This window comes from Mirounga angustirostris, unplaced genomic scaffold, assembly GCF_029215605.1.
Source record: "Mirounga angustirostris isolate CCGP_5_RB_7025 unplaced genomic scaffold, mMirAng1.0.hap1 SCAF_17, whole genome shotgun sequence".
Taxonomy (NCBI): Eukaryota; Metazoa; Chordata; class Mammalia; order Carnivora; family Phocidae; genus Mirounga; species Mirounga angustirostris.
In genome coordinates this window covers 33,125,536-33,248,393 of record NW_026991725.1, presented here as the reverse complement: position 1 = coordinate 33,248,393, position 122,858 = coordinate 33,125,536, and the positions used below count along the sequence as shown (strand labels likewise).

The 122,858-nt window shown below is 48.4% G+C and overlaps 1 protein-coding gene and 1 long non-coding RNA gene across 5 annotated transcripts; both read left to right on the top strand.

Moving 5' to 3' along the window:
* The first annotated feature begins 1,250 nt into the window (after positions 1-1,250).
* Positions 1,251-11,074, top strand: LOC123853842 (uncharacterized). Its single transcript, XR_006793220.3, has 5 exons — positions 1,251-1,628; positions 1,793-1,851; positions 1,945-2,080; positions 2,448-2,495; positions 3,144-11,074. It is a non-coding gene; the product is annotated as an uncharacterized LOC123853842 (long non-coding RNA).
* A 5,318-nt stretch (positions 11,075-16,392) lies between these two features.
* RGS9 (regulator of G protein signaling 9) lies at positions 16,393-91,694 on the top strand. Of its 4 annotated transcripts, XM_064583642.1 has the most exons (21): positions 16,393-16,979; positions 17,642-17,893; positions 20,437-20,510; positions 37,713-37,809; positions 39,395-39,445; positions 41,069-41,175; positions 41,345-41,396; positions 41,660-41,718; positions 42,895-42,971; positions 48,682-48,763; positions 55,049-55,120; positions 62,853-62,882; positions 63,608-63,669; positions 65,564-65,677; positions 69,190-69,305; positions 73,022-73,109; positions 74,960-75,098; positions 77,451-77,536; positions 79,747-79,864; positions 89,269-89,747; positions 91,273-91,694. In XM_064583642.1, exons 4-21 carry the CDS (start codon positions 37,734-37,736, stop codon positions 91,421-91,423), a joined length of 1,959 nt encoding a protein of 652 aa, XP_064439712.1. In that variant the 5' UTR covers positions 16,393-16,979; positions 17,642-17,893; positions 20,437-20,510; positions 37,713-37,733; the 3' UTR covers positions 91,424-91,694. The 4 variants fall into 4 exon arrangements, with proteins under 4 accessions (XP_064439712.1, XP_064439711.1, XP_054366708.1 ...); XM_064583641.1 differs by lacking the exons at positions 16,393-16,979; positions 17,642-17,893 and having other exon boundaries at positions 19,293-20,510; XM_054510733.2 differs by lacking the exons at positions 16,393-16,979; positions 17,642-17,893; positions 20,437-20,510 and adding an exon at positions 27,072-27,321 and having other exon boundaries at positions 55,049-55,111.
* The last annotated feature ends 31,164 nt before the right edge of the window (positions 91,695-122,858 follow it).

Sequence of the window (122,858 nt, the reverse complement as noted above, 5' to 3'; positions counted from 1 at the left end):
AGCACTTTAAATCAGAGCTAAGATATCTGGGTAGCTTGGGAGGAACTTGGTTCTCCCACCAGGATGGGAACCAGATTATCTGCAGAGTTGGTCTCTGAGCGCACCTCTTCTGGCAAATGCCCACCTGTCGTCTTGTGACAGCAGTTTCATGGGCCACGCCCTAGCTGGCCGGCTCTAGAAATGAAACACAGGCTTGTGTTTGACCTTGAGAATCACGAGTCTCAGATCTTGGAGGTCTCATTCTGTCAGAGATTGGTTAGTTCTAGCCCCTCCCTTTACAGATGAAGAAATTGAGAACAGGGGAAGGAAGTAACTGCCAAGTTGGGCCTAATTTCATTTCAAGTTTTGTGTTTACTACTACACTCTCTTTAATGATACTAATATTAATAATAGTAACAAGTGATAGCTATTCATTTGTTTACTCCTTCATCTCCCCTTAATACCCGTATGAGGCAGACAGTCATTACATCATCCCCATTTTACAGAAACTGAAGCACAGAGGGGTTAAATACCTTGCCCAAAGACACACAGCTAGTTAGTAAATACCAGAGTTGAGACTTGACCCCAAGTAATCTGATTCCGGGGTCTACATACACCCTTACCTCCATTTTCTACTACAAGAGTTCTCGTATTATTCTGAGAATACATATATCTCTGATTATGTATATAAGGGAGCCACCAGGCATGGTAATTTTAAAGAAAGTGTCCCAAGAGATGAGAGAAACTATGGTTTACCTGATATTCTCCACGTGTCAGTCACTATTCTAAGTGCTTTTGCATGCATTAGCTCAGTAATCTTAAAACCAAATCGTCCCCCCCGCCAAAAAAAAACACAAAGAGGAGGATTCTTTAACCTCACTGATCAGATGGAGAAAATGAAGTCCAGAAAGTTTCCATAACTTGCTTGAGATGCTAAGCCTAGGGGAAATCCAGGCTTCACAGCCAGCCCACCTGGCAGGTGAGCATCACACTTCACTGCCAGTTAACTGGGCTCTTCATTCTGACCTCAAAGCTCTGGACAGACAGGTGTCATTTCTCACTACTCAGTCGCTTTTCTCCAATTAGATAAGGAACTGACGCTCAGAAAGTTGAAGCAACTTGCTGAGGGCCACACCGTGACTCGGTGGCAGCCTAGCCAGGGATCCAAACCCCACGGTATGCTGTCTTCACTTCCCCAGGTTTTAGGGATGCGGTCCAAGGCTCGCTCTCTGCGACAGATGCTCCCACTCGCAGGGCGCCAGACACAAGCCGGTCTCACCTGAGGCTCCGCGGCGTCCCACCGGGGCCAGACACCGCCCCCTGGCGGCAGGTGGGCGCAAGCGCAGCGCATGCTAATGAGCCCGCGGCGCGGCGCGCTGATTGGCTGGCGCGGATTCCAGCGGCTTTCCCGGGGCGGGGGCCGAGGCCGAGGGAAGGGGCGCCGCCGGCAGCAGCCGCCCCGCCCCGCGCTCCGGGCCGCCCTCCTCCCGCCGGGCCGCCGGGGCGTGTGCGGGGCGCGCGGGCGCCTTCGCCGGGGGTTCCCCTCCTGCGGTCCGCTCGGGTTCTGGTTCGGCGTTCATCGCGGGTCCAGGATGACGATCCGACACCAAGGCCAACAGTACAGGCCGAGGATGGCATTTCTGCAGAAGGTGAGCGCGGTCCGGGGCCCTGGGCCCTGGGAGGTGCGCGGGGTCCCAACTCTGGGAAGTGTCCGCGGAGATGCTGGGGAGGCGCGGGGCGTGTGGCCGGGAGGGGAGGGCATCCCTGTGGTCTTCAGTGGCTGATGTGTATTGTAATAACATTATCTGTTCAGGTTTCCAAGCTGCCCGGGGGTCCTGAACAATCAGCAGTGCTTGGGCGGAATGTTGGAAGGTGAAGAGCTTCCTATGCGCTCAGGTGGGACTGTTCTGAGGGTGTTCTACACCCTTTCTGCCAGCGGTTCCCACTAACTCCCGTGATCCACAGGGTAACCTGCACGTGAATGCCCCCTGTGTGGCCCTCCTGCCTTCCCTGGGCTCACTTCCCCAGCTACCTACTGCTGCTTCCCAGGATCAGTCCTCTCACCAACACTCAGAGGTCCCATAATTACCCCATTTTACAGGTAAGGAAACAGGTGGTTAAGGACCAAGACTGGAAGAACTGGTGTGGTGCAGTGAAGCTGGTCTCATTACAACAGTAAAAACATAAAGTGTGCAGCCTGCAGTGGGTGGGAGTATCCAATTCTGTGTGAGGAGTAGGGGAGGGCACCCCCAGTCCAGAGAGCCTTGAGGCTGAGACTGAAGGGACTTCTGCTGGAGAAGGGCAGAAAGAAGACCCAGGTGGTGGGGGTGGCGTGTGCCAGAGCAGAGGGGTGTGCATGTCTGGTGTTGGAGGCAGGTTGTTGCTATTGCTGAGCTTATTATATCGGGGGAGTGTGAGGCTGGACAGGCAAGCAAGGACGGATCATACAGATCTCCTATGCCTTTCAGAGGTGGCCTGATTTCCCCCAGAGGAAGCCACAGAGGAATTTGGAGCAGGTGAGTGATGTGGTCAGATTCAAGTTCAAAATCAAGGTCAAAAGGCCAGTCTGATATGAGCCAGAGGAAAGATGGGATGTCTTCTTTTCCCTGAGCTAAGAGAATTCACCCAAGTCCTTCCGTGCTCACTACAACTCTAGCTGCCTAGGAAGTGACACGCTTATCAAGGATTGGGAGAAAGGTTACTGGTCAGAAGGTTGCTTCTTTCTCCTCCAGCTGCCATACCTCCATCTTAGGCTCCATCTTACTCTTGGGTAGCCAGGCCCACCAGCCCCGCCGCCGCCGCCGCCTCTGATTTCTGTTGCAGGGCCTGATGACTGGCACCCCACCAGAGAGGGCTCCTGGGCTTGCTTAAGATGTGGCAGAAAGAGGGGCACCTGGGTGGCTCAGTTGGTTAAGCTACTGACTCTTGATTTCGGCTCAGGTCATGATCTCAGGGTCATGAGATTGAGCCCCACATCAGGCTCTGTGCTATCCACACAGTGGACAGAAGAGCATGGCTAGGCAGCCGGGTATGGCCCCCAGCACCCACAGGGCTCTGTTCTGATTCCAGCCTATCTCCTGTGTCCCGGCAGCTCTGGCCAGCTAGGGGTGAGGGGGACACAAACGTTCCTCCAGGCCTCTAAAATGTTTTTCTCTTCAACTTAGGGAGACAGCTGGACCTGGGCAAGGACTACAAGGAGTAGGGATCTTAAGGAAGCTTGGATGGATTTAGAATTGCTCGTCTCATCTATATATATCCCTCCATGTAGCACACATGGAGCATCTGCTGTGTTGCAGACATTGTTAGATGCTGGGATAGCAATGACATTCGAGACACGGTCCCTGCCTGCAAGTGGCTTCTAGTCTAGTAGGGGGAGACAGCCACACACACCAATCCAGTGGCTCATCATAGGTGCCACGAGACACCTGGAGGGTAGAGGAAGTGCCAAAATGTGCACACTCACTGTATCCTGGGTGCAGTATCATGAAAGGATTCTGGAAGATTCTGTGGTGGTTTAGCTGGCTCTTGAAGGGCGCGAGGGTGTTCTTGAGGCAGATGGGGTGTCGGAAGAGGGCGAGACACGAGAGCAGGAGGACGTGCATCTAGTTGTGGATTTACTGCGTGTCAGTCATTGACCAGAGTCGGATGGTGATGGCCAACAGGCAGTTCTATTTCCAGAAGGAGGTTCTGGAATACTTGAGAAAGGTTCTCGGTGGTTGTTGAGAATGAAACAGAAATGAGGACTTTTTGAGGCCGGACCCAAGCTAGCGCGGCTTGTGGGACTTGGGCGTATAGACTGTGATTCGCAGCAGTGGAGTTGGGGCGTGAGTCCCTACTGCTGAAGAGAGTGCTGTGGTTTGGGATCCTATTACATCTTTGCACAACAAAGGATATAATTGGTATGGTCCCCAGGAATCCCTCTCTGGTTTATGGGAACACTCTGCTCCCTGACATCTTATGGAGAGTGACAACCACTTAATGGGAGGAGAAACCGAGAGCGTGGGTGGACGGGCTATGGACGCTATTGCTTTTGAAATGCTCGTAGTGACGGTCTGGATTCTCTGAAGTGCTCGATGTCATACCTCAGTCAGCGGGACTCTGAGAAGGGAAACGCTAGGCTCCTTGTGGGGTCAGAGAGGCCAAGGATGACCTCTTTCTTGCAGCATTTGTTTGTAGCCTCAGGAATTAGTCGTGGAGAAGTCAGGATTCTAGAGAGCCAGGAGGCTGTGGTCTGGACAACACTGTGTGTGTGTGTGTGTGTGTCTAATGAAAGAAGGTACTTCAGGAGGGATGCACACAGAACACAAAGATGAGGGGGGCCCAGAGAAATGCCCCAGCAACACCCTTTCTGGAGAGCTTTAAAATCAAGGTGTGCTTTCTCTTGTTGGTGGGCAGTGTTCACCGAAGACGACGAGATGGCCAAGATCACCTCTCTGAGACTTTAGGAGTCAGTCCTATGTTTTGTGCGTTAGATTTATTATGATTCTTTTTTTAGGGAACCACTTAAATGAATTTACATTGGAAAAGGTCAGAGGAAAATGATTCTGGACCCTAATGGAAAGACTCTTGTCTTAGTCTGTTCAGGCTGCTGTAACAAAATGCCACAGCCTGGGTAGCTTATAAACAACAGAAATTTATTTCTCCCAGTTCTGGAGGCTGAAGTCTGAGATGCCAGTGTGGTCGGGTCTGGTGAGAGCCCCCTTCCCACTCCCATACTTTGTGTGGCGTCCTCACATGGTGGATGGGGTGAGGGAGCTTTCTGGGGTCTCTTGTATAATCAGGGCACTAATCTCATTGACGAAGACTTTATGGAAGTAAAACTAGTGAATCACTAAAGTGGTAATTAGTAAAAGTCGATTGTGCCTACGCCAAAGAGATAGTTTGCAAACCAGGAGCTCTCAGACCAAAGCATGGAATGAGGCTTGGGGACATATTGTTCTAAAACAGCTTAGAACGCATGAAGGCAGTGATTTTTTCTTTACAGTGATTGGTTATAATATTAGAATTTTCTTAAATGATAAGGAAGTCGACAGTGCTTACCTCACATCAACCTGGGGAAACAGTTCACATGTTGCTTGTAATTTCCAGAGGCACAAGCAAGAAATGACCCAGGTCAAGTTAGCCTTGCAAAATAAGCTAAATCAACCTTTGTTTTTATGACTAAACTGTTGTTGGTTTTTTTTTCCTGCTTCAGGAATTTTCAAGGCTGGTCTTCAGTTGTTTTGGATTTTGACGGTTGGGGGGACACAAATATTCCAAGCATAGCAACTCCTGAAAGATATACATGGCGCGCGCACACACACACACACACAAACACACAAACACACACACAGACACACATGCTCCGCTCTTCAGCAAGACCTCCCTTTGTACAAAGTGTGACCTTCCTGCTGGCAAGAAATCGGCCTCTTTTTTCCCTGGGGTTTTTAAAAATAGTTCTTATTGATCCGCTTTGAAGGTTAGTTTCAAATTCTTCATAGGCTGGTTATTTTTTTTTTTAAACTCAAAGGGAAAGAAAGGAACCTGCTGATATTTTTATCAGAGAAGTTTAAATTTCTAATTGACCCAGTGGGTAAAACCCCTCCATCTGCTGCTTAGGAACCTACCCGCCCCCCCCCCCCCGCCCGCCCTCTTCCCGGACTCTCTACCAAGAAGGTGGCCGTTTCATCCAGTGAAATACAGTATTTTCGGGAATAGTTATTTATAACCTGAGAAGTTATGAGTGAAAGGAGGAAGTATTCAGCCGTGTCATTAGAAACCAACTCTAGCTTGACGGTGTGTGTGTGTGTGTGTGTGTGTGTGTTGGGGAAGAATGCACCTCTGGCTGCCCCCACGAGGAGGGACCCCCACAGCCTGTGGCTCCCCAGCCCCCCATGTCCAGGACAAGAGCCCCTCCCACTCCCTTGTTCTGTGGGCGCCTGGTTGACCCAGCGGCCAAGATGCTGCCACCGTTCCGGAGCCATCTGTGAGCCAAGAAAGCGTCCCTGCAGATGAAGCGTGCAGTGAGTTTTGCACAAGGAGCCCGGGGTGCCCCCTGGGCCCCCAACCCTTCTCACAGGCTGGCTATGTGCCTGGCACTGCGTCTGGAACGGTTTCAACTGACAGTGCACCTGATTCCAGCCCATTTGTCAGGATGGTGGTTCAGCTGCAAATACTGGGTTAGCAACAGAAGGAAATAGGCATCCTCCCCACCCCCACCGCCCCTCGCATTGATTTAGGACATTGTTCCACACTCCTTGCATCTTTGGGAAGGTGGGGCCTTCCAGCCTCAGGAGCAGGCTGGCTGAGTAGGGGGTGGCAGGTAGAATTTCTCCAATTCAGGGCTCCCCTGCCCGATTCTTCTCCAACGCAGCCAGGTCGGGGTACCTGCCTTTCTCTCTCCCCGGCTGCATCACGGGCTGCCTTCAAAGTCCACTTTGTCCGGGAAGCATTCCCTGAACATCCTGATCATCCCTGCTCCCGCTGAGGTCCTGCGCAGTTTGAATCTGTGTGGCCCACGTGGGGCACACTTTATCCTGTGCTTGGCCTTGATCTCTGGCTGCATCCTGCTACCCCAGCTCCTGGAAGACAAAGATTATGTTGTTTCTTTTTAGCAATCATAGAAGTGGATCCATAAGAAGGATTCAGTTACATTTCTCTCTCTGGATTAGGTTGTCTAGCTACATTTTTCTTACGTAGCTTTACTGGCTGGTCCCTGAAGGGCAGATTGTGACGATGATTCTTTCGCTGGCACCCCCACCCCAGCTGTCGCCGCTCCTCTGTTGCCTCAGAGAGGATCTGTTTCATAGTCAATGTTTTCATTTGCTCTTCACAACTATCCTTTTAAATAGATGGGACGGGAATTATATTTTTTCCATCAGTGGATAAAAATACCGAGATTCAGAGCAGTTAAATGGCGGTCCCAGGGTCACAGAGCTGACCCTGAACGCTTCTCTGTTGCAGGGAAGACCCGTGGTCCCGTTGGAACCGCAGGTACATTCACGCACGATAGGGCCTTGTGAGCTCAGGGCTCATACAATGTTGCGTAGGGTTAGGATGAATTGCAGGAAAATAGCTGCTGCAGGGGCGCCTGGATGGCTCAGTCCTTAAGCGTCTGCCTTTGGCTCAGGTCATGATCCTGGGGTCCTGGGGTCGAGCCCCGCATTGGGCTCCCTGCTCTGTGGGGAGTCTGCTCCTCCCTCTGCCTGTCGCTTCCCCCTGCTTGTGCTCGCCGTCTCTCAAATAAATAAATAAAAATATTTAAAAAAAAAATAGCTACTGCAGGATTGAAACAGTTAAATCAAGAGGGAGCCCTGGCTGACAGGGGTCCTCCAGGTGGAGATGTGGCAGGCCAGACCCAGCGGCTATGGGGAGGGTGAGGAGGACTGCTTTCAGGGGCGAGGCAAGCCCTCCGTCTTACTGTAGTTATCTGCACCAACCCTGATACTTCCTGCCTCCCTCCCTCCCTCCCTCTGCTTTGGCTGTGAGCGCCTCCTGGGATGCCCCCTCCCCCCTCTCTCACTGGAGCTCCAGGCTGAGGCTGGTTGTCCAGGCGTCTCGTGGATGCTTCTGGGCGTCTGTTCCAGCAGCGCAGCACAGACCGAAGTCTTGCTCTTCCCAAACAGGCGTTTGGGTTTCCTATTTTGGACCCTGATGCCTCCATCTGCTTGGCAGGGAGGCTGGAAACCCTGGAATCCTGTTCTCTTTCCCTCACCAAGTTGTCCCTGGCGTCTGAGGACAAGGGTCCACACCTGCAAGTGCTCCCAGCCTCCACTCCATCTTGTCCTCGCTGCTCCTGCCAGGACAGCCACTGGGACCAGCTCACTGGGCCCCCACCTCGGCATGCCCCCGTTCTCGTTACCGTCTATAAAACAAGGCAAACCATGATGCTCCTTCCTGAGAGCTCCCAGGGGCCTGGTGCTGTGGGCTGAATCGAGTCCCCCCTCCTCCCCCCCCCCCAGGGTCCCATGTTCAAGTCCTCACCACCAGGACCTCGGAATGGGACTGTATTCAGACGTTATCTTAGTCTGCTCGGGCTGCCAAAATAAAATCCCACAGACTGGGGGAGTTTCAACAGCAGAAATGTCCTGTCTCCCCGTTCTAGAGGCTGGAGATCAAGATGCTGGCAAGGTGGGTTTCATCCTGACAGCCCTCTCCTTAGCTTGTAGGCAGAGGCCACCTGGCTGGGTTCACAGGAGACCCCTCTGTGCGTGCCCCGGGGGGTGGGTGGGGGCTCTCGGGTCTCTTCTTGTAACTAATCCGATCTGAGCAAGGCCCCATCCTTCTGATCTCATTTAACCTTAATTACTTCCTTCCAGAAAGGCCCCATCTCTAAATACTGTCATACTGGGGATTAGAGCTTCAACATCTGAGTGGGGAGCAGGGAGGTCACAAACATTGAGTTCCTAACAGAGACAGAACCTTCAAAGAGGTGATTAAGTTACAATGAGGCCATTAGGGTGGGGCCTCATCCAATGTGACTGGTGTCCCTGTAAGAAGAAGAGATTAAGACAGAACCAGGGACACTAGGCAGAGGGATGGCCACCTGCCAGCCAAGGAGAGAGGCCTGGAAGAAACCCACTCTGTGGGCACCCTGATCTCAGACTTCCCAGCCTCCAGAACCCGGACAAAATGAATTTCTGTTAAGTCACCCTATCGATGGTATTTTGCTCTGGCAGCCAGAGCAGACCGATATCGTATGAAATGACATTTGCGGTCTTCTGGGTCCTGGATCCCTCTGCTTCTTCCCCATGCACGCCATGCCCTTGTATACTCCCAGGCCTTTGCACACGTTTGCTCCCTGGTCTGGAACGCCCCTTTTCTCGGTGGCGAGGCAATACATTCTCACCGAGTCGCCCCCGTGCTCTCCTGTTAGAACCAGGGGCCGAAAGCAGACGTGATGTGTGTGGCTCCCAGGCTGAAAGCAGTGAAAGATACGTGTGTACACCCCACATTGTTGTGTCTTCCCCTGCGTCGAGGTCAGGAAAGCAGGTGCTAGAAGGCAGGACCAGGGATGGTAGCAGCCTGGATCTCGGAGTCAGGACACTGAGGGAATGCCCTGGACGTGGGCCCCCTGGAATTCACATTTGCATAAGAGAAATCGATCTTTGTTGTGTTAAGCTTTCAATCCCACAGCGCAGTCTTGACTAATACAGCCTCATTTTCTGCCCAAATCTTCATCTCCTAAGTCCCCGTTTAAATACTACCTTTTTTTTTTTTTTTTTTTTTAGATTTTATTTATTTGAGAGAGAGAGCAAGCACGAGTGGGGGGAGAGGTGGGAGGAGGGGCAGAGGGAGATGCAGACTCCCCGCTGAGCTAAGCAGGGAGCCCGACGGGGGTGATTAGATCCCAGGACCCCCCGGATCATGACCTGAGCGGAAGGCAGACGCTTGACCCGCTGAGCCACCCAGGTACCCTGCTACCTCTTTCTTTAAAAGCTTTCCAGAATTAACCCACGCCCAGTCAGAACTAATCACTTTCCTTTGTACTTTGACATCACGTGTACCTTATGTCTATCTGACAGTGCTTAGTGTCCTGGCTGGTTTATGTACCTGTAGGGTTAGGGACATGGAATGATTAAGAGGATGAATTCTGGAACTGGACTGACTGGGTTCACATCTCACATCTCAGCCCTGCCATTTATCAGCAGTGGGACCTTTGGTGAGGACCTCTGTTCCTATCTGTCCATCTGGTACCTACCAGAGTACCTTCTACAATGATTAATCATTCAGTAGTACCTGCTTGTCAGCTTCCTTCTGTTTTGTCTTGCAGATTGAAGAATTAGTAAAAGACCCACAGAGCCAGAGATGGGGACCAAAGTGTAAAGCCAGAGGGTCCCGTGATTATAGAATCAAGGGCCCTGTAACCTAACAGGTGGTATAATCTATGGGGCAGGCCAGAGCCAGCATAGACTACAGTTCCCTACAAATTAATTCAAACTGGAGGGGCAGAACTCAGGGAGAGGGAGGAAGGAAAGATGAATTCAGTGTCACTTTTGAAATCACTTTCCCTGAAGTCATCATTTTATGCGTCCATCAAGAGACAGGCATACCTTGGAGATATTATGGGGTTGACTCCTGACCACTGTAATAAAGCAAACATTGCAATAAAGTGAATCAAATGAGTTTTTTGGTTTCCCGGTGTATGTAAAAGTTATGTTTACACTATACTGTGGTCTAGTGAATGTGCAAGAGCATTATGTCTGAATACATAATGTACGTATCTTAATTAAAAATACTTTATTTAAAAAGACTTCAATGCTAAAACATGCTAACTCTCATCTGAGTTTTCAGTGAGTGGTAATCACTGATCACAGATCACTGTAACAAATATAATAATAATGCAAAAGTTTGAGGGGCACCTGGGTGGCTCAGTCAGTTAAGCGTCTGCCTTTGGCTCGGGTCATGATCTCAGGGTCCTGGCATCCAGCCCCTCATCAGGCTCCCTGTTCAGCGGGCTCCCTGCTCAGCAGGCTCTCTCCTCAGCGGGGAGTCTGCTTCTCCCTCTCACGCTCCTTCTGTGCACTCTCTCTCTCAAATAAATAAATAAATAAAATCTTAAAAAAAAGAAAAAGTTTGAAACATTGTGAGAATTACGGAATGTGATCCAGAGACATGAAGTGAGCAGGGATGCCACCAACCTTCAATTTGTGAAAAACACAGTATCTGTGAAGTGGATAAAGTGCGGCACAACAAAACAAGGTATGTTGGAAGTTTTATGAATTTTTTTTCTACTGTGATGAATTACCTTGATTGATTTTTAGAATACTGAATCATCCTTGCATTCCTGGAATAAACCCTAGTTGGATGCTTGATTTTTTAAAAGATCTTATTTATTTATTTTTAAAGATTTAATTTACTGATTTGAGAGAGAGAGAGCGCACACACGGTGGGGGGGCGGGGGAAGGGGCAGAGGGAAAAGCAGGCTCCCCACTGAGCAGGAAACCTAACATGGGGCTCGATCCCAGGACCCTGAGATCATGACCTGAGTTGAAGTCAGACGCTCAACCAACGGAGCCACCCAGGTGCCCCTGGATGCTTGGTTTTATTTGCTAATATTTCATTAAAGATTTTGCATCTAATTCATGAATGGGGGCTTTTTGTTTTTTGTTTGCTTTCCTGACACCGATCAGTTTCCCAGTTTTCTGACACCAGCTGGGTGTCTAACAGTTCAATTCAGTTCTGAAACCACCTGCAGTTAGTGTCAGACTCCCCAGGTTTACGATCTCAGCCCTACAAGACTGTCCCCACTTTGGATGCCAGTCCAAGTCCCAGGTCACCAGTACTTCCGATGACTGGCTATCAATCCACAGCACCCCCAAGCACATGGTTGGATAACTCACTAGACCAACTCACAGAACTCACAGATCATTTTACTTACCATTACCGGTTGATTATAATGGATACAGTTTAGGAACAGCCAAATGGCAAAGATGCATGGGGCAAAGTACAGGAGGGTGGGTGGGGTGTTTGGAACTTCCAAGCTCTCTCAGGGTGAGCCACCTTCCCAGAACCTAGATGTGTTCACCAACCCTGATGCTTTCTGAGCCCATCACTTAGAGGTTTTTATGGAGGTTTCATTATGTAGGCATGATTGATTAAATCACTGGACATTAGTGATCGACTCCAGCCCCTCTCCCCACCGTAGAAGTCAGGGGATGGGGCTGAAACTTCAGCCTTCTAGTCAAGACTTGGTCTTTCTGGGGACCAGCCCTAAGGGCCTCCAGCCACCAGCCATCTCTTTAGCATCCAAAAGACACTCTTAACACTGCTGAGACTCCAAGGGATTAGGAGCTGTGTGCCAGATTTGGGACAAAGCCAAATCTTCACTCATTTCCAAGGACAGTAAGCCATAGGGCAAGCTCTGAGGGAGTCAGATGGGAGAGACCAATATTTTCAGTCCAGGCTGGCAGAGACCCTCTTAGCATCTCTTCTCCCACTGTTGGGACTATGCACCTTGCCCTAGCTTGGTGGTCCCAGTCCTCTGCATCCCCCTTCCCCAACTCTCCACATGCTCAAACCTCCTGCATCTTACCCACTACCCTGAATCTCCCCAAGAGCTTCTAAAACAATCACAGCTCCCTCTGCACTTGGTGGGTGCTGTTCCCACAGGAGTCTGGCATCCTCTTGCAGAATAATCAGGAACTACTGTGGTGTGAGCAGCTCCGGTACCTGCTCTTCCACGTAAATGTCTGGACTCAGCCTTTCACAACACAGCTCTTGGAGCTGCTCAAAATATCCTGGGTTGTTGGCATCACCTGGTATGAGAATTTTCTAAAGCACTGACATAAGATCTCTTGCCTGGTGTTATTTTCCTGGCTGCATTTCTGCCCCCAATAGTGTTCTCTTTCCACCCTCCTCTTGCTCAAGTGGAGCATGGGGACCCTAGGTTCTTCGGTCCTTTAATTATTCATTTGTCACAGATGGGTGCTGTTGAGCTCAAACCCCAAGAGCTAGCTCTTCAAATTCCTGGAAATTCCTCTTTTGGGCCACTCTTCAAGTATACTAAATTATGACCAATGTAGATAAATAACAGCTGTTGTTCGGAGCATATATAAAATGCACACAAAGCCAGTCACTACTCAAATTTATAATTAGAAATGGAGAAAATACCTAACAGCTATCTAGATAATTATAGCTATAATCTCTCAACAAGGGACAAATTTTGACTATGTAGCCAATGGAATTGAAGGGTCCTATTTGATTAGAAAATTGTGTGCAGTTAGTCTTAACATCAAGTACAGTGTCATAGAGGAAAGGAGATTATCAAATACATGAATACAGATTTTGGTTCTTGGATGGGTTAAATGGGTGTTGGAGGAAGTCATCAAGAGGACATTGATCACCAGTTGACCCTCAGACTGCACCTGGGCAATAGGAGGTTCCTCACCCCCTCCCATCCTTGGAGTGCACATTCGGCCTGCTGTTCCCATGGTGAGAGCCATTTTCAAGGACGTAGGCTTGAGAGAGCAATGTGTGTTGAGATCATCTGGACAGTACACATGACTGATCCCCATTAAGGCTTCTATATAAACTTTTAAGATTCTGGTGGGTGAAGGTTCTAGAGGGGAGAGGGTGGGAGGATGGGTTAACCTGGTGATGGGTATTAAAGAGGGCACGTTCTGCATGGAGCACTGGGTGTTGTACACAAACAATGAATCATTGAACACTACATCAAAAACTAATGATGTAATGTATGGTGATTAACATAACAATAAAAAATTTAAAAAAAGATTCTGGTGGGTGGATGAGATTTACTCATCTTACGGCCACCCACGGCAAGCCTTGCTTATTAGACCTACTACCTACTAATCTGGGGTTTGCCTTTTCCTTTGGTCTCTCCTTGCCTTCTGTGTACGGGGAACAGTTTCAGATTTCACCCAGGAAGCTCCCAAGGTTTTGAACCAACAACAGGGCCAATAGGAACTTAAATTTCAGAAAGAGATCAAATATATAGAATGAAATCAATCATCAATAGAAAGGACAAAGAGACTATAAAGATCCCACATCCAAACTTGGTGACCTGGGTGCAACTTCAGGGAGGCACAGCTGGATAGAGGCTGTAAACAGAAAAGCTTAAACCAAGTTAATTGCATTAAACTGTAGCTTGAGAAAGAATACGGGGAGAGCATTTCTGAAAGGGATATTAAAGTAGGGAATTTTTATCTTGTCTCTAGCACCACAGGAGAGAGTGCCTTTTACTCATGAAAATAAATATCTAGCCAATCTGACAGGTGTTATCTGTAGAGTGAAGATACCAGACGCCATTAAACTTGGGTATCGTTCTCCTTGTTGATTTCATGCTATTTGTCTTCAATACAATATACCATAGTAAAACAATCTGGTCTCCCACGTAGATCTTCCTTCAAGAAGGAACACACTGTTGGCAAATAAAATTATCCAGATGACTGAAAACTATATTTTTCACTAGAAAGGAATTAACTCACACTCTAGGTTTATACATCAGTCCCTTTTGAGTTTGGTTAGCATTAGTGCGTCTTCTGGAGCCTTCTGCTTACCTCTGCGCAAAGTAATGAAACTAGGTTTCTGGCCCTACACAATGGAACAAGGGCAGTCTAACCTATTCTCACCCTCATCTTTTAGGCAGGTTTTGCTAGAAACCGCAAATTCAGTAACATACTAGGAAGTTACTTCAAAGCTCTCCCTGACAGAGGTTTGTGCCAAACATGTGAAACTACCTCATTAAGAGCTTCTGTTGTTACTTTAGTAACTAAGCAATCCTGAGCAAAGTTCAAGACAATCCTTGTATTACATTTTATTCCGTTAGGGCAAGTTTCCAGTGAATGTCACTTAATGTCATATGTACAAACTCACATGGTTTTTAGCTACATTCTATTTAAAGTAGTTCCTTTTTTTTTTTAATTTTTATTTTATTTATTTATTTGACAGAGAGAGACACAGCGAGAGAGGGAACACAAGCAGGGGGAGTGGGAGAGGGAGAAGCAGGCTTCTCGCTGAGCAGGGAGCCCGATGCGGGACTCATCCCAGGACCCTGGGATCATGACCGGAGCCGAAGGCAGACGCCTAACGACTGAGCCACCCAAAAAATAAATAAATAAATAAAATAAAGTAGGTCCTTCTAGGAGTCCATGAACAGATTTCCTCCATTTGTCATTAAGAAGTCTTAGCTGTAGAATTTCTGCTGGGAACAATTCATGTCCCCCCCCCGAAATAATTTTTCCATTGGTTTATAATTATATATTGATAGTATTTGCTCAATAATATTGAGATATTATCTACTGTCCATGACATGTAAGAGGAAAGGCAAGGAGAGTTTACTTCCTATTCCAAATGTTACATGGTTTGTAGTACTTTGTTAATTATGGACCATTTTCTCAAACGCAACTATCCTTACTGAAATCCAGTCAGATGATTTTCAAAAAAGTACTTTCTGAAATGTCTTTTGAGAAGTGAGAGTGCCTTCTGAGTAGGTCTGCGCCCAGGTGAATGATTTCTTTGTATTTCCCAAAATTTGTTCTGGGAAAAACCGCCCTGGAGAGATATTAATAGGGTGTTACTCAAAAGTTACTGTTGTCAGGGGCGCCTGGGTGGCTCAGATGGTTAAGCGTCTGCCTTCGGCTCAGGTCATGATCCCAGGGTCCTGGGATCGAGCCCCGCATCGAGCTCCCTGCTTGGCGGGGAGCCTGCTTCTCCCTCTCCCTCTACTGTTCCCCCTGCTTGTGCTCTCTCACTCTCTGTATCAAATAAATAAATAAAATCTTAAAAAAAAAAAAAAGTTACTGTTATCAAAATGCTTGAGAAACACCAGGCTAAACAAAGTTAGACAAGTTCCATTACTGCAGGGCTTCTCAGAACAATTTAGTGTTCGGGATGCATGGGTGGCTCAGTGGGTTAAGCCTCTGCCTTAGCTCAGATCATGATCCCAGGGTCCTGAGATCAAATCCCGCATCGGGCTCTTGCTCGGTGGGGAGCCTGCTTCTCCCCTGCCTGCCTCTCCTCGCTTGTTCTCTCTCTCTCTGACAAATAAATAAAATCTAAAAAAAAAAAGTAAAATAACTAGTAAAATAGTTTCACCAAAGAACCCATACCACTAACCACACACAGGAGATGGCAGGCATCATCCTCACTTTATTTTCTAGAATTATTACTTTTTATCCTCACTTAAAATCGAGGACAATCGAGTTCAAATGTTTAGGCAGTCGGCCTGTTGCAAGAAGAGAAAGAACCAGGCCTGTATCCCGCAAGTAATCTGCAATGGCGAGCGTCCCATTTCCCCTTGGCAAGTGGCAGTAACACGTGGTAAGAGGTCTTTCTTTATTCCAAGCCTTCACCCTCCTCTCCCACAGGGAGGGTATTCCGACCTCCTTCCAAATTGCCCTCTGCCTACTCCCCCTTCACCCCGTTCCTCCTGGGCCACGGTTCCTCACGGTTCGACCCGGACCACGATCCCGTCTCCCGTATCTGGCCACAATGAAATACTAAGGCACTTACTTTTGTTTTAGTTACTCAACTGTTCTAAATGCACAAGGAGGTCGTTCTCTCTGGTACATGGGAACGATCCCTAAACTATGTATTTTTCAATTAGGGTGTCGCCACTCTTTTCTACAAGCCAGATGGCCTCGGGAAGTCATCAGAAGGAAACAAGCCCACAGCTCTGGGTATTCGCGGGGCCGATCCCGAGGCATCACCTCGGGGAGAGAGGCCCCGGCGCCACGGCTTCAGGGTGGCCCCTCCGGGAAGCCTTCCTCCCCGCCCTCCAGCCCCGCAGCGCCCCGCGGCGCCCCGCAGCCCCGGGCCCGCCTTCCGGGGCTTGCGCCCACCTCGCTGGCAACCCAGCGCCCGGAACACAAGACACAACGCCCAGCCCACGCCCTCCAACCCGCCCCACGGCGGCCGGTGGCGCAGAGCCGGAAGTGGCCCTCAGCGGAAGTCCGTCTTCCGAGAGTCGCGTTTCCTCTCTAGGAGCTTGGAGGTATCCTCACCTCTATGATCTGGCCCCAGGCGGCGGTACGGCGGGAAGGAAACGGGGGCGCCGGGCGCGCGGGGTAGAGCACCCATCTGTGTCTTTGGCACACCTACTGCCCTTTTTTACGTGTGCATCTGGCAGCACTAGTGGCAGAGAGTTGGGAATTGCCATAAATGGAGATACGGACTCACAGTGGGGCACCCCGGAGGTCTCAACAGTTTTCTAGCTGTTTTTTTTTTTTTTAAGACTGCACTTAATTAATTAATTAATTAATTTACAACCCAGAGATCAAGAGTGGCATGTTTTTATTAGCGGATGCGCACATCCCTTTTTTATTGGCATGAAGTCTAACTTTAAAACAGTAACACAGGTGAAGGGACCCTAAATAATTTTTGAAAAGAGGTTTTACATAGGAAGTACCTTTTGGACTTGAACCCCAGGGAGGGGCTGGACCTGCTGCTCCTCTCTTCTCGGAGACCCAGCCCTTTTGTCCCCTAACACTGCAGGGATGACTGGGCACACCTGTCCTTCCCCTCACCCCTAGGGCCCCACTGGCTCGTCTGTTGATTCAGAGGTTCGTGTTAACCCTCTTATTTGGATTTTCTGCTCTAAAAGGAGAAAGGGAAGACTATGCAAATATAAATACAGAATCTAGTAAAATTAGAATTGTCTGGGTTTATTTTTTAAAAAGATTTTATTTATTTATTTGAGAGAGAGAGAGAGAGTGCCGGGTCAGGGGGAGAGAAAGAAGCCGACTCCCTGCTGAGCAGGGAGCCCAAGGGCTTGATCCCAGGAGCCCAGATCAGGACTCCAGGGGAAGGCAGACGCCTGGCTGAGTCACCCAGGTGCCCCAGAATTGTCTAGGTTTAAATCTAATAGCATCTAACACAAATAAGGGCATGGTGAAATAAGTTCATTCTGGGCAAACAGGATGTAAAGAGGCAATCCTGTTGAAAAACTACTTGGCATTCTATATCAAGGGGGTTGGGGGGATGGGTTAGCCTGGTGATGGGTATTAGAGAGGGCATGTTCTGCATGGAGCACTGGGTGTTATACCCAAACAATGAATCATGGAACACTACATCAAAAACTAATGATGTAGTGTATGGTGATTAACATAACATAATAAAAGAAAAAAAGCTATAATAAAATAAAATTTAATTTAAAAAATTTTAAAAAAGAGAGAAAACCAGTGAGTTATATATATTTTTTAAAAAGAGCCATTTAATGTTTTAGGTTCTGATCAGTGTGATACCATCTGCGGAAAATTCAGCCCAAGCCGAAAACCAAGAGAAAGGAAGAGCTGCACTCCTGAAGTCATTCTGCAGTGGACAACTGCTGATTTTGCTTGCCCAACAACCAGTCTTCTTTTTTTTCTGATTTTGACACTATGATTTTTCTGTGGGAAAACACCTAAGCCTCAGTCTACTTCTGGGGTGGGCTCGTGACCCAGGTCTGGCCAATCAGGATATCCCAGCAGGGCCCGAGGTAAGGCTTGAAGTCAGAACCGGGCTGCCAGGTTCCCAGTTCTGGTTCTGCGGCTTAGTAGGTTCATGGACTTCAGCTTGTTATTTATCTTCTCTGAGTCTCATTTTATCATTTGTTGAATGGGGATATTGATGATAGACGTCCGCTTCATAGGGTTGTGGTGGGGACTAATGAGTGAAGCAGGTGTACTAATGCTTGTTGGGTACGACTGTTACCATTGTTTGCTTCCAAGCAAGCTCTTACCACCCTTCCTTTTTTAGTTTTCCTTTGCCTTCCGCATACTGCAATATCATCTACTGCACGATCCCAGAATTATATTTTATATCTTTCTTTCCCACTGGAAATACCCTGAAGGCAGGACTGTATCTTATTCACCTTTATACCATAGGTGCTTAACTGGTAGCCACCCCAGAAATGGTGCTCAATAAAGGCTTAGTTGGACAAAACTGAATACTCTCCAACACAGAGCGGAGAAATCAGGAACAGTTAATGAAAATGCAATAAATGCTAGATGATGAAAGGGAAGTAGAGAAAACCACATGAAGTCAGAAAAATTTCCTTACAAAAAACGGTCTGATTCCTGGGGATTACAGATTCCATTTTTTCTTGGTCAGGGACTTGTTCTCATATAATGGGCAGATGAGTTCCAGCAATAATAGATTGCTACCTAGGGCGGACTTTGTGAATTATTGTTTCCTTTTCCTGATTTAGAACGCATCTCTTCCCTTGCAGATTGTCGGGAGAAATGACCATTGCCTTTGGAGCATCAGATCCATCCTCAGGATATAAGATACCACCCTGTAAACCCTATACTCCTATGCAAAATTCACACAGATAATGCAAAGTGTACAGGCAGCTTAAGGGGTGAAGGCTTCATTAGGGGCACAGAGGGGGTAGATCAGGCCAGCCAGGAAACCTTTCTCATGGGTGAATGCCTAATCTCTGATGGTGACACTGGGTGAATAATAGCAGCATCCATTTTTCTGCCATATGGCCTTGGAGTCATACCCATCTGAGACTCAAAAATTCTTAGAGTTGGAAGAGATGGACAGGTTTATATAGTTTACCACTAAATGTACTGTAGATCTCATCTTCAACATCTTAGACCATGAACACTCCAACGGCACCCAGTTTCCTGGCCCAAGAGATAACCTATTTAGTTTATGGGACAGTTCTGGTTGCTAGAAAGTTTTCCCACTGAGTCCTAATGTCGAAAACTGACCTCTGTGCTCTGGAGCTGAAATGTAATAGGAAGACAGAGTTTGGGGCTAAAGAGGAACGATAGTTTTATGACTTTGCCAGGCAAAGGAGAATGCAGCAGGCTAATGCCTTCAAAATTGTAGACCCACCCAGGTTAAAAGATTGAGGGGTTTTATAGGAAAATACAGGATCTGGGTGGTTTCGATAAGAATCTGGTCCACGCTACTAGCTGGGTTGGTCACATCTCCAGGGGGTCTCATCACCAGCAGGGGCACCAGCCATTGGAGTCTCGTTACTAAGTATACATTGAGATCAGCAGGATGTCAATATCGACACCGAGTTCCTGGAATAAAGGATTCCACAGAAAAACAAGTGAAGGGAGGAGGCTTTGAGAATGAGGAAGAGAAAAAATTGTTCAGTGTAAAGTCAAGCCTTGCTGAAGCATTATGTGCCCATCTTAATTTCCATCCATTTTTATGTTTCTATCGTTCTTTCCCTAATTGCTCTTTATGTAACTATGTCCCAATTCAGGTTTTGCTAATCCTTAGCAGTCTTTGGTGCTACACCATGAATCTAACAGAGAAGGACTTCCAACTCCCATCCAGTATCTCTGTGGTCACCAATGTCACATTAGTAGGGAGTATTTACACCACAGCAATGGGCAATGCCACAAATCAGATCGATCTCCTGCCAAAACCCAAACCAAAACCCAAATCCAGAAACCACTACTTACAAGCCATCGGCGGCCCTTATCCCTGGTGAAACTCATTGATTAGGAGGGGATATAGGCTATGCATTAAGTATCTGCAGCCCAAAGTTGTGAGTGGAAAACGCGAGGCACAGACTCCATGCCGAAGGAGTGGGGAGGAGGAAAGCATCCCCTCAGAGAGTGCAACTTGATCTAGATTCTGATGGAGGCCAGCAGAGAGCATCTCATTTGTCAAATACAGCATGAGGGGATTATCCGCAGAACCACTGGCAAGAGAAAAGACATAATGGTGAAACAGATCCACCACGTGCTAGAGAAAAAGCACATTTCAGGACTGGCTAGAAAAGGACCCTCGTGTTGATGAGCAGGGAAACCGTGGCTGAAAAATCACATTTGGCCTGACCCTGAAAGAATGAACTTTGCTAGGGAGGTGAATGGGAGCCGCTACAACTTTTTGAGAAAGGGGACATCCTAACAATAGCAATAGCTTGGGAAAATTAAATCTCTGGGTTTGCACTTTTAAAAATTGAGGTGTAATTCACAGACCATAAATGTCCCCCTTCTAGAGTGTATAGCTCAGCGGGTTTAGTATATTCACGAGGTCGTTCAACCATCACCCATTATCTAATTTCAGAATATTTTCATCACCCAAGAAGAAACCCCATACTCACTAGCAGCCACTCCCTGGGATTCCTTCCTGTCCTAAAGGTTTGTACTTTTTTTTTTTAAATAAAGATTTTATTTATTCATTTGACACAGAGAGCATGAACAGAGGGAGAGGTAGAGGGAGAGGGAGAAGCAGACTCTCCACTGAGCTAGGAGACCAATGAGGGACTCGATTCCAGGACTCTGGGATCATGACCTGAGCTGAAGGCAGATGCTTAACCATCTGAGCCACCCAGGTGCCCCAGGAGGGTTTGTACTTTTTACAAAACACCGAATCTAGTGTCTGTAACGTGGCCTGAGGTTTGGACCCAGAGGGACTGGCTACCAAAGATAAACAGAGAACGGGAAAGCAGAATTGGCTTTTCTAAGGTTCAGGTGATGTATCCAGACATCTCTCTTTCTCTCTCTAACTAGAGAAAAGGAGAAGAAAGAAAGAAGAGAGAGAAAGCATTATTAGATCCACACATGGGAGCAAAGAGAAATGAGCAGGGGTGAAGTAGGTCTTCAAATGCAACATCTGAAAAAAGTGAGTTACAGATGTTAAAAGATATTCTTGCAGGGGCTAATGTTTTTATTTTCTTTGATTTTCCTTTATGGGTCATCTTCCTATACCCTTTCAGACGTTGCCTTTCCTAGGGAAACCAAGGGAAAAGCAGAAGGGGCAGGGACTTTGAAAAATCACTTGTTTTGGAAAGCCTTAAGCAAGACATTTGCTCTCTGCTGCTCTATGGTCTCTTCACGAAAGGCAGTGATGGTGGCCGGCAGCAGGAGGAGGGGCTGAGGACCTGGGCTGTGGTGCCTGAGCCACCCACACAGGCAGGGGGAGAGTCTGGGTGTCAGTAGAGGACCCCAGGCTGCGTGCATTTGGTTTCAGAATCCTCGAAGGATGGGCACAGCGTGTCTGACAATAGAAGGGGACTTCAGTGAGACTAAGACTACTGGGGTGCACCAAATGATACATTTTCCTGGGGTCTCTTCTCCTAAAGTGGGTCTTTCTTGCCTCTCACCCCCACCCCTCTTGATCACTTGCAGGAATGGTTGGGGTATGTAGATGGTAGCACTCAGCACTTTTAAAAATTTACTTTTTTTAAAATTTAAGTTCAATTTAGTGCATATATAGTGTATTATTCATTTCAGGGGTAGAATTTAGTGATTCATCAGTTGCATAGAACACCCAGTACCAGTGCTCATTCCATCACGTGCCCTCCTTAATGCTCACGACCCAGTTACCCCATCCTCCCACCCACTTCCCCTCCAGCAACCCTCAGCTTGTTTCCTAGAGTTAAGAGTCTCTTATGGTTGGCCTCCCTCTCTGTTTTTATCTTATTTTATTTTTCTTTTCCTTCCCCTATGTTCATCTATTTTGTTTCTTAAATTCCACACATGAGTGAAATCATATGGGCACTCAGCACCTTTGAATGTCTGTTACATGGAATCCCGTTTTGGGGGAAGCTGGTTCAAGTTCAGAGGGGCATTGCTTTGCAGGGAGCATTAAATCCCACTCCGTCTACCTTGGGGCTAATGGAGATTTATTCTACCTAGAACACTAAAATCATATGATTTTAAAATAGGAGAGGACTTCTGAATTCATCAAATTTGATACTTTCTTATTACTAATAAGAAACTAATGACTCGGAGAGATTAGGTGACTTGGTTAGAGATTAGGTGACTTGATCCAACTAATTCATAGTGACAGAAAAGGGACAGGTAGTTGCCTAGGGACAGTAGGGGGAGGGATCACAAAGGACACTTCTGGGGGTTATGGATATGTTCCCTATCTTGATCATGGGTGTGTTTGCATGGATGTATACATATATTAAAACTTATAAAATTGTACACTTTAAATATAGTGCTTTTTGGTGTATGTCAATTACACCTCAATAAAGCTGTCTCAAAAAAATCACACATCCTCTGAGAACTAGAGCAGGGCCTAGAACACACATCTTGTGCCTTGAGACCTTCACACCTCCCCTTAGCCCCAACACTGTCTTAAAATCAAAGCCTACTTCAAGTTGTGAAAAATGCCTTTTCTCTTAATGTCATTTTTAAAAACTCCACAGTTCCAAATTTTCTATGATGTAAAATAATAACACCCTTCACCAGAAAGTAGCAGACGTCATTTGAGAAAGTTCCAGTGTGACCTGGTCCGTAGATAGATAGCAGGGTACCCCACAGAGTTGGGAGGAGGGGGTGGGACAGAGCAATGTGTGGTTCTGTTCTGTTTACCTGTTTATCTCTGGTGATCCTTGTGAAAAGTATGATCTCTGGATGCATCCAGACAATGTAATTTAGGATAAAAAAGGATAAAGGATGGGGCTTTTATAGGACTGTACTTTGTGATGTACTGTACTTTTGATGGCCCCTAGTGGGCCAAGATAATTTCTGAGAAATCCCTGGATGAGGAAGAGGAATGGAACCTCCTAGAAAGGTTCCAAGTCCTCTTTTTCTTCCACTCTCCCAGATTGAACAGCCAGGATCACCAAGTGTGGCCAGCTTGCTGAGGTCTAACATAGCTTCTTTGCGGAGAAGGTGAAAGTACGGTGGGAAGGGGGTGTGTGCTTCACCTGCACTTCACTTTATTACTGAACCAGAGCTGACCAGTGGGTGCACCAAGAGATTCTGTCCCTCTGGCCTGGTATGCTCACTGTGGGAAAATAAGGCCCTCTAGTTTTCCTACAGAATACATTTTCATGAGCGATTGCCTCTCTAGCAGGTGCTAGGAAGAAACATTCATGCATGGAAGGGTTTTTTTTCTCTAAATGAGAATAGGATTGCACATGTAATACACACTTGTAACAAATTCAAACAAGACAAAATTATATGAAATGCAAACAAGTGGTAGAAAAGGGCAGTGGCCCGGGAAGTCAGATGAGTTCGACGTGATTTCTGTCTGAGTCAGGGAGACATCTGTGTAGGTAGGGAGGTGCTGTTAATGAGTTGTTCAAAGTGCTCGGGGACACAGGATCAACTCTGAGAATGATCCTCTGGGCTTCTGCATTATCAAAGACATTTAACATATCATGCTGCTTCTTTATGGTTTACCTGCCCTGTGTCCCTCCCACCTCTTGAATCCTTTGCCTTCGTCTGCGTGGCTCTGTGCTCCAGGAGGCTGACCCTAACAGGTGCATTACCCAGACTCCACTACCCCCTGGCTTCTGGTCAGAACTGAGCAATGGGAGGCACCAGGAGGAGAGCAGGTCAGAGTATTTATTCCCCTGGCATCCTATCTAGCCATGGCTGTGTCCCTCCAACATGACAGCCCTGCAAGGCAGCCCCCTCCACCAAGGCTCTAGCTCCCCAGCCCTTTGTTTCTGGATAACAGCAGTGGTTTCCAAGGTTGTGGATCTCTGGTTGCCTAGACCTCTTTTAGGGGTTCCCATAACCCTGCCCCACCTCTAAGAAGACCCTTTGTGAAGTCTCTGCCTGGAAGTGGTCTGATACATCCATCATGTGGGAATGAACTGTTGAAGATTCTGTCTCCCCTCCCAGTCTGGAAGCTGGGAGCCTGGCTTTCTAAAGTCTTATCTCCTCAGCACTGAGCGCAGTGAACTGAACTAAACTGTTGAGCTGGCCAGGGACATTTTACTGGGAGATGACCTTAGACCTGGGTTTTAAAGGACACTGCGGTATGGAGGACCATGTCATTGTGCCTGGACAAGGTTTATCCTACAAGGGACAAGGTTCAGGCCCATATCGATTACACTGAATAGTATCCAGGGCAACATGACCTGTCTGGGGTCTGAATGACACCCTCTTGTTAATGAGGAGGAGGTCACAATAGTGACAATGATGATGATGGAATGCTCACTTACCTGAGTCCTGGGAGGATTTCAGTTTTGTATCACGTCCCTCTACCATGCTGCAAGATAATATTTGCTTTTGGGAGTCAATCCTTTTGTTGAGGTATGGTTTACAGACTGGGTCATGCTCCAATTTTAAGAGTACAGTTGGGTGAGTTTTGACAAACTTATTTACTTGTGTTACCACCATTCCCATTGAGATATAGAACATTTCTATCACTCCAGAAAGTTCCTTTACACCTCTTTCCATTTAATCCCTGACCCAAAGCCAACCATTGTCTGATTCCTGCCCACCTCCCTCTATCCAATCTCCTGAGACCTTGTGTCCAATGCATTCCTCACCACCCCCCTCAAATGATGCTAATCCTTGCCTCTGTGCATATTCTTTTGCTGTTGTCTGATGTACCTGCAGCAATCCCTTTTTCCTTTAGGACTCCTCTTCCAGGAAGTCTCCCTGATTTTCTCTTCCACTTGGGCTGGATAAGGTGCCCTTCTACAAAGTTCTGTGTTGCATTGACTGGATCTCCATGATATATAGATTCGAATTATAACATATTTTTGTTCAAGTATTCTTCTCCCCCATGAACCTGTGAGCTCCTCGAGACAGGGACTGGGTCATATTCTGCTCTAGCTCAATGCCTGGCATGCAGTAGTTTGTTGTTTAAATGAATAGGCGAATTAAATCAATTCTATTTTTCAGGACACTGTCACTAAAGTCTTGACACCACATTATGTTTTAAGCCCCTTTGGTTGCAAGAAACCAAGGACTCAAGTTACTTGAGAGGATTTGTGGAGATGCATGTGCCCTTGGAAAGGCAGGGAGCCAGGTTAGCTCTAGGGACTTCTCGGTTGGCCTCACGGCCCCTCCTCTGCTCTCAGCCTGTTTAGTTTCTTTGCTTCTTTTTTTTCCAATGGGCTTCCTCTGCTCAATTTTCATTTCTGTTGCCTTGTAACTTCACCTCGCACTTGGCCTCAGCTTCCTCTGGCCCTGACTTTACCTCTGTCTGGCTCAAGTTGACTTTTGTGAAGGTAATAATCTAGCAAGTTCATCTAAGCTTTTCAGATCCATATCATGGAGTGGCTGCTGGTCACATCTTCAGCATCCCTGGTCCAATGAGCTAAGGGAGGGTGGGTCCCACAAAGCAAGGTTGCTCGGTAGGGCAGGGCCTGATAGAAGGGAAGGAGAAGACATTGGCAGGCATTATGGGGTCTCTCCTATCTGATTATTAAGCAAGATCTCATGTATTTTTCCTGTTTTTGCTCCTGAACAATTTAAGTTATCTCATCCTTGATTTTATGTAGGAAAGCCACTTTTCCCCTTTATGCTTAGGGTTTATAGAATCAGGGAATGTTGAAGCTGGAAGGAAACTCATAGTTCATCTGCTCCAGCATATCTCAGTGTGTGTTCTATATAAGTCCAGGCCCAAAAGACACTCTATTAAAAAAAAGTCATATTTGGATATGGGTATTCCAGCACTTTTCTTGGGTTATAGTTCACACTAGGAACATAGTTCCCAGTGGTCTGGTTTGCTTAGTAGGATCTCTGGTCTTCTGCATGGATGGACACCTATTGGGTCCTGGATTCTTTAAAGCAAAAGGGAGTGGTGGACCATTCCTAGAGGGGACCGGCCATGAAGCCCTTGAAATTGTTTGCAAACTTGAGTCAGTGTTGTGTGAATGTGTGCATTGTGTGTATATGTGCATGCATGTGCCCATGAGCATGTTTCCTGAGAGAGTGTCTATAGCTTTCATTTTACAGGTATGACCAAAAATGTGGATAAGAACCATGGGCTTTAAAGGGACATTGATTGGTGTGCCTTTCCGAGCCAAACCCCTCATTGTTCTCCTTCCAACTCAAACATTTTATCTGCCACAATCGATCGCCATCCAGCTAATATGAAAAAATAAGATGCTTCACAGACAAAGAGTCTCGCTGATTACTTAGGAAGGTCATTTTTCATTTTCTAGATATGAAAGCACTAAGGACCAGAGAAGGAAAATATAACTTGCTTAGATCAGGCAGCTGGCCCAGTAGTGACTGCATCTTTCCTGTCTCTCTCTCTCTCTCCCTCCCTCCCTTCCTTCTTTCCCTCCTTCCTTCCCTTACTTCATTAACCGACACCTCACCAATCCACTTATGATTTGTTTCTCTAGACACTGCTAAACATTTGCTGAGGACCGAGCACTGTGTTACACATTTCCCCATTAAATGATATGGCAACCCATCTGTTGGATATGACCATTCCATTTTTCATTTTTACCTTTCAGGTAAGGAAATTGAGGCTTAGAATTTTTTTTTTTTAAAGATTTTATTTATTTATTTGAGAGAGAGAGCACATGAGAGGGGGGAGGGTCAGAGGGAGAAGCAGACTCCCTGCCGAGCAGGGAGCCCGATGCGGGACTCGATCCCGGGACTCCAGGATCAAGACCTGAGCCGAAGGCAGTTGCTTAACCAACTGAGCCACCCAGGCGCCCGAGGCTTAGAATTTAAGGAACTTGCCCAAGGTTGCCCAGCTAGCCAGTGGCAAAGCTGGGATGGGAAAGACCATTTTTCCCCCCGCGCTCATTAGTGAGGCTGCTTTGTCTCACTTCTGCACATAACAGACTTCTGCCCCAGGTGAAAAGGCCACTATCTGCGACAGATGCTCCCACTCGCAGGGCGCCAGACACAAGCCGGTCTCACCTGAGGCTCCGCGGCGTCCCACCGGGGCCAGACACCGCCCCCTGGCGGCAGGTGGGCGCAAGCGCAGCGCATGCTAATGAGCCCGCGGCGCGGCGCGCTGATTGGCTGGCGCGGATTCCAGCGGCTTTCCCGGGGCGGGGGCCGAGGCCGAGGGAAGGGGCGCCGCCGGCAGCAGCCGCCCCGCCCCGCGCTCCGGGCCGCCCTCCTCCCGCCGGGCCGCCGGGGCGTGTGCGGGGCGCGCGGGCGCCTTCGCCGGGGGTTCCCCTCCTGCGGTCCGCTCGGGTTCTGGTTCGGCGTTCATCGCGGGTCCAGGATGACGATCCGACACCAAGGCCAACAGTACAGGCCGAGGATGGCATTTCTGCAGAAGGTGAGCGCGGTCCGGGGCCCTGGGCCCTGGGAGGTGCGCGGGGTCCCAACTCTGGGAAGTGTCCGCGGAGATGCTGGGGAGGCGCGGGGCGTGTGGCCGGGAGGGGAGGGCATCCCTGTGGTCCGTTAGTGCTACTTGGTGTTATTAAATGACTTATTTGCTGTGTGTGTGTGTGTGTGTGTGTCCGTGTGTTAAAGACTACAATAATTAGGTTTCCACGTAACCTGTTTGTAGCGGAGAATCTGAAGCCAAGGGCGATGGTCCGCTGGAAACTGGAAAACAACCTGTTACTCTGCAGCGGAAGGTGCCCGAAATCATTTAAGCCGAGGCTGTGTCAGATTTCGGGCAGAATCCTGATATTATCATAAGGTTCCCAGATGTTGAATTAACATTTTTTTTTTTTTTTGCTATTTTTCGAATCCCACATTGCAGTATTTTTAAGTTGGAGTGTGTGTGGTGTGTACACATAGACCACAAAAACGGTGTGATTTGTAGGATAAAGGGACACCCTGCTCCCAGAGTCTCTAGATTCCTCATTCAAGTGTGTGTACTTGTGTATCTTAGATCTGTCTGTGTTGGCAGCAGAAGTCAGAGCCTTTCCCTTCCATTGCAAAGGCTTTCTCAGACCATGTGGCCAGGCACCCGGTATCCATCCCGTGGACACTTGGGATGTGGCATGCACCTTGTGGGGTGATGTGTTGGGTTCCGACTGGCTCCTTTTTGTTCTGGACTTTTGAGATAATCAGTGTCAGAGGACATGGACAAAGGATTAGGTCCCAGGTCACTTGCCCAGCCTTCATCCCTCTACAGCCGTATTTCACAGTGCAGTGTCAACCTTTTTAGGCTTATCTTGTTGAGCAGAATTAGCTGAATGCTTTGTGACAATTAAGAGCCCTGCTTTGAGCCCTTGGAGCTCAGCAGATTGGTGTAGTTGGTGACCAACTGTCCTGATTTGACCAGGACTTTCAGTGCTAAATTAACCTGGACAGTCCCAGGCATGATGGAGATAGTCGGTCAACATGTAGACCACCTACTTCAAGAAGCTGGTGCATATTCCAGGTAGTAGAGGTGTGAGGCTCATCCATAAAAAGAATCCATAGAGCCTGTATAGCAGATACCAGTTCCTAAAAGCAGAAGAAACCACTGAAGTCTGATATCTGAAAGCCATAAATCATCTTCCAGGATTCTCCCGGGCAGCTCTGGCTTGGGGGCTCAGAGAACAGGGTCTGGAGACATTCTGTTTTCTGAATCTCGACACTCTATTCCACCGTGACTGTTATCTGGTAAATTTTCCTCTCTTCACCTGGCCTTCTGGCTGGTGTCTTGGTTTCCAGACTCCCTCCGCAACCCCCAGCCTGCTTACCTCCACAGTATGCTTCATAAACGCATTGATTTTCTTTCTTAAGCTAACGCTGATCTCCTCAGCCTAAAACCCTCCGCTGGCTTCCCATGTTCCCGGGATCAAGTACAACCTGCTCAGCCCAGGCACTTGGGATCCTGCTTTGACCCATCTCTCTTTCCCTCCCACCGACCTGCCCTCCAGGGAAACAAAACAAAGCAGCCTCAGTCCTGTTCCCTCTCATACCTCAGGCTCCTCTCCTGGGAAAGCCCTTTCTGCCCTTCTCACCTGCCAACTTCCCACTCCTCCACTGTGAAGGCCGGTTTTCCCCAGCCCCTGGAGCTGAGCCACTTCCTTCGCTGCCCCACAGACTGCCCACACCCCCAGGACTTCTCTTTCCCTTTGCCTTGTGGGGAGGGACCTGCCTGTCTGTGTGTTCTGAGGTCCCCAGTCAGGTCCCATCCAGAGCTCCTTAGAGCCGGTCTCAAGAGCCCTGCCAGGGGGTCCTTCACGATGAGCCAGCTGAACTAGATGTCCAGCCTTCTGGAGAAGGACCCAGACCAAAGGAAGGTGGACATGGGTGCAGTGTCATTCGCTACTCAAGGAATATTCAATTAAATGTTCAGTGACTATTTATAAAGTGTGCTCTGTCCCCATAGTGGGGGCTTACTTGCATTATCGCAACCGGTCCACAAGTCAGACATTATCATCACCATTTACAGAGAAGGAAACTGAAGGTCAGAGAGGTGACTTGCCCAAGTCATATAGCCACTAAGGGGTGGAACCAGGAAAAATACAAGACTGACCGTCATCTGTTGCCAAAATGCATTACTATGCTATGAGCTTGGGGCAGAGAGGAGGCTGTGGGAAGGCCTGACTTAAGTGCATGGGGGATGTGGAGCCAAGAGCCAAAGGATAAGTGGGGGTTCTAGGCAGAGAGAAAGAGAAGGATGTTCCAGGCAGAGGGAACGGCATGTGCTCAGTGTGTGACACATGGTGGACTGCTCCCTATGGCTGCCACACGTGTGGGCTCCTGTCCCAGGGCTGGCCGGTCCCCTCTGTGATGTCCAGATCACCATCCCTGCCAGTACCAGTCACCGCTGCCCTTGGGAAACACCAGGGCATTGACTTTCATGGAGAAGCCTTCTGTTAGATGCGGTGCTTCCTGGTGTGGCTTCTGGCATCTGCTTTTGCTTGGGAAGGGAGCGCAGAAACAGAAATATTAGGAGGTGTGGGCGGAGCAGGATATCTTTTGCTTGTATCCTTCTTTCATTCAACACTCATACATAATCTTGCACTTACGTGCTAGGCGCTGTGCCAGGGGCTGGGGACCCTGTGGGGATTAAGACACGGCCCCTTCCCCCCAGAGCTTAGAGTCTAACAGAGAAAGACAGAATTATAAGTAAGGAGAGAAGTGTTCTCAAGATCGTGGCAGACCTTGTAAGGGGAGATACACACACACAAAGATACGCATCTACAGATCACACAAAGTGGGGGATGGTCAGTTCTGCCTGGGGTGAGGGGGTCAAGTCACAAGGGGGGTTGTAACGGAATTGAGGTACAAGAAATTAGTTTTCTTTGCCAGGAGGATGGGAAGATGAGCAGATGCAAAGAGGCAGATACAAAACAGATGTGTCAAACAGCACGCTGGTGTGGGAGAGCCATCAGGGGCTGGGTTAGCAGGAGGTGGTTGGGTGCTAAGGCTGCTAGTTAAGAAGGGCCCAGACCTGGGGGCTTTGGACGTCGTGCTGAGGAGTTGGATGCTTTCCGCGTTCAGTGAGAAGCCGTCTGAGGTTTTAAAATGAGTCGATTTACGTGCTGGGAGGATGATTCTGGTTCGAGGGTCCGAGTGCTTCTCCACACTGGCTGCACTTACAATAGATGGATATCAAGTCCCCCGTCCTTAGAGTTTCTGATTTATTTACCAGGTAGTTAAGTCATTAAGTGCTGCCGAACCCAGGCATTGGTGTTTTTTTTTTTTTTTTTTTAAGATTTTATTTGACAGAGAGAGAGACAACGAGAGAGGGAACACAGCAGGGGGAGTGTGAGAGGGAGAAGCAGGCTTCTTGCCGAGCAGGGAGCCCGATGTGGGGCTCGATCCCAGGACGCCGGGATCATGACCCGAGCCGAAGGCAGATGCTTAACAACTGAGCCACCCAGGTGCCCTCAGGCATTGGTGTTTTTAAAAAAGCTTCTGGGGGATTTGACTGTACAGCTGAGCGGAAAGATCCTGGGGACGTTTGGCAAGATCTGGAGATATTTGGGGTTGTCACATCTGGGGACGAAGGTGCTGCTGGCATCCAGAGGGTAAAGAAAGGCAGGGGTCCTGCTAGCCATCCCTCAATGCACAGGAGAGCTGGCCCCACAGTGAGGAATGGTCTGGGCCCTAATGTCGGTAGTGTTGTGGTTGGGGACGCTGGGCTGGAGGACGACACACTGGGGGCTGGAGACGTGCCAGTCGAAAGGCAGATGCCAGGAAGGCAGAGCCTGATGGTCCAGAGGGGAGGTTTGAGGGGCCCATGAGGCAGGATTTAGTGGGGCAGGTAAGATGCACCTCAGAAACAAAAGCAGAGTCAACAGAAGTTGGCTGCTATTGTCTGGGGCCATCTAGAATGCATCCTGGGCCTTTGACCAAGGTGGGAAGAGCAGCAGGACTTGGGGAAAGACCCCTGAGTCCCGATGAGGGTATCGGCTCACGAGGGTGTGCAAGACGGCGGGGTGAGGTGGCGGGGCGTCAACTGGCCTCTGGGTAGCCCTGCTGGTTAGCTGGAGCACCTTCCTGTCTGTTCGCAAAATGACCCGGTGGTTCTGGGTCACTCTGCCCCTCTTCGTGTAGAGAAGGGCTGATTATTATCATCCCCCTGGGAGCCTTCTCCGGCTTGCAGGAAAATTCCAGGCCTGGAGATCTTGCACAGCGAGTGACAGCTCCTTAATGTGAGGAGCGGTGTGGGCGCGGAGGGTGGGATGTCGGGGCGTCAAAGCCGTCGTGGCTTCTCCTCTGGGATGTCGGGGTTCCCTCACATGCCTGCAGTCACACCACAGCACGTTGGCTTCTGAGAGTGGGAATGTGGGGCCAGCACCCCTCCACCCCTGCCCCTGTCCCCCAACACAGGGTCCCAGGTGGCCCAGCACCGCCTGGCCGTGCGCCATGTCTTTGTGCCTGGGAAGGAGATTTGGCTGAGTCTGGTTGGGAGTGGGCCTTGACATTTGATGGTGGGGAACTGGCCTCTGCCTCATCTTCCGGGGACGCCCACGGGACACCAGGGGGAGGTGTGAGAGTTGGCAGCCTTTTGGAGTAGAAAGGCCAGGGCTTCTCGCTGGCTCTTTGGAGAACTTGGAAACGGTTGGGATTCTCTTGGAATGGATGAGAGAATGCAGAGTCTACTCTTTTTTTTTCGGGCTGCCATGACAAAGTACCATGAGCTCTGTGGCTTAAACGACAGGTATTGATTTCCTCACAGCTCTGGAGGCTAGAAATCCAAGAGCAGGTATCGGCAGGGCTGGTTTCCTCGGAGGCCTCGCTCCTTGGCTTGCCGATGGCCGCCTTCTCCCTGTGTCCTCACATGGCCTTCTCTCTGTACGTACCCGTGTCCTAATCTCTCTTCTTATGAGGATGCAGTCGTATTGCATCAGGGCCCTCCTAATGACCTCATTTTACCTTAATGGCCACTTTAAGACCCTCTCCCCAAATACACTCACATTCTGAGGTACTGGGGATTAAGGCTTCAACATACAAATTTTGGGGGGGGACACAGTTCAGCCCATAACAGAGTCTTTCATTGTCTCCTTGGGTGACTGGGGAGACCCCTCAGAGGAATTTATCTGAGGAAAGTTCTAAGGAAAATTGATTGGAACTGCACCGGGCTGAATGCCCTCAAAATGTTCTCGAGGTTCATGTGATGCTCCCTCCTCCCACCGGCCCTTCTTTTCTGTGAACGGTGACACACCTGCTGGAGAGAAATGTGACTCCCCTCATTGTGTTTTTAAAATAACTCTCATTATTCCTCCCCTGAAGATTATTTTCAAACTCTTTATAACTGGATTTTTTTTTTTTTTCCTTAACGTGAAGAGAAGGAATCTAATCCACTGGCTTTCTCTTGGAGGAATTCAGATTTCTCACTCATAAGGCAATTTCTCTTTCTTCTCCAATATCTGGGCCCCCTGTTTCTATGAAGCATGGCTGTTTCATCCAAAAATTTTTTGAACAAATATGGGATTTCATCTGGCAGCTAATGTGGGAAAGGGGAGGCCGAAGCCCGCACCTCAGAAAATCAGGCACTTCTTGGAGTAGCCTGTAAATTTGCAGAAGGAATGACTCCCGCCATCTGTTGCTTCTTGGTCCCCCGTGTTGAGGAGAAGTGCTGGGCTCGCCCCTTTGCTCCCTCACTGCTGGAAGCTCTAGGCTGACCCAGTGGCCAAGACGCTACCAAGCCCTGACCCTGCAGAAGGCCAAGGATGGCAGCTCTGAATGGAGCCGAAATGGATAGTTTCTGTTTCCAAACAATCTGTGAGCCTAGAAAGTGTCTGGGCAGGTGCAGCCTGCCCTCAGGCTTGCTCCCCTGCGTGACCCTTCACCTCCAGTGCAGCTGGGTCAGTCTCTGTCGATCCCTCTTTTTAAAATTGTATTTTGTTATGCTAAGAACACTTATTGTATCTACCTCCTTACATTTTGAAGTGTACAGACCATGTGGCAGAACAGATCACTAGAGCTTCTTCACCTTGCTTAGCTGAAACCTGATGCTTGTTGGTTGGCAACGCCCCCCGTTTCCCTTCCCCCAGCCCCTGGCACCACCATCCTACTCTTTGATTCTATGAATTTAGGTATGCCACATAAGTGGGATCAGGCAGTCCTTCTGTGACTGGCTTATTGCCCTTAGCAAAATGTTCTCCATAGCAGAATGTTCTCCGGGTTCATCCTTATTGTTGCAGAGTTTCCTTCTTTTTAAAGGCTGACCAGTGTTCCATTGTATGTCTCTGTCACATTTTCCTTATTCATTTGTTGACAGACATTTAGGCTGTTTGCACATCTTGGCTGCCATGAACACGACAGGGCTAATATCTCTTTGAGATCCCGATTTCAAGTCTTTTCAGTATACACCTAGGAGTGGGATTGCTGGTCATTCTGTTTTTAATTTTTGGAGGAACCTTCATACTGTTTTCCATAGCAGCTGCACCATCTTGCATTCCCGCCAGCGATGCACAAGGGTTCCAAGTCCGATCTCTTCACATTCCTGCGTAGAGAAGCCCAGGGCCTCCTCAGACCATCTGTGCTCCCTCTGTACTCCCTTGGAGTACACAGCCCCATCCTCACCATCTAGGAAGATCCTGTTCACTCTCCATGCACATTTTCTGGAGATCTTCTCAGCCATTCTTCTCGTCTCTTGGTTCCTATTGCAGTTAGCACCTTCCCCTTTATTTGGTGCCTAATTCAGCCTGCACTTGCTATCCACTAAATAGCCTGTGCATAGCACCATATTAAGTGCTCTTCACACTGAATCTCAGATAATCTTCTGTCTGATGATATAGGTACTATTGTAATCTCTATTTTACAGAGAAATGAGTCTTAGTGAAATTTAGCAATTTACTTAGCTTCTACATTGAGCAGGGATTTGAACTGGGCTTTTTCTGCACCCAGATCTCTAGCATGTATCTTAGTTAACTTTTTATTTTCATACAAATGTCTTCCCAGTCCTCTGTGGACTAGGAGAATGTCTTTTACCTTGTTGTATCACCTGCCCCCCCACAGTGCAGCACACTTAATCATGCTCAATAAATACCTGTATTTGAACAGCAAGGAGAGCAGGGTTTTTATTCGCAGGCATCTAAACAGCCTGCATGCAAAGTTTCAAAGATGCATTAATTATACAAAAGCTACTAATATTAATGATTCCAACCATAACCACTAACATGAATCTCTCCTGATAAAGTATATATCTTTTTTAAAAAAGATTTTATTTATTTATTTGAGAGAGAGAGAGAGAGGGATGGGAGGGAGAGGCAGAGGGAGAGGGAGAAGCAGACTCCCCGCTGAGCAGGGAGCCCAACACCGGGCTCCATCCCTGGACCTCAGGATCACAACCTGAGTTGAAGGCAGACACTTAACCGACTGAGCCACCCAGGCGCCCTGATAAAGTATATATCTTTATGAGTATATAACATATCTGTCCTTGTAAAACATTTTTACACAATTACTTAATGAGATTCTAAGAGATTGCGAAAGCATGTTAATTACCTGGGCATAGACTATCGCTGTCCCCATTTTACGGTAGAGAAAGGACATTCAGAGAGGTTCAGTGAAATCCCACAGTTAGTAGAGAACGGAAGCCCCATGGAGCTGTGAGAACCGTGGGTTTCTTTTCTTTGTACCACAGCCACCATGCAACGTCTAAAGGACTGGTAATTGTAAAGGGCTGTACGGAGCGCGGGAGTGTTATTTTATTTAAAAGCAGGAGAATAATGATGAGATAACCCAGTTAGTTAAATTGGGGGGAAGCAGGTGAATCAGTGACCTGTTTTGGTTTGGGTAGCAGCTGGAATGTGGCCAGGTTGGGTTTGAGATGCAGCCCTCCAGGAGGATACATCCAGCTATTTGCAGAAGAGGGTTTCCGGACGGAGAAGGACGGGGAAGGTTTTCATTCCTACTTGCCCATTCGTATTCTGTGCTTCTGCTCCTGCTATCCCCGGAGCCATTTCCCCCACTTTCTGGTGCCTGATTCCTATTCATCTTTTTAAGATTCGCTCCAGGAGTCCCCACTCCTGACCCTCTCCTGGTGCTGTTGTGTTCTTATCATACCCTGAGCTCACCTTCGTCACTGTACCTCCCACGTTGTCCCATAATATCCTTGCACCAGTGAGCTCCTTGGGCTCAGGGACCACATCGTCTTATCTTTGGTTTTCCAGAGTGACTGCCTGGTTGTTGAATGACTGATTGACCACAGTAAGCACACGGCAGGCTGGGAGATGTGTGGTTTCTTCAGGAGTGAGGGGTTTTCTGGGGGAACAGGAAGCTTGAAACCTCGGATACGTGAGGCTTTGTCAGTGCCCGTGATAAACATTGACAGGAGACACACGTGGGTTGTCTTTTTTTAATTGTGCCAAGCCATCCAGTTTGTTTTAAAATATCCTTCGGTTGATTTTACTTCCATTTAAATTTTTCAAGTGGAAAACTATTTTTTATTAATAAAATTAAAAAAACATAAAGAGCACCAGGGCCATCCTTGTGGATGGATGTCTTCCTGCATAAAGTTCACTCTCCCTTGGACAGCTCACTGGTTCACTTTGCTTCACCTCTCTCTCCAATGCTCGTGACTAATTCGTATCTCTGACCCTTATCTCTTTCACACTTGGGGCATTCATTGCCTGTCACCTCCCAGACACCGTGGTGAGCTCAGTCAGCATTCCAAAGCAGGAGCGTTGGCTCTCAGAAGGTGCACCTTCTTTTTGGCACTTCCTACATTTTCTATTTTGGGAACCGGCAACTCTGAGCATAGGAGTTACAAACTTTGCCACCCTCACTGAACAAGTCAATCACTTGCAAGTACAGTTCACTCGAGTTAACTAGGGCTCTAAGAGCGGTGCCTTCCTTTCGCCCCTGCCATTGCCTTCATTTACATATTAACTCGTGCACCAGCTGCTTATTGAGTCCCAGCTACGTGTCTGGCACTATGCCAGCATGCACGATACATCGGGCCGTAATGGACAGAAGACCCGCCCTTGAAGAGCTTACCTTCTAGGAACAAAGGAGACACACAGTAAACACTGGGATCGATAGGCAGATAATTTCCCATGTTAGAGGGTGAGTGCTCTCGAAAAAGCGAGTAGGGGATCAGGAATGCCAGGAGTTCAAGGTTGTAGTGTTAAGTAGGATGGTCAGGGTGGGCCTCCTGGGCATGTTAGCTGAAGAAGATGGTGAGTGAGTTAGTTACATAGGGAAGAGCAGTCCAGGCACAGGGAAAAGCCAGAGCAAAGGCCCTGGGGCAGAAGGCTGGGTATGTGTTTGGCATGGGCAGGGAGCAGCAAGGTGGCCAGCATGGCTGGATCGGAGGGAGCCAGGTGGGCGGTGGTGGGGGGAGAGTCAAGGGAGGAAGGGGTCCCAACCACATAGACCAGTAGGGGAACCCTGCCATTGCCTTGAGCGGAATGGCTGATGCAGGGTTTCGAGCAGAGGAGTGACACCTTCTAAAATAATTGAACGACTCTCTCTGGCTGCCCACCTGAGAAGCTACCATGGGGCAGAAGTGGCAAGCGGGGAGCCCCACCATTTCTTTGCAGTAGCTTCAAATGGATCTCCGTCCCTTTCTCCTCCTTGGCAAACTTCCTCATACTTCAGCGTTCTTCTCTGTCGTGGGCCACATTTCCCGAGCTTGGGCAGAACCATGCCACTGCCCAGCAGTCGCTGTGGGAGCCCAGTGCACACTCCGGGAGTGGCCTTCGAGGCCCGTTGTGATCCGGCCCCTGGCTGTCGTTCCTGCATCATCTGCCCCCGTTGTCTGTCCCTCTCTCGCCCTGGGCACTGGTGTCTATGGCTTCTCACTTTCTGTCCAGCAAAATCCTCGTTTTCTTTTCTTTCTTTTTTTTTTTTTTTTTAAAGATTTTATTTATTTATTTGACAGAGAGCGAGAGAGCGAGAGCAGGAACACAAGCAGGGGGAATGGGAGAGGGAGAAGCAGGCTTCTTGCTGAGCAGGGAGCCCGATGCAGGACTCGATCCCAGGACCCTGGGATCATGACCTGAGCCGAAGGCAGACGCTTAACGACTGAGCCACCCAGGCACCCAAATCCTTGTTTTCTGAGCCTCCCCTTCTCCTCTGGGCCTGTGCAGAATCTCCAAGTCCGGGCACACTTCTCCGAGCTCCTGCACCCAACGAGGGTGTTTGTGTCTGTGAATCACACGTTGAATCTAGTTGTGTTGGAATTACTCAGTGTCCAGCCGGGTCGCAAACTCCCCATGGACTCCCCTTCCCATCGTTTGCTCTCTCCGTGCTGCAGAAAGGGGCCTTGCTTGGCTTTTGAAACAGTTCTGGTCAGCTAGTGCTTTTGGTTCTGTTTTGCAGATCGAAGTCCTAGTGAAGGACATGCAGAACCCGGAGACAGGGGTCAGAATGCAGAGCCAGAAGGTTCTGGTCACCAGTGTCCCTCACGCCATGACAGGTAATGTATCTTGTGACTTAGTCTTGGCCTGGGACCATCCACACACAGGGGTTGGCAATCTGTGGCTCAAGGTCCAAGTTCGGCCCGCGGCCTGTCAGCAAGCACGGATGCTTGATGTGTGGTGATAACTAGCAACTTCCCACACTGTGTCACTTAATAACCACGGTCAAGTTCGGGGTCGATGGGACCATCTGCTTTTTGCAGGTGGGGCCATGGACAAGCGGAGAGGTTCAGCCACTGGTCCCCTGGTTACTAAACTTGCACATGGCTGAGCTTGGATCTGACCCCAGCAATGTGACTCCAGTGTCCGTCCCCTTATCCGCTGTCAGTGTGCATAAGCTACTTTCTTTCCTTGCACACAGGGCACACTTGGTTCCCGGGTTTGGGCGAGGCTGCCCACCTGCCATGTTTTTTCCTGTTCCTCCCGTGAGTGAATTTCAGCTGCCGTTGGAACAGGACTCAGGGGGAAGCCCTGGGTCTTGCATCAGCTCTGATACAAGCAAATTGGGTAATCAGCACCCAACTCCTTGGGGGGCAGGTGACCCAGGACTTCTGGGGATGAAGGTGGCTGACCTGGGAGCTTGCCACGCTATTACACAGACCACGTGGTGCAGACGCTGGTGGCCCTGTAATCTTATTTGGTCTATTTTAGGAAGCAGTCAAATGGATGAGAAAACCCTCAGCTCCTTGGTGGAGAGCGCTAATCAGTCTGCTATCTGCCTGGGTCTCTCTCTCTCTTGGTCTGCATACCTCTGAGTAGCATTCAAGGAGACCCCAGGTGGAAAGTCTAAAACACCCAGTCCTAGCTAGGAGTTTATGTAGGATTTGAGATGAAGAATTTTGCTTTAGGACAGCCAACCAGGGGTGAATGAAACTAAGAGCAACAGACGAGAACCCACTGAGAGCAATAATGGTGGGCATGTGGGCATGGACAGAGGTAATTTCTGGACACTTGTGCCCCCAGGCATGGAGAGGAAGATAAGAATTGTAGGTTGTCCATCCTTAGCCATGCCATGGGCATTTGACCAAAGTACCTTCACAATGACCTGATAGGCCAGGTCTGAATTTAGAATTTTCTGACTCCTCGGAGTTCCACCTGGGAACTTGGGAGTCTAGGAGAACCATCCCTTCACCCTTAGCTCATCCCCACGTTTCCTCCCATCTCTTGCTCTGATTTACCTTCATGTGACCAGGCTCCATCTGGAGCCCCACAGACAGCATGCCTTGGGTCTGGTTTTATTCCAGTGTTAAGACTTAGGCTGTTTACTTCCTATCTGATGACTGATAGTCCATGCACAAATTGTTGTAAGGTAAGAAAATAAGTACTATCGAGGGTGTGTGGGGGAAGTTCAATGAGAAATCTGGCTGGAGTCAGATCCTGGATGACCCTGAATCATGGGCTGCAGGGTTTAGTGAACATAGTAGAGGGCAGTGGAGGGGAGTCCCTGAAAGTTTGGAGCAGAAGAGGGACGAGATCCCAGCTGAGCCCAGCAGAGACCAGTCAGGCAACAGCGTGGAGGAGGGTGTAGAGGTCAGGGGATATGCTTAGAAGCTCTGATAATGGCCAAATACTTCTGGTTTGCAGGAAGTGACGTTCTACAGTGGATCGCCCAGCGGCTTTGGATCTCTAATCTGGGTGAGAGCTCATCGGCACCCCTGCAACAAGGACAGCTGTGTGTGCAGCGCCCCCAAAGAATCTCTGGAGGGTAGAGACTAAGCAGAGGCTTAACCTTTGTCTCTGAGAAATTGACATCGAGAGACAAGGCATTCACGTGTAAAACAACCCGAATCAAAAATGAAGGCATGATAATCAGGGGGAAAAAAATAATTTTTCATACAAAATATTGAGAGCACGTGAATAATAGGTAGCTGGGGAAGAATCAGCCAAGAGAGAATTCTTGGAGGGGTGATGCACACATATAGCTGGTTTCGAAAGAAGGGATGCTTGTGAATTGTGGAGGGGAGCCCTGAGGGTCTGTCTTCCCGGGGGAACTAGCAGGCGCTGTGGTGTAGAAATGGAATGAATGAGACAGGGAGCGGGAACAAGTGGAAATTGGGAGAAATGACTTCAGCTGGGTGTGGAGGGTAGTGAAGGGGTAGGGATAGGAGTATCGTTGGCATGTTTGCAAATTGCAAACTTTTTTTAAAAAAAGATTTATTTATTTATTTGAGAGAGAGTGAGTGAGCAGGCGGAGGGCCAGAGGGAGAGGGAGAACTCCAAGCAGACTTGGCACTGAGCTTGACTCGGGGCTCGATTCCAGGACCCCGAGATCACAACCTGAGCCGAAATCAAGAGACGGATGCTTAACCGACTGAGCCACCCAGGCGCCCCTGCAAATTCCAAGTTTTATCTGGGAGACAAGTAATAGGAAGCCATGGGGGATTTTTGAGCATGGCAGTATGCATGATAATCATACGTTAAGCTGGGATGTTTACAGCAATTTGAGGGATGGATTGGAACAGAAAGAATCTGAGGAACAGACCTCCCACTAGAAAAAAAGGCTGTTGCTACAACAAGGCATAAAACATGAGGCTTGATGATGGAGGGAGTGAGACACGAAGAAGGAGGTATAGGGAGAAGGTCTTCTCAGGCTTTGGAGGCTGAGATGGGGATGGGATGTGGGTTGGGGCCTTGGGCCTGAGGACTGGAGGGATGGAATTCTCTCTCAGTAATGGATGGAAAGACACCTGCTTCATTGGTGCCTCTGAGAAAGAGCCAGGAAGGTTTTCCTTTAACTGATGCAAATCCAGAAACAAGACTGTGTTTCCAAGCTCAGTGAAGGTGGGTGGGAATTAAAGTGAGGTGGGGGGGAATGGAATCTGGACCTGGGATGCAAGCAGAATTCAGCTTGGGATAGAAGTTGACAATAAACTTGGCCTCCTCTTTGCTTTCCTCTTTGAGTGAGGAACTTTCTGTAGGTCAGAGACATTCCCTGCTCCTGGGGACTTCTCCAGACCCAAAGGGCCCAAAGAAGCTTCTCCAAACACCTGTGATACCCATTAACATTTGGGTTCACTGGCTCCCCTGGACTTAGGAGTTGTCATTCTCGGGGGTCAGGCTGTGGGAATCTTCCTCTTACCATGCTCCCCAGCTGATATTTGCCCATAGCCAAGTTCAGGAACCACTGTCCTCACTCCTTGGATTAAGTGCTGTTAGGATGGGGGCACCTCTCCTGGAGTTTGGGGTGCTGTGTGGGGGTCGGGCAATGAGCCTTCTGTGTCTGCTCTTGACTTCCATGTCTTAACTGTTTTTTCTCAGAGGCACAGAACTTGGGCAACTTTATTGTCAAGTATGGCTACATTTACCCCCTGCAAGATCCCAGGAATCTCATTCTCAAGCCTGACAACAGCCTCTACCGATTTCAGGTAGGTCATGGCCTTGACCTTGGTGTTAATATGGGATTAATCTTATCTGAGAAGGTAATTGTGTGGTTTCGTATCCTCACAGTAGTTTCATCTCAAGCCACAGGGCTGGGGGTCCAGGGGGACAGTCACAGCCCAGTGTTTAAATATGGTTTCCTGGTTTCTTTTGTAGACGCCGTATTTCTGGCCCACCCAGCAGTGGCCAGCTGAAGATACAGACTATGGTAAAACTCCAGCCCCCTATGCTTTTGCTAGCGCTTAGCATGCTGCTTATTTACTTGCCACATTTTGGTGACATTTGTCTTGCTGTCATCATGACTTTTATGTCAGTTCACATCTGTACTGGGAGTGTTCTCAGGGAAGGGAGCAGGGGTCTGCTGAGACTTCTTCCCACCAAGCCAAGCACAGCAGCCTCATGCACATAAAGGCTGCAGATGCAGTTTTAAAATATGATGATGATGGAAAATGTCATTGTTTTCTTTTCCAGCCATCTATTTAGCCAAGCGAAATATGAAGAAGAAAGGGATTTTAGAAGAATATGAAAAGGTACAGAGATGCTTTCAAGTACAAGTTGTTATAGTTGGAATAGTCTTGAGCTGTTTTTTTTTTTTCTCTTTCCCCTTTGCTACATCATATGTACCGTCATCATCCATCCATCCATCATCTATCCATCTATCCATCCATTCACCATCCATCCACCATCTATCCACCATCAATCCATCCTTCATCCATCATCCATCCATCCATCCATCCACCCATTATCTATCCATCCATCCATCCACTATCTATCCATCCATCCATCCACCCACCCATCCACCCTTCATCCACCTACCATCCATCCATCCACTATCTATCCAAACATCCATCCATCCACCCACCCATCCACTCTTCATTCATCATCCATTCATCCACCCACTGTCTATCCATCCATCATCTACCATCCATCCACCCACTGTCTATCCATCATCCACCATCCATCCACCATCAATCCATCCACACATCCACCATTCATCCATCCACCATCCATCCATCTATCCATCCACCATCCATTCATTCATCCATGATCCATCCCTCCATCTATCCATCCATCCATCCACCATTCATCCATCTATCTGTTTAGAAGCAGCTCCTGAAATGAATTCCTCCCCATGTCAAGCTTCAGTTTCTCCTGCTGTAATTTAAGCTCTTGCCTCAGTGACTACTGGACACACAATAGTTGGTGATGGGAAAACAATAGTGTAGCTTTTGTTTTAGGTCAGATGAGTCAGATTTCTCAAAGAACACACCCAAGCCCTCAAAAGGCTAGATTTCTGGGCAGACAGCATTAATCTTGCTGTGTTTTTATTATTTACAGACATATTTTTGGAAGAGCCAGCATCATGCCAATGTTAGGACTTGTCTTTGTGCATTTGTGATGCTCTGTCGTTGAATACTGAGTTTCTGTGTTTTCTCCCACTCTATTCTCCTCTTCCTAATCAGATTTGGGATATATTTATTTAAAAAAAAATCCAAGCCAGGGTGTGGCTTTTGTTGTAAAGGCTTTTTGAGAATTTGGTGCTACCCTTTGAATGCATGTCTTTGCAAAGCTGGGATGGGAGATCATTTGGCTGGGGCTAGGTTGCTGCAGGGCCAGAGGCATGCCCTCAGTGACTTAGAGCTCTCTGCCCTCTGCACACAGCATATGTCATGGGGCTTAGTGTTCTTTTCATTTTCCATTTCTAGGAAAATTACAATTTCTTGAATAAAAAAATTAACTACAAATGGGACTTTGTCATTATGCAGGCCAAAGAGCAATACAGGTAAGCAAAAGATGATGTTTGTCCACTGGTTGTCCTTTCTTCCTCCCTTCCTTCTTTGTTTCCTTTTATTCAAATAAACCTTTATGGGGCATTATGTGTCAAACCCTGGGCTAGGCCTGAGGAGTATAAAGGCACAGTCTGGGATCAGGCAGATGAGGAAACAGGCCATGATGCTACACCGAAGTGAATGCCTCACACAGGGGTTTCCAGAAGGAGCTGGAGAAACAACATTGAACCTGGAGGCTGCATAGGAGTTTCCAGGTGAATGATGGTGGTGGTGGATGGAGAGGAAGGGCAAGGTATAAGGAAGGATCTCCTAAGCAGACAGAACCAGAGTCTAGAGTCCAGGGAACACCTACTTGATGCAGTTCTGTGTGGCTGGAGCAGAGAGCATAGACCCTGGGACTGACAGAAGTGAGACCCGAGATGTTAGCAGGAGTAGATCATGAGACTGTTTTGTGCAAAGGGCCATGGGGAGCCATAAAAAGATCTTAAGCGGATTCGAGCGGTAGAACCACTCACTGCAGCTCTCATTTGCCTGCTGTCCACTTCAGAACTAGAGCCGGAAGTCCCTGGAAGGCTCTGCCTTGTCTCTGAGAGCCAGATGTAAATGTTAGAGAGAGTGAATCAGTCAGGACAAGGTCAGGTTGTCGTAACAAACAGCTCCCAGGTCCCAAAAGCATGAAACCATAGGTTCATTTCTTGCTTGTGTTACATGTCCACTGTGGGTTAGTGGGCCCCTGATGTGCTTTGTGCCCACTCCAGAAGCCATGCTGAAGGAGCAGCACCATCCAGGCTTTGCCTGTTGCTGGAGCAGAGGGAGACAGAGCCTGTGCAGGTCACAAGTGATGGATGTCACTTCTGTTCACAAATCATTAGCCAAAGCAGCTCCTCATATGGTTGTGCCCAACTTCAAAGGCATTTGGGTAGGGATGTACAATCCTACCGTGGGCCTGCAACATAGGGGAGTCAGGAATATCTGGAGACTGATACCATATATTACCAAAATGGGTAAGTCTGGCTGGCCCAGGCTCACTCACTCTGGCAGGTCCAGTTTCTGGAAGATTACCTTTGCTGGTGCATAGTTGGGCTGGACAGTGGACTCTCTCATCAAGCAGCCTTAGGATTGGAGTAGTGGGGATTAGTTAGGGCTCTCTAGAGAAAAAGAAACAGTAGGATATATATGTATGTATATATATTGAGAGATTTATGATAAGGCATTGGCTCACACAATTACAGAGGCTGAGAAGTTACAAGACCTGCAGTTGGTAGGCTGGGGACCCAGGAGAGCTGGTGGTTTAGGTTCGTCTGAAGGCTGGCAGGCTTGGGGACCCCAGAGCTGATGTTTTAGTTGAGAAGGCAGGAAGACTGATGTCCCAGCTCAAGGCCATCAGGCAGGAGGAATTCCTTGTCATTTAGGGGAGTATCATCCCTTTTGTTCCATTCAGGTCTTCAACTTAAAATACCCCCCTCTGAAAACACCATCAGAGGCACACCCAGAATAATATTTGACCAAATATCTGGCCATCCTGCAACCCAGTCAAGTTGACACATAAAATAAGCCATCAAAGAGGTGAGCACTGTTATGCAGGAGTGCTGGGTCCGGAAACACAAAAATTCTAATGGCAGATGGCTTTATTGCCTTGAAGGGGGGATATCTGCTCTGAGGCTTGAGATTCAGGTAGAGGAGCATTACTCAGAGACCTGGCATGGGCCTTTCACCATTGACATGTTTCTGCTTAAGTATGTTTGAGACAGAGCAGTTGGGGGGAATGCTCTAACTTCCCATCACTTGTATTTGTTCATAAGGCTTCATGGGGTGAGTCCTGTGTACTGTCTCCTTTCGTGTTGGTGAGAGGGAAGTGCTCACAGCAGTAATTCTTGTCACCTCTACATCCACAAATGGGGAAAGTGAGGCTTAGAGAGTTTAAACAGTCCGTGGCAAGGTCACTCTGTGAGGTAATGTTGAGCCTGGGCTAGTATTACTTAGTTCCAGTCAGTGCACCAGTTTTGATTTTCTACTGGGTTCCATACTGGGCCAGAACCCTTTCATCCTCCTCCAGCTCTCTGCTCTGAGCAAGATAGCCCAGTGATCTTGAGGACTGCAGACCCTGACAAATGCCTTTCAGGACACGCTAGCTGCCTGTGCAGCTCAGGGCTATTCTCAGTGGCTCCCACAGGCCCCACTACTCGGGCCTTTGCCTCAGCCTAGATAAAGCTCTGTGCTGCCCATGTCATAGGACATCTTCTCCTCCATAACTTCTAGATGCCTTGGGATGAGAAATTCATAAAAGGCTCTCTCCTTCTGAGATCCTGGCTTTCCCCCACTAATTCCATTGCTTGACTCAAAGCCTGCGTCCAATTTCAGATATCGTGTCTGCAGTGGCTAATTTTGTGTGTCAACTTGTCTAGACCATGGTGCCTAGATAGCTGGGCCACCACCAGTCTAAGATGACATGGTGAAGTTATTATTTTTTTTTAAAATTTTTGATTTTTAAGTAATCTCTGTACCCAGTGTGGGGCTCAAACTCACAACCCCGGGATCAAGAGTCTCATGCTTCACCGACTGAGCCAGCCAGGTGCCCCTGTAAAGGTATTTTTTAGATGAGATTAACATTTACATCAGTAGACTTTGAGTAAAGCAGATTGCCTCCATAGTGTGGGTGGGCCTTACTAATCAGTTGAAAACCTTACGAAAAAAGACAGGATTTTTGAGGAAGAAGGAGTTCTGTTTCCAGATTGCCTTTGGACTCAAATTGCAACATCAGCCCTTCCCTGGGTCTCCAGCCTGCTGGTGTGTCCTGCAGAATTTAGACTTGCCAGACTACTCAATGTGTGTTATTCCTTAAAATAAATAAATTATGACTCTATCTATCTATCTATCTATCTATCTATCTATCTATCTATCTATCTACCTACCTACCTACCTACCTAACAGTCTACTGTTTCTGTTTCTCTGCAGAACCCTGATTGATACAAACACAGGGTCTTACCACAAAATTAGGTTGGCCGTATAGGTTGGCTCATGAGGTAGCCATTTTGTTATACTGAGCCTCTCCACACAGACCTCTTTTCTGAACCCCAGACTCAGTATCCAGCTACTTAACATCTCAGGATGATGTCACACCTCAAACTTAACTTGTTCATATTGGACTGTTTCTCTCCCTCATACACCAAACCTCTTCCTCTAGTGTTACCCACATCAGTGCAGGGAACCCCATTTACCTCCCGCCCCCAAACCCCCATGCCCAGTGTCTAGTAATCCGGTCCTGTTGCCACCCCTGGCAAAATTCCTTCTGCCCCACCTGCCCCCTTCTGTCAGCCCCCACCTCCCTGCCCTGGTTGAACCAACCTCACTGTCACCCAGGCTGTGGCCATATCCTCCCAACTGGTCTCTCTGCTCCCATTTGCCCCCATTTTTGAAACCCAGATAGGGTCCTATCACCCTTCAGAGAGAGATCTCTCAGTTCGAATGTCACATGCTCAGAGAGGTTTTGCTGATTAGTTGTTAGTGAACAGAGATCATCCTAAGACTTAGTAGCTCAAAATAGCAACAGTCGCTCTATTATTTTTCAAGGTTTCTATTGGTCTGGAATTTGGGAAGGGCTTGGCTGGGCAGTCCTGGATCTGAGTCTCTCAAGTGGTTGCAGTCCAAGGGCTGGAGCTGGGGGCCTGTAGCCCTGACTGGGCATTTCTTGTCCTTGTCACGGGGCCTCTGGGCCTCTCCGGGTGCCTTGTGCATGGTGGTACTGGGGCAGTCACATTGCTTACAGGTGGTTGGAAGCCTCGAGGGCAAATATTCCAGTGAGGAGGTAGCTATCTCACCTGTTATGGCCCAGCCTCAAAAATCACAGAGGGCCATTTCTGACATACTGTGTTGGTTGAACAAGTCCCAAGAAACCCACCTGGTTTCCAGGAGTGGAGGACATAGACCCGCCTCTCAATGGAAGGAGTGTCAAATAATTGTAGACATATTTATTTATTATGTTTTTTCAAGATTTTATTTATTTATTTGACAGAGAGAGACACAGTGAGAGAGGGAACACAAGCAGGGGGAGTGGGAGAGGGAGAAGCAGGCTTCCCGCAGAGCAGGAAGCCAGACGCGGGGCCCGATCCCAGGACCCTGGGATCATGACCTGAGCTGAAGGCAGACACTTAACTACTGAGCCACCCAGGCGCCCCCTGAATTGTAGACATATTTAAAAAGCACCACAGTGGCCCTCCCTGATTCTGCACTAGAGCACCTGAACTTTTCCTGAGAGCTCATCCTGCAATTTGTGATTTTCTATCTATTTCCTCTTTGTTCAGTGTTTAGACCAAAAGCTGCTCAAGGGCATGGCATATGTGTTTGTGTTCGCTCAGGCCGCCAGGACCCAACACCACACACCGAGTGCCTTAAACAACAGACATTTATTTTCTCGCAGTTTTGGAAGCTGGGAAGTCCAAGCTCAAGGTTATGGCAGGGCTTACTTTCTGGTGAGGACTCTCTTTCTGGCTTTCAGATGGCTGCCAGTGTCTTCTACTGCATCTGTCACAGAAGAGCTGCAGAGCAAAGCCAGAAAGGACCATTATTGTCAATTAGCAACCAACTATATTTACCAGGCTCTCCAGCATGATGGAGACTCCACAGTGCCCTGGGCCGTCTGTGGCCCATCCTCCTGAGGCCATAGGGTCGTTAACCTGGTGGAAAATGCAGTTAGGCTGGCAAACGGAAGTTGAAATGACAGTGTTTATATTTAATTTCCAGGGGAGGTTGGCAAAACAGCCCGCCGGAATGGCACTCTCCACCCATCTGGCTCTCTAGATGTGATGATGTTATTCACAATACGCTAGTGGGCCCATAAATCTGCCGTCTCTGTCTTGTGCAGGGCATGTGCGTTATCCCGCGTTGCCTGGGCATACAAGCGTCAGCCTGTGAGCGCAGGTCGCCGTGGAAATGGTGCTGAATGGGACCCGTGGCTCAATCATTAATGTGGCCTGGCTTCCCTGGGAGGAGAGCGCAGCATCGTTTCCTCTCCATCGTGGGGAAAGGGGAGATAGAGAAAAGAGGGATCTCTCTTGATGATCCCCATGATCATCAGTGGGGTCTAGAAAAACCCTAACTTGGCACAAGGTCTTTGAAGTGACGGAGCGGCCTGGATAGGGGGGAGACACATGGACCACCCCCCAGCCCCCCGAGGCCCCGCATTTTCCCCAGCACTGAGCGTGGGCACGGCCTGCTGCCCACTTGTCCAGATGTTGACGATGTTGTTTATCAACGCAGGGAAACATGAAGCCAGGGGGTGAAATGTCAGTCCAGAATGTCCTCCACCCACTGCAGTGGTTGGTGCAAGTGGTGGAGGTCCGATGCTGGGGCCGGTCATGCTGGGGTGGCAGCATGGGCTCTGCTCTGAGGCAGAGCGGGACCCTGGGGCCCGATGTGGGTTCGAGTCCCACTCTGCTCCTTGCTGACAGTGTGACCCTCCGAGGGGCATATTCAGTCTCTCTCTGCTGTAGTCCCTGGAGCTGCTAAGTCAGGGGGAATAGGTCACTGGGGGGATTAAATGAGTCAGTACTTGTATGATGTTAGTGTTTGCTGTGATTATTATTACTGCAAACACAGATTATTTGGAGAGGTGGGGAGAGTGGTCTGGGTCATCAGGAATGGGGTACTTCACTGAGCAAAAGATGTGAAGTCTTACTGGCCTTTATGTGGCTTTTGGCTTTTCAGGACTGGAAAGGAAAGGACTAAAGCAGACAGGTATGCACTGGATTGCCAGGAGAAGGCGTATTGGCTGGTCCACCGATGCCCCGTGAGTATTAGCCTTCCTGGCTTCACCCATCTTATTCCTTCCCCACTCCCACCCTGTACTCACCATCCCTTTTGCTGGCTCATTTCCTGCTGGGGCTGCAACTGAATCAGCAGGAGGGGGTTGCTCAGTGTTGGGTTAGCCTCCGAGCGCCTCTTGGTGGAAGAGGAAAGGGGCTGCCTGGATGGACCGAGCTTGTGGCTCATTTGATGGTGTTGGGTCTAAGCGAAGTGACTTACGGGAGGAACCCAAATGAGCTTGCCTTTTATGAGGGCTGAATTTTTTTTTTTTTTTGCCATGACAACTTGGAAAACGATTACAAGAAGAAAAAACTAGAACGCAGGATTTCCATAAAATGCGGTTAGAAACTGGAAGTCTGCACAGCCCAAGCCAGGCCTTGTGTCTCTTGCCCCGCTCCTTTTCCTTTTCCAGCTCCATTCCCAGCAGCTGAGGTGGGAGGAGGTGAGAAGGAGTGAGTGTGTGCTCTGCCTCAAGGCTTGGGGCACATTGTGTCTCTGGCTCAGGGACTTTTTGGGGCCCAGAGGGACAAGCTGTGCATAAGTAATGTGACTTGTTATGGCTCATTATCAGGAATAGTCACCCACTGGGGTTACCTCTGCTGCCTCAGTTTCCTCCTGGGGCAAACCCGGGTGCTGCCTGTGGGTCACTGAAGGTGGGAGATGTCAAAGGGGTTCTGAAAAGTGAAGAGGTCAAAGGGAATGTTGTTCATCTTCCTCCTTTAGTTTCCCTGCTGCTCAGCTGCCCAAGTTCTCAGAACCAGAAAGTGAACTGGGTCAGTCGTGGCGCCAAAGCTTCTGGATTTTGGAACTTTGAGCTCATCAGATTTTGGCTGTTTTGCTTATTTTCTTTCTAAATTCAAAACAATACTCGTATGGTGTTCCATCTGTGGGGGTGTTGGTTTCCATGCCTCGTTGCTGAGGTTAAGGTCCTGGGGTTGATCCCCAAGAAGCTCGTCTGGTTTTGCTTTGTTCCAGGATTCCTCCTCTGGTTTTGCTTTGTTCCAGGATTCCTCCTCCCGACAAATCAGTTAGCTGATGCCTGACACAGGTCGCTGGGTGAAGGAGTGCATGGCTGGGATGACAGGGTCCTAGAGAAGCAGCCAAGCACACGCCCCCCCCCCCCCCCTTTGTAGCTCAGGAGTGAGATCTTTGTATGAGAAGGGCACTGGCATGGTTCAGCTTTGCCTTCTATCATCTGTTCCTGAAGGGGGAGCCTGGGTGGGGATAAGGCACATGGTGGGGAAGCCCCTCACTGGGCAAGATGCCCTGCTGCCCATGGTGCTTGTGATGGAGGGGATCCCGCTCCTTGCAGGGAACGGCTTCCACATTACCTGCAGAGACTCCGTGGTGGGGAAATACCCACCTGGCAAAGTGGCATAGACTGTGCCCAAGACCCCCCCCCCCCCACTGGTCTCTCTCCTCCCCTCTGTCCTTGCCACCAGCAGGCCCGTAGGGAACCAAGTGCAAAGCAGATGATTGGAGTTCTCCCGACTTCTCTGGGGGCAAGCTCTCAGCCCCCATGCCAGGCAAATCAAGGGCTGAGTGACTCCTCACAGTGTGATGCAGAAGTCCCTGCATTTGACAACGCAACTGCTTCCGCCATCACCTGCCCCGCCTCCACCCCTCCCCCACTGCTGCCACTTCCTCTCCCTCCACCTCCACCATCATCATCGCAGCTGACCTGAACTGAGCACATAAATGTGTGCTGGGCACTGTGCTAGGCTTCACTCTGCGTTCATTCTCTTGTTTCATCTCTGCAGCCCCGTGGGGAAGGTCCTATTATTAGTCCCATTCTGCAGATGGGGAAGCTGAGGCTCAGGGGTGTTGCCAGAGTTGCACAGCTAGCGAGGGTCAGACTGCAGAGCACTCTCTCCCGGTCCCTGCGCTCTTCTGCCTCTCACCACAAATGGCACATGATGTCTTAGTGCATTGAAGGCCTTTCTGTCACCTCCTCAGTCATTAGAGCAACGCGTGAATCCCTCTGCTCTAACAAACATGATGCTAGGGTTCAAAGGTAGCCAGTCTCTTGGAGAGCGCTGGGAGGCCGAGTTCTCAATGAGGTTCTGATGTCCCTGGAACTGTCGTAAAACCCCACGGACACAAAACCGTTTTCACACCCAGTCTCTGCAAGTCCTGCTCCCCTGAGTCCAAACTGGACCAGCAGTCCACGCTGAGGCTGGGGTGCATCTGGGTCCTGCTCTCCCGGACTCTCTGAAAACACCGGCAGCCTCTCGGTGGAGCGTTCTGTTTGAAGAGCATCCTGTTTGAAGTCTGTCTCAGCCTAGAAATTGAGCAGTCTCCCTGACAAACCTGTGAAGCCCAGGAGCTTAGGGGCTGTCAGACTGTCTCCAGGAGACCCAAACAAACAGTTAGTTCGGTGGGAAAAAAGCCAGCCAGGCAAACAAAGCTTTTGGCTCCGTGGAGCATTGAGCAGCCGGTATGTGGACTGTCTAACCAACTGTCACAGTGTGGGACATGGCTTGCCGTCATGCAGCGGGTCCCCTGTTCCCTTGTCTCTTCACTGATCTGTGAAACCTTCACGGGCCCTGACCCCGTGCTGGCTGAGTTTGGTGCTGGGCATAAAATAACAGCTAAAAATCATTGAGCCCCAGCAACGTGCCCGTGGTAAGCTCTTGGTGTGGACGATCCCAAGTACCTGATGATGCTGGCTGACTAGGGAGTCTCCCCATCCCCAACATTCAGATGGGGCGATCAAGGCTCAGAGAGGGCCAGTAGGTGGCACAGCACTGGGGTGTGAATCCACGTCTGTCTCATGCACTGCTGCTGTAAGGCGGGGCCCCCACGTGCGGCCCCTCTCCCAGCTCCAGGGGCACAAAATCCAGATTGCTGTAACAGGTGAGCAGCATCTCCCAGAGATAAGGTGAGGGGTGATTGGTTAAGGGGGTGGGGAGGACTGTGGTGCTGGATGCTGTATCAGGGATACGATCATGGGCAGAGGCCAAGCCCTGAGATGGGTGGTGTTGGCTGAGGGACGTGACCCAACCCCCACCCTGAGCCCAGATGCTGCCGGGGACTCAGCATCCGGGTGCTGGGGACAGGGTCGACAAGGGGAGAATAGTGAGGGAAAGTGATGTTCCTCTCCTGTTTTTTTACCCAAATGAAACAGAGTGCAGATCTGGGCAGGATGCAAACCACAGTTCATTGTGTAAATCAATGGTTCCCTTAGAGAAGTCATTCGGGGGCCTCCTATGCATCTTTGCTGTGCCGTCTGCTACTTCTGTGTCTCCTGAGGATAGGGTCTGCTGACGTAGGGACCACGGGTGTATGGAGGACATGGTCCAGGGACGGCGGCACGGTGTGCTCTGAATCACAGGGTGGCTCGTCTGAATATCATCCAACTGGCCTTCGTGTCAGCACCAACACTGACCCTCGCCAGGGCAGAAGGTAGTCTGCCTTCCATTTCTGGTCGAGGTCGGGCTAAATGTCCAACAACAGAGAAACTGCAAAATAAATTTAAATAAATAAATAGATACATTTAAATCTTTAAATACAAGATGATATCCACATGAAGGAACATCAGGAAGCTATTAAAATTGTATTTTCCAGGGCCCTTTATTGACCTAGGGAAGATGGTCCGACATATAATGTGATGTCATAAAAACAGGTGGAAAACCCACGTACTCTGAGTCAAATGAAGAAAGAAATCGACATCTATTTGGTGGGTGACCGCCCTGTGCCAGGTGCTGGCTAGGCAGGGGGGATGTTTGAATGATGAGCCAGGGCAGACGGTGGCCTGCGCCCCCAAGGAGCTGACAGTCTGGCGGAGAGACGGACACGGAAGCGATTGCACACCCAAGTGTACAGGGAGGCAGGACAGTTGGAAAGAGGCAGGGGTCCTGCGTCAGCTCCGGGTCTGGGACTGATGTTCCAGCCAAGACCCGCCTCCCACTGTAGCCCCACCTCTGTCTCTTTCCCCTGCTTGATTCTGTTTATGCAGCTATTTGGGATTTTATTATTTGTTTTCCGTCCCATGCACTGGAAGCGTCTGAGCTGATACGTTAGGGAAAAGAGTGATGATGAAGGAGAACAGAAGAGGAGAAGGGACAGGAGGGACGTGGTGGAGGGCCCCCAAGCAGTGTCCATCAGCTCCCGGCCTGGCGCTGCTCCAGAACGCTGATTCTGGGAGTCTTCCAAGCCAGGAGAGGTAGAAAGGCAGCCCCCTGGGCAGCTTTGAGGTCAGGGCGCTGGAATGAGACCATGGCTCAGTTGGGAGCAACTGAGACCTTGGGGATGTGCGGAGGAGGCAGGAGACAGGGCAGCCAGGAGGGCATGGGTGGCCGCCTGCAGAGTGGAGGAAAGCCAGGAGGGGCTGGTACTCTACGGACTGGCAGGGTCGTGAAGCCCACTGGGTGGCTACAGCTCTCAGAGTCAAGGCCGCCTGGTCTGGGCAGCTGGGGGCGGCCCTGTGCTGATTGCTGTTAGTGCAGGTGCACCTGTGAGCACAGGGGCAGCCAAAGTGATATCAGAGCGTGGGTCAAGTTCAAAGGAAAGATTTGGAGAGCTAATTCAAGACTTGAGCACACAACTGCACCGAAGCTGCTGAGGTTGTAGGGGCCAGGAGTGTGGGCTGTGTGTGTGTGTGTGTGTGTGTGTGTAAGTCTGTCTTCAGTTATCCTGGGGGGATTTCTTTGTACCAGATGGAGAGGACAGTTCCTAGAACTCACTTGAGGGAAAGGCACAGATTCTGATGACCCCCACCCCCTGCCCCTGCCCTCATGCTAGGTTCCATCCCGTTGAAGTCTGGCTTGGACTTCCATATTGTCCCTCATAGCACTTGTCACAACTCTAATTTATCATTTGTGTGATAAATTGCCGAGTGCCTTGCCCACAAGACCAGAGGTGCCTTGAGATGCCAGCTGGGGATGCCTGGAAGTGCCACATTCCCCCCAGGCTCTCAGGCTGAGCACAATGTCAGCCTTAGGAAGTGCGTCATAAGTATTTGTTGGTGGAGGTCCTTGGGTGTGACAACTGGGGCGAGGACAGCCACTCCCTTCCTCTGTCTTTCTCCCCACTTATTTTTTCTTTTCCTTGCCTCCGCTGTGTGCCCAATATTTGCCCCCATGGTAGCCTGCTGAGCTAAGTTGGCAGATGTAGCAAGTAAAACAGAGGATGCCCAGCTAAGTTTGAATTTCAGATAAACAGCAAACGATTCATGTCACACTATTTTTATGCTGATTGTATATTTATATTAAAAGCATATGGAATATATTTTTATGTAAATCATGTATCAAAATTATTTGTCATTTGTCTGAACTTCAAGCTTAACTGGGCATCCTGTATTTTACCTGGCAACCATACCTCTGAGCTGAACATGTGGCTGATCCTAATGAGGTTGAATCTGATTGGGAGAAAGCTCAGTGGCCTCCTGCCTCAGTGTAGTGCGCCTGGGTGGTCACATGTGTTGGGAACTTGATGGTGGCCTGCACCAAACTAACAGAGAAGGAAGTGAAAGACCCAACTTGCTGGCCAAGGAATTGGGAGAGACCAAGCAAGATTGGCTGGAGAGTTCATTGCCTGATGGAGAAGGGGACTGTAAAGACTGAGGGCCCCACTTTGGGCCAAGCCTTTACATATGCCATCTTAAAATGACTACAGGCCCTTGCTCAGTAATTGCTACCCTCTGTTGAGTGCTTTGCACATCAACTTGTTAAATCCTCAACAAGAACTTGACAGGTAGGAGGGATCCTCTCCATTTCTCAGGAGGGATAGCAAGTGTAGAGAGAAGTAGTTTCCAAAATCTTCCTCACTGCTAAGAAGTGGCAGATCCAGGATTGGAACCCAAAGGTGCTGACTGAAGCCTGGACTCTCCAAAGCACTGCACTGTAGGTGGGGGGGGGAGGGGGGAGGAGCACTGCCAGAGGAGTGAGAGTCCTATGTACTAATCCCAGTGAACTCTTGAGTTTGATTTTATCCATCCACTCTTCCATCCATCCATCCATCCATCCACCCATCCATACATCTGTCCATCCATCCATCTATCTACCCATCCATTCACCCACCACTATACACACCTGTCCACCCACCCATCCATCCTACTGGGTTCTGGGGATGCTGTGGTGGTGGAACAGCCCCATGAAGCTTCCCAGCTCACCCAGAGGGTCTTACAATAGCTGTGGTTCCCCATGGGCTAAGCCACAAGCCCTTCTCAGCTCAGTCTCATAATTGGCAGTTTGGCCAAGATCCAAAGTTAATCAGAAACTGGAGATTCTTCCAGTGGTGGTTCTTACATTGTTTTTATTCCATTCAGCCGGGAATGAACAATGTGCTGGACTATGGCCTGGACCGAGTGACCAATCCGAATGAAGTCCAGGTAAACCAGGTAGGTCTCGGCTGCATACTTTGGGCAGAGCCTAGGTCAGGTTCTTAGGCTGGGGAGTTGTCCACACGACTATTGTCTGTTTGTGTCTGTTGGGGCAATGATGTCTTCCCTTTGGGACTGCCAAAAAGATATCATGTGATTCCAGTGTCAGGGGCAGGGCCATGACAAGGGTCTTGTGTGATGATAGACGAGGGAATGTAGAGTGCAGGTCAGAGCAAATGGGATCTATGTGGATGGGCTTTAGACTTTTCCAAGGCAGTTCCCCCTTTGAAAATCTGGTGAAAGTTATGAACCCATTCCGCCCAGATGCCCAGACAGACATTTTGCACACAATTTCAGCCAGTTCCCTGATGTCCTGGAGACTATAGGCCCCAGGCTCAAAACCCTTGAATCAACTTCCGATTTAAACCTTAATCCACATGACCTAGAATGTCCCACTTTCTTTTGCATCTCAGTAGGGTGGGGCCTTTGCAAAGATTCTCTTACGCTTTTAGTTTTAGAAGGACCCTTTTCCCAAATAGGCCACCATTTAAGATGGGTGGCCATTTTCCTAAAACCATTTTTTATTTAAAGAAATGCAGTGCATAAGCTGCTGAAACAGTAGGCATCCAGGGTAGGGTTTCTCAACCATGGCACTATTATTTGGGGCCAGATAATTCCTTGGGGGGATTTCTTGCATGTTGTGGGACATTTGGCAGCACCTCTGGACTCTACCCACTGGATCCCAGTAACTCCATGCTTTTCCCTGCCAGCCTCCCAGTCCTGACAATCACAAATGTCCCCAGGCATTGTCCAGTGTGCCCTGGGAAACAAGATTGGCCCGACCGAGAATCATGGAGCCTAAAACACACTTGACCTAGTCTTAGATGGTTCCAATGCTTTCTGTCTAATGTCCATGGGCAGCAAGGGGTCAGGGACATTTTAGCCTCATGTGTCATCTCTAAGCCCTGGCAGTACCTAAAGGCGTGAGTGGGAGGTGAGAAGAATATGCTGGAAAGGAGGAAGAAGGAAGTCCACTGGGACCTGGAACTCAAGATAGCTGTGGGGACCCCCACCAGTGCAGAGACAGAGGCATGGGTTTAGGGATGGAGTCCATGTGAAGAGGGGATATTGAGTCCCCAGAGGGCGTCCCCTGGGGCATTGCTAGGTCCCCTGCCCACAACTCAAAGTGATCCTGCCTTTAATACATCCATGGCACTGTCAGCCTTCACGGCCTTTTCCACGTTCCCCTCGTCAGATGACAGGTAATTGCTGAGGCTTGTAGGCTTGGTTGCTATGGAAACAGAATCATCAAGGAAAATACTGAACCGGGGTGGAAGATTTGCTTTTTTTTTTTTAATGGATAACTGGCAGTTCTGGAAACCTCTGTGGTGTGGAGGAGGGGAGGGTACAGGTGGAAAGCACATCACTCTACTCTGACCCTAGCCAGCTGGGATTTGGCTTACCTGTGTGAGTGTGTGTGTGCGTGTGTGTGTGCGCGTGCATGAGTGTGTGTGTGTGTGGTGCAGGGGGCCTTACACTCCAGCTCTGGGAGGACAGCTGAGGAGCTGAGGTGCTCCATCCTCCATGCTGTTTGGGGGTAACTTCCAAGGAGCCTCGCCAGACCCCTTCTCACTGAGAGAGAATCTTCAGGCTCATGGGCGGTCAGGCTGGAAGAAGAGCATACCTTCTGGCACTTACTACGCACTTCTTGCCAGATGCTCAGAGTCAGAACACCAGACAGTGCGTGAGGCTGGGGGCTGTCCCTCCCATGGCCATGTTTGACACGGGGGTGCTTTCACTTTGTTTATCCTTCATCTCTCTCTGTCTCTCTCTCTCCCACCAGCTCTCTTTCTCCTGTCTGCACTCTGGCTACTCTGGAGTATTCTGAAGAATAAAGAACCGTAATTCTCATGCGAGCGCGGCCTCTCCCTCTCTGCCAGCCCCACTGTGTGTCAGGCTCAGCCACTGGGGGGACGGAGGCTGGTGCCATGTTTGATGTGTTGGCAGCATTTCCCGCCGACTGACCAAGTGGCCCCCGATTTTCCCAGTTTATCTGCCCTGAGGGGAGAGGGTCGAGAGGACGTGAAGTGTCCCTGTGAGGCCTTGGCCGTGCAGAGGTTCTAGATTTTTGTCTCGTTCCGGAGAAGATCTCTCATTGCTGGTTTGAAGAGAGAGGCCATTTCTGAGAATTAGTAAATTCTTGAAAAGATGCCTGATTTCCTTAAATGGAGGCAAATAACCCCAAAGAACACCAGCAAGCGTAAGAAAGAGGCTGTTCGGTTGGCGGTGTCCTAGGGCTCCAGGTGACCCACCTCCTTAGGCTGGTGGGTCACCCGGTTGGTGTGGCCGCCCAGCCCTGGGAGGACCTGCCCGTGGTCCCAAGCCCGCACCCAGAGAGCGTGTCCTCTCTCAGTTCCCCTACCTTGGGGCACACGCAGCCCCCCATCTTCCTTTTATTTCACTGAGGAGATAAAATGGTGGTCGGGCACTAGCCATGGGTGGTGGCATGCCTAGGGCTGGCCTTTCCTCTCCTGACCCCGACAGGGTGACCGTAGTCATTTTGTGATGAGGGCCAGTGTGGTGTGTTGAAGAAAGCTTTGATCTCACCGTGAGTCCCAGCTCAGCCGTTCCCTGGACATGTGATCTTGGACAAGCTCTTGAGTTACTCATAGCCTTAAGTTTCCTTACCCATAAAATGGGAATAACAGTAGCTCCTTCCTCCGAGGATTAAATGAGGTCATTTATGTGAAGTGTCTGGAATGGCATCCAACATGCAGAGGCGCTCCAGGGACAGTAGCTGTCATTATCCTAATGGTCACCATGCTGTGAGAGAGGTCATTTCTGGGATGGTGCAGGAGAGGGTCCTGGACTTTTCTAAAAGACAGAGAGGGAATGTGATTGGAGAGGGGAGGGACGGCTTAGGAAAGAGAATGGACTTTCAGATTGGGCCCAGGTCAAATTCCTGGTTCTGTCATTTATTGGCTCTGTGACTTCCCAGGTCTGTGACTCTTGCTCTTTTCTGATCCCCATTATTACCCCCCCACCGGCCCCTGCCCCCAACCACACCCTTCCAGTCTGCACCCAGGGTCAGTATCATGGGAGGTGACCTGCCTACTGGGCCATAGCTCTGCACTCAGTAGGGCCCTGCGCTTGGGCTAGTGTTCGCCTGGCATCGCCTTAAAATTCTTAATGCTTTCTTTGGATGAGGGGTCCTGCATGTGCATTTTGCACCTGGCCCTGCAAATAGCGCCATCTGTCCTGCCTCCAACTGATCAGGAAGCTCGCTACAGGACAGACTACTTCAGGGGATTGCGACCTCAAATTCTTGTCTCTTTGGGCAGGTCGCTTCTTCCCATCTCTTGTCTGCTTTGCATTAACTCCGTCAGTCCCCAGACTTCCTGGATTCTGACTTTTGACCCTCTCTCTGCTCTCAGTGCCTATATTCCCTGATTCCTCATGGTTGTCCCCATCTTGTATTTCACTCTGTGGCTTGCCCGACCCCTCACCTCTGTTTCAGTGCATATTCCTGCCTGGCTGCCTGGTCCCAGGTCCTTGCTTGTCCCTCCTCCTTGCTTCCCACACCCCTGTCTGCAATGGCCCCAGGCCCTCCCAGGGCATGGCCTGACTGACCCCTCCTGCCCTGTGACAATTTTCTGCAGCCCGCATCCGGGTTGGGAGGCCAACAAGCCAGCCACAGAGCTGTGTAAACAGGCTCTAGAAGCGTCCCTATTTGGGTAACTCCTGTAAAGGAAAAAGAATAAGTTAGAATTCCAAGAATGTGTAGTATTTGAAGATTCTTTAGGCAGAGTATCTTACAGTAGCACAGTGTGTCACTCGGATGAGGAATAAAGAAGCGACTTCCCTCCAGCAGGGCCAACTGTTGGGAAGGCAACGGGTTTGTGCATGAATTACAGGGAGAAAAAAATGTTTATTTCTTATGTTGTCATGAAGTGGTTGTCTTGAATTGGTTAGAAATGTGTGTGCGTGCGCGCGTGCGTGCGTGTGTGTTTTCTGATGACTTCACTTTAATGTCTTTTTTATGGCCTTTGGTTGAGTAATAACAACATGGACAGGCTTATGAGATTTAGCAAATAAAAATACTGGATGCTCAGTTGAATTTGATTATCAGATAAACCACGAGGAACTTCTTTAGTATCAGTATGTCCCAAATATTGCAGGGGCATCTTGTGTTTTATCTTGTAATTAGGGTCTACACCACACTGTGCCTCCTCTCAGCAATAGTGTATGAACCCTACTCAGTAGCCCTAGTATGTTGAGCCTCTGCTCTGTGCCAGTCACCTCTCTGTATTATCTCATTTAATGCCCTCCCCCTTTCGTGATCCCCCTTTACAAAGGAGGAAAGAGGCTTTGAAATGCTAAATAACTCATCCAAAGTCATAGAGCCAATAAGTGGCAGAACCAAGAATTTGACCTGGGCCCAATCTGAAAGTCTGTTCTCTTTCCTAAGCCGCCCCTCCCTTCCCCGATCATGTTCCCTTTCTGTCTTTTAGAAAAGTCCAGGACCCTCTCCTGCACCATCCCTATGTCCACACACACTTAACAGGACAGAGATGGCCTGTATGTCCATCTAGAGGAAGCTGATCCCATGGAAAGCTATTTTTAAAGCTAGAAACCAGTAAAATCCATGTGGGAAATCCAAGGTAGAGGTGGGGAAGCCTCCGATTCAACCAAATCCACTGCTGTCCAACTCCCAGAGGGTGGCCGGTAATCCTGGAAATCCGAGAATAGTCAGCAAACCGCACCACCGATGCAGAAGCCCTAGTGGGGTAATACAATCAAATAAAGTGAATTAAAATATGAAATATTTTAACACACCGAAGACTGAGATAATGGCCCCAGAAATATATTAGGCTAAAAGCCAGGCCATGCCAGGTGGAGGAGAGATGAGTGTGGTTGACTTGCAGGGACGGCTCCCCACGGAGCCCAGAGAAGGACAGGCAGACTGAGGATCTGGCTCATTTAGTCTCTGTTGGTCCGCTCAGGAGTCCCATGCTTGCAGGAGGTTTGATCTTGGCTCCTGGGCACTTGGCAGGAGGGTGTTCAGGCACTCTGGCTGCTGAGCACAGGCCTAGTATGATTGCAATCTTTACCACTGTTAGTGTTTTTTCTTCCTTAGCTTTATTGAGAGGTCACTGACATAAGTATATAAATTTAAGGTGTACAGTGTGATCATTAGAGCTATGCATACATTGCAAAATGATTACTACAATAAGGTTAGTTAACACCTCCACCCCTTTGCATAATTAGGATTTTTTTTTGAGTGTGTGGTGATGACATTTAAGATCTACTCTCTTTAACAACTTTCAAGTATATAAAACAGTATTGTTAGTTAAAGTCACCTTGCTGTGCGTCAGATCGCCAGATCTCATTTCTCTTACAGCCGGGAGTTTGTTTTTCTGTCATTAGTGTTGATTAAAGAGTGTTTCCTGTCTTTCTGTTGCATCTTGTGATTGGGGCTTTATCTCTCTTTTTGTTTTAATTTAATTTAATTTAATTTAATTAGTTTTTTTTTTTAAGATATTTATTTATTTGACAGAGAGGGACACAGCAAGAGAGGGAACACAAGCAGAGGGAGTGGGAGAAGGAGAAGGAGGCTTCCCTTGGAACAGGGAGCCCGATGTGGGGCTCGATCCCAGGACCCTGGGATCATGACCTGAGCCGAAGGCAGACGCTTAACGACTGAGCCACCCAGACGCCGCATTGTTTTAATTTTAAATTAAATGGCCGGACAGAATCAGTCCACGGTGTAGCACCCGTGGCTTTAAGGCAAAGAAGGAACTGGTGAAGAGTGTAGGCTTTTTTTCTGAGCCTCATGGATCACTCCTCAGCTTTGCAAATGGAAAATCTAGGCTTGAATCCTGGCTCAACCAGTTGCTGAGCAGGAGGTTTTGAGAGAGTTGCTGTAATATCTCAGTGGCTAGGTATCCCCAGCTGAAAATCAGAATAAGAAAACTTCCCTCCCTTAAACTTTGTAAGGGATCAGAGAGGTGTAAATTGCTTTGCACTAATTGCTAAGTGGTTACTATTATAGGCAAAGGTCCGGAGTCCACTTTGAACAGAAGGTGTAGACCAGTAGATATGATTTTTAATCCACTTGAGCACACTCTAACAAGAGAGTCTGATTGTATTAGATTTGAATGCAAAGCCACTCTGGTCCCAGGGTCCTTTTCTTCCTGAAATGTTAGTCTTCTAAAACAGTGCCTTATGTTAAGAGACAATAGAAAGAGATAATCAGTGTCGTTGCCAAAATATGGATCATTTGGGGAGTGTCTTCAACTGGTTAGGTGGAAAAATATTCTATTAAGCTTAGAATACATCTCCATTTTTCTAGGCCTCCAAGCACATGGCAGTTATCATTTATCTGAGGTTTTTTGAGCATCTACCGTGCACCAGAAATTAGGCTAGAGGCAGGCATGGTCGCCCTGCTCCTAATGGTGCCTGGTGGGTGATACATATATGAAATAGAATGGCACAAACAAATATTTAATTACAGTTGTGGTAAGTGCTATGAAGGAAGAAGTTAGGGTGTGTGTGAGTCCAAAACAGAGAGACCTACATTTAATATTTGAGATAACTCTCCCTACTCTCCCACCCTGGAAAAAAGGTTTCCTCTGAAAAGCAGTGACATAAAAGCAATCCACTGAAGCAAAATGAAACCCCGCATGGGTTAGAAAGGAGAGTTACGTATGTGACATTCCAGATCAGACCCTCCTCCATTCCTTGTCAATGGGCTCATGGCCCAGTACTTATTTTACTAACTGGCTAAGGGAAATAGTGTCCTCCTTGGGCTTCTGATTCTCTTCTCAGTGAAGATCTGGTTGTATTCAGCTGCTTGGATACCGGCAGCCAGGAACGGAGATGATCAATTTAAAGTATGAGAGTCAGTACCAAGCGGCCCCTGGACACAACCAAAGCTAGGAAAACCAGGACTGGAATCACCAACTATGCCCAATTTTTGAGAGTTGCATGGAGCCGAAAAGTGTTGCTAAGGAAGCATGTCAGATTATAGAGGATTTTAGTAGGAGGCAGGTCTGAATGGTTTCCAGGAGCTTCTAAGAGCCTATACATGGAGTCTTTTTTGAGAGCCAGCCTTTCCCTGCTCAATCGCAAAAAATCCAGAGAGAGGATGCAGCTCACCCCAGGCAAGAACCTGCTTCAGCTGCTTCAACAAGAGGATAGGACCCACCTGATATGATCTGCATTGGTACAGCTCCACTCTAGGACAGCTCTCGGTGGACGCCAGTCTCAAGTTTTTTAATTGTGTGCTTTATGTTTGGCAATGTGGCTCCCCCCCACCGCCAGTTTGTATTGGTCAAGTTGTTATGAATACCTGAGGAATGGATCTCACCATTCAGAGCTCTCTCCTGGGAGGAAAGAAACAAACTTTCCAGCTGCATATTTGTTTCCCGACTTTGTGTCTCATCCCATTTAGGATGGTTCTGTAGGCACTATGGTAGATTGGGACCAATCCCAAGCATAGTCTTGAATCATCTTGGCTTTTGGGAGAACAGTGTACAGTTATAGTAGTAAATCATATGCATTCCCTCATCAGAGCCTTAGTTGAATTAATTCTCCAGTGGCGGTGGTCATGGGAGATGCCTGTCTTTTAAGTAAGAAAAGGTGAAACTGTTTTTTTCATGGGCAGGGATTTTTATTTCTCAAATGGGTATTTGAATTATAATGACTTAATGGCATCTGTTTAATGGTTTTTGCTTCTTTGTTTTTACAGAAACAAACAATCACTGCTGTCAGAAAAGAGGTAATTAGTTTCCCAGTCCCAGGGAAGTTTGATTTTCAGTCCTCTAACAAATTATATGTACTTTGACTTTATGCTCTGCCCTCAGTAATGAAATGAAAAACGATGTGTAATGTTCAAACAATTATTTCTAAATTAATGGACCGCACAGAATGACAAAGCATCTTTTGTAAGATCGAAATGGATTGGTGCTGAGGCTCAGGATATGAAACAACATCAGAAGGCCCAGATCTGAAGGACGTGGGATGGATGCCATAGTGTCTGCCTCCCTACCCCGATCCCTGCTCCTACAATGACAGGGCCGTTCAGAACCTCTCTGAATAGACACACTACCTATTTTGGCAAATCTTGTGTCCAGGGCCCAAGACAGAGCCCTGGAAGGCATTGGCTCTTGAGGTTAGCCCTGCTCTGTGAGTCAGGGGCACCTGAGGGGAAAGCCCAGCATCTGTCCCCATGTCTCGATTTAATGCTCCTTAGAACTTTTTGTATTTCCAATTGGTGCCTTTTCCCAGACTGATACATGATGGGTTATGGAGGCCTCTAATTTGGAGTTTGGGATCACCTGTCTGCCGTGGCCCTGTGTCCTGTTAGTACTGTGGTGGGTGGCTTGAGGGGGTGGGATGGCAGGGAAGTGGCTTCTGGTTCTGGAGGGCACGTGTAAGGGCTGGTGTTAGTGGCACTCAAGGGTGGGGAAGTTGGGCATCCTTTAACCACTGTGTCTCTTCCAGATCATGTATTACCAACAGGCCTTAATGAGGTCCACTGTGAAGTCTTCAGTGTCCCTCGGAGGGTATGTCTCTAATTTGTTGGTCTTGCTGAGATTTGAACAAGAGGTAGACAAGAGGAGAACCTTCTGCTTTAAGGCAAACTTGAGCAGTCTTGGGCTGACATAAGATCCTAAGGAGCTCTGAAGGATGAAACCAGTCTTTTAAGGATTAAATTCCTAGGTCCTCAGTCTGCGTGTGTCCAGGTCTCATCTTGGGTTAGGCAAAATCAGGGATGGGTGAGGTTTTATACAAGCCTCACCTTTCTTGGAATCCACTAATGTGTGGATGGACAAGGTGGGAAGAATAGAAATTCATAGACTGGACCCTGTGGGGGATCCACAGTAGCCCGTGTTCCTATGAGTACCCACTCAAATTTATTAGAGATATGTGAGTTACATTTACTGGTTCAGTGTATTATTAAATGTCCAGTTAATCTTCGATTTAAAATCCAGTTACAATTAATTGGAAATTTACATTTGACGTATTGAACACTCAGGGTACCTTGATCCAGTCCCCCATACGACATTACTGGGGAGACACAAAAGGATTTAGTGCCCCCCAAATGTAAGCAGTTATCCTTCTAAAATGTGGACTTCATTTTAGGACCACCTTGCTAACTAAGATTTTCCTGCACACATGGCTTATTTCTGGAGAGGCACAACGTGACTACTCATTTATTTTGACTATATGAAACTTGAGTAATGGTACCGATCAAGATGGAAGATGTTGTATTTTGCCCAGTGCCTTTCTTCCAATATGGTTAGGAGTTAGGCTCCCATAAAAATCTTCAAATATCTTTTTACATCTTCCCAAATCCCTAGTTTGCAAAACCGCCCACCTGAGAAAATGTGCCCTGACCTCCCCCACATTTTTCAACCACTTCTGTCTGCAGCTGCTGAGCTCCACTGGTCACAGAAGGGCATGTACCCATATACTCAGTGGACACTCACCTTTAGGTTAAAATGATCATCATTGTTTTATGATAAAGTGAAACCCATCTACAGTGATGTTCCAGAAACCCAGTTTAATGAAACCATACAGAAAGCACATTGAAGGAGACTCCAAGGCTACTGGATACTTCTTACACCCACTTTCCAATTTTCATTTGTTTTAGTGGTTCAGTACCAGAATTTGACATCATTTGTGGTTGGACCTGAGGCCAGTTTTCTTTTTTCTTCCCTTCAGCTGCTCCACTGTAAAGGTCTTGCTGAGAAATATAAGAGGGTCTTGGGAGAAATGAAGCCAAGGAGCTTGAGTTTGTCACAGAACTATAAACTTAATGCTCTGGTATATCTCTAGGGCATGGGTTCTGTTCTATTGAAATTGCCTAGCTATGGGCAGATGTTAGAGTAGGTGTCTCATGTGTATGCCGTACTAGGAAATGTGTTGCCTGGGAAGGTCTAATTCACAGAGAAGGAATTAGCTCTTGCTCACATTTGTGAATGTGGGGTTCACACCTCATTGAGACCCCAGGCTTTGAAGTTCCCAAATGTAGGGGTTCTCCTGACAAAGGGTGGAACGTGATGTGAGGATCTCAGAGAGACCATGGCAACCTCATGCTTCCAAGATGACGCCAAGACACTGGTTTGAGCACACGCAAACCGAGTCGGCTTTGAATTTGGAAAACTCCTGATATAATATAAAGAGGCCTTATTTTAATGGAATAGGTGCGGTAGAGAAATTGCAAAGGAATTGGATGGGAAGACGATGTTTCATCTCACGAGTAGAACAGGGACAGATCCTGTCAAATACCTGCCCATCCCGAGGGCTATTAGAGCATTTTTCTAAGAAGGCAATAATAAGTATGTAACTAAATCGATAAAGAGAAAGGAGGACAGGCTGGTCAATCAACCTGAGTATTGATTTCGTCTCTTGGGTGTTGAGCTTCTAGGAAATCATTTTCCATTTGCTTTTCAGGATCGTCAAATACAGTGAGCAGTTTTTGTCCAATGACGCCATCATGTCAGGCTGCCTCCCTAGCAATCCTTGGATAACAGATGACACCCAGTTCTGGGACTTAAATGCCAAATTGTATGTATTTGAAAAAATAGCTTTTTGTGTTATAATTCATGTGCCATACAATTCATCCAGTTAAAGTGTGCAATACACTGGTTTCTACTATATTCCTAGAGTCATGCAACCATTACCACAGTTAATTTGAAAACATCTTCATCACCCAAGTAAGAACCCCTCCACCACCCAAAACCCCTCCAGCCCTAGGCAACCCCAAAACTACTTTCTCTGTGCCTTTGCCAACTTGGACATTTCATATAAATGGAATCGTATAATATGTGATCTTTTGTGATTAGCTTTTTTCCACTGAGCATAATGCTTTCAGGGTTCATCTGGGTGGTGCAGTGGATTAGTACTCCATCCTTATTTATGGCTGAGTGATATTCACTGTAAGGAGATAGACTTTTTAAAAATCCATTCATCAGTTGATGGACATTCGGGTTGTTTCCGTCTTTTAGCTGTTATGAATAATGCTGCTGTGAACATTCGTGTCCAGGTTTCTGTGTGGACGTATGTGTTCACTTCTCTTGGTTGTGTACCTAGGAGTGGAAATGCTGGGTCAGACGGTAACTCTGTATTCACAATATATTGCTTCTGAAAAGAAAACGATCTTTTTTATGGCTTTGCATTTTTGACATCTAATGAGAGGAAAAATAAGGTCCTGGAGGGCAGGGCCCTCTACCTGCCTTGGCAATTATACCACTCACTGCTTTGCTCTGTTTGTGAATTATAAACAGTTATGGCTCTTGACAAAGGCGGAAATGCAGAAAGACAGCGTAAGCCAATGAAGGAAGAAGAGAAGGTGTAATAGTCACACCAGAGGGAAAGATGGAAGAGGAGGGGAGGAAGGAAGGGGCTGGTAGGAGTGGATAAGGCAGGTGGGGTGATGGGAAAGATCGAGAGCATCAGGTGCATACCACAGTTCAGGTCGCCACCAAAGTCATTACCACGTAAGGCCTGAGGACATGCAGGTAGGACAGATCCAGCTCAGTGGAGAGACATAGCTTTCCCATAGCTTGGGGAACCCTTGCACCCATTCCTTCTGGCCTGCTATGGGCAGCTGATGGGTTAAAGAGGGCTCTCATCTGGAGTTTGGGGTCACCTGTCTACAAGTGTCACTTGCAGAGCTGAAGACTCTAGAACCACCCACTGGAGAAGCTTCCCTCTCACTCTGGGGGCTCCAGTTATTGTGGTGGTTTTCTGGAGCCTACGCCTGCCTCCCAGGGTGTCAGGGCAGAGAAGTGACCTGAATCTCCTTGTGTGCAAGGATGTGCAGAATTCCGCCGTCCGTGAGGAGACGGTGGAGCCACCTGGCCAGGAGAAGGGTTGTCCCGGGAGGGCTTGGGACAGAGGTGTGGAGAGCCGCCGGATTTTATTTTATTTTTTATTTTATTTTTTTTAAAGATTTTATTTATTTATTTGACAGAGAGAGAGATAGCGAGAGCAGTAACACAAGCAGGGGGAATGGGAGAGGGAGAAGCAGGCTTCTTGCCGAGCAGGGAGCCCGATGTGGGACTCGATCCCAGGACCCTGGGATCACGACCTGAGCCGAAGGCAGACGCTTAACGACTGAGCCACCCAGGCGCCCCAGAGCCGCCGGATTTTAAATGAAATGGAGAATATGGTATTGAAGCATGAGGCAGAGATTTGCTGGGGAAAAGAACACGGGAGGTACCAAATGTCCCGCTGAAAACAGGAAGCCTTGTTCGGAATGGGTGAGATCTTAAAGCTGTATTAAAATCACCTGGGAGGGTTCAAAATGAAAAAGAAACAAAAACCAATGTCCAGGGGCGCCTGGGGGGCTCGGTTGGTTAAGCGACTGCCTTCGGCTCAGGTCATGACGCTGGAGTCCCGGGATGGAGTCCCTCAACGGGCTCCCTGCTCAGCGGGGTGTCTGCTTGTCCCTCTGACCCTCCCCACTCTCATGCCCTCTCTGTCTTTCTCTCTCTCTCAATAAAGAAATAAAAATCTTTTAAAAAAATCCCAATGTCCAGCCTTCACCCCCAAAGCCTCTTAATTGGCCCAGGCTACCTTCTTATCCTCACCAGTGGTTTTTAGAAGCTGCCATTGACTTTAATGAACAGCCGGGATTCCTAACACCAGTTTGGAGCTTTGGTTCCCAGTGTGGTCCCTGGACCAGTAGCTGCAGCATCCCTGGGGAGCTTGTTAGAAATGCAAATTCTCGGGCGCCTGGGTGGCTCAGTCGGTTAAGCGACTGCCTTCGGCTCAGGTCATGATCCCGGAGTCCCGGGATCGAGTCCCACGTCGGGCTCCCTGCTCAGCAGGGAGTCTGCTTCTCCCTCTGACCCTCCTCCCTCTCGTGGTCTCTGTCTCTCATTCTCTCTTTCAAATAAATAAATAAAATCTTAAAAAAAAAAAAAAAGAACTGCAAATTCTCGGCCCCACCGACCCCTGTGAATCCGGAACTTAAGGGATAGTGCCCCGCAGTGTGTGTTTGTCTGAGTCTTCCAGGTGATTCGGACGCATGCTGAAGTTCGCACACCACTGTTTTTGTTCGTTTGTTTTTTGGAATTGCTTCTTGTGTGAGCCTTGGTCTTCTCAGCAATAACACGGGGTTGACAAGGGTCAGCTCACAGCGTTCTCTTAAGGACCCAGTGACGTGCGTGTAAAGCACAGTGCCTCCCAGGCGGTGACATTCTGTAAATGGTGGCTCTTAATGTTAGTACAGGGTTGTTACTGTTTTCACGCTCTTGTCAGAGAAAGCATGAACCTGCTTGGCTGATTTAGAGCCCATGAATCGTAGCCGGCCACGGTTCTAGCTGCTACGTTACTGGGAGGTGTGGTGTCGTGGACTTGGAAACCTTTGTTTCCGAGGGGCTGTGTTGGGTTCTGGAGAAGTTTATAAGGAATAGGAGAAATGCCCACTCTTTTCCTCATTTTCTGGAATGTTAGACCTCAGCCAGCTGTGCTCCAGTGTCCTACCCGGGAGCATCGAGACCTTTTCTAACAGGGAAGTGGTTTGGGACTTGCGTCTTGGATCGGGCTCTGAGGGAGGGTGCCTCGGTGACAGTAGGGTCTGCCTGGGGCTCGGGGCCTGCGGGCAGGCACAGGAAGAATCATCGACTCCTCCTAGATGCGCCTGTGCTCCCGTGGTGAAGGGGCGTGGGGCGGGATGGCAGTGACCCCAGCACCCATCACCGGTGCTGCTCTGGAATTTTCTTCTGGTCTGGTGGGGTAGCCTGACCGACCCTCTGCTGGCCAGTCTCCACAGGCCTTGGAGGGGGGCATCTGTGTTCCTTTGCCCTGAAGAAGAAGGGAGCCGGCCGGAGTATGAGGCTGTTCGCTGTGAGCATCCTTCTTACCTCTGGGGTACCAGCTTTCCAGATGAGTCCCAGGGGACTTATCTGAGGCTGCATGTTCCTAGCAAGTGATTATGTGGTTTGTCTGTCTGTGCAGGGATTGAGGGAGGAGGACTGGGTTGAGCCCTGGGCCATGGGACTCGTGAGCTTAGTGGGGGCCCGTGCCTTGAATTGAGTGTCTGGTGCATTTACAAATCATCATCCTTGCAGGGTAGAAATCCCAACCAAGATGCGAGTGGAACGATGGGCCTTCAACTTCAGTGAATTGATCCGAGACCCCAAGGGCCGACAGAGCTTCCAGTACTTTCTCAAGAAAGAATTCAGTGGTGGGTCTTTTGATTTTTTAATACAGTTTTTTGCTTTTAGAAAAAAAAAAAGAAACACTCCTGTCCTGTCTGGTATAGGGTTTCGATGATTTCTCAGTAGATGTTTTCCCAGCTCTGCTGCTGGGTGCTCTTCTTGGACATGTCCTTTCCATCTGTTCCAAGAGGCCCCACAGTTGGGGTGGGGCGGGGGCGGGGGTGGGGTGGGGCTAGGGGCTTGGATCCGCAGACGAAATCCATGCAGCTAATGCAGCATGACTCGCATATGCAAGGGCTCTGTCCCCTCTGGCTGTTCTCACTTCCTCACGCTGATTCTGGGGTCACCGATCCAAGAGTCCTGCGTCCCCTGCTGCGAAGTGCAAACTTTCCCTTTTTGTCTAGCAGCCCGGTTTCCTTCAGCTCAGCGCTTCTCTGCCCAGGTTGTGCATTCGGTTCACCTGGGGGTATTTTAAAAACATCTGCCAAGATCCCATCTCCAGATGCTCCTTTTTAAAATTGGTTTGGGGCGTGATCTCCGCAGGTGCGAGAACACCCCAGGTGATTCTCATATGTGGCTGTGATTGAGAACCACTGTCTCAGCTCCCGCTCTGCTGCCTACACACAGGGCCTTAGGAGCATGCTGGTCTTAGTGGGATGGGGGGGGCATTTTATACTCCGTCTCCGGGTGGCTCAGCATGGTAGGGAGGCACTTGTAACTTGAAAATTAAAGGCACGATTAAGACCAATTTCATCAGGCTGAGCACTCAGGTGGCTTCTCTTTTGCTTTGCAGATGTGCTTTTATATGGGATTCGTTCATTTGCTTACTGAATCCCCAGCCCTGCAGAGCATCATCATATTTGAACCTCCATTCTCAGCTGCTTCCTCCCAAGACCCATTTGTCTATGGGGTTTCGCCTGAAACTAATCCCAGGGGACACGCCATTAGCCTGTTTGACTGCCTGATGCAGCACATTACATTATAATATGGATTCCTGACAATCCTTCTCTCTAATCAAGCCTAATTGCCATGATATGATAAAACCCAGAATAGATGATGGGAAAGGCAAGTGCTTTTAGCAAGGGCCGGGAAGCAACTCTAGAAGAAGAGGCTAGGGTGCCATCTAGTGGCGAAATGACACACTGCACCCTGGGCTTACCCCACCCAGGGCTTGGTTAACAGTGAGAATCCCTTGAAAAGATTTCCCTGTGTTATTAAAATAGTATTTCTGGCGATCTCTTTAAGAGATTCCCGAATTGTGAGTTTTCTCATTTAAATAACATTAAAAAAATTGAGATCTACTTCACATACCATAAATACACGTACCATGTAATTCACATGCTGTAACCCTTTTAAAGTGTACAGTTCCGTGGTTTTTAGTGTATTCGCAAAGCTGCACAACCATCATCACTATATAATTGTAGACCATTTCTTACCACCTCATAAAGAAGCCCCTTACCCATTAAAAGCCATTCCCTCTTCCTCTCTCTTCCTCTTCCTCTCCCCCCCCCCCCGCTTTCCCCCTCCCCCACCAGTCCTAGGTGACCAGTAATTTATTGTCTATCTTAATGGATATGCCCGTTCTGGACATTTCATATAAATGGAATCATGCGATGTGTGGCTTTTTGTCTTCTTTCACACAACATAGTGTTTCCAGGATTCATCCCTATCAGAGTATTTAAGGGAATATCCCATCGTATGGATAGACCACGTTTCTCGTTTATCCATTCATACTTTGGTGGCCCTTTGGGTTGTTTAGACTTTTCGGTTCTGGTGAATAATGCTGCTTTGCACATTCATGCACACATTTTTGTGTGCTCGTTTATTTTTTTTTAAAGATTTTATTTATTTATTTGACAAAGAGAGACATAGCGAGGGAGGGAACACAAGCAGGGGGAGTGGGAGAGGGAGAAGCAGGCTTCCCGCCGAGTAGGGAGCCCGATGCGGGGCTCGATCCCAGGACCCTGGACCATGACCTGAGCCGAAGGCAGATGCTTAACGACTGAGCCACCCAGGCACCCCTAATACTTTATGGTAATAAAATATTCATCACATAAAATTTATCATTTTAACCATTTTTAAATGTATGGTTCGGTGGTGGTCAGTACGTTCACCTTGCTGTGTTCCCTCACCACCATCCATCTCCAGAGCTTTTTATCTTCCCCGAATGAAACTCTGTCCCCATGAAGCACCAACTCCCCATTCTCTCCACCCCCCAGCTCCCAGCGACCACCATTCACCCCTCTGTCTCTATGAATTTCTCTATGTTAGGTACCTCATAGAAGTGGAATCATATAACATATCTTTTTTGTCCCTTTGGATTGGCTTATTTCACTTAGCATAATGCCTTCAAGGTTCATCCATATAGTAGCCTGTGTTAGAATTTTATTCCTTTTTAAGGCTGAATCATATTCCATTGTATGTATATGCCACGTTTTGGTTATCTGTTCATCTGCTGATGGACATTTTTGCTCCCACCTTTGGCTATTGTGAATAATTGCTCATTTAATTTTAACCTTAAGCAACGGCTTGTCTTTTGCATGGGTAAGGCGGTCTACATCGCACTTGACGTGAGACTGATTGGCTGTCACTTAAAAGCATCGCTGGTCTGTCTACTCCTGCCCGTGATCTCAGTCCTAAGAACACCCTGAAGTTCATGTTGAAGAGGAAGGACCTCTCTAGAGTGATGGGACAGACGTCCACTAGTTGAGAATTGTGCTTTTTCCATTCTGACGCACCTGAGAGCTTTCCAGCAAATGCTGTGAAGAGAGAGGAGGAGGAGCTCTTGTCTGTGTCCCCATCCACAGCATGCCGTGATTTACACGCATGCACACACATATGCACGTACAACACACACGTGCGCACACTCACACGCAGCCCTCGCTGTCCCGCTGGTGTGATCATCTTTATTTTCTCAGGCAAAAGTGACCACCTGGGATGATTGTACCCAAGCGCTCACACCCCCTGTGGGTGCCGTGGAGAACTGAGTTGAAAGGAAGGGAGGGCTCAAGAGGAGACCAGCTTTCCTCCTGGGCCCAGAGGAGCTGAGTCTCTGTGGCTCCGGGGACCCTTTGTGAAGTCCCCCAGCGGCCGGGCCTTCCCCGAGAGTCAGTCAGTCAGCGTTGCTCTTGGAGAAGCCTCTCTGTAAGGACCCCTGGCTGGAATATGCCCCGCGGGGGGCTGTCGAGCAGGGGTCTGCACGCACAAGGGAGGCAGAAGTCATGTGCGCTCACCGAACATGAGCAAAGTCAACAGGGGCCTTTGTGAAGAAAGCCTATCGGGTAGCAAGCAGGACTTGCTCACAAGCCTATCCTGTGCTAACTCGTTCGAGCAGGCTCCGCTCCAACCAAACTCCAGGACAGGGGAGGCTGGGACAGTCTGAGGGGGTTGCTATGAGCTCCGACCTGCGCGTCACCCGGGAAGGGCCTGCAAGCCCAGTAGACGCATACGGCTGCAGACATGGTGGGCTCCAGTCTGGCTCATTTCAGAGACCACGCGTGGGGCAATCCCGGGGTTAACAGTGTTCTCCCGGGCTCTGGAAGTAAGACGTGCCTCCTTCTCTTGAGGGGTGTTCTGTCCAGCCTCACAGGGCGCCCTGGCTTGTTCTGCAGAGGGGAGATGCTCCCTGGGCTGCGGGGACTGAATCGGCCTCAGCTGACCCATCTCTCTTCTTTCCTCTTTTCTTCTCCCGCCATGTTTCCTGCCTGGCTTTCATCTGCATGGACCCCTCCTTCCCGTGCAGGGGAGAATCTGGGATTCTGGGAAGCCTGTGAAGATCTGAAGTACGGAGATCAGTCCAAGGTCAAGGAGAAAGCAGAGGAGATTTACAAGTGAGGACTAGCCAGATGGTTGGGAGAGCCTCCCCGTGGGCCACCCCATTGCACTGGAGTTTGAGATGGAATGGGAGGGACCACATTCCTGGTGTCAGCCTCAGTCACTGCACCTGCCATGCTATCGATAGATACCTCCCCGCTAAGGCTTGCAGCTTCCTCCCCCAGAAAGTCTGGGGAAGCACGTGATGTCACTGCCCTACTCCGACGGGAATATGCTCAGGAGTTCAAGCAAGCTGCCCTGAGTTACAGTGCGGTGCTTTGTTTTTGACTAAGCCCCCTTCGATGTCCCGAGAGGGGTGTGCATGTGTGCATGTTTGAGAGTGAGGAGAGGGACAACAGGCGGGGTAGGAACACCTCCCATCCCCAGCCATCTTAGGGAAGCGAAGACCGTAAGGGGAGGGAGCTTCCCCAAGTCTCTGGGACCGTGCACCCAGCTTGAGGTACAAATGTAGGCTCATTTCTTATTTTGCATGTAATGACTCTAGACCCCACTAACTCAGTGTAGCAGTGAGTCTGTTCCACTCCAGGCCTGCTTCTCCCCGAAATTGCCCTCTGTGTTACCCACGAACCCGAGGTTCCAGTTCAAAGGGCCAGACCTGCCTCTTCTGGCCGGGTGGGGAGGAAGGGGAGGGGTGAGGAGACCCCCAGTGCTGCTGAGCTACAGAGCTGTTGAGATGTGGGCCTGAGCATTCACCCCTTTGCACCTCTGGTGTCCTTCTGACCGACTCAGAATGGGCCACTGCAACTTTCGGGAAGGCGCCAAAAACCCCGAAGGGAAGAGCTGAGGGCTCACTCCTCATGCTTGGAGGTTCTTGCACTTTCTCAGGAATGTGCCCACCTCCTCCCACAGGGAGTGGCTGCACGCACAGAGAGAAGGCGGGGTGCAGGTGGGCTTGTCCTTCCAGGAAGGTCCTGTGACACCCATGCTCAGAACAGTCGTGCCTGACTGCCTCGCACACCACAACAAACACACACACGACTCCTAACTCCAAAGATCCCCTAGAAAAAACCCTGCTGCCTCCAACTTTCTATCAGCTTCCTTTCTCCCCAGGCTCCCCCGATATGTCATCTTCATCTGAATTCCAAAATTTTAATGAACAGTTTTGCAGTGTGGCAAAATGTTCACGGATTTCTAATCCTGAAACAAGTCAGAACGGGAAACGTTGGGGAGCCGTGCGGCTCAGTTTGCGTTTTCACTGGGGCCATCTGCAAGGATGACGCGGTCCTCCACCCCCAGGGTGCTGGGACTTTGTGCTGCCTCCTGACTCAGCGTGTGGGATTCATTTCTGACTACCTCTAGAGCACCTGGCTGGCTCTGTTGGCAGCTCTTGATCTGGGGTCAGCGAGTTTGAGCCCCACGTTGGGTGTAAAGATTACTTGAAAAAAACCCCCCAAAACCTAGACATTTCTAAATACATCTAGACTGGGCCAAGGGAGAGCAGAAGGCCTGGAACACCTGTTTGGAGGTGTCTCGGCCTGGTCCCAGGTGGGCCCCAAATCCTCCTCAATGAGGCAGAAGGCATTAAGTTGGAAATTGGATTCTTTATTCTAATGGCTGGTGTTGCCCCACCAACATTCTGCTCCCTCTCCTACGGGTTAGGAACACCAGAGTTCGGTATTCACCTTCTGAAAACTGGCACGACTGTTGTCTTGCTTCTACGAAATGTCGCTTGACAACCTGTTCAGACTCTTCAGTGTCTCCTAAAAAAAAGGCCAGCTTTCATTCCCGGGGACCCGCCTCATTCCGGGTGACCTGAGTCACGGCGATCCCTCCCTCCCAGGCAGCCGTGAACTTTCATTAGCCAGCTCGGTCGAGCAGCTGGCTGACATTTTGCTCCCCGCTCCAGGCTCTTCTTGGCCCCAGGGGCGAGACGGTGGATAAACATAGATGGCAAAACCATGGACATCACTGTCAAGGGGCTGCGGCATCCCCACCGTTACGTGCTGGATGCAGCGCAAACGCACATCTACATGCTCATGAAGAAGGTAGGTGGGCTCTGCGTGGACGCTGGTCTGGGGCCAGGAGGCCCTTCCCTTCTCAGGGACCTGGAAAAGTCTTTAGATATGGGAACACAGGGAGATGCTGTGTGGCTTCTGCTTTGCTAGTGTTGGGGTGCAGGATTGTCAGTGGGCTCTTCCCCACAACCACTGGTCTGGAACCTCCCTGGGCCTCCGGCCTCGGCGGCTGGGGTGGGGGCGGGGACCACTGACAGTTGCTCTGTGTGTCCTTAGGGGCTGTCACCCGGCCATAGTGGTCCATGTACCCCTGTCATTGGTAATGAGATGTTGCTGGAATAGCTCTTATTTCCCGAGGGCTTGGGAGTGGTAGTCATGGTGCAAAGCATGGGACTTTGTATCAAGGACCACCCATGGGACAGGACTTGCTTCTCCAGAGTCTAGTTTGTCCAGAGTCTCCTCGGGGGTGGAGTCGAGGGTCAAACTGTGTCTTCCTGCCTCCGAAGGCTGACCTCTTAGTCTCTACCCTTGAATTGTGAATGGTGGCAGTTCCGGTGGCCCCAGCCCGAAGGAAATATCACAGGTTGGGGGTGGGGGTGGGGCGTTTAGTATGTGAAAGAGACAAATATGGTGTGATTATGGTAAAACCGAGCAGGGATTCAGGGAGCCTTTCTGGGTTATTAATAAAAAGTGAACATGGTGGGAAGTTTTAGGAAATTGTTAAAAAAAACCCCAAAACCTGAGACAAAAATCAGTCTCTTTCTTAAGAAACAGAATTTGGGGCTCAGCCTTGGCCTAAGGAGGTTGCCTAGTTTGGTTCTTATTTGGTGTCATAATAAGACTTTGTTCAGGGGGTGCCTGGGTGGCTCAGTCGATTGGGCAACTGACTCTTGATTTTGGCTCATGTCAGGACCTCAGGGTCATGGGATCGGGCCCCCACAGGGAGTTCTGCGCTCAGCGGGGAATCGGTTTGGGATTCTCTCTTTCCCTCTTCCTCTGCCCCTCCTCCTGCTCACACTCTCTTTTTCTCTCTCAAATAAATAAATCTTAAAGAAAGAAATAAGACTTTCTTCAGTTGCTTTAACTTCGCATTACTACTTATTCCTCTTATGGTAAACTATCTCTAGAAACTTTCATTATGTGATGACGGTTTGTTTGAGTGGCAAATTTTTATTAGCATCCCTTAATTATATATTTTTTATTTAGTTTTGATATATACTGTGTTATAAAGAAATATTTTTACTTTGCTTCTAAGATATGTAATAGTTTAGAATTTTCACCCAGTCAGATTAGCCACTTTTCTCCACTTGCTTTCCATCAGTGGGGTTTCTCTGTTTGCCTTGCAAGAAGATTCACAGGAAGGTTCCCATAATAATGGTCTTCCTTCGGGTATTTTAACATACGTTTTGATTCTTAAAAATGTGGTTTTATACAAGCGTCCACAGAGACACCCAGGGAAGCCAGATACTTGGCAGAATGAAATGGAGTCGTGGGTAACTTAAGAACAGTGTATATGCTTAGCAGACTCTGTGTGGCTATAGGCTGTAAACTGGCAATAAACTCAATGTGACCCAGTGATCCATAATCCCCACTCCCAGACTCTGTCCTGGTTCTCATAACTTTTAGCCACCACTTAGTCTTTAGAATGGGACTGTTTCAATAAACTTAAAAAACTCTCAGTCCCTGGGTTGTTACTGTGGACATTGTCCCATATTTGTTAGAACGAGAGTTTTGAGTTGACTTGGAAGTGACAAGCATTCATGAAGTGACTTCTCTGAACCTGCCCAACGTCCCAGGAAAGATCCACACAAGAGAAACCTGACTCTGGGTCTTTTTTTTTTTTTTTTTTTAATTCTCTTGCTTTGATACCTAAATTCAGGGCAAAAAAGGGGATGTTTGTGGGCTTCGAAGTGGGTTCCATGCTCATGGCAGCTCATTTTTTTTTTGGAAGGAGGTACTGGGATGGGGGGCGAGGTGAGATACAGGTGTCCTGTCATCTCCTGCTTACCCACGGAAGACCTCCAAGGTGGATTTTAGTGTGGGGGATTATGGATCACAGTGTAGCCAAAGTACCGCAGAATCCACAGGAGGCTTGTGAAGACTCCGATGGTCCCAACCTGGGATTTTCTGATTTCGGAGGCCTGGGTGAGCCTGAAGACGTGCACTTCTAACAATTTGCCAGTGAATTTGACGCTCCCGATCCGGGGACCACACTGGAGAACTGTTGCTTTAGACACACATCTGAATGCCTTTCACACAAGGATACGGATTCCCTGAACTTTGCCATCTCGGTGCCCAGGGAGGACTCGAACACTAGAAGCATAGTAGTTTGACTTGACTCTTCCCCTCTCTTAATTACCATTTCTCTCTTGTTCCCCCTAGGATTCTTATGCTCGCTACTTAAAATCTCCAATCTATAAGGAAATGCTGGCCAAAGCTATTGAACCTCAGGGAACTACCAAGAGAAGGCAAGTGGAGAGACCTATAATTTGCTGGTTGCCTGCCGCTTTGTTTACAGGGAAGGGAGGGTCTTTTTCAGCCAAATAGCCATGATGGAGATGTGTGCTTGACAGAAATCCTGGGGACCAGGAAGGATTTCTTAGGGGTAGGATTGCCTTGTTGGCTTCATAATACCCTAGCAAGATTTCCTTAGTAATTACTGCGAGTAAAGTAAAGTGACCCTGACATGGATTTGAAAAAGTGCTGATTATCCCACCGATCGTGACCCCAGCGCAAACAGAAGCATCTCACTGGTTTGTTAATTGCTGCACTTCCTCACCTTGGAACTGCTCTGTGAGAATTAAGTTAGCCACATCCTTGTATCCTTGGAAAGTCCTAAGACCTTAGCGAGCATAGCAGACTCCACTCCCAAGAAAAACAGCCGACTCATGGGGGAGATGAACACTGACATCCTAAGTGTGACCCCAGGGACCACCTTTTAGTGAGTCCCCCGTTAACTGGCTCATGCTCACCTTCCTCATTGGAGATGTGGATCGTCCCAGCTGGCCGAACCCATGGGCAAAGGATGAAATGTTCTGAGGGGCAGTCAGAACTCTTTTCTGGGGAGGAAAGAGAAAACTCTATAGGGACTGAGGATTCCAAAGAGGAACCAAATGACAGCTTGAACAAAGACATGGGACTTTGGTGGAGGTTTTCCCAGCGCCAGCGTGTGGCCTGTCCCCCCATGGTTAGTAAATGCTGCCCTGTTTGCCAGCTCAGCTCATGCTGGGCCCTTTTCCAGCATCGCCGGTCAATTCAAAAGAGGGGTGATTGGACCGGAGCTTTTATCAAAGGAGCTTAAAAAAAACAAACCCAACTTGGTTTCATTCTTGAGGATAAAGGCACTGTTATAAAAAGGAGAGAAAGGAGGTCTCTGTGGTGCTATTTTTCTTCTAGGTTTACCAGGGAAGGAAGGGAGTTCAGCATCCCTGGGAGCTTGAAAGCTTCTCCTTTAAGCCCCAAGAAAGGGGCATAATCGCTCCAGAAGTTCTGCCAGAAAGTATTAGGGAAGGAAGGAGAGTCTCGTATTTCTCTCTCCAGATATTTTCTCAGTTGGGGCAGACCTGAGAAATCAGCTGGGATCTTTTCTGGAGCACCCCGGGTGCCTGGCGAGAGGCCCCAGCTGCACCACTTGGCTTTGGTTGGGGAACTGTGGTCTGAGAATATCCCTGTGAGTAAGAAGACACGTGGGAATGCTCTCCTACTGAGGGAAGCTCAGCCTGTAAATATGTGGGGATGGCAGTGGGTGTGAGTTTGTCCCAAGGCTCAAGGGTGGCAGGCAACATGTGAACCTTAATTTCTCTGGAACAAGTTAAATTGAGCTCCAAGCTCCCCCTTGGCAGGGCTGGTGGGAGACCCAAGTTCAGGCCTGATTTACTGGTGGGGAGCCCTCTTCTTCTTCTTCTTCCCTAGGGTAGATCCAAGAATTCTCTGGGCTTTTATAGTCCAGGGCTTTGGGGAGGTCCTAGGTTTTAAGTCCCCCATTGCTGCTGAAATGCTTGTTTTCCAGGCATGTGGGTGGCTCAGCTGCTGCCCATTGCCTGCATCAGTCAGACACCCGGAGCTTTGTCCTGGTGCACAAGGCCGTGGTGGACAGAGGTGGGTCCCAAGAGCCCATGTTTGACTTCTTTTGAGGTTCTGACTCATCTGGTGCATGCACCCAGCACCACCAGCCCCCCAGCCCTCTCCAGGCCTCTTCCCCCTTTCTCTGTGGGCCCCGCCTCGCCCTCTTGGACCGCCCAGCTCTCTCCCTCCTTCCTAGATCCTTGGCTTTTGAAAACAAATGCTCCAGCTCCCCCTGAGGCCAGAACCCTTGGGCTTCCAGTATCAAACTCCCCTTGCCCCCTTCTTTCAGGAAGAGCCCATGGGAGGTTAAGCTGACACATTGATTTCTAAACATTCTAGAAGGTATGTTATTGCCACCACAGGCAGTCCTCCTTGGGCCTAGCCAGAAATGTGATGGCAGCTGGTACTCATCTGGCCCATCCTCCAACGGAGGAGAAAGAGCTAAGGTTGAACATGCCCCTGAGGTCCCCCCCACCCTTGGGGCTCACTGGGAAAATGAGGGAACAAGCCCAGATTCTGGTCCTGCAGCTCCGTGTCCCACTAGGGGCTACCGTGTCCCTGCTGGGCGAGCTGGGCAGCTTTCCACCAACCGCGGCCCTGTCCTTCCTTCCAGCTCCAGCCTCCCGTTTATGCGGCGCCACCTACGCTCCAGCCCGAGCCCCGTCATCCTGAGGCAGCTGGAAGAAGAAGCCAAGGCTCGAGAAGCTGCCAGCACAGTGGACATCACCCAGGTCATGAGCAAGCTGGACCGTAGGAGCCAACTCAAAAGAGAACTACCTCCTAAATAAATCTGCAGTTCCTGGGGGTGGGGGTGTGCATTTGGGAGAGACGAGCAGAGAAAGGCAGGGTCGGTCGGAGTCTAGAGGATGCGATTTCCCGTTAGTGGGGCAACCAGGTTCATCCCATATTCCCCTGACCTCCTTCATGGTGGATTTCCCAATGCCTCGGCAACTAGAGCTCATTCTCCCGCTCCGGCTCACCAAGGGACAGGGTCGGCAGTGGTGGGGGGAGGTCACCTGACTCAGTGGCTGTGTGACCGCCTCTCTCACTGTGGGGGTTCTTGTAGCGGGAGCATAGAGAAAACAGGCTGCTTTGTGTGCCACCATTTGCTTTAGAGAATGAATGAGAAGGTCCCCCTCCTCCCTCAAGTCATCGTTCTTTCAGGTACATCAGTTTCAAATAGTTTAATGAAGCTCCAAACACCACCTCTCCAACTGAGACTCTGCTTCTAAAGCAGTCTGGGATCCCTCCGAGGGACTAGCTGCAGGGTCCCCTAGAGATGCACGTCCCCTGGACTCCCCTGTTATACCTTCATGGAGAGGCCCTGCTAAGACGTTGCTGGTAAGCTTGTTCTTGGTCACAGTTATGGAGAGTCCTTCCCTTTTGTCTCCCCATCCCCCGATACCTGCTAGGGGAATATGTAGCTGGTAGGGATGAAGAACTCAGGCCGGAAGCCTCCAGGGCAGTCAAGGGGAAGTGACCTTCTGAGGAGCATCAGTTTGGATAAAGGAAAGGCACTGATGTCTTCATTCATGGGAAGAGAGAGGGTAGATACCGGACCTTTTCAAGATGAGTTACAGTCAAAGATAATACTCTTTCAGATATTTTCTAGATGTTGGTGCATCCTTCCTGTGTAGCTGTAGCCTAGGTCAGCCCTGTGGTCAGTGTGGAGGGAGAGGACAGTTCCAACTCTGACCATGAGAGGACTACAAGATAATTCTTGAAGTTAGCCTCACCTCATAACACCTGTGTAAGAACACAAAGGAGCTAGAACAAGTCAGCGAGCAAGGGACCAACACAGCACAGCAAAAAGACACATATACTGAGTATCCACTATGCACCAGGCATTGGTAAATACAGTGGACATGGTCTCCATCTCACGGAGCTTATAGACCAGGACTGACAAACAATAATGAAGCCGACCATATCAGTACCTTTGCTGACAACCACAAAGCTAGAGCGGCATACAATAATCAGTATTTATTGCTCATGGCTTTAGGGTCATCTGTTTGGCTCTGTTGATCTTGGAGGTCACTCCCCTGCCTGGGGGCTCGATCTGTGGGAACCCGAGCTGGGATGAGTGGAATGATTCTTCTCTGCTTCTCATGTCTCCCGTCCTCCAACAGCTTGGCCTCGGCATGATCTATGGTGGTGGTGGAATTGCAAAGGAGTGAGTGGAAATGCGTAAGAGTCTTGAGGTGTAGGCTTCAAACCAGTGCGTGGTCTTCTACCTCATGTTCTTGGCCAAATCAGGTTACAAAGCCAGCCTAGAATCAAGGGGTGAGGAAATAGACTCTGTCTCTTTAGTGAGAGAAATTTTAAAGTCTTGTTGCAAAAGATGTGGCGAGAGGAAGGGATAAAGAATCAGGGCCATGGTTGTAATCGACAACCCAAAGATGTGGTAAAACCTGTACCAGGTGTTAGAAAGAAATGGATATGGTGCCATGATAGGGAAGAGGGGGGTTGCGTCCGCTAGGGAGGCCTCTCTTAGTGACAGATAAGAGGATGAGAAAAAGTGGGCCATACAAAGCATGTGGGCAGGCAGGGAAAACTTTCCAGGCAGAGGGAACTGCAGGAGTAAAGGCCCACTGGGGGAAGCGGCTTCGAGTGAACTGTAGGGCCAGGCGAATGGAGCCTCGTGGGCGCAGGAGAAATGGTTCAGCATGAGCTTAGAGAGGTGGGCAAGGCCAGGTCATTGGGGACTTTTTAGGTCATTGTAAGGAGTTTGTGGCTCTTGGTTTTGTGTTAGCAAAATGATCCCATTACTCTCTCCATTTTCCCTAGTTGTAGACTAGCTTATACTCTGGAAGGGCAACCAGAGGTATGCTTTGGTCATCTTTCTTTTAAAGAATGTCGGAGTCTTCCAACTTAGGGAGTAGAAATTTTTGTTAATGGCCATTATATATTGAGTGACATGAGGTGGGGCCATGTCTCATCGCTTGGAGCCTAATGCCTGAGGCCTGCCGGGTTCTGCAGAAACATGTCTCACGTGAATGAATGGAAGAAGGAAGGGAGGGAGGAAGGAAGGGAAAGAGCCGTGGGTTTGGAGACAGCCTCTCAGTCTCCAGTTCTACCACTAGCTGTGTGGTCTTGAACAAGTCACTTATTGTCTCTGCTTCCTGATTCGTGAAGTGAGGGGTTGGGACCAGATTCTTGCTTCTTGAAACAGACTTTGTGAGTTCCAGGAGGGTACCCAGCCTGGGGCCTCCATTTTACTTGAAGATTTGGAATGGGATGAAACAGGTAATTTTCAATTTTTGCATTAAAATAATCATGACTATATTATGAATTAGAATGCAACATGGACATGAATTTTTTAAGATAAAAATTGAGACATCAATGACATTTCATGCTTGTCTGTGGCAGGTTTAGGCTTTGTCCTCAGACTCCTGGGGAGGATGTTTACCTGGCTCTCCTCCTGTGTGTCCTACTTTCCTGGGGAAGCTGGAGAAGCATGAAATCAGAGAGATATATTCACTACCCCTTCTAGTTACCCCCCATGAGCTGAGATCACATGCCCGGCACAACGGTGGTGGGGATGGTGGGGTGTCAAAGGCATCGTGAATTCTTCACGTTACAAACTATGTCGTGTTCATCTTTGACTCAACCATTCGCCATCCCACTCCCCACATGTAAGATGTGTTTGCCTGACAGGTCTCCCATCCTTCAGCTGACTACCAAAGGCTCTGTATCAGGCACATGGTAGGGACACCACACATATCCATGGAAACCTTCTCAGTGTCAGACACACAATGATCCCACCGTCTAATGAGAGGCACAGGCATGTAACTAAAGTTGGTTATCATGCTTATGGGATAAATGTATAAATAGTATTGTGACACTGCCCATCTGAAGGAAGGCAGGAGATAAAGGGCTTCACTCCTGGATGGCAACAGTTCCGTCCCATGAGTGTTTCCTAAACACCTATTCTATGTAAGAACCAGCGAAGGGTCCTATGGCAGATACAAAAATGGATGAGAGGTTCTCCGCCCTTGAGGGGCTCACAGGGGTGTGTGGATACAGATGGCTGCAGCTGAAGCAGAATGGGATCGAGGCTGGGGTGGCATACCACACCCCAGGAGAGCACAGAGATGGGAGAGGATCGTCTGTCTGGCCTGGAGGACTGGGGGAGACTCCACCAGGACGTTCTCATGTTGGGTCGTAAAGGAGCCACAGGGCCCTACCCAGTTTTGAGGCTTCCTAAGAGTGTCTCCTGCGGCTCTCAACAGAAACTTTGTTTCTGTTGGCAGACATAACAGCAGCCCCGGGAGGTCTGTTTGAATCTCACATAGCCTCAGAAGTAGTATTTGTTTGGACACTATTATTGATATATTTAAATGATTATGATATTCTGTGTTATCTGTGTACTTAGGCACCATCTTAATTCCTTAATGCCATATTTTAAAGATTTTATTTATTTATTTGACAGAGACAGAGATAGCGAGAGCGGGAACACAAGCAGGGGGAGTGGGAGAGGGAGAAGCAGGCTTCCCCCCAAGGAGGGAGCCCGATGTGGGACTCGATCCCAGGACCCTGGGATCATGACCTGAGCCGAAGGCAGACGCTTAACGACTGAGCCACCCAGGTGCCCCTAATGCCATATTTTAAATAGCTTGAGTTTCTCTACCCATCGTGGTGTATATCTTATGCTAGAATATAAACTATGGGGTAAAGTACCAGGATTTTCTTTGTAGAATTGCATTTTCAAGCTTGATTTTTAGAGCGAGGACTGTTCTTCTTGTGAGGGTTGTGGTAATACAATGGGTAGGGACAGTAGGTAGAATACATCAGATAATGCCTGGCATATAATAAGTGCTCAATAAATGCTAGCTGCTGTTATCAGTGTCACAACCATTATCACTGTCACCATCATCATCCTCCTCACCATCCTTCTCCTCACATCACTGTCATCATCACCACCATCATCACCATCACCACTGCCATCATGACCATCACAGTTATCACCACCATAAGCATCACCACCATCACTACCATCATCATCACCACCATCACCATCATTAACACCATCACCACCGTCATCACCACCATCACCACCATCATCACCACCATCACCATCATCATCACCACCATCACCACTATCACCATCACCACCATCACCACCATCACTACCATCATCATCACTACCATCACCATCATCATCATCACCACCATCACCACTATCACCATCACCACCATCACCACCATCACTACCATCATCATCACCACCATCACCATCAACACCATCACCACCGTCATCACCACCATCACCACCATCATCACCACTATCACCATCATCATCACCACCACCATCACCACCATAACCATCATCATCACCACCATCACCACCATCACCATCACCACCATCACCACCATCACTACCATCATCATCACCACCATCACCATCATCAACACCATCACCACCGTCATCACCACCATCACCACCATCATCACCACTATCACCATCACCACCACCTCTACCCCCATCATCACCACCATAACCATCATCATCATCACTACCATCGTCACCACCATCATCACCACCATCACCATCATCATCATCACCACCATCACCATCATCAACACCATCACCACTGTCATCACCACCATCACCACCATCATCACCACTATCACCATCATCACTATCACCATCATCATCACCACCACCATCACCACCATCACCACCATCACTACCATCACCATCACCACCATCACCACCATCACTACCATCATCATCACCATCACCACCATCATCAACACCATCACCACTGTCATCACCACCATCACCATCATCATCACCACTATCACCATCATCATTACCACCATAACCATCATCATCACCACCATCACCATCACCACCACCACCATCTCCACCACCACCATCACCATCATCATCACCACTACCGTCACCACCACCCTTAGTAGCATATGGTCTCAGAGTAAGCTTGGGCTTTCTTGCATCTGTCAGTGCGGTCCCTTACAGTGATTCATTATTCTTTGTTATTTAGGGCATTTCCTGAGGTGTGTTTACAACTTTGTTTCCCTAAACCATTTTACTTCTCTCCTCTCTCAGAGTCTTGCAGTTTGGCTCTCCCTGCTCTCCAGCGGCCATTAGGAGATATTTGAAGGGAGGAGAGTGGGCATTGATGTCATGTCCTCTGTCTATGAAAGGCTGACCAGCAACAGTGCGGTTACTGGTCCGTCCTTTGGTTCCAAGCTTCATGGCTACAGTAAGGGAAGGTCTTGTGCTGGGCTGAGATGGTAGGTAGGAAGAATGATGTGTTCACACCTGTGGATTTTTCTCCAGGGAGCCCACTTTGCTTATTGGCTTTTGGAGGCAGTGGGGAAAGGGAGAGCGAGGAGGGACCAGAGGGGGCGCCGCGAACACTGCATGCTGAACCTGAGTGTGGCTCACAGGACGCGGGAGCCCAGGTGGCCACGAGGTCTCCCTCAAATTCTCAGCCAGTTTCTAGGCAGAAAATGAATCGCATCTCTTTGCACCGCCTGCTTTGCCTTCCATCGAAAAGCCTGTGATCGTGTTCTCGTGTCAGCGTACCCACTCCATTTCACGCTCCTCTCCCCCTTCTGCTGGCTCCTTGCATAATAAAACAGCAGCACAAGACAAAACAAACCGAGCTCTCAGAGCTTCACTGTGTCTCTGCGTGTCACGTTTCTTTGCCACGTGCCTTGCATGCCGCTGCTTTGCTGCCTCCCACCCGTGGTGGGTGTGGCATGGGCTGGAGGGGCGGGGCTAGGTCTCTGGGGGAAGGGCCGGAGTCATGGTGGGATGGGCGCAAAAAGGAGTCCTGCTTCAAGTGACAGGGGCCAATGGGGCTAATAACTACTTGCCCAGGAGAAAGGACCTTCTCGGGCCAGGTAAGTCAAGCAGGACAGTGGCTACGTCCTCACCTGTCCTGTCATTCATCCAGGAAAAGAAAGTGCTGAGGGAGGTGTGGGATGAGGAGGAGGGCACAGACTTGGGGTGGAGGGAGGTAAATGGAATGGCCCATCCTGTCATAAACTGTACGATCTTGGTCAAGTTGTCATCTCCATGAGCCTCAGTTTTCTTATCTGTAAAGTGGGGGTGATAACGAGTTCATCACAGATTCTGAGAAAGTGGGATTTAAGGTAATGAACCGGAGGTGGGGTGTCCTCAATTTATTGCCACTCTATCTCTCTTAACAAGTCTGTCTCCTAGTTTTGGTGTTTCAGCCCACTCTGCAGGACCCCAGGTCCTATCTGAGTCCCACAGGCAATGGGATGGCCATATGGATCAGTAGATAGAGCAGGGGCTCTGGGGTTACACACTCCTGGGATCGAATTCTCATTTAGTTGCTGTGTTAGTTATCTATTGCTGTGTAACAAAGTAGCACGGACCCAGCTGTTAATCAGCTCACAGTTGGCCAAGTGAGGCTGGGCTGGGTCCTCTGCTCATGGTCTCACACTCAAGGTCATGCCTGGCTGTCATGTTCCTATCTGGGGGCTCTTGGGAAGAGTCTGTTCCAAGCTCATTGAGATTGTTGGTGAGATTCAGTGTCTCATTGTAGGATTGAAGGCCCCTGGTTTTTTTTGCTGTTAGCTGACGGCTGTACTCAGCTCCTAGAAACTTCCACAGTCCCTCTCCAGGTGTCCCCCTTCCACCTTCAAAGCCAATAACAGAGAATTTCTCCTTCATTGAATTCCTGTCGTGCTTCCAACCTCTCTGACGTCTGTCTCTGGCCTCTAGACTCAGATCTGAAGGGTTCATGTGGTGAGGTCAGGCTCGCTCAGATGATCCTTTCTTAATGTCACCAATGCCATAGCACGTAGCCTGGCCACGGAACGGCTGTCATGTGACATTTACAGTTCACACCAACCCTGGCAGACAGGGGCAGAATGTAGGGGCCACGTAGCAGTCTACATACCACAGTCCCTGGTGGTTGTGGGAGCCTCGGGAGGGCGATGAACCCCTCTGGGCCTCAAATTTCTGTTCTCTAAAATGGGGGAGTTACAGATACAGATTACCTAGCACATAGTAGATGCTTAATAAGTGATAGGGTCATACTCTTTTCACCTCACCGTTGTCTCCTGAACCCTTAATTAGAGCAAGCTTTCCCCTTTGTTGTTGTTCTTTTTAAAAAAAAAAAAAATTATTTTAGAGAGCGAGTGAGAGAGTATGTGAGCAGGGGGAGGGACAGAAGCAGAGGGAGAAGCAGCCTCCCCACCGAGCAGGGAGCTCCATGTAGGGCTTGATCCCAGGACCCTGAGATCACAACCTGAGGGGAAGCCAGGAATTGGACACTCAAACCGAATGTGCCACCCGGGCACCCCTCCACTTTATTGTCATTCTTGTCTGCAAACTGTGTCCTAAGTGGAGACCCTTGTCCCCATAGAAGGGCAGTGTTAGAAGCACAGTGCAGGGCTCCTCAAACTCACTGGGCATGATAACAAAACCGTGACCTTGGGTGTCTGGTAGAAGATGCTTTCCCTTAGTTGTACCCCCTGAGAGTCTCCTTCAGTGGGTCTGGCTGGGGCCGGGATCTGCACTTGCAGCAGACCCCCGGGGTGATTCTGAGGTGGGCTGATACGCAGGCCCCCCTTGGGACGTGCGACTCGCTGTTACACGTGCGAACTCTGCAGCCCATGAGCCTGGTTTCCAAGCCTGTCCCCAATGGCCTGTCCTTGGAGCTCGCTTTCGAAGCATTAGTTTTCTCATCTGTAAAATGGGCATAATGAGAGTTGGTCACCTCACCGACTGGCTGCAGGAAGGAAGTGCAATGATCCATGAAAAGTGCTCAGCCCAGAACCTCGTATTTGCTAATTCTCACTGCATATGAACAATGCCAGTTACATGAGTTTGTTCGCCCTGGGGCCCCAGGTCTGGGCCTTGGCTCTGGTTGGTTGGCCTGTGGGTGTCGGATCAGAGGAACAGAATCAGCGACTCCCAGCTGCTGTTCCAGGATGGAATGGAGCTGGAGCTTCAGGGAGCTGGTGGGGGAGAATGGAGATCGACCCCCTGCCCCGCCCCGTAGCAAAGACTTCTGTGGCCTCCTGGCTTTTCTTTTCCTCCAAAGACTGTCCTTGGCTATGCCTGCCCTTTCCTCTTCGGGTTGGGATCGGCTCACTCAGGTGACCTGGAAATCAGGCCACACCCCAAGGAAGCCAGCAGCCTCCAGTTCAGCGCCTGGAGCTGCCCTTTTGGGGCCCTGGGGCAGTGCTCCGGCCCCCGGGGCAGGCAGGCTTCTCTAAGCGGGGCGTCTGTGTGGCCGTGCCAGGTTCCAAGAGGGTTTGTTGTTCACTGAAGTCAGAGGCAGTGTCGGCCCAACTGTCCCAGAGGGTGCCCCTTCCCCGCCAGGACCAGCACACCCTCTAGCGTGGCCTTCAGGAGGGGGCCCGACAAACTGCGCTGATGGGCCCTTGGAGGCCCATCTGTGGAGGAAAGAGAAGGGACAGCAGAGAGCCTCCCTGAAAATTCCAGTTTTAACTTTGTCAGCTCAGACAAAGCTCTTTTGGGCGTCTTTGCAGGAAAACTGCCTGGCCCAGGATTCCCGCCTCCCTGCTCCTTGACTTCGGGGCTGCAGGAGGCCAGGGAGGTTGAGAGTCTTTCCTTTTTCTGCTGACATGTCCAGGCTCCACATTCAGGCTTTCTTTGCGGCCACGCTGCTCTGCTGCAGGAGGCATGCACCAGTGCCAGGGCTGGACCATTCCCAAGGGATGGCCAGTGGGACATGAGCCGGGCCTCAGGACCAGGCAGGTGGTCTCAAGCCTGGCAGAGTCAGCGGGGCACACGAGGGTCTTCTGGTATCACCTCCACTGCTCTGTTACACATGTCTAGATGCCTCCAGTCCTCAGGCTGGGAGCCAGGGATAGAGGAGGGATGACATGGCATGTGGTGGGTCCTAAGCATCGTTCGCTGGGGGACGGGAGTTGAGGGGCAATTGGAAATCCAGCCTGGCCACGCCCCAGCACTCCAGGCCCAGAGGAAGGTCAGTCTGGGATGCAACTGCCCAGCTCTGGGCACCGTGGCCAGGGCTCGGGGACCGGCAGGCCCCTTGGCAGGAGGCCTGTGTGTGGCTGTGCCATTTGGGCTAAGTTAGCAGAGGGCCCCGTCCATCAGCCCACACCACTCACTCTGAGCTCTCTCTTTCCTTTCCTGCAGCCGGGCCAGCACACTGCTCCCAGCCCTCACCTGGCCGTGTACACCGGGACCTGCGTGCCCCCCTCTCCTTCCAGCCCCTTCTCCCCGTCCTGCCGCTCCCCCAGGAGGCCCTTCCCCTCACCGGGCCGCTTCATCCGGAGGCCCAGCAGCGCCATCTGCCCCTCGCCCATTAGGGTGGCCTCGGAGAGCTCTGAGCAGAAGGGGGAGGCCAGCGGATCCAGTGCCTGCCCGGGGCCCTCCGACACTGACAGGAGCGAGGTCTCGGCCGCCGAGCACCCCTGGCCCCGGCCCCAGCCCAAGGCCCTGCCCAAGGCCCGCATGGCTCTGTCCTTCAGCAGGTTTCTGAGACGGGGCTGTTTAGCTTCCCCCGTCTTTGCCAGGCTCTCGCCCAAGTGCCCCCCTGTGTCCCACGGGAAGGTGCAGCCCCTGGGGGATGTGGGCCAGCAGCTGCCACGACTGAAATCCAGGAGAGTAGCGAAGTAAGAAGCAGAAGGGATTGTGCTGTGTGTGTGCACATATGTCCTGTGTATGCATGTGTGCACATGTCTGTGGGTGTGCACGCACGTTTCTGTGTGAGCATGCACGTGTGCACATTTGCCTGTGTGTGTATGTGTGTGTGCACATATATCGGTGGGCACGTGAGCGTGCATGTGTGTGCATGTATGTCTGTGGTGGGTACCGGGGCTGTGTGGCTTGAACATGGGGGCTGGGGGCTGGTGGGTTGGGTAATGAGGATTCTAGGCTAGCAGACACGAAAGCAGGCTACTTAGCCTCTGGATAGTTTCCTCCCCCTGGAGGCGTTGTCCTCCCCTGCTTCCTGAGAAAGAAAAGGAACCTGTGTCTTTCTTTTCCATCTTGTTCCCCCTTCTGTGCCGCCCCCACCCTGCCTCATCCCCGGAACGTTAGTCTAATGAACCCATTGCACCTTTAAAGGGCAGGAAGTCAGTGGCGGCCGTGGGAACCATAGGGGGTGGGGGCTCCAGTCCCCTCCCTGTCTGAGGTGCCCTCGCCTCGCCACCCCCACCCCTGCATCCACCGATGGCCAATTCCTACCCTTCCTCCTGACCTTCCCTCCCTTGGGCAGAAGAAAGGCATGTGGACCAGATGACTCCCAGAGGGGCTCGCAGGGATCCCTGCTTCTACAGTCGTTCCTGTGAAAACCACAGTACCCAGTCTTTTCTGACAGGTGGCCCTTTCGGCTCCATTTTGGGTGGTGCCACAAGCCTGATTTCTGAGAACCCCAAGTGCCCTGAGGCACCTTACCGGATGCAGAACTCTCTGAGGGGCGCGATAGCTCCCGGACCAGTGGGAGAAAGGAAAGTTGTAAGCAATGCAAAACCAAGAATCAGCCCCCACCTTTATTTGGTTTTGGGGAGACAGTCAGGGGTATCCCTGCACCAGGGAAACTGCTCCTGTGTTTGGCCTTGCCTGGTGTGAGGAAGGAACGCTCCCTGCAGAGGTCTCAGGTTGCCATGGATACCTGAGTATCCCTGGCCTCTGCCTCGCAGTGTGCTTAGGGGACAGCAGGGGGCAGAGGTGATTACTTCTCTGCTGCCTCTGTCAGTCGGGGCAGGAGGAAGGCGGGTGAGGATCGAGGGTGAGCCTGTCTATCGATTCTTCCCAACTAACCCTGCTCAAGGAATGTTCTAGCTTTGCTATGCCACACACACGGGCTTGGGGCTTTTAAGAGGCTCTTTGCTCAGGGGCTACCTCTTCATCAGAAGACAATCTAACTAGATTGAGGATTAAGTGCAGGCACCAAAACCATAAAAATTCAAGCCCCTCAAAAATGAAGATAAAGGATCTTTTGACTCAGCCTTAATTCAGCAGAAAAATATGAGTCCCTCGCTACTGCCAGTTACAGAGATCCACTGAGCCATTTGCTGCACACAAAGCTTTTGGCAAATCCACCTGCGAGTCACCCTTCTCTGGGGATGTCAGGGTAAGGTGAGGATTTGGTGTCCTTCCTGTCCCTATGCACTTGCTTTCCTTTTGTGCCTGAAGCTTTTTCCAGATCAAGATGGATGTGCCTACGCAGAGTGGGACCTGCCTGATGGACTCAGAGGACGCCGGGACAGGAGAATCGGGTGACCAGGCCATAGAAAAGGAGGTCATCTGCCCCTGGGAGAACCTGGCCGAGGCGAAAGCTAGCTGAGCCAGGGGCCCTGGACCAAGAAGACTCTCCTGGCAGACTCTGCCAGAGGGGACCATGGGCATGCTTGCTCTCGAACCAAAGGCCATTACGATCACATCTGGGGGCCAGAGAGACAAGATGGGATGGATTATGGGGAGGTGTGCGCTGGCTGGGGTCCCGATGGCCAATTCCTACCCCTTCCTCCTGACCTTCCCTCCCTTGGGCAGAAGAAAGGCATGTGGACCAGATGACTTTACTTGCTGCCTTAAAACCGATAAAAGGTTAACTTGTAAGAGTCTTTTGGATTGGAATGTTAGGTGTGTCTGGTTTTATTAGTTAGGAGCTGTTACTTATGAGTTTATGTGTTAAACTCATTTCTTCTTTGGTTTTAGGGACAAAGGGACACTGAGTCACTTTCAAGAACTCCCTCCCTGTCTAAATTGGTTTGTGCATGTCACTTTTATCAACGGAGCTCCCCAGAGTGTGGCACCATTCAGGAAGGGGGTGCTGGGGAAAAGCATCTTTCTAGAATGCCAGGTGTGTTGTTCGGATCCACCAAGAAGTAGAAACAAGATGGGATTAGATGGGCAAGGGATTTTTTGGGGGAAACACCTATGAAGGATAAAGAGTGGGAGCTAGAGAAGAAGAGGGTGAGGGCCTTTGGACCATGTGCAGGGCTGGCCTCTGGGGAAGGAGGAGCGGGTAGGGAGAGTCTCAGATGGCAGTGTAGTTCCAAGAAAGTTTTGGCCACGCCACTGGGGTGTCCCTGAGGCAAAGTCACATTGGAGGGGTCCTATGTCTGGCAGGAATGGTTCTGCCTTAAGATCTCCACATGCAAGGTCAGTGGATGGTGACCCCGGGGAGATGCTTGGCCCTGGCACGGACATACTGGTGGCCCTCGGTCCATATGCTCCCTGCGGCAGGAGACCTGAGCATGCATGTTCCTGTCGGCTGCATGTAATCCAGTAGGCTCCCCTGGAGGTGGTGCCCCCACCCTCTTCTCCCAGTCATTACTCAACAAGTATTTGTTGAACACCCACTATGTGCCAGGCACTGTGCTAGGCCTTGGGGTTGCAACTGTGGGTAAGACTCCTGGCCTCCTGGAATTCGTCTTGATCGGTGGTTCTCAACCAGGGACAGCTTTGCCCCTAGCGGACACTGAGCAGTGTCTCGAGACATTTTTGGGTGTCAAGACTAGTGCGGGGAATGCTACCGGCATCCAGTGGGTAGAGGGCAGGGATGCTGCTAAAATTCCACAAAGCACAGGATAGTCCCCTACCCAGCCACAACAAAAGATGATCTTGTCCAAAATATCAAGTGCCCCTGCTGAGAAATCCTAGAATAGAGGTTACAGGTTAGGCCCTGTGCTGCTGGCCATGTGCCCCTTGTCATTGGTTTCTGCTCAGAGCCCTGAAGTGTTAGCTGAAGGGGTCCTGCTGGGATTATGATTGGATTAAACAGTGAGTTGAGATTAAGGGCTACATGGTAAGAAAAACAAAACAAAACAAAACAAAAACATTTCTTAAAAGTTGCATGGAAAGTTCTCATAGGAAAAAGAAATTCAAATGGGTTGCCAAACCACTCATCATGCCCGTCCCCTTAATCCCCAGCTTCATCAGATTTCAATTAGTAGATCAGAGCCCCTCACTTGCTTTGAACATTGGACAACTTACCTTATTGAGCCCATAAATCCTGTGGCTACTGAATCATCTGTCCTGATACTTCTGGAGATGAATGGTGGCTAGGTTCACGGCCAAAACCTGGACTTGCTGACCATGCAGGGAGACCCAGATGATTTCATACTGAAAGAGCATCTCATTTTACATTCTATGGAATCTACTCCTTGGGGCTCAAGAGTCACTCATTCAGGGGTGAGGAAACTTTTCTTCCAGAGAGTACACAGAATGGGCTGGATCTTTCTTGGAAGGCGAGTGGGTCAATTCATTTGATGTCTTTATTTGCAAAGCTGGTCTAAAATGAGATTACAGGCAAAGCAATCCAGATCTTTAGTCTACCAGCAGCCAGTGTGCCCAGACTTGCACCCTACAGCAATGGGGCTCCACTCCTAAGCCCCCAGTGTCCTAAAGAGAAACCAAGCCCACCTGGATCCTTCAGCATCAACTACTGGAGGCTACAGGATTTGCCGATTGGATTAGGTGAGGTCCAGACTCAAGTGCAGACTCAAGTGAGGTCCAGAAGGAAGGAAGGGGTTTGAACATGAAGGAGTTTTTGACTCTGTCACATAATTGCCCAAAGGCGGGAGGCAGACTATGGTGAGCAGATTCCAGGGAAGAGAGGAAATCTAAGGGCTCCACCCAACCCTTAGTCATTGGCATGCTTATTCACCTTGTCTGGATATTAGAATCTGCTGGAACCTTGAAAGATCTCGATGCTCAGGCCACACCCAATCCAATCAAGTCAGAGTCTCTGGAGGTGGAGCCTTGGCATCAAGATTTTTAAAGAGACTTTCCCAGATGATTCCCATGTCCAGACAAGGTTGGGAACCACCAGCCTGGAGTAGTGATTGAAGCTGGTTCATGGCCCCCACATCCATGTTCACACTCAGAGAGACAATAGGAAAAGAGAAAGTGGTGGGGTCTTGAGTTCACAACCTAGAAGTAGTAGCTGCCTTTTCCACTTGCATCCCATTGGTCTGTACTTGTTCACGTGGCCACACCTAGCCGAAAGGATGCTGGGAAATGTAGCCTCCTGTTAGGCCAGCTTGTCACTAGCTAAGCTTCTGGAGGTTCCAACAGTAGGAAGGAAGATGGGTAGGACGGATATTGGTGGAACTTAGTCTTTCCCCCACTATTACACAGTCTTGGTGGAGGAAGTGGAAAGTGTATGGTGGAAAAGGGGAGAAAGTAGGAGGTGGGGCAAGAGAAGCTGGGAGTGGCTGATCCGTTTGTGTTTGGCCAAATCTTTGGTCAGTATCTACAAAGTGCAGCTCTTCTCTATTCCATGGCTGGGCGGCTTTGCCTTCATTCAAAATGAATACCAAACCCCAGGTGAGGTGCTAAGAGTGCAGCTGATTCTCTCATGGAAGTCTGTTATTGCTCAGAGGCAAGCTGGGGAAGTCAGATCTACGGGTCACTGGTAGACACAGGATTATCCCTACCCTGCCCCTTCCCAGTGTGGGACAGCTCCTCAATTCCTTCATCTTCGAGCTGGGGGCTGCTAACTCGACCGTCTTCATAGGGTTATTTGAAGACACACAAAATGCAATGATACATATAAAACTTTTTGCCTGTTCAGAACTTTATAGGGTGCAAGAAGGAAACAACTTTATCCACCACTCATTCCCACCCACCTCTCCCTGTAAACCTACACTGTGAGTTAGTTTGGTTTTCCAATGCTGGATGAAAGTTCTGGCAAGTCCCATAACTTTCCTGATCCCTTCCAGTTAATAAATCCTCCAAGCACTGTCAGTGACAAGAACCATCTCAATGTAGCTCCGTCTACATGCAGTTCAGATGTTAGTGTAATGAGCAAAACTCAGAACTTCATCCAGAGGTAAAGTTCCTTCTCTCCTCCACTTGAACTGAGCCAGGTTGGGGAAGGGGGGCAGCTTCTTCTCTCTTTCCTGTCTTGCTCTGCTTTTCTTCTTCCCCACTTACCATGTAGCCCGTGGCTCCTGGAGGGGTGGGCTGGTGAGCCAGGAAGTTCTTAGCTGACAGACACAAAAAAGCATCGGTTATGGTGCTTGCTGGGATTCACCTGCGGGCTCTTCCTTAGCTGGGGTTTTCTTGGATTCTTGGGGCCTTCTGGTCCCTTCCTTGGTCAGAAGGGACCACGAGTCTCCTCCAGCCGGCTGCATGAGGAATTCATCCCATGGTCCACATCTCGGCTGTGATCACATCCCCCGTTGCTGGGGCAAGAGTCAAATGACTGTGCACCAGCTCCCTTCTGTGTAGACCCTTCAGACCCTGGCATCCTTGCCCCAGTTAGACAGCTCTGCCCTTTTTTCTCTCCTCTCTGTTGCGTGGCTTTACCTGATCTCAGCTTTCTTCTGGTTCTTTCCCTCTCACTCTGACTGCACAAGTCAAGCCCTCTGAGTGACTCATAAAACTCCTTTCTTAGCTTAAGAGAGAGCCAAGCACCCTCTTCCCCAGGGAGTGGGTTTGCAAGAATGACTTTCACCACCCCCTGTGCTAGTCCTGCCCACGCGTCCAGCACTTCATTGGGACCTGCTTGGCCAGTGGTTGGCACCTACTGTTTTCTTCTTGGCCTTTGGGGCCACAGCAGAAATGGAGACAGAACGAATCCTATTTTAACATTCTATTTTATTTGTCACATTTTCACGAACAGAGTAATGTCTTTAGGAGTCCTAAGGTGGTTGTGTCTTTGCCTTCTGGGGAGGGGACCCTTGGTGGCTTATTTGAGGCTGTGAATGTGTTGAGTCTGAGAAGAGACAGTGCTATCCCTTGCTTCTTTGTTAGGAAAGAAAAGAAGAAATATCTTTAAGGAGTCTGTACCAGCCAAGTACTGCAGGGTCCCCGGGTCCAGAGAAGGTGAGCAGGGGAGGGTGAGGGGATGTGGGATCTCCACTCACCTCGGCCTCAGAGGCCCGGCCTTCTGCTCTGGGCACCATCTCCTCACACTTCACCAGAAGAGGGAGTCCACAGCTCACAGATCCCCAAAGAGGGGTGGCTGGGATTTCCCCTTAGGAATCCAGAGCCCAGCATTGGCGACGTCAGAGGGGTCTTGAAGAGAGGTACAGATTGGGGGGGGGGCTGGGGGCAGCAGGAGGGGCTGGGCCTCCCCTATGAGCTTTGTTCTCTTGTCCCCAGCCCTAGAGCCCCTGGCACTGGTGGAGGTGGGGACCTTTCGAGAGAAGCTTCTTGCTTACTGCTCTTGGCTGGGCCTCCCCCCCACCCCCCACTCCCACCACAGGGTTCTCCAGGATGCTGCGCTCTGGTGGGGACGAGGGCTGATGCTCTGTTCCTACTGGCTTTGGGTGTGGGTTGACATTCTGCAGAAAAGTCCCACAGAAAGAGACTCTCTCCCTTGCTCAGACTGGTGATAGAATTCCACTTTTTGAGGGACTTCTTTGTGCAAATCTCTGCCCCGTAGGACTGGGAACTGATGGGTCCTCATTCAGGGTCTGCTTCCTGGCCCCAGTGATCTGGCAGCCCCTCTGTTAAACAGGTGGGGATGGAAGCCTGGGACAGCCAGAGGGGCCAGAGCCGGTGATATTTAGGGCAGATACATGGTATCAGAAAACACGCTTTTCAACTTCTCTGCTGATGGGAGGGACCCGTGTGTGGCCATATGACAAGGGCCCAAGGGAGGAGCGGGGTCATTTGCTTCTCACACAGTGGAACAAGGGTTTTCAAAGGTCCCTGTGAGTAGGAAAAGTATAGTAGGGATAGCCGGCTTGGTGTGTCAGCATCCATCATGTCCAAGAGGGGGAGGAGTCCTGCCGTGTGTAGAGAAGTGTGTGTGTTCACCTAGGTGGGACCCCATGTGTCCACCGTGGGCCGTGGGTGCATGGAGCATCTGTGTGGTGTGTGCAGGAGATGCTGTGGATGGGGGCTGATGCCGGCTACAGAGGCCACGCTACGCACACTCCAGCACAACAGTCACTCGGCGGTGAACTTGGAGACCATGGTACACGTGGAAAGCACCACAGGAATGTTCTTGAGAAACTAGATATTTATGAAGAATGCCTGTCTCCCTGACCCAAACATTCAGGGACAGGTGGGCACAGTGTGTTAGACCAGAGGCCTGGGGTGCAGTGAGGTTCAACGGACAGGGTCAAGGCCATGCTCTGGACCGGTCCCAGCACATTTACAGTGGGTCTCTTCTTGGAACCTTCCAGCTTTTGGTAACCCCTGTTTCTCCTCCTCAACCCAGAGGAAGCCACGAAGCTGTCCTGTCCTGAAGCTCTCCATCTAAGGGAGTTAGGGATCCGGACAGCCCCGGTTCACAGGCTGACATCTAAAGACTCGCCCCATGAGTTCCTGCTTGAATTTTATCCTCAACTACAGTGCTATTGGGGGACAGCACCACTATCCTCATTTGAAGATGTGACTTCCCACTTACATCTGGTAGAAACACTACCATTGAGGTCTAGTGCACTTGATTTTATCTCTCTCTGTGTATTATATTTAAAGTTTGGAATTAAAAACATGCCTAGAATTAACTCACATTTACTTTTTGCCCTAATTACTTGTGATGCGTTAAAAAATCAAGGCATCTTTCAGCAATTTTTTTCAGTAATTATTTGTTATTAAATATTTTAGAGCTTGCAGGTTACATTTGATTTCTGTCACATATTCTTCTTTTAAAAAAAGCCATAAAAAATAAAATCTTGGAGCACCTGGATGGCTCAGTTGGTCGAGTGTCCGACTTTTGATGTCAGTTCAGGTCTCGATCTCAGTGTCATGAGTTCAGGCCCTGCGTTGGGCTCCATACTGGGTGTGGAGCCTACTTAAAAAAAAAAAAAAAAGTAAAATCTTCCTATATCTGACAAGGGGTTAATATTCAGAATGTGTAAAGAACTCCTACAGCTCAACAACAAAAATACCTCCAACCCGATGAAAAAATGAGTGAAAGACTTGAATAGACATTTCTCCAAAGAAGATACACAAATGTATAGTAAACATATGAAAAGATGCTTTACTATCACAAATCTGTAGGTAAATGCAAATTAAGACCACAGTGAGTTACCACTTCACATCAGTTAGGATGGTTACTGTCAAATAACCCCCCAAACCACAAGTGTTGGCAAGGCTGTGGAGAATCTGGAGCCCTGTGTGCTGCTGGTGGGTGTAAAATGTCACAGCCACCAGGTGCCTGGGTGGCTCAGTCAGTTGGGTGGCTCAGTCGGTTGGGTGTTGGCCTTTGGCTCAGGTCATGATCCCAGGGTCCTGGGTTCGAGCCCCACATTGGTCTCCCTGCTCGGTGGGGAGTCTGCTTCTCCCCCTCCTTCTGCCCCTTCCCCTCCACTCATGCTCTCTCTATCTCTTTCTGTCAAATAAATAAATAAAACCTTAAAAAAATGGTGCAGCCACTATGGAAAACAGTATGGCAGTTTCTCAAAAAGTTATAACCAGCATCACCATAGGATTCAGCAAGAAAAAATACTGTATGTGTCCACTTATGTGAAGTCCCTAGAGTAGTCAGATTCACAAAAACAGAAAGTAGAGCTGGGGTTTGCCAGGGGCTGGGGGACAAGGGGATGGGAAGTTATTGTTTCAAAACCTCCCATTATCAAACAATCATTGTTTAACGGAGCTTCAGTTTGGGAAGCTGAGAAAGTTGTGGAGATGGATGGCGGTAACAGGTGCGTAGCAATGTGACTGTATTTTCCACCATGAAACGGTACACTTAGGAATGGTTAAAGTGGTAATGTTTATGTCGTGTATATTTTACCACAATAAAAAAATATAAACAGTGTTCCTACCATGAGGGCTATCTAAAAACAGGCTGCTGACAGGATTTAGCTCCAGGGTCAAAGCTTGCCAACCTTTGTTCTATGTTATGAGCTTCATTATGGTTTTTTGAAAAATGAGTCATTGTGATTGTTAATATTGTGTATTATGGTGAATGCTTATGTAGCTTCAGCTTCACATTTACCCAGCTCTTTGCTCACCTCGCCCCTAGTGCCCTACTTTTCCCTTTCAAGTCCTGTTTTCTTTGTACTGAAGTGCATCTTTAGTGATTCTTTCACTGATGGTTTGGAGAAGCAAATTGAGTTTTCTGCTCGAAAATGTGCCCTATTCTTATCTTTCTCATTACCATTAAATGATTGTTTGCCTGAATAAAGAAGGATGGGTTGAGGGACACCTACCTGGCAGACTTAGTCGGTGGATCACGTGATTCTTAGTCTCAGGGTTGTGAGTTCAAGCCCCGCACTGGGTGTAAAGCTTGCTTTAAAAAAAAAAAAAAAAGATAAGAGTAATTTCTAAGAATAATTTCCCCTCTGCACTTCAGATATTATATCATCATCTGCTGTCCTATCTTGCTGCTGATGAGACATCCAATTGCTGTCATTTTATAGATTTTCTTTTCTACTTTGCTTCTGAGCTTTGGTCTTTGTCTTGAGCGTTCAACAGTTTTCCTGTAGTGTGTCTAGGTATGGATGGGCTCATGGGTATCCTGCTCTGGTGGCGCTTCTTCAGTCTGAGGGCTCAGGTCTGGTTTTCAGTCTCAAGATTCTCAACCATTGTTTGTTCAAATGTTTCTCCCTCCTCCCCCTTCTCTGTTTCTCTTTTGGCAGCTCCTATTATATGTTTGTTATACCTTGGACTGAAGTCCCTCCTTTTTTCTGAGTCTCCTTTTCCTGTCCTGACCAGCCCTTCTGGGATCCCAGCTTGATGGAGGGGTCTTGGGTCAGGTCCTCCAAGTCTCTGGGCCCCCAGCAGCCCCCTACTGCTCTTTTTCAGGGCCTTTGTCATTTCTACCTTCATTCAGTATGATTTCCACATTTTGTAACGGGGGAGTCTGTGTTAGCTCAGTTGTCTTGTTGCTGGAACTAGAAGTCCACCCAGGGCCTTCTTTTTACCACAACACAGCCACACAGCCATCTCTCTCTCTCTCCTATTAGTATATACATATATTTCATATGTTGTGTGTGTGTGTGTGTGTGTGTGTGTATGTATTTCCCTCTTCATTGTAGCTCCATTTTAACAGGGACCTCTGGTTCAAGGAAATGCATCTCCAACTTAGAATGCTAGGCACCAACCATGCTGTGGATATAATTTGGGGGCAGGGAAATTTATACTCAGTGAATATTTATGAGGTTGGCTCTGGGTGTGGCCCTGCCATGAAATGCTTCTTCACTCTCCATCATAAACACACAAATGGGTCTATACCATCTGCCTTCAACATTCCATCCATCCACCCATCCCTCCATCCAACCATCCAATCATCCATCCAACTGATGGGGTCCACTTGGACCCGCTGATGTGGTATGAAGCTCAACTTAAGCTGAAAACATCTAAACAAACAGCAGACATAGAAAAAAAAAATATCTAAACTTTTTTTTTCCTGTTAAACAATGTCTCTCAAAATCCCCTCTCTGGGAGGTTTACAGTTAGAGAGGAGATGGACCTCTTGCACCTGGATGAGAAATTACATAAAGAAAACCTCACCAAAATTTTCTATTCCTTTCATTCTTTTTGCTGGTTTTTCCCTACTTGTTTCTCATTACTTCCCACCATTTGCTTTCCCTTGAAATCCTAACCCCTCTTCCTATTAGGATGACATATAAGCCCTTAACTCTAGCTGTTTGAGGAGACATTTCTTTTTTTTAGATTTATTTATTTATTTGAGAGAGAGAGAGAGAGAGCATGCATGAGCCGGGGTTGGGGGGAGGGGCAGAGAGAGAGGGAGAAGGAGAGAAGCAGACTCCCCACTGAGTGTGGAGCCCAGCGCAGGGCTTGATCTCACCACCCTGAGATCGTGACCTGAGCAGAAGTCATGAGTCGGCCACTTAACCAACTGAGCCACCCAGCTGCCCCAGGAGCCATTTCTTTGTGTGCTCTCATGCATGTTAATAAACTTTGTCTTTTCTCTGTTACTCTGAGGATTAATCTCTGTTAATTAATCTGTTGGTCTTTCTTTGTCAGTTAATTTTCAGGTTCCCCCAATCCCTGAACATAAGTTGGTAGAGGGAAAAGCTTTTTCTTCTCCTAACATTTCTATCTGTCTTTCCTTCCATCCATCCATCGATCCAACCATCTATCCATCCATCCATCCTTCCATCCATTCATCCATCTTTCCATCCATCCATCCATCCATCCATCCATCCATCCATCCATCCATCCATCCAAGTTTCATCAAGTGCCTACCAGACCATTTGTATGCTGTCATGACTAAAGTTCGGTCCTGCTCTCAAGGATTCATAGTTAAGTTGGAAAGCATACTTTTTTTTTTTTTAAAGATTTTATTTATTTATTTGAGAGAGAGAGAGAGAGAGAAAGAGCACAAGAGGGGGGAGCAGGAGAGGGAGAAGCAGACTCCCCGCCGAGCAGGTAGCCCGATGCGGGACTCGATCCCGGGACTCCAGGATCATGACCTGAGCTGAAGGCAGTCGTTTAACCAACTGAGCCACCCAGGCGCCCGGAAAGCATACTTTTAAACTAAGAGTTAGAGTACACTGTATTGGCAGAGGTTGCAAGAGCATGACAGCTAGGAACACAGTGCCTGGTGTACCCTGCTCTTGTCTGCCGCAGGACAGATCCAGGTCCCACTCTCTCCTAGCTGAGTGACCTAAGCATTTTATTAAAGCCCTCCAAACCTCAGTTCTCTCATCCATAAAATTGAAATCAAGGTAATACCTGCCTTGTACAAGGGCGTGAAGATTATGAGCTAATTTGTGTAAAAAGCTCAGATCAGTGCTTGATGAATATTTGCTATTTTTATATATGAGGTAGTACTGAAGGAAAAAAGAACCTCTAGAAAGTCTTATTCGCCCCAGAAGGTGGCTCTGTGTATGTGTTGGGCTAGTGTATGGGAAGTTTTAGTTCCCGTGAGGAACATGTAGTAGGAAAGGCCAGGAACATACAAAAATAATCTCAGAACACTCACCTTCAATAAAATGCAACAGAGCATGGTGAGATGTTATCCATATGAAAACGAGAGGGTGCAGAATGAAGGAGACATCCACCTCAGTAAGAAGCTGACATAAAATATCTTCTGGGATCCAGTTCCTGGAGACCCAAGGAGCAAGGAAGGAGCAGAGCATATTTCAGCCATCAGGGAAACATGGCTACACACCCCAAGAGGACAGCAAGCTTTGTACCCAGTAGGGTCCAAGCACCCGACCCACATCAATAACTTCTACTGTGTGTGTTAATTAGACATTAGAACGACCTAGATTGCTGAGTTCTCTGCTTTCCTATAGAGCCCCAGCTCTGGTCCTTCCCTGGGTCAATCCTCAATGTTTTCTCATTCTCCTTTGGCTTCAAGGCAAGGAGATTTTGAAGCATTGTAGTAACATGGCACTCCTGGGATTTTCGGCCAAGCCTCTAGACCACTGCCTTTGCCACTATGTCATGGTTGTCGTTGACTTTTATTTGTACAGTTCATTACTCTCATCCCAATAAATGTCAACAATGGGAACTCTAAAAAGCAGGAGTCATGACCACAGCCTCATCTTTGTCCAGAGCCCAAGGCAGTGCCTCACTCAGTTTGAGGTGTGGAGGGTTGAAGATGTTGGATCATCTATTAAGATAAAAATCTCCTGATTATTCAGCAAATGCCCACATACATCACTTTGTAAATTAAGGCTAATATTGTGAATCAGTGGCCTCTTTACTACTTTTTTTTTTTTTTTTTTACATCTCTAGTATTTTTGTTGAAACAGGATGAAAAGTCAGTGACTTCATAGGAGTTACTAGCCTGAGATTTTTAGTGTCTTTCCATCCCCCCCCCAAAAATCCCTACTGGTAACTTTACTGAAATATTAGTCATACTGGAGTAGGGTGGGCCCTGAATCCAAGAGAAGATGACACACGGGGACACACACTGCCATGTGAAGACAGGCACAGATGGGACCGATGTGGCTGTAAGCCCAGGATTGCTGAGAGTTGCCCAGGCCACCAGAAGCTGGGAGGGGCAAGGAAGGAGCCTCCCCTAGGTCCTCCAGACGGGGCTCGGCCCTGCCGACACCTTGGACTTCTGGCCCCCAGAAGTGGGAGAGAATAAATTCCTGTTCTTTTAAGTCATCCAGTTCGTGGCCCTTTGTTACAGGAGCTCTCGGGAACTAATACATTATGCTTATAACATGGCTTGGTTTTTCTATAAATGAACATTAAGTTGTTTCCAATTTTTCATGACAATAATGTTGTCACGAACACTGGGTGCATTCCCGGGACAGAAATGAACAAGAGGAAAAGGCTGGGTTAAAAAGTGTGCCTGTGACACAGACTAATCCACCACGCCAGATTGCCTTTTTAGAAGTCTATACGCACTTGGATTTCTACCGACACGAATGTACCAGGGCAATCATTTCCTGAGAGAGCTGATGTTGACACTGTGATCGTGTCTGTGCTGGTGTTTACTCGGTCGGCAGTGAGGCCACAGGGAGTCGAGTACATTCTTCTGGAGCCCAGGGCTTGAGGCTGAGAATGCCGGGGGCCGCGGTCTCCCTGCACCCTCCTAACCCCGGGAGGACGGGGCAGTGAGGACAACCACAGCCTCCCTGCCTGTCCTCTGGGACGTTCCAGCCTTGCTGGGGCTTCGGCTGTCTGTTTGGTACCCCCAGTCATTGATCGGGGCCTGGTGTTCAGCTTAATGGTAAGTGAGGGACTCTTTATGATGACCTTAGTTGCAATATACTTTGTGTTGTTTCAGTGTGTGATTTATCTCCCGGAGAGATGCTGACGTCTTCAGGATTGGGTAGCACTTCAGTCATCTTTGTGTGGATGCAGAAGGCAGAGAGGAGCCTGGGTTCCTGGAGGGGAGAGAAGCGAAGAGCTGTCTTCAGCTTCCGTGTTAGGGTTGTGTCCTTGAGGCTGTGGGTGCCCCCATGGCTTCTCCAGCAGTGTACTTTATCTCTGGAGACATAAATGTGACCACCTCCTTCCCTCCCCGTATCAGGTCTCAGGATGTCAGATACCAGCTGAGGCTGCCCTGACCACACCCCCAAATGACTCGGGTCCCTCAGGTGCACCCTGGACCCTCATTGTGGGGAGCCCCATCCTGAAGAGGCTGGCTCCAGGCTTGGGGAACTAGAAGAGCAGGTTCTGCAGATGACTGCTTAAAATTCACGTTGCCATAGCAGCGTGGCATTAGGCCATGGGTGCTCCGGCTGCACAGAGCTTTGATCTCAGGGAAGGCAGAGTTTCTTTTTTTGCTCTTAAGCTGGTTCCGAGGGGACACTGCCTTGGGGTCAAACTTTGGCTTTGCTCCTGGGCCTGGAGACTGTCCCAGAAGCAGAAAGTCGGGGACAGGAAGACAGAGAGCGAGGCTCTCAGAAGTTGGCTAAGCTCTGAGACTGAGATTCTGGTCTGGGGGAGTTGGCTCGAAACCCTCAGGGCAAGAGATCTCTGGTCTGAAGAGAGAGCAGTTGGACGGGTCTGTACTGAGGGGATGTGCGTGCCCTGCTGGACTTAAGAGGAAAGCACAAACGTGATGATTTGCATGTGTTTTTCATAGCAGAGCTGAGGAAGAGGTAGATGTGGCCTGGCTCAGGGAGTCTCAGCAACACCGATATTTTAAGGATTCATTCAACACCCATTATGAGGACTTACTGTGTGGTTGTTGCTGGGGGAATGCAAGGATGGCTCACATGGCTTCCACCCTCAAGAACTTTCCAAGCTGTTAGGGCACTAAAACATGCATTAAAATAGTACAAAGCAGAATGATCAACTGCTTAGAGAATACAGAGTTTGAATGGGGAGAATCACCCCACTGGTGCCATTGGGATTTTCATAGGTGAGTTTAGGTTGAACCTTACATGACAAGGAGAGGAAAAGGAAAGCATTCTAGTCGGAGGGGACCATGAGGACAACGGTGTGGCAAGGGGAGAGAGGGGGGATGTGCTCAAGAACAGTGAGGATTCCATTTTATTAAAGGAACATAGGAGAGAATGTTGTAAACTTAGGTTGGTCCCAGGGCTGAGTTCAGGAGGAGACACTTCAGTTGATCGGCAATGGGGAGCCATGGGGAGATTTTGAGCCTGGAGATGGCTGATTGGAGCTGCACTTTTGAACAATCAATCTGGGGGCAGGGATCAGATGGGCTGAGAAGCTTTTGAGATCTCCCGAGGACTGCAGCAGGAAGGGGACCGCGCTCTGGTGACAGCAATGAGGTTGGAAAGCACAGTCCAAGGAGCTGAACAGACCTGGAGTGTGACAATGCAGAAAGGACAGGGTGAAGTCTGGCTGAGCTATGGAACCCAGGGTGCTGGAGTGTGGAGTGGCCATGGGAAGGGACCGAGAAATCAGGCGGGAAGATAAACTCATGACATTTCTTGCATATTTCTCCCCACCTCCTCCACCCATCACATGTGATGAGGGGCATACAGGTGATAATATTATTTTTCCTTCCCTCCTACATATTTATGATCACTTATATCCCATCTGTATCTCAGTGGTTCCTAAACCGCACCACTAAAGGCTTTTTTTTTTTTTTTAAGATTTTATTTATTTATTTGACAGAAAGAGAGAGTGAGAGAGGGAACACAAACAGGGGGAGTGGGAGAGGGAGAAGCAGGCTTCCCACAGAGCAGGGAGCCTGATGCGGGACTCGATCCCAGGACCCTGGGATCATGACCTGAGCAGAAGGCAGACGCTTAACCAACTGAGCCACCCAGGCGCCCCACCACTAAAGACTTTTTAATACCCCATTCTACCCACATTTACCAGATTTGAAAGGAGTTAAGAAAGGGTGTTTCTTTAGCATTTTCCCATTTTATTAATTAAAAGTTACATAGCTCCCAATCAGACCTTCTGATCCTTAGCTCTTCTGATATTTTCAGGTTGCTGCAAGAATTTTCACAGTGCTGGAAATTGGTGTGAGAGATGGAAGGACCGGGGATAAAGCTAGAGGGGTAAGCCAGATCATGAATGCCATTCTAAATATGAGATTTTCCATGAATACAGTGGAAAGCCATCAAAAGATTTCAAGTCAGGAAGGATAGGGTACAGTTTGCATGTTTGAAATTTCTCTCCAGCAGCAATGTGGAGGGAAAATGGATTAACTGAATTAAGGAAGTGGCAATGGAGAAAAACAAAGATTTGAAAGATGTGTAGGTGGTAGAATCAACAGGACTTGGGGGACCATTGGGATACAGGAGAGTGAGGGTCAAGGATAAGAAAACAGTATTTGGTAGAATTGGATTCAGGTCAGGAATGTGGCAAAGTAAGGTCACGTGGGTTTCCAAAGAAGCAGTCTACACAGAGACAGAGCACTATATGACAGAAGGAATATACGTCTTCAGGGACATTTATTAGCCAGGGTATAAATTCATTAATTCAAATATCAATGCCATAAACATTGATTGGACACTAGATATGTAGGAAATTGTCTCTTCCCTTGAGAAACTGAACGTCTCCTTAGGAAGGCAGACATATAAATAAATGTCATTACAATCTACCATAGTAACAAGATATACAAAGTTCATTTTGGTATACTTCCTTCAAGTTATATTTGTTGCATAAATAACACTTTCTCAAAAATTTTACTGAATCTTTCTGCTGTCCCTACACCAATATCATATTTTTCTCATTATAGTTTTATACCATCTTAATCATTCTTTCTAAAAATATATATATATTATTTTAGAGAGGGAGAGAGCAAGCACAAGCTGGGGGAGGGGCAGAGGGAGAGAGAGAATCTCCAGCATACTCTCTACTGAGTGCAGAGCCCAATCTCAGTACCCTGAGATCATGACCTGAGCTGAAATCAAGAGTCAGATGCCTCACTGACTGAACCACCCAGGTACCCCTTATTCTCTTTCTTTCCTTCTTTCTTTTTTAAAAAAGATTTATTTATTCTAGAGAGAGAGAGAGAGAGTGAGAGGGGGGTGGGGCAGGGGGAGATGGAGAGAGAGAATCTCCAGCAGACTCCCTGCTGAACATGGAGCCCACATGGGGCTCGATCTCACGACCCCAAGACCATGACCTGAGCTGAAATCAAGAGTCAGCCACTTAACAGACTGAGCCAACCAGGTATCTCTATTCTCTTTGCTAATAATGCAATAATAATAATGCAATAAGAGTTGAGACTGGAGTTGGAAAACAAGAAAAATATTATTTGTAAATAATACAATTATAAATACAAAAAACTCAAAAGAATCACCTAAAGTTACTTAAATCAATTAAGAATTTAGTAAGAAGATTAAAGACAATAATTCAAAATTCAGTGACTTTCTAGTTTACCAGTGTGGTAGATTTATTATTTATGTAAAATTTTTCTTTCCTTCCCCATTCTTGCAATGACTTCCCTGGAGTATTTACTTCCCTCCCTGTGAACCATGTGATTTGCTTTGACCAATGGGAGTGTGGGAGAAAGTGAGAATGTGCCAACTCCTAGCTGAGGTCCTAAGAAGCACAGCAAGTTTCCAACAAGCTCTCTTGGACCATCTCCCCTCCAGTCTGAGAAGAGCGTATCCCAGGTGACCCAAGCTCTTTTGGATCATGTCCAGGAATGAAGGCTAGAACTCAAACAAAGCCTGGAGCCCAGTCATGTCACCTAATTCTAGACAAGATCAGACAAATTGCAGCTACAGGGTGTGAAATACATATTTGCAGGTGCAAGCATCTGAAAAGCACCTAAAGCACCCCAAGCCTCCTAAGTTATTAAACATGGAGAATGGTTAAGTGAATCATGGTACTTCAACGTTGCAGCCATTAAAATTATTTTTATGGATGGCATTTAATGATGTATGAAAATGCTTATACTATGATAAAGAAAATAGCAGAATATAAAACTGACTATACAATTGCTTTTAGCAATAGAAAAATGCAATTAAAAGCTGAATTGTGTGAGGAAGATGTTTTGATGGCTTATCTGAAGAGCAGGCATTATTTTTCCCTTTAGAACAGTGGTTGTAAGTTGTAAGTCATGGGTTGAATTTGGTCCACAGTCATATCTGGCACAGTGTCTTACAAATAAAAATTCATCTTCAATATTTTATTTTTTTATTATTTATTTATTTTTTTAAAAGGATTTTATTTATTTAACAGAGAGAGACACAGCAAGAGAGGGAACACAAGCAGGGGGAGTGGGAGAGGGAGAAGCAGGCTTTCTGCTGAGCAGACAGCCCGATGTGGGGCTTGATCCCAGGACCCTGAGATCATGACCTGAGCCGAAGGCAGACGCTTAACAACTGAGCCACCCAGGCGCCCCATCTTTAATATTTTAAAATTGAGCTAATTTACATATAAATTCTGATTTCCATGTCCTCTTGAAAATGCCAGGTCCTCTTGAAAATCTGGGAGCAATGTTCTCCCATGGTCACTCCCAATGTGAGCTGAGTAGCAGCTCCCTCAGATAGGAAATGTGCCTTCCCATGGTTTTTTTTCTTACATGGTACCTCATTCATATTACCTGCTTTGCCCCTGTAGGCGTTTGCTTATGCAATCCCTCATTACACACTGAATTTAATCCTTGGATTTTGTCAGAGCATCAAAAGCTATTTCCCTCAACCACACCACTTGGGCTCCTTGTCATCATCTTATGGAATTCATTACTATCATCTTTGCAGGAAGCCATTGAGGATGTGGTTCTCTACAAGCCACAGGAGAAAATGTTCTCTGCACTTAATGCCAGAAAATACTTCTTCTCCTCCTTGGTCATGATTTTTTTTTTTTTTTTTAGATCTCATAGATGCCATGAGTCTTATGACCACTCATGGCTCTCTCAGTGCTGGCTTCTGGGAAGATCAGAGCCAAATCTTTCATAAAGTACAATGTATCAGAGCCATATGATATGCACTGTATGTATAGAAAAAGAATGGAAGGAGATGCATTAAAGCATCAACAGCAATGTTGTAGGTGGGTTTCCTAAAAGCAGACCCTAAGATGAGGATCCACGTGCAAGTGATTTATTATGGAAGTGCTTCTAGGAGAAACAAATCAAGCAGTGGGGAGAGCAGGACAGGGAAGGGGAAGAAGCCAAGAAAGGATGGATTTCAGAAGAATGGAGAGTAACTTCAGTATCTTCTCACAGGGGAATTCTGAAATGTAAGCCATGCCTCACAGGATTTCATGCTTCTTTCCATATAATCATCCCAGGCACTTCCACCTTTCTGTACATTTGGTCAAAGTCCACCAATTTAAATGTTAATTTCATCCAAAAAACATCTTCACAGAAACATGGAGAATAACTGACCAAACACCTAGGCACCATGGCCCAGCCGACTTGACATGTAAAACTAACCATCACAATGGGACAAGTCCTAGTTTCTGACTTGGTGGGTGACTGGTTGCGTGCTGTTTTCTAGCTGGCATGTTGTTGCTTGCATTTATCTTCCAATCAGATCATCAGCACTGGAAGGGCTTGATTCCCCACAGCACCAAGCACGGTGACTGCCACCCATGATAAGAAATATATTTTACATGACAGAGCAGACCCTGTTGATGCTCCATCTAGATTCCCTTGGTCTATTCCAAGGTCATAACAGAAAGTTCTTCTGCATTCTGACAGCTGCTCTATCTCTCTGCCAGAAGGTGTCCCCTGGCCACAAGGACATGCTTGGTTTATGTGTGGGGCATCCCGGAAGTGCTAGGGAGCTAATGCCCAGGTGAGACCCTAACCTATCGAGGATGGATGTTTGTGGACCAGTGCTCCAGCTGCCATGCCTCCAGGAGGACATTCTGAGGCATTTCCACAGGGTCTCGTAAAGGGTCCCCGGAGCGTTGAGCTCCAGTGGCTCACGGTGGTAGCTCAGTCATTAATGCATGTTTCATTGGCTTTCCTCCTTTCCTGTCTCATTTACTTCACTACCTCACAGTACTTTCTGGAATCATCCCCCCGCCCCCAAATAAGCTACTTGCCCCAAAGCCTTGTCTCAGGCTCTCTTTGGACGCAACAAGGTGGTGATACATCGTGATCTGGTATGCTCATCTCTGAATCAGAAGTTTCAAGAAACAATACTTACTCCAACCCATCGAGCAACTCTGATATTTTCTTTTCCCTTCTATTCTGCTGGACACGATCCACTAACGTGACTTGATGACCCACTCATGGGCCTCTGTCTGCAGTTTGAAAACCACCATCCCAGAGGGTGGGCCTATGAAAGAGAACTGGGTCTTGGTCATAAGGGCAATTTGATAGTTGAACTCTTCCTTGGGGGGCTCAGTGAGTAGCTGACGTTAGCTTGGGGGGCTTCTCACAGCCTGTGGACGTCTCCTTTTCATCAGATTTCAAACCAATGCTTCTGTCAAGGGCTACTTCATTGGCCTCTGTTGACCATCCTGGCATGCATCCAAACAGAAACAATGTCCCCCTTTTCTCTGAATTGTCCTTCAGGTCACCTCAGAGAAGACCAGAGCTGGGAGTGAGGGTGGGGAGAGCAATCAGGAAGGAGGAGGAGGAGGGGTGGATGTGGATTTTCAAAGGTCAGCTCGAGTATGGTCAGGGAACGCTTGGAGATTTATTCCAAGTGCCTTTCCTGACTAGAAAAACAACAATAAAAGAAAAAAAAAAAAAACCCAAACCCACAAGTGGGGTGGAAGTTGAAGAACACTTTAATTCACAAGGAAAAGAGCTTGAATGATTGAAGCAGCCGCCATGCCAAAGATAATTTCAGCCCTCTCTCTACCTCACAAAGACATTTAGCATTGATTGAGATCAAAGTATCTAGAACCCCTGCTGTTGGGCTGAAAGGCAAAACTCACAGCGGCCTTTCTCCGCTCTGATAATGTCGTCTTTATGTAGTTAATAAACTGCACACTTCAGTCAAACTATATCATTACAGAAGACTTAGGGAGCTAATAATTTAAAAGCAAAGAATTGCCTCTGTTCTTCACTTTGAACTAAACAACATTCTGTTGAATGAGGAGGACATCAAAGTCTTGTCACTATTTCCAGTGTGGATTGAGCAGAAGGCCGCACAGAGTGGGTACTTCAGTCATCAAGAAAAAAAAAAGAGAGAGAGAGCGAGAAAGAAAGAGAAAGATGAAAGATAGTGGCTTATCAACCCAAAGGCAGTACCAGGTGTTTTATTATTATTTTTTTCTAGTATGCAAGCATCAGGTGGTTTGCTGAGTGTCCTTGTTAAATGGATGTACGTGAACTGGGGCAGACTGTTCATTTTTCACGTTGGCCCCGTTCTGAACTTTGTCTCAGCTACCTTTGTGTTCACCTTCAGCCTGCCTACCCCTCTAGCCACTTCCTGGTCCCCCAGTTCTGTTTCCCCGCTTCCATGGTCCATCTTTGTGAAGGGCAGTAAAGCCCTGTCTCCCTCTCTTGTGGGCTTGTGGGTCATCGAATGGCTTGCTGGCCCCTACTTTGCCTCCAAGACTCCACTGTCTGGCTGGGGACGGGCATCCTGTGCACATGTATTTGGGGAGATGCAACCATTTGGAGTAGGGGCTTTCTGCGACTGAGAACCCCATTCCACCAGCACACACCCCCATCCTACCCAGCTCTGTTGGAGGTAGTTTTAAAGAGCGACATTATGTATAGCACCTAAGACCTCCCACCTGAGCACCTCTGCACCCACTATTGGAAGAGTCTCTTAGGACGGATTCAACGTAAGGGGTACTCATGTAAGTGATGTATTTATTGAAGGAGGTTCTTGGAGAAGTACCTTTGAGGAAGTGAAGGAGGCAGGATAGAGGAAGAAGCCCAACAAAGATGTGGCTCAGCTGAAGTCTGGTCTTAGCTCATCCCTTGGGGCACTATGGGGCTTGAATGACTCCATAGGTTGTCCCACCTTAAGGCGAGGGGCTGGCCTTTGTACCCTATATCAATCAGCCATCGGCTGCAGGCTGCCCTGGGGGCAGGCTAACATTCCAGGTTCTTCCCAGGGATGTGGCTGCCGTAGGCAAAGGGCAATTCCCCAGATAATGGGGCAGCTGTGAGCCTTGTGCAGTCAAGATGGACTACAGCTGAGAAGCAGGGGCAGCAGCCTGGCCAAGGGGCCCTGGGCAGGGTATACGGAGGGTTAGTCAAATTAATGGTCAGAAGACTTTAGAAGATGCACATATCATTTAACCCAGCTGTTTAGTGTCTTGGTTTTAATCCCAAGGAAAATATGGATTTGTGAGAAGCTGTGTTGTTAACACCACCATCACTTTCATCATCCTTCCTCGAACATGAGTTTGCTGAGCACCTTACGTATATAATCTCATTCAATTCTTTCAATGATTCTGTGAGGTATTGCCAATGATCTCACATCAGGATGCCGGGGCTTGGAGAGGTTTTTACCCTTGCCTGCAGAGAGGGGTGTACTCCTGGGATGTTCACTGCAATACTAACAGTAATAAGGATTTGGAAATAACCTATTTCGCCAACACTGGGAAGAGGAAGGTGAATAATGATACTTCCATACTGTGGCATAGTACGCAGTCAATCAAAATGCCATAATGACACAGGGATGGGTCCCTAATGCATTGTTAAGTGGAAAAACTAAGCCACAAAGCAGCATCATACTGGCGTGTGTGTGTGTACAGTATTTTTAAAACATTAAGGAATACTTTTGTATCTGCATTTCCTTTTACCCTTTGCTGAACCTCCTCCCTACCCACTATCCTTGGTATTAAAGTTCAGCTCTTTGGTGCTTGTTGCCTCAGGGAAGGGATGTGAATAGAAAGCCACAGAAAAGGAAAGTCATCAGGGGCCAGGGGCGTCAGCAACAGAAGGAAGGCAGGGTGGATAAACTTTCCCCCCAGCCCCACCCCAGGAAAAGATCCTCTGGGGTTGAGAGGGGGTGGGGTGTAGGGCTGGGGGGTAAGAGGGAGAGGGATTGGGATATGCTGGGGGGGCGGGTTGTCAGTGGGGAGAGCCGCTGAGAGCTTAGATGCTAGGGGGCTCCTGAGAAAAAAGTCCAGAGCCTTGTCTATCACTTGCTGGAGGCTGCACGGAAGTGGAGGATACTTCAAAGGCTCCAAGAACCAAGGGGACCTGAGGCCAATTCCTGAGAGGTCTTTGACCACCTAAGAAGGAATACTGTGGGGAGAGGGTCCTGTGATGAGACCTCAGCTCAGTTTCTGCGACACACCCTGGCCTGTCCCTGTGCTCCAGGGGACCCACTAGACAGAGGCACCGGACCTGTGGGGCCTGCAGAAGGGAGTGAGGGGCTACAGGCAGCGAACCGTCTAGATGGATGCCTAGATCCATGGACCAGACTCCCTTGCCCCTGACTCCCTCTGCTCAGCGTCCTTCTCACCTCCTCCACCCGCCATGGGAATTTAGAGAAAACCCGAGGGAAAGGAGAGGGGTTGAACTAGCGAGATTGAGTTCCTGCCTGCAGTGCAGCATGGGCTCGTAACAGGAATCAAGTTGAGCTAGAGGAAATAAAGATTTATCTCTTGTCCACCTGAAGCTCACTAAAGCACAGGAAAGGAGTCGAAGAGCATACTGCAAAATTATGATTCGGAGGTTATTGCTGAGTGATTTCTGCTTTCTTCTTGGTGCTTTCTTGTGTTTTGTGTGTGTGTGTGTTTGCAATAGAACATTCATTCATTTTGAAATGGGGGTGGGGGGGAGATTTCAGATCCTTCCATGACAACAATAGCTCACATTTACTAAGGACGGAAGCTCAATATGCCGGGCATTGGGATGGCCACTTTTTTTCTTTTTTAAGGAAGCCTTTAGTATTTTATTTTATTTTTTATTGAGGTATAGCTAACATACAACCTTCCATTAGTTTCAGATGTACAACGCAATGATTCGACATCTGCACAGAGAGAGAAATGGTCACCGCAACAAGTGGGCTGGTCACTTTATGTCATCCCGTCCATTCCACGCCACTGCCCTCCGAGGTAGGCACTGTGGTGAGCACATTTTACAGATGAGAAATCTGAGGTTCCAAGAAATTAAGCAGCTGACCTCATGTGGCAGAAATGTGCTAACACTATGGGTCTATCTGGCCTCAAGTCTTGTGCTCTTTCCATCATGCCCCATTGCCTATCAGGGGAATTTTTCTGCTAAACACGAAATTAGCCAAAGCATCTGGGATGGGTTTAGGGATTCCAAGCGAGCACAGGTGCTGAGCAGAGCTGGCCTTGCCAATAAACAGAAGAGTCCATACAAAGGGCTGGCCAGCATGGGGCCTGAGGACACAGCTGTCTGTACAGTGTGAAAGGAAAACTTGCCATGATGAATTATATTGATGTAACAATGAAAGAATCGTTTTTGAAAGAATTGAACTGTTATTAAAACACAAAGGCACATGAATCGCATCAGCATTGATCTGCTCAGTGTAATTTCTGAACCAGGCAGTATTTTTTTAAGGTACGTTCTCACTGAAGTTTGACATAAATAGAGAAGCTCACACAGAGACCCAGTATACAGCTTGACGAATTTTCTCAAAGTGAGTGTGCCCATGTGGCCAGCTCCCGGATCAATAAACAAGCATTTCGAGAACCTCAGAAGTTCCCCCTTGTGCCCTCTGCCAGCCCCTTTCCCCGTCCATAAACAACCACCCTGACTTCTAACACCTGAGATTAGTTTTGCCTGTTTTTGAACTTTATGTAGATCAAATTTTCTGAACATTATATAAATGGATTATACAGTATATTTATGAGATTTTTTCCATGGTGTTTATGTAAAGTTTGTTCATGCTTATTGACAGATAGCCTTCCACAGTCCATATTAATTTTGAGTGACTATATTGAATGTACGTGCATAGATACAGTAGAATTCACCCATTCTTCTGCTGATGGCAGGTGCCTCCAAGGAGCCATCCCTGAGTAGCCAGGAGTAACTAAGAAGTTACTCATAAGGGAGACATAAAGGGTTTGTGGGGAAGGAGGAGCTTGTGGGGACTCCAAAGTGAATTTGGTCTTCATTTGGGCAATATTTACTGAGTTCCTTCAAAAGTGTCCGGCTCTGGATGTGGTGCTGGGTGATAAATAAATATCGTTCTTTTCTCTGAAAAACTCAGTCCCGCTGGAAGATAGTTGCGCATATAACTAGCAGTTTCAGCATGTGATAACAGACCAATAAACCCCTGTTATTTGCTTCCACTTCACCTGTTTTCCATTACTCCTTTGTTTATAGAGCCCTGAGGTTTTTTCCACGTGACCATGTTCTTGGAACAGGTGGGTCCCTCCCAGTCCCAAGGGATAAACCATGACTGGACCAAGCCAAGTGTAATCCCCACTTCTAGGGACTGTGTACGGGTGAGCACGTGACTAGATCTGGGCAATGAGATATTGCCTCCTCCTTCCTGATTCAAGAATGGTTGTGTATAGACATGGCACGTGGAGAGGAGGCAGCTATACTGGGACAAGACCAAGGATGAGAAGCCAAATGCTGAGTTCCGTAATATGGAAAGAAAAAAGAGCCAGATTCCTGGAGAGCCTTGTTGAACTTCTGTGCCAACCCCAGAACAGCCCCCGCCCCGGACTTCCTGTGAGGGGAGATAATCAGAGCACTTTAGCCCCTGTCAGGACTCTGTAGCTGGGAGCAGGGCTCATCCCAGGGGATACATGTGTGTGGATGGCTGCAGGAGCATGGGGGAGAGAGGTGGGTGTTGACCATGGAAAGCACCATGGAAGGCATGGGGCGAGCAAATTTCTGAGGTGAGTCATGGAGGATAAATAAGTGTGTTAGAGAAGGGGGGCGGGGACAGGAGAGAAGCAATCCCACTCAGAAGAGAGGGTCTGAACAGGATCAGGAGAGCTTAGGTCTTAGGTGAAACCCGAGCCCAGGATGCACCGGGGACAGATCAGAGCCTAGAAATTCAGGCTGGGGTGAGGCTTGGTAAGGGTCTTATGTGCAATTTTACTTTGAGGAGAACTCATTGCCCAAGCCTACTTTCATTTTGGCAGAACCTCTGGGTTTCTTCTAGCTCTGATTTTAATATTGACTAGATTTAAGGTTAATTAAGAACCTTCAAGCAGGATGTTTGTTATAAATGGCAAGCTTATGTCCCGAGTCAACGTACCTCCAGCAAGGCAGGTTATAGGTACCAAAACAGTTTAACTACTTGGATAGCCCCTGAGTCAGAATCCATGTCTTGCTTGCAGAGAATCTTCTCTACAGAAAGCTCTATGTCCCTGGTGTGATTTACGTTTGCAATATGGCAAGATCTGGGACACGTATTTGTGTATTTGGAGGCACATAGGAGGTCTAGCAACGTGACATACCTTTTGTGGAGTCACACAGCTAATTAGAAGAACAGACGAGATGACTTGCACATCTTCTGGTTCCTCTGCACCAAGTGATATCTAATTTATCAAAATCCTGAGCATGTGGGAGAGGCACCATGAGTGGTGGATACATCATTAACCCAAGGCTTCCAGCCTCCATCCCTGTTAGATTCTTCTATTGGTTATCTATTTCTGTGGAACAAAGTATGTCACAACTCAGTGCCTTAAAACAACACAATCATCTAATTTGCTCATGATTCTGAAATTTGGATAGGACTTGGAAGGAATAGCTCATTCCTGCTCCACGTGGCCTCAGCTGGAGTAACTCAGTGGGGGGAGGGTGCTGAAGGATGCCCTTCAGAGACGGCTCACCCATAGAGCAGGCAAGTTGGTGCTGGCTGTTGTTCAGATACTCAGCCTCAGCCAGATCTGTGGGCCTCAGTGCCTGTCCATATGGGTCTCTCCACGGGCTGCTTGGGCTTCCTCATAGTATGGTGGTCACGTTCTAAGCATGAACATCCCAAAAGAAAAAGGCAGAAACGCAGGACATTTTTAGGACTTAACCTTGGATGTTACATAGGGTCACTTCTGACATACTCTACTGGACAGGCAGCCACCAGGCCCACCCAGGCCCAAGGGGACGGGGAGTATCAAGGTTCCAAAAGAGCATATGGGAAAGAAAATATTATTGCAGCCATTTCTATAAAGTGTGATCTGCCAGGATCCTTTACCACGGGCTCCAGAATTATTTCACAAGTTCATAAACTTTATCTTTTATGAGGATAAAGGTGTCTTAGGGAAAAGTGGAGAAAAATATAGCTGTAGCCTGGGACACGAATGCTAAGTCGGTATAGTGGCCCGGGGCCATTTTTGTGTTCTCTATATCCCTTCCTCCCGCTGGACATAGAACCCTCCTTGTCCATTTTGCCCATTCTCAGTCAGCCATCCCCATTATCCTGGCCTGACCCATTTTTTTTCTGAATTGTGTGGGTCCACCTGTAAATGGATTTTTTTTCACAGTAAATGTCTTTTCTCTTCCTTATGATTTTCTTAACATTTTCTTTTTCTAGCTTTGTATATTGTAAGAATATAGTATGTAATACTTAGAACAAATGAAATATACACTAATTGTTTATGTTGTCTGTAAGGCTTCTGGTCAACAGTAAGTTAGCAGTTAAGTTTTTGGGGAGTCAAAGTTCATACTCAGATTTTCAACTGTGCAAGGGATTGGGAGCCCCTAACCTCCACCTTGTTCAAAGACCAACTGTGTACACCAATAAATTCTCTTTGGGGCATAAACCAGGTTGAGTCGAGTTTCTGGCATCTGCAGCCAAAAGTGTTCTAATTAACGTTGTTAGCTTCCTACATAAATATTAACATGGAGAAATTGAATTAGAAGTTTGCAATATTCTCCTTGGAAAAAGGACTCAGAGTTCCAAGGACATAAAATCACCATGTAAAATATCTCCTCCCCCAGAATGGACAAAGTAGAGGCAAGGCTGGCCTCAAAGAGACGATCTATGGCTAAGTAAGTCTTCCTTGGCGAAGGAAAGATGGGACACATCGGGTTCGTTCTGCTCTGTGTCTGATACCTGCTTCTGGTCATTTTTATTGTGATGTGGAATCCTGGTCAGGATAGTAAATATTCATTAATCTAACAGAGTTTCCATCCATCCTTTCATCTATTCACCTATCCCTCTCTACATTTGCCCTTTAATTAAACACATATTGATAGAGTTTAAATAACTGGCACAAGGCTTTCTGAGAGGGAGGGCTTAAAGCACGAGGTCAAGGTCAAATTAGGGAGACATTTCTGTGCCTGGTGGCTGGGGCTCAGCCAGATGTGCTCTTTTTCATCAGATAAAAATAAGAAAATCTAACTTAGATACTTGTTCATAGCCCTTTTGGTGCTATTACTTGATGATTCAAACAACTTTCGAATGGAGGATAACTCAGAACGTGATCTGGTTCAATTTTCTCATGCCTGGGATGGGCAAACCCAAACTTGGGGAGCTTGAGGGATTTGTGCCAAGACCTGTGACGCCGTCACTCCACGGTGGCTGGTGGGCCAGGAGGGGACTGAACACGCAGATTCTGGGGCGATGGGGCCAGCAGAGAACCAGAGGCAGCTGGTGTGGTGATGCGTGCAGTGGGTGGGACCCATCCAGGCACGGAGAGGGGGGGAAAGAGCTGGGAGCCACAGAAAAGCTGCCCTTGTGGTTTCCCCCCCAACAGATTGAAGCATAGAGCCTATCTGCAGAGACTGCCCTGCAGGACGCGATTTCTGAGCCGTGGCCCCAGGAGCATGTGAAATGCCTGCTCAGGGCGGGCTCACGGAGGGCGCCCAACTGCTCTGCCCCGACTTCTCTCCTCCAAAACGGAAATTGCGGGCTTGTTACTGCTTTGCTCCGGACCAGGGATTATGGAGCTTAGACTCGCTCCTTCAAGCCATGTTCAAGTTTTTGACTTAAAAGGGAAATGTTTCATTTTAGGCCAAATGCATTCCCCCTTCTTTCCCCCCTTCCTGGAAAGAGAACAAAGCAATTCAAATCAGAAAACAGAGGGAACTCCGTGCGCACTGTCCACAGGGACTCGGCTCCCAATTGGATCCCACGGAATTTGATTGAAGTACGACTGAACCCCTCCACATTTGTTCAAATGTCATTTAAATAGAAACGTTTCAAATCTCTGCCAAGGAACTGCCCAGGGGGTGGCGTGGAACCGAGTGGGGCCCTCGCTGCTCTGCGGGCTGCTGGGCCCGGAGACCACGGGGGCGGGACCCAGGCGAGGCTGACTCAGCCCTGCTCCCGATGGGGTGAGGGTAGCCGTGGGAAGGGAGAGGAGCGGGGGAGAAGAAGGGTGGAAGGGGGTGGGGGGTGGACTTTCTGGGGGCCTTTTACTGTATGGGTACACAGCATAAGTAAGACCGCGTATGTCTGCATTTTGGCATCCTTTCCTTTTTCTTTCTTTATTTTTGAAAGATGTAGACAAACCCAAGGCCTGGAAGTATTCGTGATCAGGAGAGTGGGGAACCTTCAAGGTTTGGCTGGTCATCCCTTTAGTGTCCTGACGATTTTAATGTCAATGCACCATGCAGTGGCTGTTTTTACCTTGTCAGTTTGGAAAGAGGGTAACAACCTCTGGCTTGCCTGGGTTTTGTCAAGGCAATTGGATTGGACTTGGTTTGGGGGGTGGGGTCTTGGGTTTCCTTACCCAGTGTGGTAAAGGCAGCCAGTGAGGTCAGGGGTTTGGTACCCAACCCCGGGAGTCTGCAAGCATAGCCACAGTGGGCCCTGATGATGCCCAACAGGGAGGAGTCTGGGTATCTTATCCTCCCCTCAACTGTATTGGCTACCTTTTTATATTTTGTATTTTCTAGTTCTGGGTAAAATCTTGCGGCAGAAGAAATCTGTTACTAACAGCACTGTTTGAGAACCATGGAAGCAGATATTTAGAAGGGCCCCTGGTTCTGATATTCTATGAGATCAAAATTAGGAAAAGATGAGAGTGGGGTCATTTCTTCATTCCTGGCGACCCATTATCATGGGAAGGAATTAATTTACTCATCGGTACCTTCCTTCCCAAGACAGTAGACTTACCTGGCTGTTGGGGAAAAAAACACGTTGATAACAAGATATATAAGCAACTCATTCAGCATGTGTGACTCATGTCAAACATCATGATACAATTATGTCTGGTGCCTTTGTTTGTCCTTCAGCCTTTGCTCATGGAAGGGCTTAGAAGAGTGTTTTCCATATTTCTCAGGATGAGGACCCCTTTAAAAATCAAAAGGTTGTTGCAGATCCCCAACTTGTAGTGGTTGGATTTTCCTTATGTGCAGACAGAAAATATATAATGAAAGAAATCCACTCTAATAATTCTTTTTTAAAAAAAGATTTTACTTGACAGAGAGATTTATTTGACAGAGAGAGAGAGCACAAGCAGGGGGAGTGGCAGGCAGAGGGAGAGGGAGAAGCAGGCTCCCCTCTGAGCAGAGAGCCCGATGCGGAACTCGATTCCAGGACCCTGGGATCATGACCTCAGCCAAACGCAGATGCTTAACTGACTGAGCCACCCAGCTGCCCTTAAATTTAATAATTCTTTGAAATAAGCTTGTATTTTATTACTACATCTGCTTATGTTTGAAAAATCATTGCCATGTATGTGTTAGACATTATTCATTCTAGATATAATGATGAGTATCTAGACAATTTGAGAGCTTCACAGTTACTTCAGTGTTCAAAGATTGGTAAACATACATACATACAAACTTGCTGTTGTTATAGATGAGGCATGGCAACTATGTGGAGTCCATGTCTCCAGGCTCCTATCCTGTGCTTACTCCATCATTTCATTTCTTTTTCCTGCTGAATCTGAAATTCAGCCTTAGAATCCTTCTTAACACAGTACTCTAAGAAATCTCTACCCATCTATGGGAGCTGGTGCATGCAGTCACACATACACTCCTTTCCTTCCTCTGAGATAGACTGTAAGTTTTTAGAGGGTAGGAGTCAGGGGATGCTTGCTTGGCATTGTTCTGAGCCTAAAGACAATAATGAAAGACTTCTAGAACTTGGAAAGGATTCACATGGGCCTGGTTTAATCAGGCTGCTCAGTGACTTATGCAGAAGGATTTAGGAGACCCTGAGAAAGTGCAGTATTGGTGATCCCACAAGATGAACCTCCCCTGAGTCAAAATTATTAACCTAAAGTTGTATGAGAAAAGCAGTCTAAGAGTCACTAAAGTGAGTTCCCCCAGTCTTATATACGTTTGTTCTCTTATCTTAGAGAACCTCTTAAAGCAGCAGGATGTACTCAAAAGGATATATTTCCTTTCATCACTGTGTTCAGTCAAGAAGTATCTCTGAGGAGTCCCTTTCAATGAGAATCACCAATGGAGGTGGTGATTCCTACACTGGGAAAGGACCTGAGGTATGAAGGAGCCATGCATTTTAACTTAGCCAAACACAGAAACCACAGACCTTCAGAGCTGAAAGAGACCACAGACTGATATCTTTACAGATGAGAAAACTGATACCCACATTGAGTGTCCGCATATAATTAATTGTGGCATTAATTAATTAATAATAATCTAATTTGGCACAATAAGGCTTCTATAACCTTGGTCAAATTTCAGTGACTTTGGTTAAAAATCACAGAAGCTACACCATTTAATTTCAAGATGGTATGACAAACCCAAATCAAATTCATTGTGCATCCTGACAATCTTGGGGATAGATTAGACTTGATGGAATTTAGTTCATTCCTTTGAAGTGGCCATGGAATAATGGATAGGCAAATGTAAAATGCTCCTGCATTGGGGTGGCTTGGACAGAAACCCTGTGTTATTCGACTGTTATCACAGAGTCATGGCCATATCAGCTTTCATTAGCCTGTGTAAGACAATTAGTCTGTAGGACAGATATTGTCCTGTTCCCATTATCCTTGTGCTAAGAAAGTTCCCTTACCTGCCCTACCTTTTCTTCCCCTCCCTTTTCAGGTATTAAAGGCCATGGGATCAAAATCCCAGCTGGCCTTTTTGGAGGAATTGGCAAACCAATCCTAAAATTCATATGGAAATGCAAGGGACCCAGGGGTGCCCAGGTGGCTCATTCGGTTAAGCGTCCGACTCTTGATTTTGGCTCAGGTCATGATCTCAGAGTCCCGGGATCGAGCCCCACATTGGGCTCCATGCTCAGCAGGGAGTCTGCTTGAGGATTCTTTCTCTCCCTCTCCCTCTACCCTTCTCCACTCACGCTCATGCTCTCTCTCAAATAAATAAATCAATCTTTAAAAGAAAGAAATGCAAGAGACCCTCTCAAATAAATAAATCTGGGTGGCTCAGTCAGTTAAGGGTCTGCCTTCGGCTCAGGCGATGATCCCAGCATCCTGGGATTGAGTCCTGCATCAGGCTCCCCGCTCGGTGGGGAGCCTACTTCTCCCTCTGCCTGCTCTGCATGCTGCTCCCCCTGCTTGTACTCTTTCTCTGGCAGATAAATAAATAAAATCTTAAACAAAATAAATAAATAAAAAAGAAAAGAAATGCAAGAGATCCAGAATAGCCAAAACAATCTTGAAAAAGAACAAAGTTGGGGGACTCACTCTTGACTTCAAAACATACTACAAAACTACATTAATCAATCCTGGTGTAAGGATAGACCTATGGATCAATAGAATATAGAATAAGAATCCAGAAATACATCCATACATTTATGATCAATTAATTTTGAACAAATGTGCTGAGACAAGTCAATGGGGGAAGGAATAGTCTTGTCAACAATGGTTCTGGGACAACTGTGAATCCACATGCAAAAGAATGAAGTTGGACCCCTACCTCACACCGTATAGACAAATTACCTCAAAATAGTCAAAGACCCAAACATAAGAACTAAAACTTTTAGAAGAAAACATTAGTGAAAATCTTCATTACCTTGGATTAGGCAACAGTTTCTTAGATATGACACCACAGGCACAAGCAGCAAGAACAACAAAAGATAAATTGGACTTTTATTAAATTTCAGTGCTTCAGGGGTGACTGGGTGGCTCAGTAGGTTAAGTGTCTGACTCTTGGTTTCAGCTCAGGTCAAGGGTCCTGGGATGGAGCCCTGCATTGGGCTCCACACTCAGTGTGGAATCTGCTTGAGATTCTCTCTCCCTCTCCCTCTGCCCCTCCCACTCGTGCTCTCTCTCTCTTTCTCTCTAAAATGGATGAATAAATCTTTTTTTTTTTTAAAGAT

Coding starts and splice junctions, on each gene's coding strand:
- RGS9 (XM_045888586.3), top strand. CDS start 27,265: ATGACGATCCGACACCAAGGCCAACAGTACAGGCCGAGGATGGCATTT. Junction 37,810..39,394: donor TGTCCCTCACGCCATGACAG/GTAATGTATCTT, acceptor TCTGGTTTGCAG/GAAGTGACGTTCTACAGTGG. Junction 65,678..69,189: donor TGGGACTTAAATGCCAAATT/GTATGTATTTGA, acceptor TCATCCTTGCAG/GGTAGAAATCCCAACCAAGA.